The 123,921-nt window shown below is 42.8% G+C and overlaps 6 protein-coding genes across 11 annotated transcripts in view; 1 reads left to right on the plus strand and 5 right to left on the minus strand.

The window, feature by feature from the left end:
- LOC110521245 (aggrecan core protein-like) overlaps positions 1-15,009 on the plus strand; it is a 22,427-nt gene extending 7,418 nt beyond the window's left edge. Inside the window, exons 3-17 of the mRNA XM_036969276.1 lie at positions 1-4; positions 591-765; positions 1,037-1,164; positions 4,539-4,832; positions 5,234-5,533; positions 5,947-6,121; positions 6,701-6,828; positions 7,837-8,130; positions 8,423-8,524; positions 8,976-10,580; positions 11,708-11,866; positions 13,003-13,085; positions 13,301-13,445; positions 14,087-14,269; positions 14,590-15,009. The exon at positions 1-4 is cut by the window's left edge and continues 380 nt beyond it. Coding sequence (XP_036825171.1) covers positions 1-4; positions 591-765; positions 1,037-1,164; positions 4,539-4,832; positions 5,234-5,533; positions 5,947-6,121; positions 6,701-6,828; positions 7,837-8,130; positions 8,423-8,524; positions 8,976-10,580; positions 11,708-11,866; positions 13,003-13,085; positions 13,301-13,445; positions 14,087-14,269; positions 14,590-14,681 — 3,867 coding nt within the window. The 3' untranslated portion in view covers positions 14,682-15,009. The remainder of the gene's footprint in view (positions 5-590; positions 766-1,036; positions 1,165-4,538; positions 4,833-5,233; positions 5,534-5,946; positions 6,122-6,700; positions 6,829-7,836; positions 8,131-8,422; positions 8,525-8,975; positions 10,581-11,707; positions 11,867-13,002; positions 13,086-13,300; positions 13,446-14,086; positions 14,270-14,589) is intronic.
- Positions 15,010-21,287: 6,278 nt separating this feature from the next.
- Positions 21,288-32,926, minus strand: LOC110521246 (hyaluronan and proteoglycan link protein 3). 2 transcript variants are annotated; one of them, XM_036969233.1, is made up of 5 exons: positions 32,778-32,926; positions 31,664-31,821; positions 26,947-27,327; positions 26,416-26,718; positions 21,288-23,244 (listed from the first exon to the last, which is right to left on the minus strand). In XM_036969233.1, the coding sequence occupies exons 2-5, from the start codon at positions 31,788-31,790 to the stop codon at positions 22,967-22,969; spliced, it is 1,089 nt and encodes a 362-aa protein (XP_036825128.1). In that variant the 5' UTR covers positions 31,791-31,821; positions 32,778-32,926; the 3' UTR covers positions 21,288-22,966. The 2 variants fall into 2 exon arrangements, with proteins under 2 accessions (XP_036825128.1, XP_036825127.1); XM_036969232.1 differs by having other exon boundaries at positions 31,664-31,833; positions 32,778-32,925.
- Positions 32,927-38,408: 5,482 nt separating this feature from the next.
- LOC110521247 (EGF-like repeat and discoidin I-like domain-containing protein 3) lies at positions 38,409-78,672 on the minus strand. 2 transcript variants are annotated; one of them, XM_021598689.2, is made up of 10 exons: positions 78,459-78,672; positions 65,250-65,372; positions 64,522-64,653; positions 53,841-53,954; positions 53,038-53,219; positions 46,173-46,328; positions 45,547-45,691; positions 43,813-44,015; positions 42,365-42,520; positions 38,409-42,024 (listed from the first exon to the last, which is right to left on the minus strand). In XM_021598689.2, the coding sequence occupies exons 1-10, from the start codon at positions 78,538-78,540 to the stop codon at positions 41,881-41,883; spliced, it is 1,437 nt and encodes a 478-aa protein (XP_021454364.2). In that variant the 5' UTR covers positions 78,541-78,672; the 3' UTR covers positions 38,409-41,880. The 2 variants fall into 2 exon arrangements, with proteins under 2 accessions (XP_021454364.2, XP_021454365.2); XM_021598690.2 differs by having other exon boundaries at positions 43,813-43,997; positions 78,459-78,671.
- Positions 78,673-80,925: 2,253 nt separating this feature from the next.
- On the minus strand, positions 80,926-89,539 carry LOC110521248 (retinaldehyde-binding protein 1-like). Its single transcript, XM_021598692.2, has 8 exons — positions 89,474-89,539; positions 86,976-87,019; positions 86,104-86,232; positions 84,671-84,875; positions 83,939-84,117; positions 82,981-83,139; positions 82,471-82,581; positions 80,926-81,749 (listed from the first exon to the last, which is right to left on the minus strand). Exons 2-8 carry the CDS (start codon positions 86,985-86,987, stop codon positions 81,621-81,623), a joined length of 924 nt encoding a protein of 307 aa, XP_021454367.2. The 5' UTR covers positions 86,988-87,019; positions 89,474-89,539; the 3' UTR covers positions 80,926-81,620.
- A 6,099-nt stretch (positions 89,540-95,638) lies between these two features.
- isg20 (interferon stimulated exonuclease gene) lies at positions 95,639-100,319 on the minus strand. 4 transcript variants are annotated; one of them, XM_036968609.1, is made up of 5 exons: positions 100,129-100,147; positions 99,754-99,826; positions 98,876-99,574; positions 97,549-97,749; positions 95,639-97,366 (listed from the first exon to the last, which is right to left on the minus strand). In XM_036968609.1, exons 3-5 carry the CDS (start codon positions 99,455-99,457, stop codon positions 97,166-97,168), a joined length of 984 nt encoding a protein of 327 aa, XP_036824504.1. In that variant the 5' UTR covers positions 99,458-99,574; positions 99,754-99,826; positions 100,129-100,147; the 3' UTR covers positions 95,639-97,165. The 4 variants fall into 4 exon arrangements, with proteins under 4 accessions (XP_036824504.1, XP_021454369.2, XP_021454368.2 ...); XM_021598694.2 differs by lacking the exon at positions 100,129-100,147 and adding an exon at positions 99,910-100,122; XM_021598693.2 differs by lacking the exon at positions 99,754-99,826 and having other exon boundaries at positions 100,129-100,319.
- A 5,091-nt stretch (positions 100,320-105,410) lies between these two features.
- Positions 105,411-112,596, minus strand: LOC101268961 (ERp57). The gene is given in 13 exon segments (NM_001281398.1): positions 105,411-105,518; positions 106,169-106,226; positions 106,342-106,421; positions 106,513-106,641; positions 106,889-106,997; positions 107,484-107,666; positions 107,952-108,077; positions 108,364-108,480; positions 110,175-110,304; positions 110,435-110,542; positions 110,658-110,775; positions 110,963-111,041; positions 112,463-112,596. Coding segments are annotated over 13 exon segments (1,479 nt in total).
- Positions 112,597-123,921: the final 11,325 nt, after the last annotated feature.

Genomic DNA, 123,921 nt, shown 5'->3' on the forward strand with positions numbered 1-123,921 from the left:
CAAGGTATGCACCTAAACCAAATATCAGGGTTATTGGGGTCAATTCTCTTTCGATTCAGTCCATTCTGGAAGTAAACAGAAAGTCAAATTCCATGGTTTGTTTAATTATTATAATTTTTGATTTATTATATTATATGGGGAAGAGTGTTGGATAATTAAGCAATAAGGCAAGCGGAGGTGTGATATATGGCCAAAGTACCATGGCTAAGGGCTTTTCCACGGCTGTCAGCCAATAAGCATTTAGGGCTCAAACCACCAAGTGTATAATGTGCTATGAATGTGCGTGAAACTCCTCCACAGTGAGTACACATCTTATGTAAATCAGTAGAAAAGGATTTTGACACGGTTGGGATTAATTCCTTTTCGATTCAATCAATTCAGGAAGTAAACTGTTTCCAATTCCAAATCATTGAGAAAAATTTGAATTTGAATTTCAGTTTACTTCCAGAATTGATTGAATCAAAATGGAATTGATCCCAGCCGTGTCAAACATCCTCTTACTCGTCCTGTTATACACAAGCCAATCCTCTGAAATGGAATAATACTCAGTATAACATGACGGTGAGGGCGATGTGTTCTCTCTTCTCCAGGTATTGTGTTCCACTACCGAGCCATCTCGACGCGCTACACTCTGAACTTTGAGAGGGCCAAGGCTGCCTGTATCCAGAACAGTGCCACCATCGCCACCCCAGCACAACTACAGGCTGCCTTTGACGATGGCTTCCACCAATGTGACGCTGGGTGGCTCTCTGACCAAACAGTCAGGTCAATTGTGATATACTAAATTGTGTACTGTCGTTACTGTTTTAGGGAAACCATCTTCGATGTGTTGGCACCCAGTGTGTATATCCAGTACAGTAAAAATGAAGAAATTAGTACAGCCCTGAAGGGGTTTCGTGGGGAATGTTATTCTAGAGCATGGGTTGGCATTGAGCAAAGACATGTTATAACCATTTGGGATTCAAAGTAAACTAATTGACGGCCTGACGTGTATGCATTTTATTCTTCCTTTGCCATCTTACGTGATCTACTCAAGGTACCCCATCCATGAGCCTCGGGAGGGTTGCTTTGGAGACAAGGATGAGTTCCCGGGAGTGCGAACCTACGGCTTGAGAGAGGTCAACGAGACCTATGACGTGTACTGCTTTGCACAGAAGATGTCAGGTACACTACACTGTAGCTGGTCATGGTCATTATACAAGCTGTTTTGTGGTGTACGTAGATAAACATCACTGTTAAAGTAGAACTGACAGTATTTTAGCAACATGAGAACTTAATTCAAATCTGTTCCTACATACCCCGAGAAATAATATGACACTTAAAATAATCTAACAAGCAATAACTTAGATAGTCATTTTTTATACTTTCATAGAATGATTGCCAATGACATAGAGTAAGGCATTTGTGAAAAATTCTATCGCCATATAGAGTGGGAAAGCGGCCGTGCGTTTGGACAAATAATAGACACTGCAGTAAATAAAACCTAATAAAAACGTCTGTCTTGTCCAGGACCAGTGTCTACGCAGACCGGTGCGCCATAGCCAATCAGAGCTAGTAGGCCTATATGCAAATGAGCTATTATTAAAGGCATACATGTTTTTCTGTTGCAGGTTTTATTTTATTTGATAAATTATGAATTAATTGTCAAGCTTTAAAAACCTAAGCTAGACTGCAACATTTTAGCAGCCTAGATAGGACTGTGGCATGTGTCTGTAAACTTTCCCTCCACTGTGCGCTGAAAACGGGACACATGAAGGCAGCGCAATTGAAGTTGAATTCACTGATGCAAGCGCATCAGACTGTCCTTTCATAAAGTGGATGACCCAAGTGTTGACTCATTTGAAATCCTTTGTGTGTCCTTGCTTGACACATAGCCTATTAGCCACGTTATTACTAGCCTATTATTACGTAAGCTAGCCTATTATTACGTAAGCTAGCCTATTATCCATGTTATGACTAGCCTATTATTACGTAAGCTAGCCTATTAGCCATGTTGTGACTAGCCTATTATTATGTAAGCTAGCCTATTAGCCATGTTATGACTAGCCTATTATTACGTAAGCTAGCCTATTAGCCATGTTATGACTAGCCTATTATTGCGTAAGCTAGCCTATTAGCCATGTTATTACTAGCCTATTATTACGTAAGCTAGCCAATTAGCCACGTTATTACTAGCCTATTATTACGTAAGCTAGCCTATTAGCCATGTTATTACTAGCCTATTATTACGTAAGCTAGCCTATTAGCCATGTTATTACTAGCCTATTATTACGTAAGCTAGCCTATTAGCCACGTTATTACTAGCCTATTATTACGTAAGCTAGCCTATTAGCCACGTTATTACTAGCCTATTATTACGTAAGCTAGCCTATTAGCCATTTTATGACTAGCCTATTTTTACGTAAGCTAGCCTATTAGCCATGTTATTACTAGCCTATTATTACGTAAGCTAGCCTATTAGCCACGTTATTACTAGCCTATTATTACGTAAGCTAGCCTATTAGCCACGTTATTACTAGCCTATTATTACGTAAGCTAGCCTATTAGCCACGTTATTACTAGCCTATTATTACGTAAGCCTATTAGCCAAGTTATGACTGACTTGTGATCATTGCCCTTGCTAGTTCGATTGTATTGACATTCCCAGCCTTAGTTAAACAGTTATATTGAGTCATTGAAACTGAAACAGTGCATCCCGAATGGGTTGTGACAGCAAACAATGTTCCAGGCCAGCTGTGATTTACAACCTGATAGCAATATTTTGGGACTATGAAGAAATCTATTGGTGAATTATATTAATCATGCTGTAACGGTTTTCTTCCTGGGAAGGAGAGGCGGACCAAAATGCAGCGTGGTTATTTATAAACATCCTTAATGAAAGATGAAAACGTGAACACTATACAAAATAGAAAACGTGGAAAAACCGAAACAGTCCTAACTGGTGCAAAACACTGAGACAGGAACAATCGCCCACAAGATACCTAAAGAATATGGCTGCCTAAATATGGTTCCCAAACAGAAACAACGATAAACACCTACCTCTGATTGAGAACCACTCCAGGCAACCATAGACTTACCTAGAACACTCAACTGAACACAACCCCATAGACTACAAAACCCCTAGACAAAACAAGACACATTAATCACCCATGTCACACCCTGGCCTAACCAACATAAAAAGAACACACAGAATACTAAGGCCAGGGCGTGACACATGCATTGAACGGCATCCATCTATTCTGCCAACAATCACAGCATTTTTGTCAAACCTCGTAAAAGTTCGTTTTGAAAAATAAACTGGGAATTTCATATATTTTCTTACTGATATTATGAATAACTGATAGTTTCATATGTGCAAAGTAGTTAAAACCACGTCAGTTCCACTTTAAGTGATTTATAACAGCTATATTCAATAGGTGGACAGCAGTCCCGCTCCTCACCCACAACATGGTCAAAACGAGAAAAATACAAAAACAATAGGACTGTTTCATATATACTGAACAAAAATATAAATGCAACATGTAAAGTGTTGATCCCATGTTTCTTGAGCTGAAATAAAATATAAAAGATCCCAGAAATTGTCCATACGCACAAAAACCTTATTTCGCTCAAATGTTGTTTACATTCCCGTTATTAAGCATTATCCATTCACCTGATAGGTGTGGCATATCAATAAGCTTATTAAACAGCATGATCATTACATTCAAATGCAGACTGCAGGAATGTACACCAGAGGTCTTGCCAGAGAATTGAATGTTAATTTCTCTACCATAAGCCGCCTACAAAGTCATTTTAGAGAATTTGGCAGTAAGTCCAACCAGCCTCACAACCACAGACCACATGTAACCATGCCAGCCCAGGACCTCCACATCCGGCTTCTTCACCTGCGGGATCGTCGGAGACCAGCCCCCCCGGACAGCTGATAAAGCCCTACTAAAAAAACGAATTCTGATTGGCTGGCCTGGTTCCCCAGTGGGTGGGCCTGGCTCCCAAGTGGGTGGGCCTATGCCCTCCCAGGCCTACCCATGGCTGCACCCTGCCCAGTCATCTGAAATCCATAGATTAGGGCCTAATTTATTTATTTAAACTGACTGAATTCCTAATATCAACTGCAACTCAGTAAAATCATTCAAATTGTTGCATGTTGCATTTATGTTTTTGTTCAGTATAGTTGCTGTGTGTGCTGTGGATGACTCTGCAGTTAAATGGGGATGAATTTAGCTTCTGCTCAGTGTCAAGACAGCTCCCTCAGCTTTGAAGAACAGAGTACATAGTCTACTCTCCTCAATTCGTTATCTGTTTCTCAAATTATTTTACATTTACATTTTATTCCTTTAGCATATTCTCTTGTCCAAAGAGATTTACAGGAGCAATTAGGATTAAGTGCCTTGCTCAAGTGCACATTGACCGATTTGAACCTCTTCCCCTAAAAACAAGTATTTTTACTGGCAGTAGTTACTGCAAGGACAATTGCTGCACTTTCATATCTATCTGTTTGACCGCCTGAGTCTGTGTTTCTCACTCTTTGCCTTCCCCAGGCAGAGTGTTCTACTCCATGTCTGTGGAGAAGTTCACTTTCTACCAGGCAATGGACCAGTGTGCCAAACTAGGGGCCAAGCTTGCCACCACAGGGCAGCTGTACCTGGCCTGGAAGTCTGGCATGGACGTGTGTAACGCGGGCTGGCTGGCAGACGGGAGTGTGCGCTACCCCATCAATATTGTCAGGCCCCAGTGTGGTGGAGGACTACTGGGAGTGAGGACCGTGTACCTGTTCCCTAACCAGACAGGCTACCCCTACCCGGACTCCCACTATGATGCTATCTGCTACCAAGGTAACCCAGCCACCAGATTATATCTGAAGACTGCATATCAAATCAAATCAAATGTATTCATATAGCCCTTCTTACATCAGCTGATATCTCAAAGTGCTGTACAGAAACCCAGCCTAAACCCCCAAACAGCAAGCAATGCAGGTGTAGAAGCACATATCCCATAATGCACCACTGTTGCTGTCGATCTCTTCAAGCTTGAACTACTGTACTTGGTCAAGCCAGCAAAAATAGTTAAAAAAGAGGTCACAAGTAAATTGTTATAGTGTTAGAAAAGGAATCACTTCCTTATACAGCAAAAAGGCCCTGTGGATTACATGTGTTTTGTTAAAAAAACAGAGTGATTTCCAGTATGCCAGAGTGTGGCTTTAACTTTACCTGCTGCCAATGATCTAATTCATTAGAGGACGACGGTGTAGGCAAGACCACCCCGTTCCCAGAGGTGGCCACCATCACAGCCAGTCCTATGGTCTATCCAGGGCTAACCACCGCCCCTGAAACTGAGGCAAGGGGGGAGGTGCTGACCCAAGCCCCCCTGGACACCATCACCATGGCACCAACCTTACCCGTCCCACCCACTGTGACTGACACGGTTACGAAGGTTACCCCGGTCGCGGGGGAAGCGATTATTAGCAGGGTGACAGCTAATCCTGATGTGGGCTTCGAGTTCCCTCATGACAATGACACTGCCATGGCTCCTACAGGTTAGTGTATTGTGCCCCCCAGGTGCACGTTTTGGCTTTTTTCCCTAGCACTACACAGCTGATTCAAATAACCAACTCATCATCAAGCTTTCATTATTTGAATCAGCTGTGTAGTTCTAGGGCAAAAACCAAAACAGGCCCCAGCTTATCCAGAGCAATTTATAAGTACCATTACAATTAAGTGCCTTGCTCAAGGGCACCTAGTCAGTTCTGGGGTTCAAACCAGCAACCTTTTGGTTATTGGCCTAACGCTCTTAACCACTAGGCTACCTGCCAGCAGTAGTTGCCATTTTCATTTTCAAGTGTAATAACTTAAATTCTGTCTTTGGTTCGGTCTGTCTCTTCCCTGCCTTCTCTCCCCCTCCTTCTCTCCGTACTCCTCCTTCCATCCCTCCTTCTGTCCCTCTCTATAGGTGTGGTGTTTCACTACCGTGCTGACTCCAGTCGCTATGCCATGTCCTTCGTGGAAGCCCAGATGGCCTGTCAGAGTGTGGGTGCGGTCATCGCCAGCTCCCAGCAGCTACAGGCAGCCTACGAGGCAGGGCTCCACCACTGTGATGCAGGCTGGCTCAGGGACCAGACTGTCAGGTGAGATAGATAGTGTGAATCTCAGTAGTCAAAAGGTGGCCCTCTCAGTAGGGTTACAAAATTCTGCAAACTTTATTCACGGTCCTGGGTTTTTCAGAAATCCCTGTTGGAAGATTCCTTGGAGGATTCCTTGGAGAATTCCTTGGAGGATTCCTTGGAGGATTCCTTGGAGAATTCCTTGGAGGATTCCTTGGAGAATTCCTTGGAGGATTCCTTGGAAGATTCCTTGGAGGATTCCTTGGAGGATTCCTTGGAGAATTCCTTGGAGGATTCCTTGGAGAATTCCTTGGAGAATTCCTTGGAGGATTCCTTGGAGAATTCCTTGGAGGATTCCTTGGAGAATTCCTTGGAGGATTCCGTGGAGAATTGCTTTGAGAATTCCTTGGAGGATTCCTTGGAGAATTCCTGCATATTCCCTTATGGTTCCAGAAATCTTCTGACTGGGATATCTGAGAAATGTTGGAACTTTGGGAACATTTCCTGAATGATTAAACTCTACTTCCAAGACTGCTTGTATTAAAGAGGACAGAAGTATGACTGTTTTCTAACCACACATTTACCACCAACCCTGACCTTCAGGTACCCCATCCTGTCTCCCAGAGATAAGTGTTCAGGCAACCTGGAGAATGTCCCAGGGGTGAGGTCCTATGGCTTGAGACCTGCTACTGAGCAATATGACGTCTACTGCTATGTGGACCGCCTCAAGGGTGAGAGACATGGCCCATGGACCCTATTCTTCTGCTGATTCTTCTTCTTCTGCTTATTCTTCATCATCATCTTCTTCATCTACAGACCTTAGCTTCAGATATAGTGATTATTTTATTATTATTCTTCTACAGACCTTAGCTTAAGATGTAGAGTGACTTCTTCTTCTTCTACAAACCTTAGCTTCAGATGTAAAGTGACTTCTTCTTATACAAACCTTTGCTTCAGATGTAAAGTGACTTCTTCTTCTACAAACCTTAGCTTCAGATGTAGTGATTTCTTCTTCTTCTACAAACCTTAGCTTCAGATGTAGTGAATTCTTCTTCTTCTACAAACCTTTGCTTCAGATGTAGTGAATTCTTCTTCTTCTACAAACCTTAGCTTCAGATGTAGTGATTTCTTCTTCTTCTACAAACCTTTGCTTCAGATGTAGTGAATTCTTCTTCTTCTACAAACCTTAGCTTCAGATGTAGTGATTTATTCTTCTTCTACAAACCTTAGCTTCAGATGTAAAGTGACTTCTTCTTATACAAACCTTTGCTTCAGATGTAAAGTGACTTCTTCTTCGTCTGAAGACCTTAGCTTCAGATGTAGTGAATTCTTCTTCTTCTACAGATCTTAGCTTCAGATGTAGTGAATTCTTCTTCTTCTACAGATCTTAGCTTCAGATGTAGTGAATTCTTCTTCTTCTACAGATCTTAGCTTCAGATGTAGTGAATTCTTCTTCTTCTACAGATCTTAGCTTCAGATGTAGTGAATTCTTCTTCTACAGACCTTAGCTTCAGATGTAAACTGACTTCTTCTTCTTCTACAGATCTTAGCTTCAGATGTAAACTGACTTCTTCTTCTACAGACCTTAGCTTCAGATGTAAACTGACTTCTTCTTCTACAGACCTTAGCTTCAGATGTAAAGTGATTTTGTCTTCTTCTACAGACCATAGCAGAAGATGTAAAGTGAACCATCACTCCTGAGTAAAACAACCTGCTCACTCTTCTCCCTCACTTCCCAGGGGAGCTGTTCTATTCCAGTGACTATGACAGCTTCTCCTATGAGGAGGCCGTAGCCCACTGCCAGAAGCTCAACACCACGCTAGCCACCACAGGGCAGCTCTATGCCGCCTGGAGACAGGGCTACGACAAGTGCCGTCCAGGCTGGCTGCAGGATCGCAGCGTCCGCTACCCCATCCATGTCCCAAGGCCCCACTGTGGAGGCGGCAAGGCCGGGGTACACACCATCTACGCCTTCCCCAACCAGACAGAAAACCCAGACCAGCACTCCAGATACGATGCATACTGCTTCAGAGGTATGAGTTTGGATCTGAGTCATGGAGAGAGTTGCGAAACCCACCAAAGGTTGTGATAATTACAATCTGTGACAATTAGAGGAATTCTTACCAGATTGCGTAATTTACTTAGAACTCGTTACCAAAATGGTTCCTGTTAAATCTCAACTGATTAAGCATAATATAGTATAGACAAACATATAATATAACATATAATATAGACAAACATTGAGCCATAAGCTTTAATAATGACAAATACAGCCACTGTTAAAAGTGAGAAAATGATTTTGTGTTGGTGTTCTTTGTTTTGTAGCGGAACGGGTGATTATTCACACTGAAACCAGACTCAACGTTACTCTAGTTGTCCAGGAGGAAATGATCAACATGACAACCAGAACAGACCAACTGATGCCTGGTAATATATATTTTTATTACGAGGTCTACAGTATTTCTATATCCCCACTAGTACTTCCTGTACATGTATCCTGCCGACTACACCAAATGTAACAGTTTTGGTAGCCTAGTGGCAGCCAAAAGGTTACTGGCCCAACGACTCCCCGATTCGAATCCCCGACCTGACAAGGTAAAAATCTGTCGTTCTGCCCCTGAGCAAGGCAGTTAACCCACTGTTCCTCGGGCGCCAAAGACGTGGGCGTCGATTATGGTAGCCCCCTGCACCTCTCTGAATCAGAGGTGCGGTTGGGTGAAATGCGGACAACACATTTCAGTTGAAGGCCATTCCATTGTACAACTGACTAGGTATCCCCCCTCTCAGTTTCCTTTTGCCTATTTCAATCAGAATGCACAAGCTGTATTGTAGTCAGTGTGTTACTATTACATGTTCTTCTTCTTCTGTGGTTTCTCAGTGAGCCCCATCAAGCCACCTGTCTCTGTGGATGTGTCTGGTTCAGCCTCAGCTGATCATTCTGCCAGTGGTAGTGGCAGTGGAACGCCTGGCCATAGTGGATACACATCTGGTAGGGCAAGCGGCGAGGGCTCAGGGTCTGGCTTCCAAGTCACCTTCGAGGGCAGTGGACCTGTCTTGTCCGGCTCTGGCTCTGGAGATCCTCAGGAGGCGGGAGAGGGGAGTACCACTGTCACCTACCTCCCGAAAGTCGGGTCTGGGGATAGTGGGTCCGGGGTGGGAGAGTTCAGCGGGTCTGGGGATAGTGGGTCCGGGGTGGGAGAGTTCAGCGGGTCTGGGGATAGTGGATCCAGGGTGGGAGAGTTCAGCGGGTCTGGGGATAGTGGATCCGGGGTGGGAGAGTTCAGCGGGTCTGGGGATAGTGGATCCGGGGTGGGAGAGTTCCGTGAGTCTGGGGGTAGTGGATCCGGAGTGGGAGAGTTCAGCGGGTCTGGGGATAGTGGATCCGGGGTGGGAGAGTTCAGTGAGTCTGGGGATAGTGGATCCGGGGTGGGAGAGTTCAGCGGGTCTGGGGATAATGGATCCGGGGTGGAGGTGGGAGAGTTCAGTGGGTCTGGGGATAGTGGATCCGGGTTGGGAGAGTTCAGCGGGTCTGGGGATAATGGATCCGGGGTGGGAGAGTTCAGCGGGTCTGGGGATAGTGGGTCTGGAGTGGGAGAGTTCAACGAGTCTGGGGATAGTGGATCTGGGGTGGCGGTGGGAGAGTTCAGCGGTGGGATACCGTCCAGTGTCCTTCCCCACTCGGGTAGTGGCAGCGGAGTATCTGGGGACCTGAGTGGTAGCGGGGACTCTGTCATCATCATTGTGGACGGAGAGATGGTGGACATCTCCAAACGGCAGCCTACTGGACAGGAGTTTGGAAAAGGAGGTGTGGACATCAGTGGCTCCGGAGGAATGTCTGGATCGTATAGCCTTTTCAGCGGGGATGTTACCAGCACCTCTGGTTCCGGAAGTCCTGACATATCTTTCACGCATCCAGGTCTCATCGACCTGACTGGTCAGCCCTCAGGAGAGCAGGAAGTCTCCGGCTACCAGACCTTCTCTTCTGGGTTTCCAAGCGGTTTCCCCTCCGGTTTTCACAGTGGCTCTGGATTCCCATCCAGCAGGGACGAATCCCATTCAGGCCACGAGGTCATCTTCCTGACAGATGACGGGATGATGGAGGTGACGGCACGTCAAGGGGAGCAGCGTCCGGAGCAGGGACGGGGTTACGTAGAGGTCAGTGGAGACAGCAGTAGCCAACATGAAGGGAGCACCTCGGCCAGTGGGCTCTCCCTGGGGGAGTCACCATTTGTAGAGGGCCTGTCTGTAGTGCTGCTGCCTGGTTCAACCATGAGTTACCCAGAGAAAATCGGCAGTCTTGGCAACATAGACAGAGGGGATGAGCTGGATGTTTTGGAGGAAGGCCAAGAGCAGAAAGGGCTGGGAGGTTCCACGGAGACAATCTATGTCACGGCACCATCGGCAGTCTTCCCTAGCATGACGACAGCACCCGTCGTCTCGATGGTAACCCCTGCTGTGGTGGAGGAGCCTGCTGTAGTGTACGGTATGTTGCTTAAAGGGATAGTACAGTATAGTACTTTAGAAGTGTTCTATAGGTCAGTAGTTACAGCATGTATACTAAACAAAAATATAAACGCAACATGCAACAATTACAACGTCTTTACTGAGTTGCAGTTCGTACAAGGAAAGAAGTCAACTGAAATAAATTAATTAGGCCCTAATCTATGGATTTCACATGACTGGGCAGGGGTGCAGCCATGGCTGGGCCTGGGAGGGCATAGGCCCACCCCCTTGGGAGCCAGGCCAAGCCAATCAGAAAGGTTTTTCCCCACAAAAGGGATTTATTACAGACAGAAATACTCCTCAGCACCCCCCTGAGCTGGAGTGGTGACACATGGTCTGCGGTTGTGAGGCCGGTTGCACATACTGCCAAATTCTCTAAAACAATGTTGGAGGCAGTTTATGGTAGGGAAATGAACATTAAATCATCTGGCAATAGCTCTGCTGGACATTCCTGCAGTCAGCATGCCAACTGCATGCTTCCTCAAATCTTGTGACATCTGTGACATTGTGTTGTGTGACAAAACTGCACATTTTAGAGTGGCCTTTTATTGTCCCCAACACAAGGTGCACCTGTGTAATGATCATGCTGTTTAATCAGCGTCTTGATATGCCACACCTGTCAGGTGGATGGATTATCATGGCAAAAGTGAAATGCTCACTAACAGGGATGTACCGGTAAACAAATTTCTGCACAAAATGTCAGTTCATGATACAATTTGTGTTTATGTTTTTGTTCAGGATACCTGAAATAGCACAGTCCTAATGTATATAATAGGTCATGTAGTCTACATATTCTACCACAAGTTATTACTGTGATACTACTTTTTTCGTTACTTGTTCTATTTTTGATTTGACATTTCTTTCTTATTGCGATATATTCTGCACTGTTGAGGAGAGCTTGCAGGTAGGCATTTCTCTGTACTGTTTATACCTGCTGTATCCTGTGTATGTGACAAATCAACTTTGATTTGATTCTCCCAGTAGGCTCCACTCCGTCTCAGTAAACTCCTTTAATAAGACGGCAGGGAGATTGGCTGGCTGCTGAGACACATCTAAGTTTCTAAAGTAAACTTGTTAATGTGTCGATCTATCTGTCTGTGTGTGCAGTGGTGCAGGGCTGCGCCGAGGGCTGGGTGGAATTCATGGGGAGCTGCTACCTGCACTTTGCAGAGAGAGACACCTGGCCTGACGCTGAGCAGCGCTGCCAAGAGCTGAACGGCCACCTGGTCAGCATCACCTCCCAACAGGAGCAGGAGTTTGTCAACTGTGAGTAAAGAGATAGGATGTGTGCGGGGGGGAAGGGGGTGGGGATTACTGTTGAGAGTTAGAATGGTAGAATACAACAATGTCAAAATGTGTTTAGACATCAGCAGATTTCCCTCCTATGTCAGTCACTCAATTAGCCATGTCGGCTAACATTTTAACATTAGTCAGTTAGTCTAGAAAAAGTCTACTGACTGGGCATGCAAGGCACAAGCCAAGAGGCCCTGACCTCCAGGAGCCCTGACCTCCAGGAGCCCCAGGAGCCCTGACCTCCAAGGAGCCCTGACCTCCAAGGAGCCCTGACCTCCAGGGGGCCCTGGTCTCCAGGAACCCTGACCTCCAGGGGGCCCTGGCCTCCAGGAGCCCTGACCTCCAGGGGGCCCCCATTGATTTTGTTAGTCACTCTCACTCAGATATCATACTAACATGGCATAAGTCATGGCAAAATGTGTAGAATTGCAGAAAGTCATGGCAAAATGTGTAGAATTGCAGAAAGTCATGGCAAAATGTGTAGAATTGCAGAAAGTCATGGCACAATGTGTAGAATTGCAGAAAGTCATGGTAAAATGTGTAGAATTGCAGAAAGTCATGGCAAAATGTGTAGAATTGCAGAAAGTCATGGCAAAATGTGTAGAATTGCAGAAAGTCATGGCACAATGTGTAGAATTGCAGAAAGTCATGGTAAAATGTGTAGAATTGCAGAAAGTCATGGCAAAATGTGTAGAATTGCAGAAAGTCATGGCAAAATGTGTAGAATTGCAGAAAGTCATGGCAAAATGTGTAGAACTGCAGAAAGTCATGGCAAAATGTGTAGAATTGCATGAAGTTAGTTATACAATTGCGAAATGTTCTCTCCACATCTTGGCAAAATGTGTAGAATTGGAGAAAAGGGTCTTCAAAACTGCAACGTTTTCTCTACGCTCATGCATGGCAAAATGTGTAGAATTGCCGGAAATGTATGTAACAACGTCAAAACTCTCCGCCATCGAGAGGGGCCACTAAAATGTTTTGCTCGCTTAGGGCCCCCAAAAGGCTATGGCTGGTCCTGTGTGTGTGTGTGTATGTTTCAGTTATTTTAAGCACAGACATTAACATATCTGATACATACATGACAGTTCACTGCTCTCTTCTCCATCTAGCTAACGCTCAGGACTATCAGTGGATTGGACTCGATGACAAGGACGTGCAGAATGAGTTCCGCTGGACAGATGGCAGTCCATTGGTAAGTTTTTTTTTTTTTTATCCAGTTCAGGTATCTCCCTACTCTTATCTCCTACTTTACTTTGATTTTGTGTGCATCGCAATGGGAAATGCTCTCTACAAATGAAATAGAAGAAGAAGAAGAAGAAGAAGTATTTTAATTAGCATTTGACTTGTTCATTCCATTTGATCCTACTTTCTAATCAAACAGTCCTATTTTGATGTGTTCACATGCAGGAATTTGAGAACTGGAGGCCCAACCAGCCGGATAACTACTTTAACTCTTGGGAGGACTGTGTGGTGATGATCTGGCACGAGAACGGCCAGTGGAACTACGTGCCCTGCAACTACCACCTGCCCTTCACCTGCAAGAGTGGACCTGGTAGGAGCAGGGATTTGGGGTTGAGGTTCAGAGGGCACAGCACATTCTTTGAGTCAGCTGTCAGTCACTGAGCCAACAGGACAGAGAAATAGCACTATGCTTTTTTAAATATAGGGATGTCCGCAGGTGCTCGTCATCACTATGCACCAATCAGGGTTAATCAAGTGTCAAATGAAGTGTTATAGCTGCAATACAACCAAATTCACATAGAAATGTGAGTTATAGATCTGTCATTCTCGTTGAAAGCAAGTCTAAGAAGCTGTAGATCTGTTCTATGTGCTATATTTCTATGCTTCTCGTTAATTTTCTATGCTTCTTTTTCTTTTGGTTTTGTAAAGCAGCTTCAAACTGTTGGAAATACAATATTTTTTTGGTTACTGAGGTTTGGATGGTACAGTGATTCTCTACACTATACATTGCTTGTTTTGTCATATAAACTGTAATTAGGAGAACCATTAAAAAAATTGCAACCAGGAAATGGCGGAGCAATTTCTGCATATTGCACCTTTAAACGTGTTAAAACTGTGTGTTAAACCTAATTGGTACCCCCCAATAACCTTATTGTTGGCCCATTCACTATTTGTAGGAAACACATGATGATGATCTTGGCAAATTATTCTGGTTTCCCCTTTTCTTCCCAGTCATGTGCCACTCGCCCCCAGAGGTGGCTAACGCCAGGCCGATGGGCAGCAGAAGAGACCGTTACCCTGTCAACTCTATAGTCCGCTACCAGTGTGACACAGGCTTCACACAGCGCCACCCGCCTGTTGTACGCTGCCGTCCCGACGGGCGGTGGGAGGAGCCCCAGGTGGAGTGTATAGAACGTGAGTCTGACCTGCTCCTTGTTAAGTCATCAGTGTCTCGTCCACTTCCATCCGAGATCAGCGTTTAATAACCATGCAGATGACATCACACATACGGAGTAACAACACAGGAGACACAACATCAACACGCGTGACAAATATATACATCATGAGAAATAAACATCTCTAGGGAAACAAGTCAATAACATTACAGTAAAAATGGCGAGTTGTGAGAAACTATCAATACCCCACGCACTATGGAATTTCCTTATTCATTTTATTGTATGGTTATTCAGCAATATTTTCATGATGTCATCAAAATGCGCCTCTCTCTCCCTCAGCCGGTGCCACACCCAGCAACAAGCTACACAAGAGGTCCATCAGGAGACGGTCTAAAGCAGCCAACAGTCGGTCATGGAGGAAGCTTCTCTAAACAGGACTGAAGGGACACACTAAAAGAGAACCAAATGGAGCACTCTTGCATATAAACGTTGATACTCAACATTCCCACCAGGGATGGAAATGGAAAACAAGTTACCCCAAAAATCCTTGAAATCACCTAAAGCTTTTTTTTTTTTTTACATGTCAAAATGATTTCATTCCCCAATTTCCACCCCTGATTCCCGCCATATATGTGTATATAAAAACAGTACCAGTCAAAAGTTTGGAAACACCTTCTCATTCAAGGGTTTTCTTTCTTTGTACTATTTTCTACATTGTAGAATAATAGTGAAGACATCAAAGCACAAGGAATCATGAAGTAACCAAAAGATGTCAAACAAATGAAAATATATTTTAGACTCTTCAAATAGCCACCTTTTGCCTTGATGACATCTGTGCACACTCTTAACCAGCTTCATGAGGAACGCTTTTCCAACAGTCTTGAAGGAGTTCATATGCTGAGCACCTGTTGGCTGTTTTTCCTTCACTCTGTGGTCCAACTCATCCCAAACCATCTCAACTGGGTTGAGGTCGGGTGATTGGGGAGGCCAGGTTATTTGATGCAGCACTCCATCACTCTTCTTGGTCAAATAGCCCTTACACCGCCTGGAGGTGTGTTGGGTCATTGTCCTGTTGAAAAACAAATGATAGTCCCACTAAGCTCAAACCAGATGGGATGGCGTATCGCTGCAGAATGCTGTGGTAGCCATGCTGGTTAAGTGTCCTTTGAATTCTAAATAAATCACTGACAGTGTCACCAGCAAAGCACCCCCACACCATCACACCTGCGGAGATCATCCGTTCACCAACTCTGAGTCTCACAAAGACATGGCGATTCCAACCAAAAATCGCAAATTTGGACTCAGACCAAAGGACAGATTTCCACCGGTCTAATGTCCATCATGTTTCCTTTAGTAGTGGTTTCTTTGCAGCAATTCAACCATGAAGGCCTAAATCCCACGTCTCCTCTGAACAGTTGATGTTGAGATGTGTCTGTTACTTGAACTCTGTGAAGCATTTATTTGGGCTGCAAATTCTGAGGCTGGTAACTATAATGAACTTATCCTCTGCAGCAGAGGTAACTCTGGGTCTTCCTTTCCTGTGGCGGTCCTCATGAGAGCCAGTTTCATTATTGCGCTTGATGATTTTTGCGACTGCACTTGAAGAAACTTTCAAAGTTCTTGAAATGTTCTGTATTGACTGGCCTTCATGTCTTAAAGTAATGATGGACTGTCGTTTCTCTTTGCTTATTTGAGCTGTTCTTGACATAATATGGACTTGGTCTTTTACCAAATAAGCTATCTTCTGTACACCCCCCCCAGCTTGTCACAACACAACTGATTGGCTCAAACCCATTAAGGAAAGAAATTCCACAAATTAACTTTTAACAAGGCACACCTGTTAATTGAAATGCATTCCAGGTGACTATAGTACCTATATACCTCATGAAGCTGGTTGAGACAATGCCAAGAGTGTGCAAAGCTGTCATCAAGGCAAAGGGTGGCTATTTGAAGAATCTCAGATATAAAATATATTTTGATTTGTTTAACACTTTTTTTGTAACTACATGATTCCATATGTGTTATTTCATAGTTTTGATGTCTTCACTATTATTCTACAATGTAGAACATAGTCAAAATAAAGAAAAACCCTTGAATGAGTAGGTGTTCTAAAACTTTTGACCGGTAGTGTATATATAAACACCAAAGCGCATTCGACATGATTTTTTAGTCCGACTGACAATGTTGATCTCTGAGTGTCACTATGTGCCTTGGGAAGACTTGTGCAGGTCTAATTGAGGGAAGACATTGGGCAGAGCAAAAAAGTGTTTGGGATTGCAGCTGGATACTCTGAAGTCAAGCACATTGTTAAATATAGTTTTTATGATAATTAGGGTATTTTTTCTGTTGTTTTTAATGTTTGTTAATTAGCTTTTTTTCCTAGTGTTGGATCTTATGACCAAATAGGGAACAACTCCTGTATGTAAAGAAGAGCAATGTTTGTCTGTTTCTGAATATCCAACATTGTTTCTCCAGCTCTATACCATAATGGCACAGTATTGTGCTGTCATCATGGATATTTCCCCCCCAAAGAATTCAGAACATGAAGATAGATAGAGGGCTCACTAAGCTCAATTGTCCTACCTGAGTAAAAGTAAAGATACCGTCATAAAAAATGACTCAAGTAAAAGTGAGTCACCCAGTAAAATAATACTTGAGTAAATGTCTAAAAATATTTGGTTTTAAATATACTTAAGTATCAAAATAAATGCAATTGCTAAAATATACTTAAGTAACAAACGTAAAAGTATAAATCCTTTCAAATTCCTTATATTATGCAAACCAGATGGCACAATTTGTGTTGTTTATTTTATTTTACGGATAGCCCGGGGCATGCTCCAACACTCAGACATAATTTACAAAAGTAAGCATTCATGTTTCCTGAGCCCGCCAGATAAGAGGCAGTAGGGATGACCAGGGATGTTCTCTTGATTAGTGCGTGAATTTGACCATTTTCCTATCCTGCTAAGCATAAATAATTTAAGGAAAATGGGTGTCAGAGACAATTTATGGAGTAAAATGTACATACTTTTCTTTAGGATTGTAGTGAAGTAAAAGTAGAAGTTATAAAAAATAATAAAGTACAGATACACCAAAAAACTACTTAAGTAGTACTTTAAAGTATTTTTACTTAAGTACTCTACACCACCAACTGAGCCTTTTTTAGCATGCCGAAGAGGAAATATTTCTCAACATTGATGCCCATGCTGTCACAGAAGCGATCAGCGGCTCTCTTTCCATCTCTCTGCTTCAGAACAATCTAGAGGTGAGAATTCCATGGACACAATTGTAGCTGCATTTTATTTCCACAGGTGGCGCCATTTCTATACAAAATAGCATTATCTGGTGTAAGACAAAAGCTGATGATTTATGTATGGAATGACATCGGTAGAAGAGTTGACGACAGCACATGCAGTGTGGGAACAGGCTAATGTCCTATTAAGCCATGTGACCTTACAATACATCCAAAAGTACACAGACGACCAGTCACTTTGGGGCCAATCCTTGAGTGCTACTCTTAGTGAATTGAGTCGCCGATAGATTCTGGGTTTGTGTTTGTCTATTTCTCACTGTGAATTCTCTCAAACTACGCTTCTGAGTCCTATCAGATTAAAAATAAACATCCATTTATTTTATTCACAACCCTATGTCCCTTTGTGTTCAGGAAGGGAATTATCTTGTTCAGGAAGGGAATTATCTTATTCACAACCCCAGGTCCCTTTGTGTGTAGGAAGGGAATTATCTTATTCATAACCCGAAGTCCCTTTGTGTTCAGGAAGGGAATTATCTTATTCAAAACCCCAAGTCCCTTTGTGTTCAAGAAGGGAATTCTCTTGTTCAGGAAGGGAATTATCTTATTCACAACCCCAAGTCCCTTTGAGTGCAGGAAGGTAATGATCTTATTCATAACCCCCAAGTCCCTTTGTGTTCAGGAAGGGAATTATCTTATTCACAACCCCAAGTCCCTTTGTGTTCAGGAAGGGAATTATGAGGGGTTGAATGGGTACTGGAGCATTTGAAAATTAATTGACACCAGTAGCATAACAAGCTGTGAAGGCTAAAAGAGAAGTAGGAGTAAGACAATGTTATAGGTTGACGAGGATCCTTTTGGGCGGAGACATGTTCACCGTTTGGGGAGCAGGGTCCTACACTCAAGCTCCCCTCCTACCCGACTCATTCAACAGAACACACTCACAGAACAACACAACGCTCTCACAGAACAACACAACGCTCCCACAGAACAACACAGCGCTCCCACAGAACAACACAGCGCTCCCACAGAACAACACAGCGCTCCCACAGAACAACACAGCGCTCCCACATTGCAACGGAGATGTCAACGTCTGGTAAAATAAACAAGACTGACACAAATATCACATAATTGTGTGAGAAGGGTGTGTGTGTGTGTGTGTGTGTGTATGAGACATAATGTCCATGCACGTAAGTATAAACTTTGCGTGTTTGATGAATGTTTGAGCACAAACAACAACTAAAGTACACGTGATAAAGTTTCACGCAGCGTGTGACAACGTTCTGATGACGGATTCTGATGTGAACAAATATCAAATCTGAACGCCTCTTTGTCTGTTCAGTAGTTATATTAGAGATTAAGAAAGTATATGTCCTGCAATTGTGATTGAATGAATACAAGCTATCTTTGATTTAGGTATTGTATTTAAATGTATTACATTTTACACAGTATTATACCAAGTATATCATGTGGCAATATTGCAAAAACCTTAATCCAACAACTAGCAACATTGACGAGGGGTTCAGGTATCAACAACCTTAATCCAACAACTAGCAACATTGACGAAGGGTTCAGATATCAACAACCTTAATCCAACAACTAGCAACATTGACAAGGGGTTCAGGTATCAACAACCTTAATCCAACAACTAGCAACATTGATGAGGGGTTCAGGTATCAATAACCTTAATCCAACAACTAGCAACATTGACGAGGGGTTCAGATATCAACAACCTTAATCCAACAACTAGCAACATTGACGAGGGGTTCAGGTATCAACAACCTTAATCCAACAACTAGCAACATTGACGAGGGGTTCAGGTATCAACAACCTTAATCCAACAACTAGCAACATTGACGAGGGGTTCAGGTATCAATAACCTTAATCCAACAACTAGCAACATTGACGAAGGGTTCAGATATCAACAACCTTAATCCAACAACTAGCAACATTGACGAGGGGTTCAGGTATCAAAAACCTTAATCCAACACCTAGCAACATTGACGAGGGGTTCAGGTATCAACAACCTTAATCCAACACCTAGCAACATTGACGAAGGGTTCAGGTATCAATAACCTTAATCCAACACCTAGCAACATTGACGAGGGGTTCAGGTATCAATAACCTTAATCCAACACCTAGCAACATTGACGAAGGGTTCAGGTATCAACAACCTTAATCCAACAACTAGCAACATTGACAGTGTGTGTAGAAACTCGCTATTCAGTATATTTGTGACCCCTCCTGGAATAGCAAGGTGGATAAAGAAGCAAGTCAATATCTCTCTTAGGTCTCTACAGTGCATACCTTCGTCGCCTGCAGGCTTGCCAAACAAGCATGGCCTGTGTGTATGTGTATGTGTATGTATGTGTGTGTGTGTGTGTGTTTCACTCATATTTTGGCAGCTGGTGTAAATTAAACATGCCTTTGAGGCCCTAGCAATCAAACAATTACAGGGACCTCTGTTTGCTACTCAAGAGAGGGAGGGAGGTTACTGGTGTAGTACTTCCTACTGCCTTTCACTCTGTTCAACTCTCCCCCTCCATTCAAAATGCTATAGTTCAACTCTCTCCCCCTCCATTCAAAATACTATAGTTCAACTCTCTCCCCCTCCATTCAAAATGCTATAGTTCAACTCTCTCCCCCTCCATTCAAAATGCTATAGTTCAACTCTCTCCCCCTCCATTCAATATGCTATAGTTCAACTCTCTCCCCCTCCAATCAAAATGCTATAGTTCAACTCTCCCCCTCCATTCAAAATGCTATAGTTCAACTCTCTCCCCCTCCATTCAAAATGCTATAGTTCAACTCTCCCCCTCCATTCAAAATGCTATAGTTCAACTCTCTCCACCTCCATTCAATATGCTATAGTTCAACTCTCTCCCCCTCCATTCAAAATGCTATAGTTCAACTCTCTCCCCCTCCATTCAATATGATATAGTTCAATTCTCTCCCCCTCCATTCAATATGCTATAGTTCAACTCGGTGGTCGACGTCACCGGTCTTCTAGCCATCATTGATCCATTTTTCATTTTCCATTGGTTTTGTCCTGTCTTCCCACACACCTGTTTTCAATCCCATTCATTACCTGTTGTGTATTTAACCCTCTGTTTCCCCTCATGTCTTTGTCAGAGATTGTTTTATGTCAAGTGTTGTTTTATTTGTATAGGTGCGCGACGGGTCCTCGTACCCATGTTCGTTTATGTATGTACGTATTTAGTGTTTGGAGCATGTTAAGTGGACTTATATTAAAAGACTCCATTTACACTCCGTTTGACTCTCCAGCGCCTGACTTCCCTGCCACCTAAACACACGCCTCTGACAGCAGGGTTGTGTTCAAGGCACAATACGGAAGAGAAAGGGAAAGGCAACTGAAACAGGGAGATATTACCTGGACAATAAACACACATTATTATTTTCCTGTTGCAAAGTGTAAAAAATAATAATAATAATGTTTTCATTGTGTGACCTCATGAACGGGACCTAGCTCCCGAGTGGCAAAGCGGTCTACGACACTGCATCTCAGTGCTAGAGGTGTCACTACAGACCCTGGTTCGATTCCAGGCAGTATCACAGCCGGTCGTGATAGGGAGTCCCATAGGGCGGCGCATAATTGACCTAGTTAAATAAAATGTTAAAAGCAAGCACACAGAAGTGTTTAATGTTTCTAAATATGGCGTCTGGGTCAACTTCAGCGATTACAACATCTATTCAAATGTTGAAAGCAGTTGTGTCAGTAATGGACTACTAAAAAAAACTTCAGTACAGACTTGACCATTGACAATATTTTATTAATTTGGTAGAACACTTAGTCATACAACCTGATTTAAAGTAGAACGATTGAATTCAAGTCAGACAACCTGATTTACAGTAGCATGATTTAATTCAAGTCAGACAACCTGATTTAAAGTAGCATGATTTAATTAGTCAGACAACCTGATTTAAAGTAGAATGATTTAATTAGTCAGACAACCTGATTTAAAGTAGCATGATTTAATTAGTCAGACAACTTGATTTAAAGTAGCACGATTTAATTCAAGTCAGACAACCTGGTTTGAAGTAGCACAATTGAATTCAAGTCAGACAACCTGATTTAAAGTAGCACTATGGAATTAAAGTCAGACAACCTGGTTTAAAGTCTAATGATTTAATTAAAGTCAGACAACCTGATTTAAAGTAGCACGATTTAATTAAAGTCAGACAACCTGATTTAAAGTAGAACGATTTAATTAAAGTCAGACAACCTGATTAAAGGTAGCACGATGGAATTAAAGTCAGACAACCTGGTTTAAAGTCTAATGATTTAATTAAAGTCAGACAACCTGATTTAAAGTAGCACGATTTAATTAAAGTCAGACAACCTGATTTAAGGTAGCACGATGGAATTAAAGTCAGACAACCTGGTTTAAAGTCTAATGATTTAATTAAAGTCAGACAACCTGATTTAAAGTAGCACGATTGAATTAAAGTCAGACAACCTGATTTAAAGTAGCATGATTTAATTAAAGTTGGTTGATTTAATTAAAGTCATACAACCTGATTTAAAGTAGCACGATACACATGGAAGCCTTTTAACACTGAGCTCCTCTACAAGGTCACAAAATACTGTCAAATCTCCTTCCAACATGACAGTCTACAGTGCAAATCCCCTTCCAACATGACAGTCTACAGTGCAAATCCCCTTCCAACATGACAGTCTACAGTGCAAATCCCCTTCCAACATGACAGTCTCCAGTGCATTCGGAAAGTATTCAGAACCCTGGACTTTTCCCACATTTTGTTTTACATAATCATATTCCTTATTGTTCCCCTCATCAATCTACACACAAAACCTCATAACGACAAACGCAAAAAAACTGTTTTTTGGGCATTTCTTTTTTTTTGTAAATGTATAAAAAGCTAAAGTATTCATAGTCAGTCATTCATTTCATCATTCCATTCCAACCCTTATAAAAACAAGACATGAAAAGGCATTCTAACACAAAGAGGATCGTCCAGAAATGTGCCTAAGACTATGAATGACATACATTGAACTGAAATGACTTCAGGAACAGTGAGACATAGCAAAACACAGTTCAACAAAACACCAAGGGAAAGACCTTGGTTGGATAAAAAAAAAATCACTGGCGAAGCATCACGAGGGCAATGCTGTGGGTTGAACACCTTCCCTGAGTTTACTGTGAGCCAAACCTGACAACACAACCCTAAATAGCCAGTATACAGTATGTGTATCAGTACTGGTTGGAGTCTCAGCGGGGAGTATGACTGATACTATGTTCAATATGAGGAGATTAAGACAGTTCACTATGACTATACAGCGGACGCTATAAGAGCAGAACTAGCTAATGCTAAGTAGCATGCAGGCTAGTGTGGTGTCTGTGGTGAATAGAGAAGTTAACTAGTAGAGGCTATCTGTCATACTGTAGTACTGCGGTTTCGTTGAGGGGGGGGGGGGGGGGGGGGGGTTTACCGATAGCAGTAGACAATGTATTTCTGCTGCTGAGGGGGGAATCCGAAATGACGCACCCCTGGCTCTGAGGGGCCGCAGTTAGGGTGGACCTTGGCGATGGGGTAACGGACGCTCCCATCGGCCAACCAGCCTGCGATGCAGAGGTCCAATCCCATGAACCTCCAGGCGGCGTAGAGTTGGCCCACCTTAGCGATCTGACCGCCGTCGTCAACGCACGCTGCCACCGCCTCGGTGAAGTTGAACTTCTGGGGTTGTTTCAGGAAGTATACTGTCCCTGTGACAGAAGAGACAGAGAATAGGAGTACTAAGCACGTGTAAGGAGGGAACTTAAAACACGTGTAAGGAGGGGGCCGCTTAAAATACGTTTAAGGAGAGGACCGCTTAAAACACGTGTAAGGAGGGGGCCGCTTAAAATACGTTTAAGGAGGGGACCGCTTAAAACATGTGTAAGGAGGGGGCCGCTTAAAACATGTAAGGAGGGGACCGCTTAAAACATGTGTAAGGAGGGGACCGCTTAAAACATGTGTAAGGAGGGGACCGCTTAAAACATGTAAGGAGGGGACCGCTTAAAACACGTGTAAGGAGGGGACCGCATAAAACACGTGTAAGGAGGGGACCGCTTAAAACACATGTAAGGAGGGGACCACTTAAAACACGTGTAAAGAGGGGACCGCTTAAAACATGTAAGGAGGGGACCGCTTAAAACACGTGTAAGGAGGGGACCGCTTAAAACACGTGTAAGGAGGGGACCGCTTAAAACACGTGTAAGGAGGGGACCGCTTAAAACACGTGTAAGGAGGGGACCGCTTAAAACACGTTTAAGGAGGGGACCGCTTACAACACGTGTAAGGAGGGGACCGCTTAAAACATGTTTAAGGAGGGGACCGCTTACAACACGTGTAAGGAGGGGACCGCTTAAAACACGTTTATGGAGGGGACCGCTTAAAACACGTGTAAGGAGGGGACCGCTTAAAACACGTGTAAGGAGGGGACCGCCTAAAACACGTTTAAGGAGAGGACCGCTTAAAACACGTGTAGGGAGGGGACCGCTTAAAACACGTTTAAGGAGGGGACCACTTAAACATGTAAGGAGGGGACCGCTTAAAACACGTTTATGGAGGGGACCGCTTAAAACACGTGTAAGGAGGGGACCGCTTAAAACACGTGTAAGGAGGGGACCGCCTAAAACACGTTTAAGGAGAGGACCGCTTAAAACACGTGTAGGGAGGGGACCGCCTAAAACACGTTTAAGGAGAGGACCGCTTAAAACACGTGTAGGGAGGGGACCGCTTAAAACATGTAAGGAGGGGACCACTTAAAACATGTAAGGAGGGGACCGCTTACAACACGTGTAAGGAGGGGACCGCTTAAAACATGTTTAAGGAGGGGACCGCTTACAACACGTGTAAGGAGGGGACCGCTTAAAACACGTTTATGGAGGGGACCGCTTAAAACACGTGTAAGGAGGGGACCGCTTAAAACACGTGTAAGGAGGGGACCGCCTAAAACACGTTTAAGGAGAGGACCGCTTAAAACACGTGTAGGGAGGGGACCGCTTAAAACACGTTTAAGGAGGGGACCACTTAAACATGTAAGGAGGGGACCGCTTAAAACACGTTTATGGAGGGGACCGCTTAAAACACGTGTAAGGAGGGGACCGCTTAAAACACGTGTAAGGAGGGGACCGCCTAAAACACGTTTAAGGAGAGGACCGCTTAAAACACGTGTAGGGAGGGGACCGCCTAAAACACGTTTAAGGAGAGGACCGCTTAAAACACGTGTAGGGAGGGGACCGCTTAAAACATGTAAGGAGGGGACCACTTAAAACATGTAAGGAGGGGACCACTTAAAACACGTGTAAGGAGGGGACCACTTAAAACATGTAAGGAGGGGACCACTTAAAACATGTAAGGAGGGGACCGCTTAAAACATGTAAGGAGGGGACCACTTAAACATGTAAGGAGGGGACCACTTAAAACACGTGTAAGGAGGGGACCACTTAAAACACGTGTAAGGAGGGGACCACTTAAAACATGTAAGGAGGGGACCGCTTAAAACACAGGTAAGGAGGGGACCACTTAAAACATGTAAGGAGGGGACCACTTAAAACATGTAAGGAGGGGACCACTTAAAACATGTAAGGAGGGGACCACTTAAAACATGTAAGGAGGGGACCGCTTAAAACACGTGTAAGGAGGGGACCGTTTAAAACATGTAAGGAGGGGACCACTTAAAACACGTGTAAGGAGGGGACCACTTAAAACACGTGTAAGGAGGGGACCACTTAAAACACGTGTAAGGAGGGGACCACTTAAAACACGTGTAAGGAGGGGACCGCTTAAAACACGTGTAAGGAGGGGACCGTTTAAAACATGTAAGGAGGGGACCACTTAAAACATGTAAGGAGGGGACCACTTAAAACATGTAAGGAGGGGACCACTTAAAACATGTAAGGAGGGGACCACTTAAAACATGTAAGGAGGGGACCACTTAAAACATGTAAGGAGGGGACCGCTTAAAACACGTGTAAGGAGGGGACAACTTAAAACATGTAAGGAGGGGACCACTTAAAACATGTAAGGAGGGGACCACTTAAAACACGTGTAAGGAGGGGACCACTTAAAACATGTAAGGAGGGGACCACTTAAAACATGTAAGGAGGGGACCACTTAAAACATGTAAGGAGGGGACCGCTTAAAACACGTGTAAGGAGGGGACTGCTTAAAACACGTGTAAGGAGGGGACCGCTTAAAACACGTGTAAGGAGGGGACCGCCTAAAACATGTTTAAGGAGGGGACCGCCTAAAACACGTTTAAGGAGAGGACCGCTTAAAACACGTGTAGGGAGGGGACCGCCTAAAACACGTTTAAGGAGAGGACCGCTTAAAACACGTGTAGGGAGGGGACCGCTTAAAACATGTAAGGAGGGGACCACTTAAAACATGTAAGGAGGGGACCACTTAAAACATGTAAGGAGGGGACCACTTAAAACATGTAAGGAGGGGACCACTTAAAACATGTAAGGAGGGGACCACTTAAAACATGTAAGGAGGGGACCACTTAAAACATGTAAGGAGGGGACCACTTAAAACATGTAAGGAGGGGACCACTTAAAACATGTAAGGAGGGGACCGCTTAAAACACGTGTAAGGAGGGGACCACTTAAAACATGTAAGGAGGGGACCACTTAAAACATATAAGGAGGGGACCACTTAAAACATGTAAGGAGGGGACCACTTAAAACACGTGTAAGGAGGGGACCGCTTAAAACATGTAAGGAGGGGACCACTTAAAACATGTAAGGAGGGGACCACTTAAACATGTTGGTCAACTGCATTCATGTCCATTCATTCACATTTCTCAATTGTCTTGTTACACTTTATTTTGCTGAAGTGTTTAGTCTGTGTTATTGGAGACTAATATTGACATACACACACACACTGACCCTTGGGGGCGGCTGAGAAACAGAAGGCATCAAAACGGTGGAGGTGGCGGTGGCGTTGTCCATAACTACGGAGACCAGGGGCTAAGTCCACGCCCCCACAGGGCTCCCGCGGTGTGGTGATTGGGTACTGAGCCGTCCCATCAGCCAACCATCCGGCGTTGCACCAGTCGAGCCCCTCCTCCCAGGCGACAAAGAGCTGGTCAAAAGTGGCCAGGGTCGAATCCTGCTCCTCACACGCACGCTGGGCCCCCAGGAAGTTGAAATGGTAGCGGCCCTTCTGGGAGTGGTAGGGAAATACCACTCCTACAAATGGGGAAAAAGGTTTTAATGTTCTATAGGGGTTAAATTGCTATAGGGGATAAATTCACCAACTGTCCTTGCAGTGACAAATGCCAGTATAGACACTTGTAAGGACAATATGTTCAAGGTCATTTGAAAAACAGATTGAACAGAGTGGACTGTGTTCTGTTCAGAGCTGAGGGGGCTGTCTAGACACATAGACACACACAAACACAGACACACAACACACACCTCGCAGCTCCAGCTCCACCGTCACGCTTTCGTCCTCCAGTCCGTCGATGACCTCACAGCGGTAGCGGCCTGTGTCGTTCAGGTGCAGCTCCTTGATCACCAGCGACATGTCCCCTGGAGCAGCCCGACGCAGGCGCACCCTCCCCTGGAAGCTGCCGTAGCTACGGTGACGGTTGCCCATGGCGACCATCACGTCGGTCTCACGGGTGGTCTTGCCGGCGCCGTTGGTGGGCAGCCAAGACCATTTGACCCGGGTCCGACGGGGGCCGTTGATCTCGGGTTCGTAGCGGTAGTGACAGGGCAGGGTAACATTACTACCCCTGGCCGCCGACACCGAGGCCTGGGGGGACTCCACATGGAGACGCACCCCGTTGAAATAGACTGGAGAAGACACAGTAGAGACAAGAACACAGGATAGACCTGAGTTATACAGTAGAAACAGGATAAGAGTTATACAGTAGAAACAGGATAAGAGTTATACAGTAGAAACAGGATAGACAACAGTTATACAGTAGAAACAGGACAAGAGTTATACAGTAGAAACAGGATAAGAGTTATACAGTAGAAATAGGATAAGAGTTATACAGTAGAAATAGGATAAGAGTTATACAGTAGAAACAGGATAAGAGTTATACAGTAGAAACAGGATAAGAGTTATACAGTAGAAACAGGATAAGAGTTATACAGTAGAAACAGGATAAGAGTTATACAGTAGAAGCAGGATAAGAGTTACACAGTAGAAACAGGATAAGAGTTATACAGTAGAAACAGGATAAGAGTTATACAGTAGAAACAGGATAAGAGTTACACAGTAGAAACAGGATAAGAGTTATACAGTAGAAACAGGATAAGAGTTATACAGTAGAAGCAGGATAAGAGTTATACAGTAGAAACAGGATAAGAGTTATACAGTAGAAACAGGATAAGAGTTATACAGTAGAAACAGGATAAGAGTTATACAGTAGAAACAGGATAAGAGTTATACAGTAGAAACAGGATAAGAGTTATACAGTAGAAACAGGATAAGAGTTATACAGTAGAAACAGGATAAGAGTTATACAGTAGAAGCAGGATAAGAGTTACACAGTAGAAACAGGATAAGAGTTATACAGTAGAAACAGGATAAGAGTTATACAGTAGAAACAGGATAAGAGTTACACAGTAGAAACAGGATAAGAGTTATACAGTAGAAACAGGATAAGAGTTATACAGTAGAAACAGGATAAGAGTTATACAGTAGAAACAGGATAAGAGTTATACAGTAGAAACAGGATAAGAGTTATACAGTAGAAACAGGATAAGAGTTATACAGTAGAAACAGGATAAGAGTTATACAGTAGAAGCAGGATAAGAGTTACACAGTAGAAACAGGATAAGAGTTATACAGTAGAAACAGGATAAGAGTTATACAGTAGAAACAGGATAAGAGTTACACAGTAGAAACAGGATAAGAGTTATACAGTAGAAACAGGATAAGAGTTATACAGTAGAAACAGGATAAGAGTTATACAGTAGAAACAGTAGAAGAGTTATACAGTAGAAACAGGATAAGAGTTATACAGTAGAAACAGGATAAGAGTTATACAGTAGAAACAGGATAAGAGTTATACAGTAGAAACAGGATAAGAGTTATACAGTAGAAACAGGATAAGAGTTATACAGTAGAAACAGGATAAGAGTTATACAGTAGAAACAGGATAAGAGTTATACAGTAGAAACAGGATAAGAGTTATACAGTAGAAACAGTAGAAGAGTTATACAGTAGAAACAGTAGAAGAGTTATACAGTAGAAACAGGATAAGAGTTATACAGTAGAAACAGGATAAGAGTTATACAGTAGAAACAGGATAAGAGTTATACAGTAGAAACAGGATAAGAGTTATACAGTAGAAACAGGATAAGAGTTATACAGTAGAAACAGGATAAGAGTTATACAGTAGAAACAGGATAAGAGTTATACAGTAGAAACAGGATAAGAGTTATACAGTAGAAACAGGATAAGAGTTATACAGTAGAAACAGGATAAGAGTTATACAGTAGAAACAGGATAAGAGTTATACAGTAGAAACAGGATAAGAGTTATACAGTAGAAACAGGATAAGAGTTATACAGTAGAAACAGGATAAGAGTTATACAGTAGAAACAGGATAAGAGTTATACAGTAGAAACAGGATAAGAGTTATACAGTAGAAACAGGATAAGAGTTATACAGTAGAAACAGGATAAGAGTTATACAGTAGAAACAGTAGAAGAGTTATACAGTAGAAACAGGATAAGAGTTATACAGTAGAAACAGTAGAAGAGTTATACAGTAGAAACAGGATAAGAGTTATACAGTAGAAACAGGATAAGAGTTATACAGTAGAAACAGGATAAGAGTTATACAGTAGAAACAGGATAAGAGTTATACAGTAGAAACAGGATAAGAGTTATACAGTAGAAACAGGATAAGAGTTATACAGTAGAAACAGGATAAGAGTTATACAGTAGAAACAGTAGAAGAGTTATACAGTAGAAACAGGATAAGAGTTATACAGTAGAAACAGTAGAAGAGTTATACAGTAGAAACAGGATAAGAGTTATACAGTAGAAACAGGATAAGAGTTATACAGTAGAAACAGGATAAGAGTTATACAGTAGAAACAGGATAAGAGTTATACAGTAGAAACAGGATAAGAGTTATACAGTAGAAGCAGGATAAGAGTTATACAGTAGAAACAGGATAAGAGTTATACAGTAGAAACAGGATAAGAGTTATACAGTAGAAACAGGATAAGAGTTATACAGTAGAAACAGGATAAGAGTTACACAGTAGAAACAGGATAAGAGTTACACAGTAGAAACAGGATAAGAGTTACACAGTAGAAACAGGATAAGAGTTATACAGTAGAAACAGGATAAGAGTTATACAGTAGAAACAGGATAAGAGTTATACAGTAGAAACAGTAGAAGAGTTATACAGTAGAAACAGGATAAGAGTTATACAGTAGAAACAGGATAAGAGTTATACAGTAGAAACAGGATAAGAGTTATACAGTAGAAACAGGATAAGAGTTATACAGTAGAAACAGGATAAGAGTTATACAGTAGAAACAGGATAAGAGTTATACAGTAGAAACAGGATAAGAGTTACACAGTAGAAACAGGATAAGAGTTATACAGTAGAAACAGTAGAAGAGTTATATCATACAGTAGATAGTGTATAGGGGACCAAGTATTTTTCCTGACCATGTGATTAGACCAGAGCCCCAAATACACCTGGGTCTGCCTGCAGAGTATTTGGGTTTTTACCAGGTTACCAGACCCCATATGGAGCCCTTGTGAATGCTGTGCAGGTTTATGTACATACAGTGCTTTCAGTAAGTATTCATACCCCTTGACTTATTCCACATTTTGCTACATTACAGTCGGAATTGAAAATGGATTACATCAGGGGGAATATCTAATTTTACATAAGTACTCACACCCCTTAGTCAATACATGCTAGAATCATCTTTGGCAGTATAAAGTAAATTGCTTTGCAACATTTTTTGCAGTTTTACTTTAGTGCCATGTTGCAAACAAAAAAACTATTGCTCTTCCATTTCTTTTAACACCATTTAAAAACCATTAAAAATTCCAATTGGTAGATGAACATGTTGACCCATTGTCCATGGGCATGTTTTGGAATGTTTGTATTTTGTACAGACTTCCTTCTTTTCACTCAGTCAAATCCTCTGTTTTCTTCTATCACAGCCATCAAACTCTGTAACCGTTTTAAAGTCACCATTGACCTCATAGTGAAGTGGTTTCCTTCCTCTCCGGCAACTGAGCTGGAAAGGACGCATGTATCTTTGTAGTGACTGGGTGTTTAAATACACCATCCAACGTGTAATTAATAACTTCACCGTGCTCAAAGGGTTATTAAATGTCTGCTTTTATCTTCTTCTTCTTCTTTTTTACCCATCTACCAATAGGTGCCCTTCTTTGCGAAGCATCGGAAAACCCCCTTGGTCTTTGTGGTTGAATCTGTGTTTGAAATATACTGCAAGACTGAGGGACCATTATAGATAATTGTATGTGTGGGGTACAGAGATGAGGTAGTCATTCAAAAATCATCTAAACACTATTAGTGCACACCGGGTCCATGCAACTTATTAAGCTAAACTTATTTAGGCTTACGATAACAAAGGAGTTGAATACTTATTGACTCAAGACATATTCACTTTATATTTTTAATTACATTTGTAAAAAAATGTTTAAAAACATAACTCGATTTTGACATTATAGGGTATTTTGTGTAGGCCAGTGAAACGAAACCTCAATCGAATCCATTTTAATGTCTGTAACACAACAAAATGTGTAAAAAGTAAAAAGATGTGACATCTTTCTGAAGGCACTGCAACAAACTATACAGCCGATATTGTAGAAGTTCATACCACTCCAGACTGTGCTGTCTGCTACATCTTGTGGCATGGTCAAACTGCACGCATTCTTCTGACGTAGACAGAATAACCCACCCTCACTAGAACAGTATACCGTGTTCACACTACAGCGCCAATCCAAACCATACTGTGCTCTAATAAAACATTTTTTTTCTTCACATTCTCTGTTCGGGTTTCAGCCACTTTGGTGGATGCGTATTCAGGCCACCCGCGCACAGCGCTGCACGGCTTGGCTCAATAGTGAGAAAAATGTATAACAACGTTCTCTCTTTATTTATGGCTGTATGACCTACTCTCTCCGTTGCCATCGCCGTTCATGATGTCGTGGTAGAAAAAGCCGTTGTTGTATCTTGGGGCGGCGTGACTGGAGACGAGGTGGTACATCCAGACGACCAGTAGGGGGCGTAGTAGGTTCAACATCCTCACCGCGGAACACTGGATCTGATTTATTCTGTGAGGGATTCTTGTTATACAGGCATCAAAAACACCATTTATGATTGGTTATTCCACTCAATTGTTCCCTATTAAATCACATTTGTAAAGTTGGTATACATTTCCTTAATTCATAGGGGATTTAATGCAGATCTGATTATATTTCAGACATATGCTGTTGTAAATTAATCTCAATTTTAATTTGATTAAACTAGATTTGACCTGTTATTAGTTTAACAACTGTGTTCAAATAATGTATATAATCATCAGTAGAGGTCGTTGAAACCTTATATTAGTAAATTAATTATGTGAAATTGAGTCGCAGACGCACTCTTGGTGTCATTGTCAAATATACTTTAATCTGTGCTTGGAGGTTTATGACATTCATACCCCATAGAACATCATAAGGTATAATATTTACAAAATAAAATGTATAAGTTAAAACGAATTACTATTAAAAAAGGTTTAATATACATCTCGTATCACCCTCAAGTGTCAAATAAATGTCAAAACAATAAATTGATGAGGTAAAACAATAAGTACAGCACATGACAAAAAAAGTCACGAAACCACGAAATAATTTGTCCTTTTATTTTGAAGTACTTGATTTCATAAAATATAATTTTGCAGTTTAACCAAAAGGACAAATCAACTGCTATGAATTTTAAAAAAAAAACGTATTATAATTAAAAGGAACCAAAATACAGGCTATTGGTTCAGTCAGAATATGTTTTTTTGTTACAAGTTTTTTGTTGTAAATATTAGACTAGACCGTGCAGCCTATGGTTGTCTAATTCTCTCTAACAAATCTTCTCTGATCGTCCAGCTACTTTCATTGTTTTATCACTTTCAAGTAGGTGTCAAAGTTATTTTTATTCAATGATCTATTTGGCATCACAGTTAAGTTTCGTTTATCTCGAACCATTCACAGGACACATTCCAATATCCCGAAGTCGTAAATATAAGACTACTTACAGATGTAACGTCGTGTCAGTTCATGTTCCCCCTGATGTGTCTTTGTGAGATAGCTACACGCCTGGTCCCAATTCTTCCCATTGCCATTTTCAGGGAGAATAAGAGATCCGACGTCATCCAGAGCAATCCTCTTGAAATGAACGAAAGTGACCTCATCGTAAAAAATTAAATAAAAACGCCCATAAGACCATCAAAGCTGCAAGACGTTAAGCCTACTATTGTGTTTGCAGTCATACGGATACAAACCGACAACAATTAAAGTACTTAATAATCTTTATATTTCCTTTACTAATTTACATTACAGCTGCATTTAAAACTGCATTGTCAATTTTGATTCTTGCTTTCATTTCCCATATTTCCTTATGGCTGTTTCCCATATATATTAAACATCAGGGCAACATCAATGAGGATATGTTCCTGGTGACTGAGCCTGTACATGAATATTCATATTAAGTATTTTATCTCGTGAAATGAACCAACCTTGTTTCATTACTTCGAAACGCTATATGCCAATGCATATCAAAAATAATTTCCTTAATGAATTAACTCAACTTCCAGATTAGAGTACATACTAGACCTAGGCAAATATACAATGAGCTACAGTATCTGTATTCACGTGTTCTCTCAATGAGGCTTTGGTTCATGGGTATTCCCTGACGTTGAAGTGGTTAGCGGTCCTGTATTTTGGGTATGGTAAGGGTTATGAAGCATGTTCCTTGATTCACATTTTTCCTCCACCTTGAATAACACTGACAAAAGTATCGTGTGGACTCATTTCAGTGAAAGGCAATTCAATAACAACAGCAGCTGTGGAAAACAAAGATAATTCCAGTTCTCAGAGACCTCTGGAACTTGTTGATTCTGTAAATAGTTGAGTGAAGTCTATGTATCACTGTGAAGATGTGGGACATTTTTTAGCCCCTACTTGATTCACATGCTAAGCCCCAAAGGGAATTAGAGGGTATGCCCTACAAACCACCCTCAACATATAAAACACAAATGCACGCACGCAGGTATGAATGTGTGTACACACACACACACGCACTAAGTCAAGAGCAATACCCTACACACGCCACCCTCTGGAGAAAACCGTCTACATTCAGCTGTTATTTTAGAGTTCCTGGTGCCTGAAACACTATACAGGAGGAAAAAGCTGCTCTGAGCCCTTTGAAACCAACAGGATGTCAGACTACCACCACCCCCTTCCCCATCCCTATAGACAAACCCCTGACCATCTACATTCTAGACCCTCACCACACACACTCACACATAGAGACAAGCGCGCACACACACACACACACTCACAGAGACGTGTACGCACAAACAACCCATCCTAGACTGCCCCCCCCCCCCCCCGCCAAAATCCCTCTGCTTATAACCCACAGCCATCCCCCTCTGTGCTTGCCTGGGAGACACCCTTTCACCTTTCACCATCTCACTGACACAGCCATTACTGCTGCGTTTGAAGAGCCCTAGTCGCTGCTATTCTCAAAGCCCAGATGAAAGCCTATGCCTGGGGCTCTGAATACCAGGTCCCTGTGAACTGCAGGGGGGGACTGGATCCAGGGGTATAATCTATACCGTCAACAGCAAAGCCAGTTTGCGTTGGATGAGATGGCACATACACAGGCAGTCACAAAGACGTACACACACACAGCCCAAATGTGTGGTTTGACAATGACATAAGTAGCTCTGCTGTCACATTTGTTGAAACTAAGAGGAGACACTCAGACGGCAGGGTTGGTCACAAAAGGGGATGTGAGTGTTGAGTGAGAGGGTTTGAGTTTTGAAGGCTGATAATGACATGGGACGGTAACGGTGAGAAAGCCAATATTCAAACGCATAACAGACGTGACGATAAAGACGAATGAGCTGGATTTCTACCAGGTCGACCTAAACTATAGAGAATATAATGAGTTATTTCTATCAAGGGTAAAGTATTTCGCAATAACACCACATAAATCGGATACACCTTTAGCTCCTCAGAACTGAAATCCTTACTTGTTGACCTACTTTCCTTGCTTTACTCACATATTTGAGGGTGACTTGCACTGTTATACATGGTTATGGATGATTACAACATGAAGTTATACACACACAACTACACAGGAGGTTGGTGGCATTTTAATTGGGGAGGACAGGCTCGTGGTAATGGCTGGAGCGGAATAGGGGGAATAGTATCAAATACATGGTTTCCATGTGTTGGCTGGCATTCCGTTTGGCCGTTCAAGCCATTGTTATGAGCCGTCCTGCCCTCAGCAGCATCCAATGCTATATAGCCATATCCTTCAGTAGAGTAAATCAGTTTAATATCACAAATATGATAATGAGACGGTACAAAAATGTCCACTCAATCAGCAGTTTTTTTTTTTTACAAATGATTAAACCCTCTACTGGGAAAAAATGACTGTTTATAACAACTGCCAAAAATGACTCCAGGATCATTCTTCGAGAGACAAAAAAAATGTGCTTTGGTGGCATAACTGGTCAGAAATAGCTGTTTTTCCAGAAGAGATTCCTTCCTGAAGAGCCCCCCCATCCCACCCCACAGACCCTTCATTCTTCCTGCCATTCTTCAGCCCTGCATTCTTCACTCTCTCTCCAGCCTCCCACTTGGGCACCAGGTTGTACAGTAAAACCTCTTGGTGGAGGGCTGGGGCACCAGTGACAGTAAAAACCTGCTTGGTGGAGGGCTGGGGTACCAGTGACAGTAAAAACCTCTTGGTGGAGGGCTGGGGCACCAGTGACAGTAAAAACCTGCTTGGTGGAGGGCTGGGGCACCAGTAAAAACCTGCTTGGTGGAGGGCTGGGGCACCAGTAAAAACCTGCTTGGTGGAGGGCTGGGGCACCAGTGACAGTAAAAACCGCTTGGTGGAGGGCTGGGGCACCAGTAAAAACCTGCTTGGTGGAGGGCTGGGGCACCAGTAAAAACCTGCTTGGTGGAGGGCTGGGGCACCAGTGACAGTAAAAACCGCTTGGTGGAGGGCTGTGGCACCAGTAAAAACCTGCTTGGTGGAGGGCTGTGGCATCAGTAAAAACCTGCTTGGTGGAGGGCTGGGGCACCAGTAAAAACCTGCTTGGTGGAGGGCTGGGGCACCAGTAAAAACTTGCTTGGTGGAGGGCTGGGGCACCAGTAAAAACCTGCTTGGTGGAGGGCTGGGGCACCAGTAAAAACCTGCTTGGTGGAGGGCTGGGGCACCAGTAAAAACCTGCTTGGTGGAGGGCTGGGGCACCAGTAAAAACTTGCTTGGTGGATTACTGGTGCACCAGTAAAAACCTGCTTGGTGGAGGGCTGGGGCACCAGTAAAAACTTGCTTGGTGGAGGGCTGGGACACCAGTAAAACCTCTTGGTGGAGGGCTGGGACACCAGTGACAGTAAAAACCGCTTGGTGGAGGGCTGGGGCACCAGTGACAGTAAAAACCGCTTGGTGGAGGGCTGGGGCACCAGTAAAACCGCTTGGTGGAGGGCTGTGGCACCAGTGACAGTAAAAAACGCTTGGTGGAGGGCTGGGGCACCAGTGACAGTAAAACCGCTTGGTGGAGGACTGGGACACCAGTGACAGTAAAACCGCTTGGTGGAGGGCTGGGGCACCAGTGACAGTAAAACCGCTTGGTGGAGGGCTGGGGCACCAGTGACAGTAAAACCGCTTGGTGGAGGGCTGGGGCACCAGTGACAGTAAAACCTCTTGGTGGAGGACTGGGACACCAGTGACAGTAAAACCGCTTGGTGGAGGGCTGGGGCACCAGTGACAGTAAAACCGCTTGGTGGAGGACTGGGACACCAGTGACAGTAAAACCGCTTGGTGGAGGGCTGGGGCACCAGTGACAGTAAAACCGCTTGGTGGAGGGCTGGGGCACCAGTAAAAACCTGCTTGGTGGAGGGCTGGGGCACCAGTGACAGTAAAACCGCTTGGTGGAGGGCTGGGGCACCAGTGACAGTAAAACCTGCTTGGTGGAGGGCTGGGGCACCAGTAAAACCGCTTGGTGGAGGGCTGGGGCACCAGTGACAGTAAAACCGCTTGGTGGAGGGCAGGGGCACCAGTGACAGTAAAAACCTCTTGGTGGAGGGCTGGGGCACCAGTGACAGTAAAACCGCTTGGTGGAGGGCTGGGACACCAGTGACAGTAAAACCTCTTGGTGGAGGGCTGGGGCACCAGTGACAGTAAAACCGCTTGGTGGAGGGGCTGTATTTACCAAATTAGGACCTGGCAAACTTCTGGGGCCGGGGGGAGGGAAGGTAAGAACCTCTCGACCCAGGGCTGTAGTCATTGATGTGAGACATTCTGAATGTTGCAAATAGAATGAATATAGCGGACATGGATTTCCCATCTGACAGACATTCAGATCTGTTCTACACAATAGATTTCTATCTGAATATTCTAACGACATCCTCCTGAAGAGACCCCTGGGGATGCTTTATTAGGGATCGGTCTCCATCGTTTTAAGAAACTCCGCCCTCTCCTCCCCTTCATCTGTTTTGATTGGAGACTTGACAGGTGAAAACAGTACGGCAGAAGCTTAATCATTAGGCTGGCTATCACCTGGTCAGTTCTATCAGTTCTATCTTTTAAAGGCAAATGGAAACTGAGCTTATGAGTACACAAAAGACAACAACCTGACAACCTTTACCCCAAATAGTGCAGGCAATGTTGACGGGCACACTTTTAGACAAGATCAAAACACCACACCCACACAGTCTTCCTTTATCTGGTGGCTCCATCCATGTGATATCCCTTTGTAGTCCGGGCTGTAAACAGAGAGACAGCCATAGGCACAATTAAAGGCGAGGAAGACGTGGAATGACAAGTTTAGAAAAGGTGTGGTGGAGGGCTGGAGGCCAAGAGACAAGTCATTAGACCTTCTCTCAACACAGCTGAAAACCAACTCCACATCCACCACAGTCTTTTATTTACCCTGTATTTACTCTAGTTAGTTGGGTGAACGGTAATTACATGTTAATTACCTAATAATTACTCATTTCTTTGGGGTTCATTTAAACAAGCGCCATTACAAACTATTTGGTACTGCGTAGTTACCAATTGTGGTACATTTTTTAAAGCAACCAAACAAAAATATCTCTGATAAAATAAGTCATTTATTTTTTCATTAAAAGGTTAAATAGGACAATAAATGCTACAATTTGAGCATCTTGGAATAAGAGGTGTTTTATGGAATTACTGCTGTGATATTGCCATGAAACTATCCTGGATGGGGATAGTGGTGTGAATCTCACTGTCTTATAGTCAATGTGTTTCCATCCAGACAAAAGGATTCTACAGAGGACAACACTGGAGGGTTTTTGAAAGGTGCTGTGGGTAATGATTTAGATAACGCCGTCATATAGGAGGGAGAGATTAGCCTTCAGGGCGTAAAAAAAATGCTAAACGGGCAGATTGACCCAAAGATTTCAGCCCTTTTTAATCTTCTCCTTTTGAAATGAAAACGTCTGAAATGGATTCAGGTCTAACGGATTCAGGTTACTGTAGGGTTAAACCTACAATGTGGGATTTGTGTTTCTGCCCATTGAGGATTGACCAAACATCTCAGATTGCAGCTTTAACCCAATACAGGTGAAATGGAGAAAGTCTGACATTTAAACCAGTTTATTTACTGTACAATAAACAAACTATCTGCATTTAAGTCCTTTATTATCTATGTCTTGAGAGTTACAAAAAGGCCAAACACAAGGGAATTCTCTTAACAGAAACATGAACAAAATGAATCAGATCCAGTCAGACTACTGTAAGATGTAAAAGTATGTGTAACTAATATTGCATAAAAACACATTCAATTTTATATTTTTTCATGACTCATAAAACCAGGACATTGTGGAATGAAAGAACCGGAAATAACTAGTCTGATGAACAATCTTTTTTTTTTTTTTTTTTTTTTAAGTGTACAGAAAAAAACAATATAAATCAAAACTTCTCTGTTGGAACTGAGAAATCATAGACAATACAATGCATGCAGACATCAGATAACTGTTTTGAAACAGTCTGTAAAAGATCAGAGATATATGGACAGTGTTTGACACCAGCATCCATCCATTGCCTTAACTTCGTCGTTGTCTGCGTGTACATCTAATCGCCCACATGTGTCCAGCTGTTCGTGTTGGATTCAGATTCATTCATATCAAAACTAATAACTTATTGCACAAGCCCATAATTCAAGAGGGATCTTTACAATGTTAGCTATGACCTAGGAGCAATATGGAGATAACCGGTCATGTGATGCGTTCAGTGCAACTGTATAAATCTTTTTTTAATTACATTTTTTTCATTTTCTATCTTATCAGTGTGGACACAGCCTTCGAATTCTACGCATAATTTTGGCCCTCTTGTGAGAAATGGATGGCATTTGATTAGTCTGCTGCAAAACATTCCATCTTCTAGGAACAATTTATAACAACAAGTATTTACACTAGGAAGGATAACCAGCTCAGAAATAAAAACTGATGGAAATGTGGTTTTGGCTGCTATTGCCAGTCAGAAATCTACAGAGAAATCTAAATTGCCTCCTGATAACTTATGGAAGCCATATATACCGTTCTCCTATGCAGTGAAACGACAGATGCCTAGTATTACAAATCTTTGTTTTCCAACACTCAATCTACATGTATGGTCAATATGTATACTGTATTTCCTCAATGTACAAAACTTTGGGTTTCACAATTTTCCACATATTTAACTCAGCAAAGAATAATCAAACTGACTCTGAAAGTGCCTTAAAAAACAATATATAATACACAAAAAAAACAATATATATATATATTTAAAAAAAATGAAAACATGGCTGAGTGATATTGAGTTGAGCTGTGTAGTATCATGGAGTGTTATAACATCAGTAGCACATACAAAATGAATAGATCTACCTTGTCCCAGATCAGTTGTGCTGTCTTGACAACTCTTATGTTTGTGTTTAGCAAGACAGCACAAACAGATCTGGGATCAGGCTAGAATGGATCTGCCTAGACCTGAGAAAGACATTTTGGCAGCATCGTCAAACGTGCCAACTCGATATTTTCTACATATATAATTTGTCAATTAGTAATAAATGCATTACATTGAGTTGTGATAAAACCATTCTTATAAAACAGAGTACATCGAGTTATAATACACCACATACTTTAGTTATAACACATGTTATAACACCACATACTTTAGTTATAACACATGTTATAACACCACATACTGTAAGGTAGTATTTCTGCACTTTTAGTTTCTCTTTGGCAAAAAAAGATAATCAACTAAAATAGAATTCAACTACTTTGGGATTTTGGAATGTCACAAGATTACAGAATAAGAGTCTCTATGCTTTCTAAATGTTAAGTCTGCTACTACGCTGAACAAAAATAGAAAAGGCAACGTGTAAAGTGTTGGTCCCACGTATCATGAACTGAAATAACAGATCCCAAAAATGATCCATATGCTTAAAAATATTATTTCTTTAAAATTGAGCACAAATGTCTTCACAACCCCATTAATGATACTCCATCCACCTAACAGGTGTGGCATATCAAGAAGCTGATTAAACAGCATGATCATTACACATGTGGACCTTCTGCTGGGGACAATACAAGGCCACTCTAAATTATGCAGTTGTGTCACACAACACAATGCCACGGATGTCTCAAGTTCTGAGGGAGCGTGCAATTAGCAAGCTGAATGCCCACCAGAGGTGTTGCCAGATAATTTAAAATGTTAATTTATCTACCATAAGCCGCCTCCAACATCGTTTTATAGAGTTTGCCAGTACATCCAACCGGCCTCACAACTGCAGACCATGTGTATGGCTTCGTGTGGGCGAGTGGTTTGCTGATGTCAACGTTGTGAGTATGGCGTCGTGTGGACGAGTGGTTTGCTGATGTCAACGTTGTGAGTATGGAGTCATGTGGGCGAGTGGTTTGCTGATGTCAACGTTGTGAGTATGGCGTCGTGTGGACGAGTGGTTTGCTGATGTCAACGTTGTGAGTATGGAGTCATGTGGACGAGTGGTTTTCTGATGTCAACATTGTGAACAGAGTGCCACATGGTGGTGGGGTTATGGTATGGGCAGGCATAAGCTACCGACAACGAACACAATTGCATTTTATCGATGCCAATTTGAATGCACAAAAAAATACCTTGACGAGATCCTGAGGCCCATTAGGAGGCCCATTTTTTGTTTAAGCAATCTGTGACCAACAGATACCATATCTGTACTGCCAATCATATGAAATCCATAGGGTTAGGGCAATTGATTGATTTCCTCATTAAAATTATATTTCTGCATATATTTCTGCATTTATATTTCTGTTCAGTACACTTAAATGAAAACGTAAATGTTTGTAAAAATGCAAATAATAATGAATCATAATGCATTTATGACTAGTTAACTAAGACCATACACATAGCAACAAAGCAAAATACATTTTGGTATACATTTCTTAAAAAAAAAAAAAAAAAAAAATGAAATTCGTATAAAGTCTATGGTCACACGAGGAGTCTTCATTAAGCAAACACAAAGTTGTTCAAAACATCTACCAAAGCACTGCAGAGTCACAGCTTGGAAGCTAACAATACACACGAGTGTGTTCAATAACAATATTACTCACTTCAGGACGGTCAGGTGAAAACCCTCTATTGGGAAAAAAACATCTCAGCTAAATGAGCTACTATTGTACATCATCACTGGGTTTCAGGTTCAGCCCGTATACAGTAGCAGTGCTGATCTAGGATCAGTTTTGCCTTTCGAGAGAAAAAAAAAAAAAAATCATAATAATAATGAATAAGATCAACACTCCTACTCTGAAACTCTGAACACAACAGAGGCCTTGATCTAGGAAGGACAGTTTCAGAGTCCATGCAGTTCTGACTGACACAGCAGTAGTCTGTGTGCTCGAGGTACAAGTTGACCTTAAGCACAGATCTAGGATCAGATTACCCCTACCCAATTCTAGCAGTAACCATTAGGTGGTTTTGTACCTCCTCAGTCGGGGTAGGGTTGTGGTGGCGTGGTGTTTTGCTGCCCTCTACAGATCTGAGCAAGGCAGTGCAGGTGTGGCTCAGGAGGTTTTGGAAAGAAAGGAAGGGGGGGGGCGGGGATAGAGGAGACTTGGGCGGGGCTACTCGTCACAGCCCAGCAGCTCCATTCGCAAGGTGATGCGCCCGTGCCAAGCCCACGGCAGGATGCGGACGAATCGGGCGTAGAACGGAGGCTCGAACAGGTTCTTCTTGTGGACATTGTTGTCGCTGTTGCCAGGGAAGATCTGGAGGTTGGAGAGTCGAATCACACGCACAGAGACAGATGGGAGTTAGTTAATTAGCTACTTAGTTAGTTAGCTAGCTACTGAACACCCATCACAGAATCTATAGAACATCATGAAATCTATGACATATGTTGAAGTGTCTATCTCATAGCAACTGTTTATTGTGTGAAAATAAAAAAGGAGTAAATTATAACTGGGGGAAGAAAAAAGAAAAGAAAAATAAACTCTTAATTTACTAGCCAAGAAGTACTTTGCTTGGTCCATATTCCTACACAGCCACACATTGGGTAAATTCATGTTGGGCTCACTTCTTTGGATATCAAGACGCAAAAAAACAGACCTTGTCTGTGCTGGTGACATCATCCTTGACTATGCTCCAGAATTGCCCATCGTCACTGTAGGACACCTTGAAGGCAGAGACAAACTGGACCGCGCCAAAGTCTTTGGCCCCCTGGGTGATGATACCTGTGATTTTCTTAGGAGACTCCAGGTCTACCTGTTACAGAAGGAGAACGCGTCAGAACAAGCAGGACTCCAGGTCCACCTGTTACAGAAGGAGAACAAGCAGGACTCCAGGTCCACCTGTTACAGAAGGAGAACAAGCAGGACTCGAGGTCTACCTGTTACAGAAGGAGAACAAGCAGGACTCGAGGTCTACCTGTTACAGAAGGAGAACAAGCAGGACTCGAGGTCTACCTGTTACAGAAGGAGAACAAGCAGGACTCGAGGTCTACCTGTTACAGAAGGAGAACAAGCAGGACTCGAGGTCTACCTGTTACAGAAGGAGAACAAGCAGGACTCGAGGTCTACCTGTTACAGAAGGAGAACAAGCAGGACTCGAGGTCTACCTGTTACAGAAGGAGAACAAGCAGGACTCCAGGTCTACCTGTTATAGAAGGAGAACAAGCAGGACTCCAGGTCTACCTGTTACAGAAGGAGAACAAGCAGGACTCCAGGTCTACCTGTTACAGAAGGAGAACAAGCAGAACTCCAGGTCTACCTGTTACAGAAGGAGAACAAGCAGGACTCCAGGTCTACCTGTTACAGAAGGAGAACAAGCAGGACTCCAGGTCTACCTGTTACAGAAGGAGAACAAGCAGGACTCCAGGTCTACCTGTTACAGAAGGAGAACAAGCAGGACTCCAGGTCTACCAGTTACAGAAGGAGAACAAGCAGGACTCCAGGTCTACCAGTTACAGAAACAGGGTTTCCCGAGTGGCAAGGCTGCTGATTTCGAACTACACATCCCCGTGGCAGCAGCGGTGACTTGTCTGTATCCCCCACTACATCTCCCCACCACAAAAATTAAGCATCTTGGGCTAACCTAAATAAATCAAGTTCAAAACTAATTGTCAGTAATTTGTTGGTAAACAGTGACAGAGAATCTTTGCGAAGGGCTGAGTTAGATAAATCAAATTCAAAAATCATCAGTAATTTGTTGGTAAAGTAAACAGGGAAAGTTCTGGAAGATTCTCTCTCACCAACACAAATCACCCTCAACTATAGCCCCCCAAAAATATAAAAGTTTTATTGTCACACACCAGATAGGTGCAGTGAAATGTGTTGTTTTACAGGGTCACACACAGTAGTATAACCCCTATTTACTCCAGAGGTGTCAAGTGCCTTGCTCAAGGGGCTCAACGACAGATGTTTCACATTGTTGGCTCGGGTAATCGAACCAGCAAACCTTTGGTTACTGGCCCAATGCTATAACCTCCAGGATATCTGCTGCCCACTAAGTGACCCCCACACCACTTCCCAAAATCCCCTCTGAACCCCTGCAGTTACCTGCAGCCACTCAGTGCGTTCGGTGGTGTCCGCCGTCCAGGCGTTGGTCTTGCCCTGCTTGTCCAGCCGAGCGTAGTGTGGTTGCCAGGTGAACGCCTCAATGCCCCAGGTGCGGTAGACGCTGGAGGCCGAGATCTGGCGGTCGGCGATCAGGCGCGACTTCATGCCCAGGGGCTCGGAGCAACCTGCCGTGTTTGAATACACTGTGACGTGAGACCACAAGCAGCGGAAGGGAAAGAGAGAGAGAGAAGTATGATAGACAAGAGACGGACAGGAGAGGCCCAAGCCAGCCAGCCGGTGAACAGCACACTGAAAGCACATGGATGACGACAGCCAGTAACGACCAGAGGTGGACGGAGTAGTGAGAACACATAGCCGTACGGTACAGACATACAGACATAAGGAATACAGAGTTCGCCCAACTTATCTTCCACGCTGTCTCTCTGATGATAGAATGCAATTGTTGTTGGGAGCTTTTTGGCTTTTCAAATGCTACATTTTCAAACCGAGCTGGCCGAACTTTGTACAGCCCATGTTATGACTTTGAAGGGTTTCCTGAACTCGGTCCTGGTTTTTGTCCTAGAAATACACAGCTGACTCAAATAATCAAAGCTTGATGACAAGTTGGTAATTTGATTTCGATGTGTAGTGCTGATTTCGCTGTGTAGTGCTGATTTCGCTGTGTAGTGCTGATTTCGCTGTGTAGTGCTGGGGGGGAAAAGGAAATGTGAACCCCTTGGAATTCCCAGGACAGAGTTTGGAAAATGCTGGAGTAGAGAGAGACAGAGAGATGGACAACATATGGCAGCCAACTAGTGGAGCATGTAGGTTAGTTGGACTGAGACACCGAGTCGTACATCCACAGCAGTATCAGTACCATGTAGGTTAGTTGGACTGAGACACTGAGTCGTACATCCACAGCAGTATTAGTACCATGTAGGTTAGTTGGACTGAGACGCAGTGAGTCGTACACTTCACTTCGTTAGTGTGTTACAGGATGTTGTTTGAAGCGTGCATGTGTGGTGAGTGTAGTACGAGGTACACGTGGAATCATCATAACCAATAAACTGCATGGCATGCTTTGACAGAGTCAAAGATGGACATTTCTGACCACTTTTAAAACAGACACATTTTTCCCCCCAGTAAATTAAACCAAGCCAGATAACCCATGGCATCAGGATACAACCAAGCCAGATAACCCATGGCATCAGGATACACCCAAGCCAGATAACCCATGGCATCAGGATACACCCAAGCCAGATAACCCATGGCATCATGATAAATGCTGCAGAGGACATAAAGGCAGTCCAAAATCTCACTAGCTCTACTAGCGTGGATACAAGGTTGTGATGATCAATATGACTTGGTTACAATCCCCCCCAAAAAGATGTATTTACACGATAGATGTCGTTGCCAATGTTTCCCCCGCAAAAATGTCCATATGTTGTTGATAAATCACTTTTTCAACCAGACAGGACTGATGCAAAGTGGGCAGTATGTGTGAGTATCTGGATAGGTACTGAGTCAGACTGGATCAGACTGACTTCCCACAGTATCATTTCAGTCAGACCTCAACCAAAAACCTTCTGGTAAAAACGCAAAACCCTCTGTACCATAGAACCATCCGGCACACTGAAACCAAACCCCATTCTGTTTGAGTTTGTTAACATTGTTATCGGAGTGTCCGCATACGTCTGAGTAGGTGTGCGAGCGCACACGCGTCTGTGTGTTTACCATTGAGCTCACAGCCCACCAGCTCAAAGCGCAGGGTGCAGGCCTTGCGACAGACCACGGGGATGATGCGGAAGTACTGGCTGATAATTGGAGGGTCAAACAGGTTGGTCTTGGTGCCGTCGTTGTCCACGTTCCCCACAAACACCTGGAGAAGTAGAAGAAATGAAGAATATTATACTTGATCTCAAGTGACTTAGTCATGCATGCATTCATTTTTCATACGAGTGGCCCCGACGTGACACTGTAGAAGGCAGAGTTCACCAACCCAAACAAATCTATGCCTTTTTCCATATCCAGGGAAATGGCACCCCATTCCCTGAATAGAATGTATAAACCATTCCCCTTAAACTCAACCCTGGATGTTGAAGCCAGTTCCACTACATATTTTCACTGTTCCCCCTCTAATCAGGGACTGACTTAGACCTGGGACACCAGGTGGGTGCAATTAATAATCAGGTAGAACAGAAACCCAGCAGGCTCCGGACCTCGTAGGGTCAGAGTTCAAGACCCCTGCCCTAGACCCTAAATAGAACACTCAATACATGCACTATATGTAGAAGATGGTGCAAATGCAGAAATCTGCCATAATGTGTGTGTACTCAGAGGATGAGAGTGTTTTCACTCACAGTGTCCTTCGTCTGTCTGTCCAGGCGGTACATAGTGTAGGTCCTTCCGTCCAGACTGGACGCCACCTTAAAGGCCTTGATGAACTCTGCTGACCCCATGCGGCTGGCGCCCTGCGTCACGATGCCCGTGAAACGCATCTTCCTCTGCATGTTAATCTGCACAAAGGACAAACACACACATGGTTAACTGTCAGATCCATCACTATATACAGTATTAAATACTAAAAAGTATTTAGTCAGCCACCAATTGTGCAGGTTTTTCATCATAGTAATTTTCATCATAGGTAGTACACTTCAACTATGACAGACAAAATGAGAAAGAAAAATCCAGAAAATCACATTGTAGGATTTTATGAATTTATTTGCAAATTATGGTGGAAAATAACTATTAGTTCACCTACAAACAAGCAAGATTTCTGGCTCTCACAGACCTGTAACTTCTTATTTAAGAGGCTCCTCTGTCCTCTACTCGTTAAATGTATTAATGGCACCTGTTTGAACTTATTATCAGTATAAAAGACACCTGTCCACAACCTCAAACAGCCACACTCCAAACTTCACTATGGCCAAGACCAAAGAGCTGTCAAAGGACACCAGAAACAAAATTGTAGATCTGCACCAGGCTGGGAAGACTGAATCTGCAATAGGTAAGCAGCTTGGTTTGAAGAAATCAACTGTGGGAGCAATTATTAGGAAATGGAAGACATAGAAGACCACTGATAATCTCCCTCGATCTGGGGCTCCACGCAAGATCTCACCCCACCTCATCTCATCCCAGAACCACACAGGGGGACCTAGTGAATGACCTTCAGAGAGCTGGGACCAAAGTAACAAAGCCTACCATCAGTAACACACTACGCCGCCAGGAACTCAAATCCTGCAGTGCCAGACGTGTCCCCCTGCTTAAGCCAGTACATCTCCAGGCCTGTCTGAAGTTTGCTAGAGAGCATTTGGATGATCCAGAAGAAGATTGGGAGAATGTCATATGGTCAGATGAAACCAAAATATAACTTTTTGGTAAAAACTCAACTCGTTGTGTTTGGAGGACAAAGAATGCTGAGTTGCATCCAAAGAACACCATACCTACTGTGAAGCATGGGGGTGGAAACATCATGCTTTGGGGCTGTTTTTCTGCAAAGGGACCAGGACGACTGATCCGTGTAAAGGAAAGAATGAATGGGGCCATGTATCGTGAGATTGAGTGAAAACCTCCTTCCATCAGCAAGGGCATTGAAGATGAAACGTGGCTGGGTCTTTCAGCATGACAATGATCCCAAACACACCGCCCGGGCAACGAAGGAGTGGCTTCATAAGAAGCATTTCAAGGTCCTGGAGTGGCCTAGCCAGTCTCCAGATCTCAACCCCATAGAAAATCTTTGGAGGGAGTCGAAAGTCCGTGTTGCCCAGCAACAGCCCCAAAACATCACTGCTCTAGAGGAGATCTGCATGGAGGAATGGGCCAAAATAGCAGCAACAGTGTGTGAAGACCTTGAAGACTTACAGAAAACATTTGACCTCTGTTATATACCCTTTGTTGGCAATGACAAAGTATTGAGATAAACTTTTGTTATTGACCAAATAATTATTTTCCACCATCATTTGCAAATAAATTCATTAAAAATCCTACAATATGATTTTCTGGATTTTTTCTCTCTAATTTTGTCTGTCATAGTTGAAGTGTACCTATGATGAAAATTGCAGGCCTCTCTCATCTTTTTAAGTGGGAGAACTTGCACAATTGGTGGCTGACTAAATACCTTTTTGCCCCACTGTACTAGTCAACATGGTTTACTGTCAGATCTATCACTATATACTAGTCAACATGGTTTACTGTCAGATCTATCACTATATACTAGTCAACATGATTAACTGTCAGATCTATCACTATATACTAGTCAACATGGTTTACTGTCAGATCTATCACTATATACTAGTCAACATGGTTTACTGTCAGATCTATCACTATATACTAGTCAACATGGTTTACTGTCAGATCACTATATACAGTTGAAGTCGGAAGTTTACATACACTTAGGTTGGAGTCATAAAAACTTGTTTTTCAACCACTCCACAAATTTCTTGTTAACAAACTATAGTTTTCACGCATGACACAAGTAGTTTTTCCAACAATTGTTTACAGATTAATTCACTTATAATTCACTGTATCACAATTCCAGTGGGTCAGACGTTTACATACACTTAGTTGACTATGCCTATAAACAGCTTCGAAAATTCCAGAAAAAGATGTCATGGCTTTAGAAGCTTCTGATAAATTATGTCAATTGGAGGTATTGACTCCAAGGTCAAGGCCTACCTTCAAAACCAGTGCCTCTTTGCTTGGAAAAATTTAAAGAAATCAGCCAAGACCTAAAAAAAAAAAATTGTAGACCTCCACAAGTCTGGTTCATCCTTGGGAGGAATTTCCAAACACCTGAAGGTACCACGTTCATCTGTACAAACAATAGTACGCAAGTATAAACACCATGGGACCATGCAGCCATTATACAGCTCAGGAAGGAGACGCATTCTGTCTCCTAGAGATTAATGTACTTTTGTGCGAAAAGTGCAACTCAATACCAGAACAGCAGCAAAGGACCTTGTGAAGATGCTGGAGGAAACAGGTACAAAAGTATCAATATCCACAGTAAAACGAGTCCCTATATCGACATAACCTGAAAGGCTGCTCAGCAAGGAAGAAGCCACTGCTCCAAAAATGCCTTGAAAAAGCCAGACTACGGTTTGCAACTGCATATGGGGACAAAGACCATACTTTTTGGAGAAATGTCCTCTGGTCTGATGAAACAAATATGGAACTGTTTGGCCATAATGACCATCGTTATGTTTGGAGGAAAAAGGGTGAGGCTTACAAGCCGATGAACAGCATCCCAACCGTGAAGCATGGGGGTGGCAGCATCATGTTGTGGGGGTGCATTGCTGCAGGAAGGACTTGTGCACTTCACAAAATAGATGGCATCATGAGGCAGGAAAATTGTTTGGATATATTGAAGCAACATCTCAAGACATCAGTCAGGAAGTTAAAGCTTGGTCGCAAACGGGTCTTCCAAATGGACAATGACCCCAGGCATACTTCCAAAGTTGGGGAAATGGCTTAAGGACAAAGTCAAGGTATTGGAGTGGCATCACAAAGCCCTGACCTCAATCCTATAGAAAATGTGTGGGCAGAACTGAAAAGGCGTGTGCGAGCAAGGAGGCCTACAAACCTGACTCAGTTACACCAGCTCTGTCAGGAGGAATGGGCCAAAATTCACCCAAATTATTGTGGGAAGATTGTGAAAGGCTACCCGAAACGTTTGAACCGAGTTAAACAATTTTAAGGCAATGCTACCAAATACTAATTGAGTGTATGTAAACTTCTGTCCCCACTGGGAATGTGAAGAAATAAAAGCTGAAATAAATTATTCTCTCTACTATTATTCTGACATTTCACATTCTTAAAATAAAGTGGTGATCCTAACTGACCTAAGACAGGGAATTTTTACTAGGATTAAATGTCAGGAATTGTGAAAAACTGAGTTTAAATGTATTTGACTGTACTAGTCAACATGGTTTACAGTCAGATGTGCTACCATATACTAGTCAACATTAACAAAGATAATGTTTTGAATGACTGATCCTAGAGAGTCATGAAACTTTCACTGCACACAGAGGGGAATGACATCATTCAATCTATGTAAAAAGGGCAAGAAATGTGACAAAGTCAACCACATTCATCAATACAATGATTCTCAGAAAAAAAAAAACACCTTTTACATTTGTCAGAATTAAAAAGTATGTCCAAGTCTTATCTGCACTGATATGGAAACAAACAGACCGGTGGAAGTTATTCCCTTGTTGGCAGCCACAATATATTGCTTTGACCTATCCTCCATAAAGTGTCTCTTCCTTACCCTGCTAGACTAGATCAGTAGATAAGGGAGAGATACTTTACTATGGAGATACTCTGCTAGACTAGAACAGTGGATAAGGGAGAGATACTTTACTATGGAGATACTCTGCTAGACTAGAACAGTGGATAAGGGAGAGATACTTTACTATGGAGATACTCTGCTAGACTAGATCAGTTGATAAGGGAGAGATACCCTGCTAGACTAGATCAGTAGATAAGGGAGAGATACCCTGCTAGACTAGATCAGTAGATAAGGGAGAGATACTCTGCTAGACTAGATCAGTAGATAAGGGAGAGATACCCTGCTAGACTAGATCAGTAGATAAGGGAGAGATACCCTGCTAGACTAGATCAGTAGATAAGGGAGAGATACTCTGCTAGACTAGATCAGTAGATAAGGGAGAGATATCTACTGATCTAGTCTAGCAGGGTAAGGGAGAGATACCCTGCTAGACTAGATCAGTAGATAAGGGAGAGATACTCTGCTAGACTAGAACAGTAGATAAGGGAGAGATACCCTGCTAGACTAGAACAGTAGATAAGGGAGAGATACCCTGCTAGACTAGATCAGTAGATAAGGGAGAGATACCCTGCTAGACTAGAACAGTAGATAAGGGAGAGATACCCTGCTAGACTAGAACAGTAGATAAGGGAGAGATACCCTGCTAGACTAGATTAGTAGATAAGGGAGAGATACCCTGCTAGACTAGATCAGTTGATAAGGGAGAGATACTCTGCTAGACTAGAACAGTAGATAAGGGAGAGATACCCTGCTAGACTAGAACAGTAGATAAGGGAGAGATACCCTGCTAGACTAGAACAGTAGATAAGGGAGAGATACCCTGCTAGACTAGAACAGTAGATAAGAGATACTTTACTATGGAGATACTCTGCTAGACTAGAACAGTAGATAAGGGAGAGATACCCTGCTAGACTAGAACAGTGGATAAGGGAGAGATACTCTGCTAGACAAGAACAGTAGATAAGGGAGAGATACTTTACTATGGAGATACTCTGCTAGACTAGAACAGTAGATAAGGGAGAGATACCCTGCTAGACTAGAACAGTGGATAAGGGAGAGATACCCTGCTAGACTAGAACAGTGGATAAGGGAGAGATACCCTGCTAGACTAGAACAGTGGATAAGGGAGAGATACCCTGCTAGACTAGAACAGTGGATAAGGGAGAGATACCCTGCTAGACTAGATCAGTAGATAAGGGAGAGATACCCTGCTAGACTAGATCAGTAGATAAGGGAGAGATACTCTGCTAGACTAGATCAGTAGATAAGGGAGAGATATCTACTGATCTAGTCTAGCAGGGTAAGGGAGAGATACCCTGCTAGACTAGATCAGTAGATAAGGGAGAGATACTCTGCTAGACTAGAACAGTAGATAAGGGAGAGATACCCTGCTAGACTAGATCAGTAGATAAGGGAGAGATACTCTGCTAGACTAGATCAGTAGATAAGGGAGAGATATCTACTGATCTAGTCTAGCAGGGTAAGGGAGAGATACCCTGCTAGACTAGATCAGTAGATAAGGGAGAGATACCCTGCTAGACTAGAACAGTAGATAAGGGAGAGATACCCTGCTAGACTAGATCAGTAGATAAGGGAGAGATACCCTGCTAGACTAGAACAGTAGATAAGGGAGAGATACCCTGCTAGACTAGAACAGTAGATAAGGGAGAGATACCCTGCTAGACTAGATCAATAGATAAGGGAGAGATACCCTGCTAGACTAGAACAGTAGATAAGGGAGAGATACCCTGCTAGACTAGATCAATAGATAAGGGAGAGATACTCTGCTAGACTAGAACAGTAGATAAGGGAGAGATACCCTGCTAGACTAGAACAGTAGATAAGGGAGAGATACCCTGCTAGACTAGAACAGTAGATAAGGGAGAGATACCCTGCTAGACTAGAACAGTAGATAAGGGAGAGATACCCTGCTAGACTAGATCAATAGATAAGGGAGAGATACCCTGCTAGACTAGATCAATAGATAAGGGAGAGATACCCTGCTAGACTAGAACAGTAGATAAGGGAGAGATACTCTGCTAGACTAGAACAGTAGATAAGGGAGAGATACCCTGCTAGACTAGAACAGTAGATAAGGGAGAGATACCCTGCTAGACTAGAACAGTAGATAAGGGAGAGATACCCTGCTAGACTAGAACAGTAGATAAGAGATACTTTACTATGGAGATACTCTGCTAGACTAGAACAGTAGATAAGGGAGAGATACCCTGCTAGACTAGAACAGTGGATAAGGGAGAGATACTCTGCTAGACAAGAACAGTAGATAAGGGAGAGATACTTTACTATGGAGATACTCTGCTAGACTAGAACAGTGGATAAGGGAGAGATACCCTGCTAGACTAGAACAGTGGATAAGGGAGAGATACCCTGCTAGACTAGAACAGTGGATAAGGGAGAGATACCCTGCTAGACTAGAACAGTGGATAAGGGAGAGATACCCTGCTAGACTAGAACAGTGGATAAGGGAGAGATACCCTGCTAGACTAGAACAGTAGATAAGGGAGAGATACTTTACTATGGAGATACTCTGCTAGACTAGAACAGTAGATAAGGGAGAGATACCCTGCTAGACTAGAACAGTGGATAAGGGAGAGATACCCTGCTAGACTAGAACAGTAGATAAGGGAGAGATACTCTGCTAGACTAGAACAGTAGATTAGCAGAGTATCTCTCCCAGACTAGAACAGTAGATAAGAGACACTTTACTATGGAGATATCCTGCTAGACTAGATCAGGATCATGTTCATTAGGAACTGCACCAGATTATTATCACAATTTGCAAAGCAGAGAAAAGGCCTCTCTCATTATACAACACCAGGTAGTCTCTTGGCTTCAGTCAGTTTTCTTCTGTTTTTATGCTTAAAGAACACGAGCAAGACAGTGGTATTGGAACCTGACTGTTGTACCGTACTGACCTCAATCCAGGGGTTCCTGTCATAGGAGGCTGAGGTCCAGGCGTTAACCAGGCCCTTGTTGTTGAGGCGTGCCAGCTCAGACCCCCAGCGCTGCAGGCCCAGGAATCCGTAGTGCACCGACGAGGCCGAGATCTGAGACTCAGCGATGCCTCCGCCCTCCATTCCCAACAGAGAGATACAACCTGAGTGACGGACAGACACAGACAAGACAGATGCACTCAGATGCAATAGAAAGAGAAACTAAAAAAAGGTAACATATACTTAAGATAGTCTGGTTTATTATTTCATACAGTATGGACACATACACGCCCCACAAAATCTGGCAGACTGCTTCCAGCCCATGTGTAGTCCACTGACTGAACTACAGTAGCTCCTACCGCTGTCCCACACAGCCATAATTCAGACTGACGGACAAAAATATTGACCATCTAAAACATCCCAACTCTTTCCCTTAAGAACATCAATTTAACTTAAAATTAAAAATAAAATAAAAACCTAGGCCAGCTTTGGACAGACCCCCAAAATAAATTAACTACCATACATTCATGTATTTCTTAATCACATTTAGGCTAATGCATTTTATTGCACTTAGAAATAACATGGCAGATTGCAGCTAATAGAGAAACAGTGTGTGTGTGTGTGTGTGTGTGTGTGTGTGTGTGAGAGAGAATGTGCCACCGTGCTTCTACACCTGCATTGCTTGCTGTTTGGGGTTTTAGGCTGGGTTTCTGTACAGCACTTTGAGATATCAGCTGATGTACGAAGGGCTTTATAAATACATTTGATTTGAGAATGGTACTCACGCAGTTGGCAGTGCTTGCCCACGTAGGGGGACGGACAGCGACAGTTGAAGTCTCCATTCAGGTCCCTACAAGAGCCACCGTTTTGGCACGGCTGGTTGGCACAGTCATTCACATCTGGAGAGAGACATCATGATCACTATCAGGCACTGGCATTCCATATGTACAATCAACAGAACAGAATAAAGTATGAGTAAGATTATAAGGACAGAATAAGTACTCCAATTCCAACATACGCTTTTCCTGAATCTAAAATATATATATTTTTTTTTAGTTATTTAACCTTCATTTAACTAGGCAAAGTCAGTTGAGAACACATTCTTATTTACAATGACGGCCTACCAAACCCTAACGATGCTGGGACAATTGTGCGCCGCCCTATGGGACCCCCAATCATGGCCGGTTTTGATACAGCCTGGAATCGAACCAGGGTCTGTAGTGACGTTTCGAGCACTGAGATGCAGTCGTTAGATGGAGAGAAATAATCTGTTCTAAACCTGATAAATGTATTAATAAAAGCAAAGACCTATCTGAACAACAGCCGAATTGGCTCAGATGAGCAGTTGTGTGGTCCAAATCTCTGCAACTCCCTGAAATACCCCTAGATGGCACGCTTTCCAACAGTATACAACCGGAAGTGTGTTTTAGAGAGGGCGCTTGGCAACCGGCTGCACCCTAGGAGGACAGCGTTTATTCAGAAAAATGGAATGAGAACACACACTTTTTAATCTCTCGCCCACAAGATTTGATTAAACTTCCTTTGAACACAGCTCTAGATTGACAGTGTGTGTGTGTCCCCAAATGGTAGCATATTCCCCATGGGCTCTGGTCAAAAGTAGTGCACTACATAGCACCCTATTCCCCATGGGCTCTGGTCAAAAGTAGTGCACTACATAGGGAGCCGTTTCAGACAACATGTTTACCATATCTGTGTAGAATATGACCCAAATCTCACTAGTAGTCATCAGTGAAGAGTGTGATTCTGTGCCAGGCAGGCACCCACAAGTGAGTGAGGCACACACACAAACACACACACACAGGGTCACACACAGCCTCAATTTTGCCGGACCCCAGGAAGTGTAGCTGCTGCCATAATGGGGATCCATAATAAATACACACTGTTACTCATAACCAGTGGTGAAAAAAGTTGCCATACCGGAGTAAAAGTATATATATCTTAGTAGAAAATGACTCAAGTAAAAGTGAAAGTCACCCAGTAAAATACTACTTGAGTAAACTTCGAAAAGTGTCTGGTTTAATACGTATTTAAGTACAGTGGTGGGAAAAGTACACAATTGTCATGCTTGGTTTGCTTATAAACCCCCCCAAAAAAAGAAACATCCTCACTCTCAACTTAACACATGTAAATATTTGTATGAACATATGATTCAGCAACTGAGACATAAACTGAACAAGTTCCACAGACATGTGACTCACAGAAATTGAATAATGTGTCCATGAACAAAATGGGGGGGGGGGGGGGGGGGGGGTCAAAATCAAAGGTAACAGTCAGTATCTGATGTGGCCACCAGCTGCATTAAGTTCTGCAGTGCATATCCTCCTCATGGACTGCACCAGATTTTTTGGTTCTTGCTGTGAGATGTTACCCCACTCTTCTACCAAGGCACCTGCAAGTTCCTGGACATTTCTGGGGGGGGGTGGAGGAATGGCCCTAGCCTTCACCCTCCAATCCAACAGGTCCCAAACATGCACAATGGGATTGAGATCCAGGCTCGTCGCTGGCCATGGCAGAACACTGACATTCCTGTCTTGCAGGAAATCACGCACAGAACGAGCAGTATGGCTGGTGGCATTGTCATGCAGGGGGGTCATGTCAGGATGAGCCTGCAGGAAGTGTACCACATGAGGGAGGAGGATGTCTTCCCTGTAACACACAGCATTGAGATTGCCTGCAATGACAACCAGCTCAGTCCGAGGATGCTGTGACACGCCGCCCCAGACCATGACAGACCCTCCATCTCCAAATCGATCCCGCTCCGGAGTACAGGCCTCGGTGTAACAGTCATTCCTTCGACGATAAACGTGAACCTCTGGTGAGACAAAACCGCGACTCGCCAGTGTCTGGTCCAGCGACGGTGGAGTTTGCCATAGAGGCAGTAGGGTTGACAATGTGTTATATTGACATGTGCGTGTCCTGGACCATATTGCTGTCATGCCTGAGCATTTATAACATACCAAGTGCTTTTGGGTGTCAGGGAAAATGTATGGGAGGAATGTAGTGGAGTAAAACATGGTGGTGTTCGCCTTAGCAATCTCACTGGAATTAAAGACCTACTGAATTACAGTCATTATTGAAAAAGCTCGTAATAATACCGCACATCTCTAAATAGGACTACTTAATGTTAGATACCTCACTTCCAAGGCAGTCATAGTTCAAGCCTGATGAATTTACTGTGTTTAATAAGGCCTCTCCTCCTGGTTACACTAGTGACCATATCCCCTCGCTCATCCCGCAAAGGTGGAGATGTTGCTAACATTTGACAGCAAATTTCAATAGAAGTCCACAGACACACTCCAAAAGTGTTTCGGAGTGTGATCAGTCCAACATGTCTCTGGACTTACTCATTGCCACAATCATACCCTGGCTCTAGTTTTGTCCCACGGAATAGATATTGTAGATCGAAATAATTTACCTCAGAATCCTGCACTATCGGACCACCATCTCAGTACGTTTGCAAACAAATAATTTGCTCACACCCAAACCAAGGATTCAAAAGGTGCGCTATAAATTCTGACAACAGAAAGACTCCTAGATGTCCGTCCGGACACCCTCCACCTACCCAAGGACATCGGAGTACAAACATCAGTTAATGCTGCGTAAAAACGCTCCCAGACAATAGTCACAAGAAAATAGCTCCCTGGTATACAGAAGACACCCGAGCCCTGAAGGAAGCTCCCAGACAATGGGAAATAAAATGGCGCTCCACCAAACTGGAAGTCTTCCGGCTAGCTTGGAAAGACAGTAGCGTGCAATATCGAAAAGCCCTCGCTTTTGCTCGATCAGCCTACAATTCCAACCAGATTGAGGAGAGTAAAAACAAAAATCAAAAATGTATTTTTGATACTGTCGCAATGCTAACTAAAAAGTTTAATTCCCCAAGTGAGGATGGCCTTCACTTCAGCAGTGATGAATATATGAACTTCCAAGATCATGACCATTCGAAAGCAAAATGACGGTCTCCTCTTTGAATATGAGCATTACCTCAGGAGTAAATGTCAGTTGGCTTTTCATAGCCGAGCGTTCAGAGGTAGAGGGAGGTAAAGAGGGAGGTAGAGGGAGAGAGCACATCCGGTGAACAGGAAAGGGTTCCATGGCCACAGGCAGAACAGCAGAAACTGGACCAAAGATTACGATAACTAACCCTTTCATCTTTGGTGTTAGCTAGCTCGCAACATTAGCTCCAAAGCTAGCTAGCTGGCTAGATAAACACGGTGCTAAGATATCAGATAGGACCTAAAATATCCAACGTAGCTAGCTAACGTTAGTGCATGTTCAAAATTATAACAAGCTATCTTTCCATCAACGAGCCATCTGACTTGCGGTGTAACGTTTTAAGACTAAAGGACTTAAATTGACCCAGTTTTTTCTAATTTTGTTGTTGTTATGTAGTGAGATTGTTTTTACCAAAGTCAAATGTATTGTTTGATTTGAAAATGATAGAGCAGCACTGGTCTATTCCTTTAGTGTTGCGGAGGTCTATTCCTTTAGTGTTACAGGGGTCTATTCCTTTAGTGTTGTGGAGGTCCCTGAGTCATGGCTTGCTTATGTGATCCTATGCCCGCTGATAACGGGTTAAAAACTGGCCGGGTTAAACTGGTCATCTGTATTTAAAAACGGGGAAATCTGGGATTTGTATATCCATTTTGTGACTTGTAAAATGTATGATATAAAAGCCATATATTCTTCAAGAATCAAACTTATAAAATTCCTCATGAGCTTTTTTGATCAACAGAGTGTGCTCAATTCTCCAACACCATCCCTCAGCTGTTGACCAAAACAAAATGACAGGGACAGTGCTTTATCCAATCCCAACAGTTCCAGGTCCGACAAGTTCCTGGCATGGGGGCACAGCTAGGGGGTGTCCCACTGGTAGTATGCACAGCCAAGTCTAGCCACACAACCGCCAAATTAAAGTATATGAAGTTGTAATTTGCTTTGTGAAAGCCTTTTGGGTACTGACAAAAGACCTCAGAGGACCAAAAAGAAAGTCCTAGAATAGCCCTGGCTCCAGACTTTGCCCAACCGTGGTGTGAGGCCATGCGTTTTGCGTTATGACGGAGGGTTTTAAAAAATGTCCTAAAATTAAAACATTGAGATTTGACAGTATATTGTAGGTCACAGAGATCCTATAATTCAGGGTTACAGGGTAATTATAAGTAATTATATGACCGTAATATTGTAGGTGGTCCGACCATAGACAACACTGTGTGACAGAGCATTACAAAAACATAGCAACTGAAAAGTAATTGTGTTGATGCTTAGTGCAACTGACCTGAACTGACCTGGTGTTAGCAAATTCCTTTCCATGACCAATTTAGGAAAATGGCCTCCCATGCTGAAAGGCTACCAGAAACGACTGTAAACAGAACAGTGTGACTTGCAGAAACTACTAAACAAAGTATTTGAATCACAAAAATGCAAACACCCACAGACCTCCCCATGGGGTGCAGAGCTTAATCTGTCCACTTTAGACTAGCCACATACTATGTGTGGTTGAGGCACCTCCTAAAACAACCAGAAATGAGTGAGTGGCAGGCATATATTCCCACTCTCTCACACACAAATCCAAACCCCTAATTACCTACACACACAATAATCTGTTGACAAACATCTCAAAATAACCAAACACAGAATAAATCAGAGGCGATCACCAGTTTAACATCTAAGCTCTTGAGAACACTTCAGTCTCAGCTGCAGTCGTCTAATCTGATTTAGGTGCCGATACTAAAGTGAGTAAACAGCGTCAGACACAGCTTTCAGTATTGGTCACTGCCTCCCCATTGAAGCTTTCAGGCCAATTTCACACGGCCGGTAGAAGTGCTTGGCGTCAGACCTGAGCGGAGGCTGTGACATTGTCAAGGCAGACTTCATTCACTTTTCTGCCTCCACTTCCCTCTTTACCCCGGCAACACGGCAGCTGACGTCTTGGGAGTGCTGCGTTCGTGACCACTTTCCATTGGCTGGATGAGCATGAGAGTCCGGTTTGCGTGTACGGTGGGGTTTGTCATGTTTGTGTATGCCAGTGTGTTTTAGAATGCAAGTGTGTATGTGTGTGTGTGTGTGTATATGAGTGTGAGGATGTCAACCTGTTTAAACAGCAGGGAAGATTCTGCTACTGCTGTACGCATCCGGGTTGACTGCTTTCGAAGAGTCTTACCTTCACAGGGCCTCGGTCGCCTTGTTCCCACCACACACACACACTCGGACCCCAGCCTGTAGGAGCTGCCGAGGATGCGACTTACTCACTGCCCACACACACACACACACACAAAACACCCTCCCCAATACACACACTAATTACTGAGCAATACAAAAATGTAAATAAATAAATAAATAACAGGCATCAGGAGTTCGAAATGAGAAGTTTGGGGGCAGAGAAAGACAAGCCCAAGGAACCTCACATACATCTGCAGCCAAATGAATGATCTTTACAGTCCTCACAAAAACATGATTTAATTAGCGTAAGAAGCTAGCTGGCGCTTTAGCTTGTCTTTTCTGGGAGGTGGGTAATGTACTAAGGAGTCAGAGCTTGGTTAAGTACTCTTTTGTGGTGCACATGGATAAACATTGCTGTGAACTTTTAAATTATTTATAGGGGCATGAACATTTAGGAGTATGAATAGAATGTTGTCCCTGGCTGAAAAACGAGGAAGAAATCAGAACTGACAGACTGAACTGCATATTGCCCAGTAGGCAGTACCACAGAAGATTCACTTTGGTGTGAGGAGGGAGGGGGAAAACTGAAGTGTTGTTGACATGATGGGACTGTTTCTAGTTTCTGTGACACGCTGCTGTGGACGACTCTGCAGATAAAAGGGACAAATAGTGCTGACAACTGCAGTCCTCTCTGTGAGTGTCCCTCTGCCCCACGGGCAGCATCAGCTAGCAGAAGGACCGAACACGTAGGAGCAAAATGCCTGGATCCAAACTGAGAACAAGAGGGAAAAAGTACATTCCCTGCCTGAAGGGGACCATTTCATGGGTTGCACGTTTTGTCACAATGCCCATGGAACATTCCACTTAAATGCCCATGGAACATTCCACTTAAATGCCCATGGAACATTCCACTCAAATGCCCATGGAACATTCCACTCAAATGCCCATGGAACATTCCACTCAAATGCCCATGGAACATTCCACTCAAATGCCCATGGAACATTCCACTCAATGCCCATGGAACATTCCACTCAATGCCCATGGAACATTCCACTCAATGCCCATGGAACATTCCACTCAATGCCCATGGAACATTCCACTCAATGCCCATGGAACATTCCACTCAATGCCCATGGAACATTCCACTCAATGCCCATGGAACATTCCACTCAATGCCCATGGAACATTCCACTCAATGCCCATGGAACATTCCACTCAATGCCCATGGAACATTCCACTCAATGCCCATGGAACATTCCACTCAATGCCCATGGAACATTCCACTCAATGCCCATGGAACATTCCACTCAATGCCCATGGAACATTCCACTCAATGCCCATGGAACATTCCACTCAATGCCCATGGAACATTCCACTCAATGCCCATGGAACATTCCACTCAATGCTTTGTCATATGTGCGCTGATGAAGATTCCATAAAAAGTGCATTACAGTGGCTTGGAAATAAAAGGACATTTATAAGATGGAGATAAATAATAAGCAGGAAAACCTTTTGGCATTATACCTGATGTCACCAGGTTGACTATATATGCAGTATAACATTAGCTAGCTAAATAAGATTTGAGGGGAGACCATACCATAACGTTAGCCAACTGTGCTGGCTAATGACAACATTGCCGTCTGTCGAAAGTAAATTTGACGACATGATTTTGATGGCAAACTTTTGGGCCCAAATATGGATGGCTGCGGCGCCTGTAGAACATTCATAAGGTCCCGTGCAGCTCAGTTGATAGAGCATAGCACTTGCAGCGCCAGGGTTGTGGGTTCGATTCCCAGAGGGGACCAGTACAAAATAAGTATTACAATTCAAAAGTATTTCCTCACTACTGTACGTCGCTCTGGATAAGAGCATCTGCTAAATGAAGTAAATGTAAATAACAATGGCAATGACGCGTAGCTACCAGAAACTACTGTAAACAGAGCAGTGTGGCTAGCAGAAACTACTGTAAACAGAGCAGTGTGGCTAGCAGAAACTACTGTAAACAGAGCAGTGTGGCTAGCAGAAACTACTGTAAACAGAGCAGTGTGGCTAGCAGAAACTACTGTAAACAGAGCAGTGTGGCTAGCAGAAACTACTGTAAACAGAGCAAGTGGGGCTACCAGAAACTACTGTAAACAGCAGTGTGGCTACCAGAATCTACTGTACACAGAATGCTAGCAGAAATTACTGTAAATAGAGTATTTGAGTCCCAGAAACAGGGGTGCAGAGCTTAACCTGTCCACTTCAGACTAGCCATATCCTGTGTGGTTGAGGCACCTCCTAAAAACAACCAGAAATCTGTCTGCCACTCACGGTCACACATATTCTCTCACACAAACCCCTAATTACCGACAAGCCATGGATAGCTCAACACATTGCATCATTGTGTTTGTCATAATCAACCACTTTTTAATCTATAGACCTAATAATGTTCACAATGCATAATTTAAAACAACATTTTACCTTGATTTGTTTTTTAAGCCATACATTTGGGAAAGTACATGTATACGATTCCTTCCAAACTAAATTAACTTTTCCCATATTTTTGTTTGCTCCCTTTTTCTGGTACATAGCAGCACACAGTCACCACCTGTCCTTTATGGGCAGTGCTTTAGGCTGCTCGGGGGCCAAGCGTAGGCTGCCAGCTGGAAGTTGAACCTTGCCATATCCGGAGAGACGCTCCCGTAAGGACAACAGCTGCTTGGGTTGAAAAACCCACTTACTGCCGCCTCGGCCCCCTTACTGCCGCCTCGGCCCCCTTACTGCCGCCTCGGCATCAACGCCATGTCAGAATAACAGTTTTTTCTGTATCAACACCATGTCAGAAGACCTGGTTTTCTTCAAATCAAACTATATCACATGCGCCGAATACAACACGTGTAGACTTTACCGTGAAATGCTTACTTACAAGCCCTTAACTCTTCTTGAACTGCACTGTTGGTTAAGAAAATATTTACCAAGTAGACAAATTAAAAGTTATAATAAAAAGTAACACAATAAGAATAACGAGGCTATATACAGGGGGCACCAGTACCGAGTCAGTGTGCAGGGGGTACAGGTTAGTTGAGGTCATTTGTGCATGTAAGTGGGGGTGAAGTGACTATGCATAGATAAACAGCGAGTAGCAGCAGTGTACAAATGGGGGGGGGGGGGGGTAAATTGTCCGGTGGCGATTGTATTAATTGTTCAGCAGTCTTATGGCTTGGGGGTAGAAGCTGTTGAGGAGCCTTTTGGTCCTAGACTTGGGTGCTCGGGTACCACTTGCCGTGCGGTAGCTGGGAGAAAACAGTCTATAAAACTTGGGTGACTAGAGTCTCTGACACCACCTATTATATAGGTCCTGGATGGCAGGAAGCTTGGCCCCAGTGATGTACTGGGCCGTTGGCACTACCCTCTGTAGCTCCTTAAGGTCTGTTGCTGAGCAGTTGCCATACCAGGCGGTGATACAACCGGGTCAGGTTGCTCGATGGTGCAGCTGTAGAACCTTTAGAGGACCAGGGGACCCATGCCAAATCTTTTCTGTCTCCGGAGGGAGAAAAGGTTTTGTCGTGCCCTCTTCACGACTGTCTAGGTGTGTTTGGACCATGTTAGTTCATTGGTGATGTGGACACCAAGACACTTGAAACTCTCGACCCGCTCCACTACAGCCCCGTCGATGTTAATGTGGGCTTGTTCGGTCCACCTTTTCCTGTAGTCCACGATCAGTGTGGCAAACGTGTAGTTGCCTACTCTTACCACCTGGGGGCAGCCCGTCAGGATGTCCAGGATCCAGTTGCAGAGGGAGGTGTTCAGTCCCAGAGTCCTTAGCTTAGTGATGAGCTTCGTGTGCACTGTGGTGTTGAACACTGAGCTGTAGTCAATGAACAGCATTCTCACATGGGTGTTCCTTTTGTCCAGGTGGGAAAGGGCAGTGTGAGGTGCGATTGAGATTGTGTTATCTTTGGATCTGTTGGGGCGGTATGCGAATTGGAGTGGGTCTAGGGTGTCCGGGAGGATGCGGTTGATGTGAACCCTTACCAGCCTTTCAAAGCACTTCATGGCTACGGACGTGAGTGCTTTGGGGCAGTAGTCATTTAGGCAGGTTACCTTTGCTTCCTTGGGAACAGGGACGATGGTGGTCTGCTTGAAACATGTTGGTATTACAGACTCGGTCAGGGAGAGGTTGAAAATGTCAGTGAAGACACTTGCCAGTTGGTCCACGCATGCTTTGAGTACATGTCCTGGTAATCCATCTGGCCCAGTGGACATAGGCCCTATGGGTTGCCATTCTTTCACTCCATATTCAGCTATTAATAGGCTACATTTGGCAATTATGATATGTATTAAAAAGCTGTGTAATATAAGTTACCAATGTAAGTCATTACTCTATTCTTTAGAATTACATTGTATTAATTGCAGACATTTGTTAGGTAAAGTCCCCCCTTATCTCAGCTCGCTGGTCACCATAGCATCTCCCACCTGTAGCACACGCTCCAGCAGGTATATCTCTCTAGTCACCCCCAAAACCAATTCTTTCTTTGGCCGCCTCTTTCCAGTTCTCTGCTGCCAATGACTGGAACGAACTACAAAAATCTCTGAAACTGGAAACACTTATCCCCCTCACTAGCTTTAAGCACCAACTGTCAGAGCAGCTCACAGATTACTGCACCTGTACATAGCCCACCTATAATTTAGCCCAAACAACTACCTCTTTCTCAACTGTATTTAATTAATTTATTTATTTTGCTCCTTTGCACCCCATTATTTTTATTTCTACTTTGCACATTCTTCCATTGCAAAACTACCATTCCAGTGTTTTACTTGCTATATTGTATTTACCTTGCCACCATGGCCTTTTTTGCCTTTACCTCCCTTCTCACCTCATTTGCTCACATTGTATATAGACTTGTTTATACTGTATTATTGACTGTATGTTTGTTTTACTCCATGTGTAACTCTGTGTTGTTGTATCTGTCGAACTGCTTTGCTTTATCTTGACCAGGTCGCAATTGTAAATGAGAACTTGTTCTCAACTTGTCTACCTGGTTAAATAAAGGTGTTCTCAACTGGCCTACCTGGTTAAATAAAGGTGAAATAAATAAAATAAATTAAAAATCCCGCAAAGGTGGAGGTGTTGCTAACATTTGACAGCAAATTTCAATAGAAGTCCACAGACACACTCCAAAAGTTTTTCGGAGTCATCATTGACTCCGTGTGATTAGTCCAACATGTCTCTGGACTTACTCATTGCCACAATCATACCCTGGCTCTAGTTTTGTCCCACGGAATAGACATTGTAGATCTTACTGTTCTGGCAGTGGACTCCATCAAAGCCATCCTGGCACTTGCAGATGTACTCGCTGAAGACGTCCCCTCTGCGTTTCTGGCCAGTCACGTCACAGAAGGCATCGTTCTTGCAGGGGTTTGGGTTGCAGGGCCCTGGGAAGCAAATATAACTTATTATTAACTCTCATTGTACCAGGTAGGTGGGACCGCGATCACGTTCTCTTTCTACAGCAACGACTTGGGTCAAAGAGAGGCAAGGGAGGAGGATAGGGAAGAATAGCATTAGGGCAATACCTTGTAGTACAGAGACAGCCTCTCAGAATCTACCTCTAACACTGCTCATGTACCATCTGACACCTTAATGAACCCTCAACACACCCATAGTGCTTTAGAAAGACTTGCTATAGGCCTTCAAAACAGCTTGGGACTCCTTATAACTGGCCTACAAATAACTTTACAATTTAATAACTACACATGATACTAATTAAATACCTAGCTATAATGGGACGGCAGGCAGCCTAGTGCTTAGAGCGTTGGGCAAGTAACCGAAAGGTTGCTGGATCAAATCCCCGAGCAGACAAGGTAAAAATGTGTCTTTCTGACCCTGAACAAGGCAGTTAACCCACTGTTCCCCGGTAGGCAATCATTGTAAATATGAATGTTGTTAACTGACTTGCCTAGTTAAATGTTTAAAAAAATACATTTTTAAATGATGCTTTTGTGCAGATATATTGCTCCGTTGTCCTTACCAGTCTCGGTGTCATTGCACGTGTCCCCAGTATAGCCATCGGGGCAGATACAGATGAAGGAGGATCTGGGGCCAGTCACACAGCTCCCCCCATTACTGCAGACATTTATCTCACAGTAGTCACCTGGGAGAGAGGAACAATGACCAATATTTAACCAGGAAGCCTAAGTCAGAAGACCCTCTTTCCAAAAAAAAAGGAAATTGGTTATTCAACAATGTATTCGATCATTTACTGCGTAGTGGCACACAGATTAGCCTCGACACTGTTTTTAATCGTGAAAATGTTTTGTTGCCTTGTAATTCCTACAAAGAGGCCTGGCATTTCCTGGTGACTCAGTAAGAGTTAACACACTTAGACACCTACCACACCGTCTACTCCTATTAGGCTAGTGGACTTGATTTGGACAGGTCAAGAGATGACACAGCACTGACTGTCATGAGTGGCTTGTCTGATTGCGCTAGTCTGCTGACACAGCGTTTCAAGACACACAGATACTGGAGGTTTCCAGTCACTAATGCGTCTGGCTCCAGCCTGGTCAGTCCACAGTGTTTCAAGCTTTTGGCATGAGGCTCACGGGGGGAATTCAGACCGAGCCTCCCAATAATCTCTACTTTCTCCTGAAGTGTGCACTTGTACACTCCTCCCCCTACAGAAACCATTGGATTGGTGTAGACATGGTGGAAACTCCCTATAGCCTATATTTCTCCAAGAGGAAAAACAATGCCACTAGGAAAAGGAAGCTATGTGGGGGAATTTGTACTTAATGCTGATGTTAGATTAGACTGGAGAAAGTCTAAATTTAGAACGAACTGACAAGTGGAAGAGTTATTTGTGAAGGAAGTGGGGAATAATAGCTGTGAACTGCCAACTGATCGCTGTGGACTATGTGAACCGATTGCTTTGAATTAGGGGGTCTGCGGACCCCACAAGGCCATGGTGAAAAATGATGGCACGTTGGTGAGACTCAAAGTGTTCCGTCTCAGTGTTTCCCCTCCTTCTCCTACTCTGGCATCCACAACCTCTGGGCAAGTTTATCCAGGGTGAACATGGCTCTAACCTGTGCCAGTGGAGCTTGCGTCTTCATATCCTGTTTTGGGAACAGACTATATAAAAATTTTAAAAAAAAGGGTGTTTCAGTACAGTTCCCTCGAGCCAATCACAGATTAGAAGCGTTTGATGTCAATCGGATAAAGAAAACCTGCCACCTAATTGCCTTCCCCAAACCAACCAATTTAGATCGGAATTCTTCAAGGAAGGAAGGATGCCTTTTCAAAGTAATCAAAAGACATCCAATGATTATATACATACACACATATACATACACACTAGATGATTAACAAGGGGTGCTGTTTTGAAGCCACTGCGCCGCCATCTTGGCACTCCCCCAGATATGTATATATATGTATGTATGTATGCATGTATGTATGCATGTATGTATGCATGCATGTATGTATGCATGCATGCATGCATGTATGTATGTATGTATGTGTGTGTACACACACACACACACACACAATTCCTTAAAATATGTTTTAGAAAGTACTAATGTTACTGTCCCCACTACAAGCAAAAACTTTTAAAAACATGTCATTTTGTCCTTGAAACATTTAAAATCAAAAAACTGCAGAATTCCATTAATTCCTATGAAGGACTGCTTCTTCTGGGGAGTGACAATATGGCCGACCATTGGCCTCAAAGCCTCTCATTGGCCAATACATAGCATCAGCAATCCAGGGTTTACATACGATGCCTTCGGAAAGTAGTCAGACCCATTGACTTTTTCCACATTAATTCCACGGATTAAAATCGGTTTCCCCCTCAATCTACACACAATACCTCATAACGATAAAGCAAAAAAGGTTTAGAATTTGGCAATTTATTCAAAATTAAAAACAGAAATATCACGTTTACATAAGTATTCAGCCCCTTTACTCAGTACTTTGTTGAAGCACCTTTGGCAGCGATATCAGCATCCAGTCTTCTTGGGTATGACGCAACAAGCTTGGCACACCTGTATATGGGGAGTTTCTCACATTCTTCTCTGCAGATCCTCTCAAGCTGTCAGGTTGGATGGAGAGTGTGGCAGCACAGCTATTTTCAGGTCTCTCCAGAGATGTTTGATCAGGTTCAAGTCTGACCTCTGGCTGAGCCACTCAAGGACATTCAGAGACTTGTCCCGAAGCCACTCGTGCGTTGGCTTGATTGAGTGCTTAGGGTTGTTGTCCTATTGGAAGTAGAATTTTCACCACGGTTTGAGGTCCTGAACACTCTGGAGCAGGTTGGAGAGAATCCTGAACACTCTGGAGAAAATCTTCTTTCTCGTGGTCTGAGAGTCCTTTAGGTGCCTTTTGACAAACTCCAAGTAGGGGGTCATGTGCCTTTAATTGAGGAGTGGCTTCCGTCTGGCCACTCTACCGTAAAGGCCCGGTTGGTGGAGTGCTGCAGAGATGGGATAGCTGCCCTTTTGGAAGGTTATCTCCACAGAGGAACTCTGGAGCTCTGTCAGAGTGACCATCGAGTTCTTGGTCACCTCCCTGACCAAGGCCCTTCTCCCCCGATTGCTCAGTTTGGCCAGCTCTAGGAAGAGTCTTGGTGGTTCCAAACATCTTCCATTTCCAAATGATGGAGGCCACTGTGTTTTTGGGGATCTTCAAAGCTGCAGAAATGTTTTGGTGCCCTTCCCCAAATCTGTGCCTTGACACAATCCTGTCTCTGAGCTCTACGGACAATTCCTTTGACCCCATGGCTTGGTCTTCGCTCTGACATGCACTATCAACTGTGGGACCTTATATAGACAGGTGTGTGCATTTCCAAATAATGTCCAATCAATTTTAAAATTACCACAGGTGGACTCCAATCAAGTTTTAGAAACATCTCAAGGATGATCAATGGAAACAGGAGGCACCTGAGCTCAATTTCAAATCTCATAGCAAAAGGTCTGAATCCTTATACAAATAAATGCATTATTTACACATTCAATAAATTAGCAAATATTTCTAAAAACCTGTTTTCACTTTGTCAATATAGGGTATTGTGTGTACATTGCTGAGAATTGTAACATAAAATGTGTAAAAAGTCTAGGGGTCTGGAAACTTTCTGAAGTCACTGCACAGGGGCGGTTAGTGGTTAGAGCTTTGGACTAGTAACCGGAAGGTTGCAAGTTCAAACCCCCAAGCTGACAATCTGTCGTTCTGCCCCGGAACAGGCAGTTAAGAACACTGTTCCTAGGCCGTCATTGAAAATAAGAATTTGTTCTTAACTGACTTGCCTAGTTAAATAAAGGTAAAATAAAAAACATAATTGGGGCCATCGTTCAAGACCTTTTGGTCTTCCTTGTCAGATCTTCATTTTTAAGAGGGAATTTACACAGGACATCATCTTTTTCACAACGTAGCCTTTCGCTATTTGGCAATAACCTGCTAATAGAAATAGATACAGAATAGATGTGCACCTGTGCATGATCCATTTCACCAACATCCTGTTATGCGATTTATCCCAAAACCGAGTCATCAACATGTCTTTCCCAGGGGTAGCAAGTGTTTTAGTAGTGTCATGGCCTTGTTGAGAGTGGAGTCTCAGTCTCTGGTGCAAACCTTTGGCAGCACCCACACCACTTTCTCAATATTTCTGTTTGTTTATCTTTAGGAAGGAATGAAACCCCCCTCTTCTTACTAGTGATATATATATATATATATATTAGTTTTGATAAAACATAAAAATATTTTTACACTGATTGGCTGTACTTGTACCAAAATTGTTTCCTTCATAGCTTGTTAGTAATCTTTTCAAAACAGGAAGCCAATGCGTTTTCAGCCCTTTTATTTCCATGACTGATCAAAACTTGTTTTATCGTGGCTCTCTTGTCCCTCTGCAGCAGACATATGGTGAGCAATATGTTTGGAACATCAAATCGCAATACACATAAAATATTAAAACTCGGCACCTAAGTATTGTGGTATTAAGGTAGCGTGAGGTCCGTGGCAATTCCCAGCCCTACTTCGCAGCAGACAGCTCCTTTCGAAAAACATTGAGTGCCAAGCAAAATGTAGCCCATGTTGAAAGAATGACCGTCAGAATAATGACCTAACTCATTAGGGTACACCGAAGCAAAATGTTTTGCAATGAAAACAAAATGGAGTTTCCGAGTTCTCTTCCATTTCATGCCTTACTGAACACAGCCCTGGTCTTCGAAACTGAAAGGTGGATCATGTGCTACTTACTGGGTTTCTGTGAGTAAATTCAATTAGAGACACATTTGTCAAGGTGGTTGCAGCTTTAAAACGGTGGTCTAACCACCACGACTCCCTAGAAATGGCCTAAATAAGCACACTGGGACATAAAATAGCTACTTAACTCATTTTCTTCTCCAATTAAAAACAGCTCATTCAATATTGCTGTTCTACAGAAGCTACCTAACCAACATCAAGTGATCATAGGGAAGTGGTTTATTACCTTCTATGTTGTCAACACATTTCAGTGATAACCTGTGGCTTTCCTTATAGCCAAAGTTTCACTTTCATTTATTGAGAAATCATTTCACTTCCACAAATAGTTCCTGCCTTTACATTTTTTTTTATCCATCTGTTGATAAAACAAAACTAAGTGGTGCACTCATTTATGTCTATTCAGAAAGTATTCAAGATTTATTTGTATTTAACCTTTATTTAGGCATGGGGAGTACAGCCACAGCAATTCATCATCTTTCTATCCTCAGTAATGAATAGGAATGGAGAAGGAGTTTAGACAGGGTGGAGTTTAGACAGGGATTTTCTGACTCATTGGCAGTTGGTCATGGAATTGGAATTTCCGTATACTTCCTGAATTGACAAGAAATGAAATTGGCCCCAACTCATGGGGAGGCATGGGGAGTCCAGCCACAACAATTCATCATCCATCTATCCTCAGTATTAAATGGGAATGGAGACCGAGCATAGGGTGGAGGTTAGAAATACTCTGACTCATTGGCAGCAATGGGGGGGGTATCGACATGTTTGATCAGCTGATCTGGTTGATTAGTCTCCCTCTCTCAACAGCTGAAATTTGAGTCAAGTGTTAAGTCTGAGGAGACTGTAGGCTAAAGACACTTATATCACCCTGACCGATTAATATTCAGTCTCTGTGAGAGAACATAAAAAGGAGGTCAATGATTAAAGAGTTAATAGCAGTTGAATAAACATGCCCTGATAAGCGTCTACAGTGGCGGTTTTAAGTGTTGACCTCTGCTCACATTAAACAACAGGATCCCACCACACCAGGACCCCACTACTGCCACTAAATGCAACTAGTGTGTACTTGATATACTCTGAGTGGACAAAAGATTAAGAAAGACTGACCAGGTGAATTCAAGTGAAAGCTATGATCCTTTTTTGATGTCACCTGTTAAATCCACTTCAATCAATGTAGATGAAGGAGGAGGAGACACGGGTTAAAGAAGGATTTTTAAGCATTGAGATAATTGAGACATGGATTGTGTGCCATTCAGAGGGTGAATGGGCAAGACAAAACATTGAACTGGGTATGTTAGTAAGTTCCAAGCTTTGTTTCAAGAACTGCAATGCTGCTGGGTTTTTCCACACAAGAGTTTCCCGTGTGTATCAAGAAATGGTCCACCAACCAAAGGACAACTCGACACAACTGTGGGAGTCAACATGGGCCAGCATCCCTGTGGAACGCTTGACACCTTGTAGAGTCCCTGCTCCGATGAATTGAAGCTGTTCTGAGGGCAAAAGGCAGGGTGCAACTCTATATTGCGAAGGTGTTCCTGATGTTTAGTATACTGGTGTATGAGAAAGCATGTCCCCTCATTATAAGCCAGTCATTCAGCTCAGTGTGGCAGCCAGGGTTGACAGGCCCACATGGCAGTTTGTTACTGTTATTGTCTTTCAGGTATTTTTATGCCATTGTAATTCTTGGGCGGGCCGCCTAAGTGTATTTTTGGGTTGCCTAAGTACAAACAGTGTAAACATTTTTTACAAAATAATTTAAAAAATGGAAACGACCTTTAAAACTGCAAAGTTCTCTCAGCTTCATGGCAGAATATGTAGGATCGCATTAAATTGGCTTAAAAATGCAAACAGTTCTCTACCACCAAGATCGGGGCATCAATGTTGCCGTGCCAACAAACTGACCACGGTCATTACCATGCACCATCTAAGCCCCTTCTTGATCCAAAAAGAAAACCTGCCTTTCCCCATGTCCCTGCGGGTCCAAATACCACAGAAAGGCTTCTGCCACATGACTCACCATCTAATCAGGAGGTCCGCAGACAGACAGAGAGATTGGATTTGAGTTAGGACATGAGTTGACCATGTAAGTAAACGCCTCCTCCGTTATAGTCGGAGGAAATACATTTCCCTGTATAGAGACCATCTGAGGTTTTGGGTTTAAGAGTTCCAGGAAATGAGGAGTCACCCAACAGGCACGCACCGACAAGGGTGACCAACAAGGGTGACCAACAGGCATCGACAAGGGTGACCAACAAGGGTGACCAACAGGCACCGACAAGGGTGAATGTTGAGTAAGGGTGCACACCTAATTACACATCTAGAAGTAGGCCTAGGCTACCTGGCCTACGCACAAATGTAGGTCTATAAAATGTGCCCATTTAGGGATGTCTGGTAGTATTTCTGATTGTCCACCACTAATGAGCTGTGGAGCTTCTCAAAGTAATTTTTCTTCACCTCAAACAGCAAGTAACAAAGTCTGTTGTTGGAATGACAATATTTCCTCAATGTATTGGACAAATATTTGTAATGCGTCATAAATACCCGATTACATTTTCATTTGATTAATTTAGCAGAAGTTCTTATCCAGAGTGACTTAATTAACAGGAGCAATTAGGGTTAAGTGCTTTGCTCAAGGGCACAGAGGTTTTTTTCACCTTGTCAGCTCGGGGATTCGAACCAGTGACCTTTTAGTAACTGGCCTAAAGCTCTTAACCGCTAAGCTACCTGCCGCCCCTACTTCTTATCGCTTGCACAAGTAACCTACAGCTGTGTCTGTCCCGAGTTCACTGGAGCAAGTAACCTACAGCTGTGTCTGTCCCGAGTTCACTGGAGCAAGTAACTGTGTGCCCAGAATATTTTATAGAATGTTGCAAGTTTGCTAGCGGGAGCTTCTACTGGACACAGTTGATCATTTACAGACAGGCCATCATAGCCAATGTGATTTGTGGGATATTTGTCACCTGTAGAGCACCAGCCAAAGTCTAATGACTTAGTGCCATAGGCGCCAAATGGGAACCGGGGGGGGGGGGGGATTAAAATCACCAGGGTCAATATTCATTAAGCACCAAAGAAGAAGAAAGCACACTGAAACGAGGGGAATATACCTGAACTTAGGCTACAGTAGCTTCATGCAATACACTCGTATATTATTATTATTTTAACTAGGCAAGTCCGTTAAGTACAAATTCTTACTTACAATGATGGCGTACCGGGGATCAGTGGGTTAACTGCCTTGTTTGGCTGAACAGAACCTTGTCAGCTCGGAGATTCAATCAACCACCTGTTGGTCTCTGCATGACTTCCATTTTTCTGTGTTACACTTCAGGTGGGGTATATAACAAGCAGAAACTTATCTTGCAAAAACATCAACTGTGGAAGGTTTTAAATCAAGTGAGCCTCATTGGTGGCCACAAAATAACACTGCGAAGTTTGAATGGAGTTTGGCTACATCATGGGATGGCGTTTAAAATATTTAACACAGCAGATTGGAATGTGGGACGAGCGACAATGATTGAAGCCCGAATTAGAATGTTCCATACTGCGATGAAAGATTCATTAGCCGGTCGTTATTCAAAATTAATATGAGACCCAATCGGTTGACATTAAAAGTAAAGTCGTCAGAACAAAATGAGACAGGTCCCCAAAGGCTGGACCATACTGGCACTGCAGATGGCAAGGGCTATGGCAGGCAGCAGCCTTTTGAATGGTTCATAGGACAAACACACACTAGAAATCGAGCAATTGGCCCTGCAGTCCAGCTATATTTAGCCTCGTCTCTCTCAGCTGACTGGAGTGGTCTTGTTGTGAGAAGAACTACGCATCAGCATGACACACAACATGGCTTTGCACTTCCCTCCCCACAAGTCTGAAGACAGGGGACCAGTGACCCTGATTCCTACCAGAGAACCAACCCAAACTACACTGGCTCTGATATTGTCCTTTGCAGCAACTGTTATAGATGCATAACCAGGCCAGCCCAGTAAAGCCCAGCTCCTGTCAATTCAGGCACTGAATCTTACACTGAGCCTTCCCAGTCAAAGCTACCTATAACAAACTCCATGCCTTCATTCCCAGACCCTTCAGTTCTTCCCTGGTCTTGAAGACATTTTATATGACACTGCTGGGGCAGGATGAAGACCAAAACAGTGGCCTTTCCTTGGCTCCCTGGTGCAGCAGGGCTGCTGGTGGTTCAGTAACATGGAAAGGGTTCAGTAAGGAAAGTGTAGGGACAGGTATAGTGCCTTCAGAAAGAATTCACACCCCTCGACTCTTTCCACATATTGTTACAGGCTGACTTTTTTTTTATTTTTAATTTAACTGGCCTACCCACACAATACCCCATTATGTCGAGGTGGAATTATGTTTTTAGAAATGTTTACAATTTAATAAAAAATTAAAAGCTGAAATAAGTCAATAAGTATTCAACCCCTTTGTTATGGCAAGCATAAATAAGTTCAGGAGTAAAAATTATCTTAACAAGTTGCATGGACTCACTGTGTGCAATAATAGTGTCTACCTCATCTCTGTACCCCACACATTTCAAAACACAGATTCAACTACAAAGACCAGAGAGGTTTCCCAATGCCTCGCAAAGAAGGGCACCTATCGGTGGATGGGTAAAGATAAACAAAAACAACACTGAAGAAGCCTTTGAGCATGGTGAAGTTATTAATTACGCTTTGGATGGTGTATGAATAGCCCCCCATCACTACAACAATGCAGGCGTCCTTCCTAATTCAGTTGCCGGAGAGGAAGGAAAACGCTCAGGGATTTCACCATGAAGCCAATGGTGACTTTAAAACAGTTAGTTTAATGGCTGTGATAGGAGAACTGAGGATGGATCAACAACATTGTAGTTACTCCACAATACCAACCTAAATGAAAGTGAAAAGAATGAAGCCTGTACAGAATGCAAAAATTCCAAAACATGTATCCTGTTTGCCATAAGCCACAGAAGTAATACTTCAAAAAATGTGACAAAGCAATTCACTTTTTGTCCTGAATACAAAGTATTGGATTTGCCCCAAACATACAACTGAGTACCATTCTCCATGTTTTCAAGCATAATGGTGGATGCATCATGTTATGGGTATGCTTGTAATCGTTAAGGACTGGGGAGTTTTTCCAGGATGAAAAAAAAAAAAAAAAAAAAAAAAAAAAAAAAAGCTAAGCACTGGCAAAATCCTGGTTCAGTAAGCTTTCCACCAGACAAGATGAATTCACCTTTCAGCAGGACAATAACCTAAAACAAGGCCAAATCTACACGAGTTGATTACTAAGAATACATTGAATGTTCCAGATTGGCCGAATTAGATTTAAGTAGATTGATGTCAAAACTATGGCAAGACCTGAAAATGGTAGTCTAGCAATGATCAACAACCAGAGCTTGAAGAACTTAGAAAAAAATAAATGGGAAAATGTTGCACAATTCAGGTGTGGAAAGCTCTTAAAGACTTACCCAGAAACACTCACTGCACTTGTGTAAATTACATTTCTGTATTTCATTTTCAATAAATGTGCCTTTAATGGAATTGATTTTGAATTCAGGCTGTAACGCAATAAAATGTGGAATAGGCCAAGGGGTATGATGAATACTTTCTGCATGGCTTGGAGTGGTCATTTGTGGCAGGAAGTTCCCAGATTTTTGGCTGAACTCTGAAGTCTGCCTCTGCCGGCAACATCCAGAGAAGTGACTCAATGTTTGGGTTGCTGCAGCCGCCACACCTATTTACCATGGCTAGTCTAATGCCCTTGAGAAGAGAATTGAGTGACTGTATTTTAGGGCAGGGACTTTCTCCTTTAAAGCTGCAATCCGTAGCGGTGAAACTGCCACGTCCATTTGCGATATTACAAAGACATTACTTCACACAACTAACCGTTTTTTTCCCCATCATTGCATGCACAATAACACAGCAGAGTACTATGATTATGTTTTATTTTTTTACAACGATGCTGGATGCTCATTTCCTCAAAACAAAAACTAAATGCGCCTGGGGGGCGGCCATTGTTTTGCGGATTTCGCAAAATTATACAGTCTATACAAACGTGTGTAGCATTAAACCAGAGCTTAAATTAAAATCTGAGAAAAGCAAACCCAATGTGTGACCCGTTTCAAGAAGCTTGGTGAATGTCGCACATCACTACTTCACAGGAGACATTTTAATGTTTTTTAATCAAAATGTATTTTTTGGCAGAAATGCATTCTGGAACATGTGAACTTTAATGTGGCTTAATAACAAACATGTATGCCATCTGCAAATACAAATAAAATCATTAAACTACAAGCCTAATTGGTTTAGCCACAGAAAAAGGTAGGAACCTTCCCGCTAGCCATGATTAGCTGAGATAATGAATGGGCTGGACATGCTGAGAGATGAGTTCGGATTGGTCTGTCATGTAGCGCGCTTCTGTTTATAACATGAGCTGCTCAGTATGTGTAGATAATCCTTGCTACCGCTGCTTTTTTGAAAGATAACGTTAGCCATGGAGATATCCAAAAGTGTTGCTACTGCTCTCAACATTGCTGCACAGAATTTAGCAGGTGCTATCGACAAAGATCAGTGGGAAAATAGTTGTGATGGGACTACTTTTCTGCACAAGGTCACTGAACCGGTGTGACTTGACACAACAACGGGCCAAACAAGCTGCAGTAACCTACAAACCAAATGGAAAAAGACACGCTACCGTGAAGCGTTCATCCATGTTCATCCAAGAGTCTAATTCCATTTTCAGATATTGTACATTTCTAATTGTCAGAAAATAATTTTCATGCAAGTTACATCTATGATTGGTTCAGATTTGATCGAGTCTGGACCAACCAAATGTGGTCTTGCTTGGGGGCAGAGGTCATTAAAAGAATAGTCAGTGTTAGGCTTGGGCGGTATCCAAGATTTGAATATTGTCATACCGTCCTTCTCTCATCCTGGGATTTACGGTATTACCAACATAGCACACAAGGGGGCACTAAAACATAAGACAAGTCCATTTGGCCTCTTACCAGAATGCTAACAAAATTAGCACAAACAATGAAATCACAGACGCTCTTAGCTAAATGCTAACGAGCAAAAACAAACAAACTAATTGCAAAGACAGGCAAATCCAGCTCATACAGTAATACAAGCGTAGCTACCGAATGTCATTTTCGATGAGTGTGGACATTTACGAGCGAACGTGAACAAGGGAAATTGTGCAAAGTTCAGTAGCTGTGTTTTTCCTAAAGAAACAGCAGCAGATGGGAGAACAACGGACGAGGGGAAAAAAACGCTAGTAGGATGCACAGGGAAAAAAATGGCAACTGTACAGAACTCAACCAGAGCTCTTTGACTTCTGGCATTAAAGCCATTATAGGATATCTGATGGCAAACATTTAGTAATATATTGTATACGTGTGTAACTTCATCACCTCCCATGGGCCACACAGAAAAAAAGAAACTAGCTGATATATACAGAACGCTATGGACTCACCAGCTCCCACGTTCTCCGGTTGTGCTATTTAAAAAACAAACACGTGACTGGCTCAACTGTTCTGGAGGACTACGGTAAGCATTGGAATGTAAAATAAGGTGTAACGAAGAACTCAATCTGCTTTATCTCTTAACGTATTGCACATGTTAACTGCAGGTATTAACTTTAAAAGTAGCTACAGATGTTCACATTTATTGAAAAACGTTTTTTTAAAACCATCCCTTGGCTTTTACCAAATACCCCAGGATACAGTATACCAGCAAGCCTAGAATAAGACCCAAATAAGCAAAAGAGGATATTGCATATTTATACCTGTTAGAACCTATTTAGAATACATCACCATGAAGAGAATGACATTCATTTCCATAATTATGCATTTCTGTGTAGTACAGATCAGGGACCCATAAAGAAATTCAGTAATCCGGTGTAAAGCCACTTCACTTACTGTAGCTCAATAACCAAAGTCAGGGTGTCAGGTCGTCGCTGACACCCCATTCTTTCTGCAGACATCTTAAATCTTAAATAAGAGCAGATATTTAAGAGTTTTTGGGAAACGTGGACAAATTCAAGAAAACTTTCCATTTTCAGTAATTCCAGTAAATGTGTTTTTGTAGAATGTTCAGTGTAAATTGTTAAAATGTGTCCTTGTGCCTAGAGTTGTATGGTGAGATAAACTTTGAAAATCGGAGACTCGGTTGCTTAGGTATATCAAACTGAAAAGTAGGATAGTGCTGGTCACAAAATGTCCACTTTTCTGACGACAGTTGAGGATGAAGGCAACAGTCTTGTATGTCCTTTCTATTCGCCCACATTTCCTGGGCGCAAACAAAGCAGTGCCAACGACATGCGGATGAGAGTTGGACAAACATAATGGACACTACTGTGAGCAGCACTTTGAACAGAATGCCCTTAGGTGTGAGTTCTTTCATAAGGGATGTTTTTATACTTAACTACTCATGCCTTCAATTTTGAATAGCTGTCCAGAATAGGTTTCCTGGTTTGTGAGGCACTGTAACCAAGAAAGGCTTATGTTATCTTTAAACCTACAGAGAACAGTAGTTGGTTGATAGTAGTTTAAGCACAATTGCTACCGCGGGAGTGATACAAATTAGATTAGCCACGTCAGACTTAACCAACCACTACTGTAGATAACAAGTGTGTTCAAAACTGTCCATTGCATATTGTTAGAGCAAATAAAGCAATATATATTTTTTTTTACATATTCAAAGCAAAACGTGCTCGATTCGATGCGGCAATGTGTTCCAGTGACTCACTCAAATAACTCTCCAATTCCCAACACAGGAATGCGCGGTTGTTACTTTGGGAAAGGAACTGAATTGGTATTGCCACTTATGCCAGGCTTGGAATGTCTACCTCTTACCCACACACTGTCGAAATATATAAATTGCACCACTTTCCGAAGAAAAACACTCATGACACCATCGACTGATGTCAACCGAAACACGGCATGCTAAACGCATTATAAAGGTCAACTATAACCAAACAAAAAAATACTTACCATTCACTATGTAAATGGCACCAACCAGAAAATAAATAGCAAATAGTTGTATGGAGAAGGCGAAACAAGTTTGGGTCTTCATTGTGGACTCTTTCTTTTAACTCTTTCGGACGTTTGGACGACTCCTCAGCTCTGACAAAAACACAGCTGCTCGGTGTAGTGTTGCTTGTGTTGAGATTGGGCGAGTTCCTTTTTTTATGGCCCGGTGCTCCGGGTAGGTGGTCATTTATTTAAGGCCCTGGACCGCTCACCCGGGGCACCGGGCCATGGAAAACGAAATCGCCCAATGTGCGCTAGCAGGCGTCAGAGTGAGCACGTGCATCTCTGCTTTCATCCAATTACATTATGTTTTATAATTGTAAGCGCTCCCCGGGGGTGTGATTTAAAAAACGGTTGAATGTAAATATAGCGCTGTGAAAAGGCGTGGGCAGCAACTGTCAGAGTGAGAATGGTAAATTGATTGTAAATGTACTGTTGATGCATAATTAGGTATACTATTGCACAGCGTCTAAGGCACTGCATGTCAGTGCTAGAGGTTTCACTACAGACCCTGGTTCGATCCCGGGCTGTATTACAACCGGCCGTGATCTCCCATATGGCGGTGCACAATTGGCCCAGCGTTGTCCGTGTTAGTGGAGGGTTTGGCTGGGTGGGCTGTCATTGTAAAATAATACTTTGTTCTTAACTGACTAAATAAATAAATGTTCAATAAAAGCATCTGTCTGTAGTAAGGGGAGTTTACCTGCCGGAGATTTGGTGGAATGATATTTCACTTTACACGTTAGAATAGGAGATAATATCATAGCATGGAATGGATGGAACAGAATAGAATAAGATACTTAGATACTTTACTGTCCACCTGGTTAGAACGGAAAAAGCTAATGGAAAAGTGATCATATTTTCATTATTCCTTGTTATATCTGTCACCATATCCTACTGTGTTTATCATTATACTGAAGTTCCCTACTGTCATTGTATTCAATTATATTCTATTTGTTTTTTACTTTTTTAGAATATACTATCTTTTCTCATTTTTCCCCTAACCCTCCCTTAATTGGAGTAAGCTAATGGACAACAATATTTGGACTTCTACTTCCAGTTTATACATAGAATATACATTTTACAGACACAGTATATTTTACATTAGTTATCTTTTACATTATTCTATTTTAATCTTGGGGCAGTGTGTAAGAATTGCCCTGGCATATTTTGGGTCCCAGTTTATCCCTGGGGTTAATTGGTTCACTAAACGAATATCTATGATAGTTCCTGATTCCTTGGTCCAGTCTAATCTTGGTGGGTTTAAATGAATGAGAAGTGAAGCTTTATTGTAATGTTTGAGTTAATAATCTTGTGTCTGGATGTAAATGGTATTATATCATAGTATTTCCAATCTGTGTAAAACTTTGAAAGTATTTACCCAGACCCCTGATGTGCAGAGAAAAAAAATATTTGTTTAGCAATATTTTCACAAACTTGTATTTATTATACAAATATTTATCAATTAAGATACATATTTTCTCAATAATAATAATAATGACTATATACCATGGCAGAGGCAGGGTGAAATTTCCCTTTCAGGTTAAAATATTTGTCATGGTTACAGTATTTCTGACTGTTTATTTTCTGCAGCAGATGTTGGTTGCCCTTGTTCTCATAAAGGATAAATTCTCACACTGAGTGAACATCCTACTTTAGTAAATGTTGCCCCCCAGTGGTCAAATTGTATTGATTAGAAAGTAATCTCATTCCTCGACGCTTCAGCCCAAATGCGCTATTCAATGAAAGGCACATTGTAAACAAAAGCACTGCACTTTACTTTTAAAGGTATTTTGCTCTTGAGCAGATATCCGCAGCGTTTAACGTGAATGTGATCTCCTTACTTGTCAGGGTTATTGCATTTAAAAAGGCGTACTGTCGACCAGCGCGGTGCGTTTTGTCGACAATGCGCTTTTGATTGAATTCCGGCCTCTGTCTTCTTTTATATTGTCACTACAGACCCTGGTTCGATTCCAGGCTGTATCACAACCGGCCATGATTGGGAGTCCCATAGGGCGGCACACAATTGGCCCAGTGTCGTCCGGGTTAGGGTTTGGCCGGGGTAAACCATCATTGTAAATTAGAATTTGTTACTAACACACCTAGTTAAATAAAGGTTAAATAAATAAAAAATAAACATATTTTGCTTGTCTGTATTCTATTCGAATTATTCCTTTGTTTGTCTTTTTCCTTTGTTTTGATTACAACCCTTATAGATGTACAATGATGTCCTTAGAATGTAGAATCCCAACTTGGCATGATGTAATAAGTCATCACGTGTGTTTTTTGGTTAGGGTTAAATTAGGGTGAGCACAACACAATACAGTTATGGGTGGGTGGGGGGGGGGTTTTATTGTGTATTCCTTGCTAACCTGTGTTTGTGTGCAAATATCCTGCCAACCAAGGTGAACAGAAATGGTCATCATTCTTTTCATACAGTTTATTGTCCACAATGTGGTGACATGCTCATGCCTCTGCATTGATCCACAGAGGATAAAACTGCTGATATTCATCTCTTAGCACAGTCAAAAACAAACAGAGACAGGAACTTGTTTGACTCATGGCCTTGTATCACCCTGAGGAGAAAAGGGAGGTGGATAGAGAACTGGGTCCTATCAGGTTTAACTAGTGCTAGCTGTATGTGCCAAAGGTCAGCCTGGTCTCATAGATTAGATGTAACAGAGTAAATGTAAATCTGAGATGCTCAAATTGGTATGATATGTTAAGTTTGGTATGGTTACATAAGACAGACGGTTACTGTAGGGTGATTGGTCAGAGTGGATGGGTGGTGTATGACGTGAACGTCTAGCAACCCAAAGGTTGTGTGTTTCAATCTCATCACGGACAACTTTAGCATTTTAGCTAATTAGCATGTTTGCAGCTAATTACCCCTTTTTAGCTACTTTGCAACTACTCAGCATATTAGCTAACCCTTCCCCTAACCCTGACCTTAACCCTTTAACCTAACTCCTAACACTAACCCCAAGCCTAGCTAAGGCAGATGGTGAGGAGGGCGTGTTCAGGCGGATGGTGAGGAGGGCGTGTTCAGTCGGATGGCGAGGAGGGCGTGTTCAGTCGGATGGCGAGGAGGGCGTGTTCAGGCGGATGGCGAGGAGGGCGTGTTCAGTCGAACAGCTTGGCTGCTATGGCTTTGCCGTCGTACTTGGAGTTCTTGCCGTTGAACTCGGAAGGCAGGATGTCGGCGTCAAACTCCTTGTAGTAGTTGTCCAGCTCGTCTCCGTGGACAAACACCTGATTGGCAGACAGAATGTTGGACCTATGAACTAAAATGTTCTCAACAAATATGATTTGTTATTTGTATTCATGTATTTACCGTTACCTGTATATTACCGGTTGATTAAGAACCCATTCACCTTGTTATTTAGTTACATAAGGCAGGTAACCTAGTGGTTAGAGCGTTGGGCCAGTAATCGAAAGGTTGCTAGATCGAATCCCCGCGCTGACAAGGTAAAAGTCTGTCGTTCTACCCCCCAGGTAAACTCACTGTTCCTAGGCCGTCATTGTAAATAAGAATTTGTTCTTAACTGACTTGCCTAGTTAAATACAAATAAAATGTGTATTTACCATTACCGGTTGATTAGGATCCCATTCACCTTCATTATTTGTTGTCGATTCAAATAGTTTTATCGTGTTACTCATGAGATATAAGACATTTCCCCCATCAAATCCCATGTTTTCCCCATCTCTCTCTCTCTCTCTCTCTCTCTCTCTCTCTCTCTCTCTCTCTCTCTCTCTCTCTCTCTCTCTCTCTCTCTCTCTCTCTCTCTCTCTCTCTCTCTCTCTCTCTCTCTCTCTCTCTCTCTCTCTCTCTCTCTCTCTCTCTCTCTCTCTCTCTCTCTCTCTCTCTCTCTCTCTCTCTCTCTCTCTCTCTCTCTCTCTCTCTCTCTCTCTCTCTCTCTCAAAATGATGCATTCATTCTTTCATGTTCTATCTCAGGGCCTGTTTCACTCACTCTCTCCAGCAGCTTGCCCTTCATGAGTGGCTTGACCACGTTGTTGGTGGTGGTGAAGTACCAGGGCTGGTGGATGAAATGGACGGCTTTGAAACGGGCAGGGAAGGAGTCCTGAAACACACACGTGGAACAGAGGGTCAGAAGAGTTACAGATCTCACCACCACTATGGCCATAAGCATCCTTATCACGCGAGTAATGGAAAGTTGAACTTTGCCATAAAGAGTTCAGCGCATGTAGGTCAAACAGATTGTCTGATATTTCTAAAAACAGCAATGACCACTTTTACCAGAGGGTCAATTAATGTGCTGCGTGAGTAGAATCAGATCCTACCTCTGCCGCCAATGGTGCAGGTAAAGTTTTCAGGCCCATAAAAATAGAATTCAGGCCATCATTGGGAAGACAATCCATTGGTTTAAAAATGATTCAATGGATTAAAAATCCATTGTTTTGTATCCTAATAAGGTAATGTTCTGCTCAGTATTCCCTCGGAATGGGTTTGTGAAAGTGACCTGCAACATGTCCACCATCTTCTTGAGCTCAGTGGGTTTGATGCCGGAGGCCTGCTGCATGGTGAAGCCCTTGAAGTTCTCAATGATGCAGAATCCGTTGATCTGAGTCTCCTCGTTCTCCAGCAACTTCTCCAGGATTACACAGTAGGCACGGAGGATCTGGTGAACACACACACACACACACACACACACACACACACACACACAGTCACACACAGTCACACACAGTCACACACATACACACAGTTGTCAACATTTCAGAAGAATTTATAAAAACCAAACCACTCTCTTGATTATGATTTTCAATAATAGAAGCTTTGTTTAAATTGTCTTTCATAGCAACATGACTTAATAGACCACACACTGGGGCATACGCTTCAGGCCAGAAAGACAATTAAAACAAAGCTTCTATTATTGAAAATCATAATCAAGTGATTGTTGGCCTTTTTTATTTATTTAACATTTTTATGTGATCTATTTTTGGTTCCAAGCACCCTTTTTACTTGTCTACACAAATGCATTTAGAGTTGTAAAAAAAATATATTTTTTGAGCACGTTCCCCCTCCTTCACTGAACGTGAGCTAGGCCTTTTGATAACCACAGATATTTCAATTTAAATTCAAGTTATTAATATCAAGGGCTTGTCCACCTGATTACACTTATCAATATCTCCCATTGCTGCTGTATGTCTATGAAAACATTGCTCCTGTCATGTTTTAGTGCCTTGTGGGGACCACCAATGTATCTCAGATGGGTGCCTTGTGGGGACCACCAATATATCTCAGATGGGTGCCTTGTGGGGACCACCAATATATCTCAGATGGGTGCCTTGTGGGGACCACCAATATATCTCAAATGGGTGCCTTGTGGAGACCACCAATGTATCTCAAATGGGTGCCTTGTGGAGACCACCAATATATCTCAAATGGGTGCCTTGTCCCAGGTCCCCGCTAGACACCTCGTCGAAGGTGATCTCTTCGTAGTCCCAGTTCTCGATGTTGAAGAGCAGCACGATACGGCCGTACTTGTCTCTGCTGGACAGGATGCCTGGGTAGCCGGCCTCGATGGTGCTGCGGACAGCCTCGGGGGTCAGGTTCTCGAACAGCTCAGGATAGTCTCTCCTGAAGCGCACATAACCTGAACACGGACACAGGGTCATCAACATCAGATCGACTCTGGCCAAGTCAGGATGACTTAAGCAGACAGGAACTTCTACACACACATATGTTGGGTTTAATCAAACTGTACATTTCCTTCCAATGGCAAGGTTCAAAATGATCATGTGCATAGCTGACTTAAGCCGGGTACCAAATATTTTTGTGCTCCCTTGGCAACTCCAACAGTACTTGGCTATACAGCAACATATTGGGGTGGCAGGTAGCCTAGTGGTTAGAGCATTGGGCTAATAACCCAAAGGTTGCTGAGCTGGCAACGTAAAAACCTGTCGTTTTGCCCCTGAACAAGGCAGTTAACCCACTGTTCCTAGGCTGTCATTGTAAATAAGAATTTGTTCTTAACTGACTTGCTTAGGTAAAAAAAATATGTATGTATTTGGGACCAGGCTATTGTAAATAGCCTGCCATTGGAAGATAAAACAATTTTAACACATCACCTCAGCTTTAATGAAATAGACAGAAAACTTTACCACTGAGCTGCACTACATACAGTACAGTAGTTGGTGGGGACCCACCCTTCATGAGGTCAAAGGCTCGGGGCACGTCGTATTTCCTGGCACGGATGAAGCGGACCAGCATGCCGTCAGGCTTCTCTCCGAAGGTTTCCAGCACCCCCTTGGCCAGGTCATCACCAGCATCCGCCGTCTCCTTGATAATTACCCTCAGCTCCTTGACCGCCAACGCCCGCTTCTCGTCTGTCTCATTCAACTCATCCTTGGCCTGTAGGGAACCAAAAACGCATCAGTCAGTCAACCTCAGAACAGGATGAGGTCTACAACCTCAGAACCGGATGAGGTCTACATCCCCAAAATCGGATGAGGTCTACAACCCCAAAACCGGATGAGGTCTACAACCCCAGAACCGGATGAGGTCTACAACCCCAGAACCGGATGAGGTCTACAACCCCAGAACCGGATGAGGTCTACAACCTCAGTACCGGATGAGGTCTACAACCCCAGAATTGGATGAGGTCTTCAACCTCAGAACCGGATGAGGTCGACAACCCCAGAACCGGATGAGGTCTAAAACCTCAGAACTGGAGAAGTTCCAGCTTCCAGAGCGTCCATTTTTAGGACATTCATTGTACTGTGTGCAGAGGATAGTGTTACATGTTCATGTGGCATCTACATATTATACTGTCATGACTGTTCTTGTCAGTACGCTGTCATGACTGTTCTGATCAGTACGCTGTCATGACTGTTCTGATCAGTACGCTGTCATGACTGTTCTGATCAGTACGCTGTCATGACTGTTCTTGTCAGTACGCTGACATGACTGTTCTTGTCAGTACGCTGTCATGACTGTTCTTGTCAGTACGCTGTCATGACTGTTCTTGTCAGTACGCTGTCATAACTGTTCTGATCAGTACGCTGTCATGACTGTTCTTGTCAGTACGCTGTCATGACTGTTCTTGTCAGTACGCTGTCATGACTGTTCTTGTCAGTACGCTGTCATGACTGTTCTTGTCAGTACGCTGTCATGACTGTTCTTATCAGTACGCTGTCATGACTGTTCTTATCAGTACGCTGTCATGACTGTTCTTGTCAGTACGCTGTCAGAGTCTTAGCAGTGTGGTGCCAGGACAACAACCTCTCAACAACCTCTCTTTGGTCAGTCAGACAAAGGAGCTGATTGTGGATTATAGGAGAAAGAGGTCAGAGCACGCCCCCACAAACATCAACAGGGCTGTTGTGGCGCGAGTCGAGAGCTTCAAGTTCCTTGGTGTCCACATCACTAAGGACCTAGCATCGTCCACACACACCTGTACAGTCGTGAAGAATGCTACGCATTTTTGGGTATTTAATTGTATTCCTCGTGTTATTATTTCACTGTAATGTCTACACCAGTCGTATGTGATTTGATTTGTGGTTGCACTTGAGTTTGTGGTAGGCTTAAGATGTGAAGGGAATCTACAACGTGAGGCTTGTGTGAGACAGTGACCACATACCTTCTGCACTGTGTGGTCAGGCAACTTGGCGCAGAGTCCGAACACGGGACCGTGGTCCTTGACCGTGAGGCGCTCCAGCTTGGCCCTGAGAGCCTGCTCCTCCTCTGACACCATACGGAACGTTCCACTCTGGGTAGAGAGGGGGGAGGGATAATGAGAATCATGACTTGCCAACAAAAACACCATTTGCTCACAAGGCTACCTTACAAAAATGAGGTTTAAACCTAGTTTAATCCAGGGCATACGCCCAAAAACTCAATCCAAAAGGAGGCCTGTATCAATGGGCTTCAGTGTTAGCATTTGCTAATCTCCCTCACATGAGCGCAGCAAAGCCTGGTAAACCTGTGACTGAGATCTGTGATTAGGGGTTAATGCTAGCGATTGACGGCATCCAGTGCTAATGTGCCTGAGAAATGTGGAACTGCCATTGTCCATGGCACAGGACGTTATGTGGTGTTGGAGTCCTAGAAACGCAATCTATAGAACGGATATCCCCATTCAAGTCAACGTTCCCGTTGGCGGCCGGGCTTTTCTGGCGGCCATTTTGAGTGTCATTCTGTTTCTGCTGTTTGACTAACCATGATGTGGAACGCGAAGGAAGAACATAATGACGTAGTAAGAGTATCTATTGTGGATTGCATCCTCCTAAGGACCTTGATGGTAGATTGTTTCTGCTCTGCAATGGATGAAAAATGACCACCTGAACAGAACGTGTCAGAACTGACTCTTAAGCTCAACATGTATCTACATTCATCAGACTTGATACTTTTGACATTGATCTGCAATACAAAACGCCACTGAATGTGTTTGAATTATTGCAGTGGGGCATGTAAGCCTGTTGCACACCAAGAGAGGAGCTTCGATGCACTTACCACGACAGCCATTTCTTCAGTTGTTTAGAGCCGCTACGTACTCACTGGAAAATAAGAAGGATTTGATTATTCACGGTTGGAGAACATTGGATTCCAGGACAGCTTGAAAAAATAAAGCAATGAATTTATTGTGCCCCAGGCTTACGCTCCATCTCAACCCCCTCAGCATTTGTTACACTTCTCCTCCTACACCTTTTTTTTCATCTCATTCTCCTTCTATTTTTAGGTTACCTCCATTTCAGGATTATTCCCCTGAAGTTCATGTTTTGATCCAGCTGCCAACAAAACGTATCTACGTTTTCGCATTCTATGTGTCCCAAATGGCACCATATTCCCTATATAGTGCACTACTTTTGACCAGAGCCTTATGGGACTTGGTCAGAAAAGCTGACTACGTAGTGAATTGGATGCAATTTGAGACTCAGGCCTGTTTGAAACAGTGATGACATTCACACAGTCCATTATCTGTTTTACTACATTGTTTACAATGATGTGTATTCTTTATATAGCTAGCAGGCTGTATCTAATACAACAATATACTCTATATATAGCAGGCTGTATCTAATACAACAATAGACTCTTTATATAGCAGGCTGTATCTAATATAACACTAGACTCTATATATAGCAGGCTGTATCTAATACAACACCAGACTCTATATATAGCAGGCTGTATCTAATACAACACCAGACTCTTTATATAGCTAGCAGGCTGTATCTAATACAACACCAGACTCTTTATATAGCAGGCTGTATCTAATACAACACCAGACTCTTTATATAGCTAGCAGGCTGTATCTAATATAACACCAGACTCTTTATATAGCAGGCTGTATCTAATATAACACGAGACTCTTTATATAGCTAGCAGGCTGTATCTAATATAACACCAGACTCTATATATAGCAGGCTGTATCTAATATAACACTAGACTCTTTATATAGCAGGCTGTATCTAATACAACAATAGACTCTTTATATAGCAGGCTGTATCTAATACAACACCAGACTCTTTATATAGCTAGCAGGCTGTATCTAATACAACACCAAACTCTATATATAGCTAGCAGGCTGTATCTAATACAACACTAGACTCTATATATAGCAGGCTGTATCTAATACAACAATAGACTCTTTATATAGCAGGCTGTATCTAATACAACACTAGACTCTTTATATAGCTAGCAGGCTGTATCTAATACAACACCAGACTCTATATATAGCAGGCTGTATCTAATACAACACCAAACTCTATATATAGCTAGCAGGCTGTATCTAATACAACACTAGACTCTATATATAGCAGGCTGTATCTAATACAACAATAGACTCTTTATATAGCAGGCTGTATCTAATACAACACCAGACTCTTTATATAGCAGGCTGTATCTAATACAACACCAGACTCTATATATAGCTAGCAGGCTGTATCTAATACAACAATAGACTCTATATATAGCAGGCTGTATCTAATACAACACCAGACTCTATATATAGCTAGCAGGCTGTATCTAATACAACACTAGACTCTATATATAGCAGGCTGTATCTAATACAACAATAGACTCTTTATATAGCAGGCTGTATCTAATATAACACTAGACTCTATATATAGCAGGCTGTATCTAATACAACACCAGACTCTATATATAGCAGGCTGTATCTAATACAACACCAGACTCTTTATATAGCTAGCAGGCTGTATCTAATACAACACCAAACTCTTTATATAGCTAGCAGGCTGTATCTAATACAACACCAAACTCTTTATATAGCTAGCAGGCTGTATCTAATATAACACCAGACTCGATCATGATATCACTGACTCTGTAGCACAGTTGTTGTATGAACAGTGTCAGGCAAAAAAGTCTGAAAACCAGTCAAAGTGTGCAATTGATCTAGTGCATTCAGATAGACAAAGCTATTATTAAAATCATCCTGAGATTCACATGCAGCCAAAGCTTCCCTGGATTTGTGAATGAGCTTCACATGCAGCCAAAGCTTCCCTGGATTTGTGACTGAGTCAACTAGAGGGCTCCGCTTCCAAAGCTCTGAAAGCACTGGACTCAGATGCATCGTTAGTCAGAGCTACAGGCAGTGGATTCCCAGGTCCTCAATCAGGCACAACAAGGAAGCTAAAACATTCCCACCTGTCCACGTTGAGATATGCACGATCAACCACAAAGTACTCAAAGCTCTACTGTTTATCAGATTTAACCGTCAGCTTTCAACAATCGAACCTGCCGACAAGGCACTGTTCTGCCTTGTAAAATATGAGAGGAAGATTTAATGCAACACCAATCCATTTTTACTTCTTCCTCTGAGCAAAGAAACTTCCTCATCTGGGCTCCACTGGGTGGCAACACTCCACTGGGTCCATCAGAACTGCCAAACCCCCAGCAGGGTTTGGAATGCACCACCCCCTAGGTGTCAGGGAGACGGGTCACAGTTGGTACCCCACATCGGCGGCTCCGTGGTCGGGGAAGAGGTAGAGCCTTACCTGGGGATGGAAGAGGCCGGGCGCTGCCGAAAGTCACAGGAGTCAGTGTGTGGAGCAGGACGGCGGGGCCCTGTGATTGTTAACTTGGGGATTAGTGTCGTCACGCTGGATTACGCCCATCAGATTTCTCTGATAATCAGCATAAAGTGGAAGGAGGGACAAGAAAGGAGGGCAATGACAATGGGTCAATAGAAGAGGTGAAGGAGGGGTTAGGGCAATGACAATGGGCCAATAGAAGAGGTGAAGGAGGGGTTAGGGCAATGACGATGAGCCAATAGAAGAGGTAGGGGTTAGGGTGGACTATAGTGATGTGGGTGAAGGTAGGGGTTAGGGTGGACTATAGTGATGTGGGTGAAGGTAGGGGTTAGGGTGGACTATAGTGATGTGGGTGAAGGTAGGGGTTAGGGTGGACTATAGTGATGTGGGTGAAGGTAGGGGTTAGGGTGGACTATAGTGATGTGGGTGAAGGTAGGGGTTAGGGTGGACTATAGTGATGTGGGTGAAGGTAGGGGTTATGGTGGACTATAGTGATGTGGGTGAAGGTAGGGGATAGAGTGGACTATAGTGACATGGGTGAAGGTAGGGGTTAGGGTGGACTATAGTGATGTGGGTGAAGGTAGGGGTTAGGGTGGACTATAGTGATGTGGGTGAAGGTAGGGGTTAGGGTGGACTATAGTGATGTGGGTGAAGGTAGGGGTTAGGGTGGACTATAGTGACATGTGGGTGAAGGTAGGGGTTAGGGTGGACTATAGTGATGTGGGTGACGGTAGGGGTTAGGGTGGACTATAGTGATGTGGGTGACGGTAGGGGTTAGGGTGGACTATAGTGACATGTGGGTGAAGGTAGGGGTTAGGGTGGACTATAGTGACATGTGGGTGAAGGTAGGGGTTAGGGTGGACTATAGTGACATGTGGGTGAAGGTAGGGGTTAGGGTGGACTATAGTGACATGGGTGAAGGTAGGGGTTAGGGTGGACTATAGTGACATGGGTGAAGGTAGAGGTTAGGGTGGACTATAGTGACATGGGTGAAGGTAGGGGTTAGGGTGGACTATAGTGACATGGGTGAAGGTAGAGGTTAGGGTGGACTATAGTGATGTGGATGAAGGTAGAGGTTAGGGTGGACTATAGTGACATGGGTGAAGGTAGGGGTTAGGGTGGACTATAGTGATGTGGGTGAAGGTAGGGGTTAGGGTGGACTATAGTGATGTGGGTGAAGGTAGGGGTTGAGGTGAGATGAGATGTTGTAATTGAAAAAGGATACACTTTTACGTAAGCGGTGGTTTGAGGAGAGTTGAAAGGGGGGGAGGCATTTAGAAGGTGAGGGGTAGTTGATTGCACTCCAATGCTTCATGGAACAAGTGAAAATGAGCTACTGTAAATAGTCTCTCTGTGGCCTGCAACGTGAACAGAGCTCTGGAGAGAGGGAGGTTCAGACCCACCCTTTACATGTAGCACCATATATGTGATCTGTCTATTTCGGATCAGATCCCATCGCTGCCACCAATTGCACAGCCAGGTAAAGTGTTCAGGATATCAATAGAACTGGATTATCATATAAAGGAGGGATCATCACCTCGATTCAGCCGCGGGCTTATTTTTTTCTTGTGCGGATAGCAGGGGGGCTGGAACATAATTTGAAAATATTTGTAGACTGCAAATTGACCACAAGAAGCCCAAACATATATGTTTGACTAAAACAAAATAATTTCAAACCTTCCTTACATTTGTATACGAGCACCTGTCTATCTATTATGCGTGGGAATACCTGGGAACAAATGTATTAAATTAAATTCACTTGAAGCTGATTATCCGGTGTTCTACAGTCTATTATGTCCAACAATAAAAATTACACATTTATTTTTTGGGGGGGCTCGGAAAACTTGGTGGGCCAAATAAAACCACTCGCGGGCCATATTCGGCCTGCAGCCTGCTAGTTGGAGAACCCTGATATAAAGCAACAGTATACTTTCAGTTCTCATTGATTATTTGAATTAAACAACTTCATAGTAGAACATTAGAAATCAATCGTTCTCAACCAGTTTGAGTTGGCAATATTATATCATTGACAATGAAAGGGAACTTGCAGTGAGAGGTCTTGCTAAAGTCGCAAGCCTAGAAGGAAGTGTCTTCATGTATAGACAAAACCTGTTTTTCAAAGGTCAATGGTACACTTCACAGCTACACATATAAACACACAGGGTACAGTTCAGTACCTTGTAGGTATGGAAGATTTTTTCTAGAATATAAGGCACAATCAACACTGTGCTTTAGAATACAGCTGGGGCAATGTGCTGGTTAGGGCTTATTAGCATATTTGGGAGTGTGTTTAACCATATGTGTTTTTGTGCCAACCCTCAGTGGAAGTGTTGGAACAGTTTAAATGTTTGATGTTTATGCCAATGCAAGTTGAGCAACTCCTTTGACCCTGTTCTGCAAATTTTGCAAGAAAATAAGTCAGTAATGAGCTGCGCTGTAAAGAGGATATTGCACATTTTCCAGAACCTTAATTGAACTTATTGTCAGAAGTTGCTGTGAATTTGTCATTTTTTAAAAGTGGAAACTACTGTAGTAGCGTCACGTTTCGTTAAAATATGACCCAACCTGGGATTTAAACTCACACCTTTTTGATTTGAAGTACACTGACCTTTTTGCTGTGCCACAAAGTCTGTAGTGTTCCCAATCATATGAATTACATATACTCTTTTAGTATTTAGCAAGACTGCCATCTTTACTGCTATTTTGGTTATCAGTTATTCTGTCTATACTCTCATCATTGATTTAACTGAATTATTTCAGAAATGCTAGTGTTTTCTGTATAGTTGTCTAATGTTGTGTTAAATTATTCTGTTTTAATATTACTCCTGAATCACCATGATAAATATAGATTGTTTTCTAAAGCTAATATTCACTTTGAGGTCCAAAGTGTAGGAATATTGTGTAATATAATGTAGCTATTGACACAGACATGGTGGTGTAGTAGGAAGATTGGAATGCAGTGACCCAAGAGGTTGTGAGTTCAAATCCCAGATAAGGACATGTTGTAATAATAACTACTCTATAAAATATACACACAGTGAAGTCATATATGTCAAAGTGGGTAAAATATGTAAATTAGGAAACGGTATGTTAGAAGGACTGTGTGTATGGTAGAGGGGGCATCACCTGTGAAATCTCATGTGAAAATGTGAATTCACATATGTAAGGTTATGCGATCACATGTGGAAATCGACATGTGAAAAATCAACATGTGAAGTGTTCCTAAAACACATGATTTCACATGTGAAATCATGTGGTTTTTCCATAGGGAATATACAATTATTATGTTCTATAGGATCAAAATGTTACACACATGCTCTATGGTGACAATGCAAAGCCTGTAGAATAGTGCTGTGTTTATATAACGTAGAGCTTGTTACATAGTCCCCTATTTTAACCATGATAAGAACGAGGGTTAGAAAACGTGAAAGGGTGATTGAAGTGAAATGAACTGAGTGATTCAGCATTCCAGAGTTAAATACAAATCTAGGTATTAGTTGTGGTCTTTGGTTCTTAGCATGGGAAACATTGAGGAACAATGCAATTAGTGTGAGTGAGTCAGTGGGTGGGGAAATAAATGACTTAGGAAGTGAAGGAGAGAGCTACAGGTCGAAGCATGTGTGTTACAGTATAAAGCAGATGAAGGATATTTGGTAGTGAGCCCCTTCAACCCCAAAATGTCACTGATGCAATGGTGGAGCAGGAGTAATCTCTTAAACCAGGTCTGATCCGCTCAACGGGGGAGTCTGTGTGACGAAATCAACCCAAATGGCAGCACAATGCCTGGCTCCGTATTCCCATGCTCGGGACTGGTGTGTGTGTGTGTGTGTGTGTGTGTGTGTGTGTGTGCAAACCGGCAGCACCACAGATAGTGGCACCATATATAATCAAAGGTCTCAAAGTATTTTATACAGTAAAATGAGTAAACGATCGAAGACATCCAGCATCACGACTGGACATATTCTGAGAATATAATACACCTACTGTATATAATACACCTATATAATACACCTAATGTATACAATGCACCTATATAATACACCTAATGTATACAATGCACCTATATAATACACCTAATGTATACAATGCACCTATATAATACACCTACTGTATATAATGCACCTATATAATACACCTACTGTATATAATGCACCTATATAATACACCTACTGCATATAATGCACCTATATAATACACCTACTGTATACAATGCACCTATATAATACACCTACTGTATGCAATGCACCTATATAATACACCTACTGTATAATGCACCTATATAATACACCTACTGTATATAATGCACGTATATAATACACCTACTGTATATAATGCACCTATATAATACACCTACTGTATATAATACACCTATATAATACACCTACTGTATATAATGCACCTATATAATACACCTACTGTATATAATACACCTATATAATACACCAACTGTATATAATGCACCTATATAATACACCTACTGTATACAATGCACCTATATAATACACCTACTGTATATAATGCACCTATAATACACCTACTGTATATAATACACCTATATAATGCAACGACTGCGTGAATCAGGCATTCATGGTCAAATTGCTGTAACAAAAAAAAAAAAAACACTACTAAAAGACATCAATAAGAAGAATAGACTCGTTTGGGCCAAGAAACACAAGCAATTGACATTACACTTTTGGAAATCTGTCCAAAATGAAGATAATTTGGGTCAGCATCAAAAGCACACCCGGCTAACACGCAGTGACACAAACAAATACTCTGGAGTTCTCACCCCAGAGACTTAAAATAAAAACCTAGAAAGACATGAAAAGCACCAAGCAAACACAATGCACCGTTGACTTAGAACTGATGAGTCCAAATTTGAGATTCTGGGTTCCAACAGCCATGTCTTTGTGAGACGCAGAGTAGGTGAACGGATGATCTCGGCATGTGTGGTTCCCACTGTGAAGCATGGAGGTGGTGTGATGGTACTTTGCGGTTGACACTATCAGTGATTTATTTAAAATTCAAGGCACTTAACCAGCATGGCTACCACAGCATTCTGCAGCTATACGCCATCCCATCTGGTTTGTGATTCGTTTTTCAACAGGACAACGAACCAAAACACACCTCCAGGCTGTGTAAGGGCAATTTGACCAAGGAGAGTGATGGAGTGCTGCATCAGATGACCTGGCCTCCACAATCACCCGACCACAACCCAAATTGAGATGGTTTGGGATGAGTTGGACAGCAGAGTGAAGGAAAAGCAGCCAACAAGTGCTCAGCATATGTGGGAATTTCATGACTGTTAGAAAAGCATTCCTCATTAAGCTGTTTGAGAAAATGTGTGCCAAACTGTCAAGGCAAAGGGTGGCTACTTGAAGAATCTCAAATATATATTTTGATTTGTTTAACACTTTCCTGGTTCCATGATTCCATATGTGTCATTTCATAGTTTTGACATCTCCACTATTATTCTACAATGTAGAAAATAGTACAAAATTCAAAAAAACCCTTGGTGTCAAAACTTTTGACAAGTACTGTAGGTCTGACGCATCATGCTGCAGCATACAGCCAGAAGAGGCACTGCAGCACCTGCCCAAGACCGGTCTGCTCGTCCGTTTAACATCAGTGGACATTTGATTTCCCATAGTAACAGCATCTGCAGTCGTGCCCAGCGGCCTTTCACCTGAACAACTTATAGGGTCTCTAGAAGAAAGCTGATTATATGGAAGACAAGAGGACATACATTTGACATGTCACCAAAGGTTTTGAAACAAAAAGATTGAAACCATTTATTTGTTAAGGCTTGCACTCCCACATAGTTTGAGGGTAAAAAAAACAAAAACAAGTGGGAGTCAGGAAATCAGTATTAAAGACTGGGGGGAAAAAAAAACGATTTCCATGATAGGAAAAGGCTTTCGAGACTGGGGACAAAGTATGTGTTCTGATATGGAACATTTAGAATTCTAATGTTCTGATGTGAAACATTTAGAATTCTAATGTTCTGATGTGAAACATTTAGAATTCTAATGTTCTGATGTGGAACATTTAGAATTCTAAATTCAGAAGATGTGCTAGTCGATCAAGACTCCAAAAGAGAAAATGAATTTTTTTTTTTTTTTTTTTTTAAAGTTGCAGTTTAAGTCCAGTTCAGACAGTGCACAATACATTTAGTAGATTATTTTAATATATTGATATACAATTAGGGCACAGCAGGACCTTCCTGGAGTAGCAACAGAAAACACGAAGTTGGCAGTATTGTTCACTAACTTTAATAAGATCAATATACAGCGTCAACTCTAAAAGTACAAGAGGTAACATTCTGCTTAACAACCTCTTCAAGAAAGTCATTTAGGACCACAGGAGGTTGGTGCCACCTTAATTGGGGAGGACCGGCTTGTGGTAATGGCTGGAGTGGAATGGTATCAAATACGTCAAACACATGGTTTCCATGTTTCTGATGCCATTCCATTGGCACCATTCCAGCCATTAATATGAGCCGTCCTCCCCTCAACAGCCTCCTTTGTTTTGGACTGAGTGTACGTCCAGACAGAACCATGATTTCACCTTGCATAAAACCTAAGTCCAGAACATTGCATGTGCATTTAAAGTTAAAGGCATTGTTTAACAGCAGCCATTTTACTGAAATTCAACGCCAACATTTCTTTCCACAAAATGAACACAATCGTGTCTGCAACATGATTATTCAAATCACAACTTCAAACTCCATGCTAATATTTTCACAACACGCTGTTTGATACTTCCAAACCACGTTTAAAGTAAAGTTACAACGTTTCACATCTGATTAGCACTAGTATCTGCAAGTTACGTCAACCTCAACACAGGCTGTATTCCCAATTATCATCAAGCCTACTTCTTAATTCCTCCCACTTCAAATCATTGATAGAGATGAACAATTCCTCATAAAGCTAATTTCCTACTAAATGTACTTACCATAGACAACCTTGTGAGAGGATAAGATGCATAGCTTACATTTTACCAACATATTTCAGTTTCAAGTGCAAAAACCATCAATAACATACATTTTAGCAAAAGGTGTGCAACCTTGTCCGTTGCCCACATTCAAACTGGGAGGAGTTGTGCCTTTGTGGGCATAAAAGTTGACGCACGCGCGTCCATTTTAATTCGCACGGCAAAATTAATTCAGCTGTGACTGGGGCTACGTAGGTAGAGCATTGTTAGACCACTCACTTTGAAAATTCAATGAAAACATACCCATTTTTTTTGACGTTGAACCACTTGACTGTACCCCAGACCTTTGTTGCAATGACCCACTGGTCCTGTATGGTTTGGTACAGCATGGTGCTTGCAATGCCAGGGTTGTGGGTTCGATTCCCAGGGCCACTCGTACACAAAAATGTAAGCACTTGACTAAGTCGCTTCGGATAAAACCGTCTGCAAAGGGACACGTACACACACACACCTGTTGTCCCCAGCGGATGCCGGGCTGAACGCTGCAGGCTACACCAAATGGCTGAAGAGACAACCCCTCCCAGCTTGGATGATTGAGTTGATAACCATAGTCAGAAAAACACTTGTTACTGACTAAACCATACTGCCAGGCTCGGCAACTTTAATCATTTGACTTATTACCCTTGGCCTAGTACTATGCCCACCGACTGCCCTCCAGCCTTCTCACCGACTGTCCTCAGTCAAGTCCTCTGGCCAGTATTGGTCCTGCATGTAGTGGTTTGAGGTAGCGGGGTCTGGGAGAGTGCCTATGTCCCAGTCCCTCATTCTGTCTCGCATGTCCTGTTCCCACTCCCTCTCCACTAGTTTATACAGGTCCAAAGAAGCCAGAGCATCCTCCACTGAACTGTGGCCCTTTCTTCCAACCTGTTAGGGAAGAGAAAGATCATTGGTCATCATAGAGTCAAAATGACAAAGTTTGACACCCCCTGACCAACCCAAACACTGTCAAGGCTGTTATGATCTGTTGTTCTATTCAGATCTCTAACCTCAAGATGCTTAAAAAAAAATGGTCACCAAAAAACACCTAGACGGCAGGGAGCACTCACCTGTATTTTCCTGTTTAGGAGGCCGTTTGTCAGGATCTTGAGTGAGACGCAGCGCTTTGTGGAGAAGCCAGCCAGTTGTCTGAGCAGACGCGTGCCACTGGTGTCCCTGATCATGTGACCTGGGTGTGTCAAGTCTAAGGCCTGGAAGTCGTTATACAGAGCGTGGCCAATCACTACTTTCCCCTCCAGTATTCGTAGTATCTGGACAAGGAAAGCAGACTGGTTAGTATTGGTGTTCATTACCATTGGGGCGGCACGTAGCCTGGTGGTTAGAGTGTACAGGTGGCACGTAGCCTGGTGGTTAGAGTGTACAGGTGGTACGTAGCCTAGTGGTTAGAGTGTACAGGTGGCAGGGTAGCCTAGTGGTTAGAGTGTATAGGTGGCAGGGTAAGCTAGTGGTTAGAGTGTAGAGGTGGCAGGCTGCCTGGTGGTTAGAGTGTAAAGGTGGCAGGGTAGCCTAGTGGTTAGAGTGTAGAGGTGGCAGGTAGCCTAGTGGTTAGAGTGTAGAGGTGGCAGGGTAGCCTAGTGGTTAGAGTGTAGAGGTGGCAGGTAGCCTAGTGGTTAGAGTGTAGAGGTGGCAGGCTGCCTGGTGGTTAGAGTGTAGAGGTGGCAGGGTAGCCTAGTGGTTAGAGTGTAGAGGTGGCAGGCTGCCTGGTGGTTAGAGTGTAGAGGTGGCAGGGTAGCCTAGTGGTTAGAGTGTAGAGGTGGCAGGGTAGCCTAGTGGTTAGAGTGTAGAGGTGGCAGGGTAGCCTAGTGGTTAGAGTGTAGAGGTGGCAGGGTAGCCTAGTGGTTAGAGTGTAGAGGTGGCAGGGTAGCCTAGTGGTTAGAGTGTAGAGCTGGGAGGCTGCCTGGTGGTTAGAGTGTAGAGGTTGCAGGCTGCCTGGTGGTTAGAGTGTAGAGGTGGCAGGGTAGCCTAGTGGTTAGAGTGTAGAGGTGGGAGGCTACCTGGTGGTTAGAGCGTTGGGACAGTAACTGGGTTGCTAGATCGAATCCCCAAGCTGACAAGGTAGAAATCTGTAATTCTGCCCCTGAACAAGGCAGTTAACCCACTGTTCCTAGGCAGTCATTGTAAATAAGAATTTGTTCTTAACTGACTTGTCTATTTTAATAAAGGTTCAATTTTTAAAATAATTACCAATGAGAGTATGCACACAAAATAAACCATCATAAATGGCTGCCTTTGCACACATCCTTTCCTTACAGACCAACAGTTGAAACCTATGTCCAGTTGGGCTTTCTAGCATACAGACTGCTCTTTTCCCACAAAATAAAGAACTCAAAAGAAGAGTTTATGCCAAAGCCAGGTGGTTATGGTCTCATTGCTCACCTCGGTCCTAGCCTCTGGGAAGGGCAGAGCGTTCTGTAAATGGTGCCTCTGGATGCCACTCCAACGGGTCCTGTAGTCGGTCACAGGCTGGCACGGACGGATGTACTTATCGTACAGGACGTTGCCATGGTAATCCACCAAGCTACAGCGTGCCAATTCACTAGTGCGCCCACCTAGCCCAGTGCCAACCATTTCACAGTCTATAGCCACCACATTGGTCGGGCACATGTTGTGGCAGGAAGAACGGTGTCCACTAGCTGGTGGGCTGGCCTCAGAAAAGAACCCACTGTCCACCTCCCATCGTTCATTTAAAGCAGCCGCAACCAGCTTTTTGCATACTGAAGTCTGCCGGTTGGCTACCCTGTTGTCCCCAGAAGCAGCTATCAGCGAACCCTGTACAATAGGGGTTACTCCACATTTAACCAAATTAGTCCATGAGTCTGTGGGTTTTAGGGTGCTACCAACTTCTAGACAGGTGTGTCTCTCAGGTAATTTGTCCAGCATTTCAATGTTTTCCTCTGTCACTTTCCTTTGTTGATGCTTATTCCGTGTTCTGGCATTCTCAACAGTATGAAGGAGCATTGCGTTCCGGGATAAATATCTATTAATATCTATACTTGTAGATCAGTCCCCAATAATTGCGATGGGTTTTTACTTCCAATTGAAGTCCCTGCTTCAAACATTGTTCTTGTAGTATATCTGAAAAAAAAAAAGTGTTTGTTGCCAACTCATTAATTAATTATTTTATTTGTAAACGCTAAATAGATACGCAAGTAGAGAATCTGCAACTTTGACCTCACATCGTTCCTTAAAGGGAAAATACATTAGTCCACTGATGATACAACCCCAAAATGTTTGCACCTCATTGTGACGCTTACTGTATTTGGAAAGTTCTACATCTTGAAAACTTGACCGCTGATCGGCAAAACATGTTGGGACTGTATCCGTGAACTAAATGAAACAAATATTAAAATATCGTTTGAGTGGTATTTTCCTTTAAGAGTAGACATGCCAAAGATACATGTGTGTCTTACCATGACGCGAACACTAGCAACATTGTATCTGTCATCATTGGCTAAGCTAACGCGCGTGCTCTGACAACGTGTTACCAACATGGCAAAATCACATGAACAATCAAAATGCCGTCAAACCACAACCATACGATACATGCTTAGCTAGCTTGATAGAGACATTGACTAACCAAAACGCTTTGCAAACAAATAATATCCTAAAACATTGGTAGCATACCATACCTCAACTGACATGTGCGCCCGTCCGGAACACTCTACAAATGTTAATAACTTGGCACTGATTGGCTTGTACGCTGGTAAATCCCGCCTTTGGGGTTCGCATTCAACTCTGATTGGATTATATAATATACCTTTCATGCATTTCTACCAATCAAAGAAGAATACCAACTCCTGAGCCGCTGTCAGTCATTTTACGGAAGAACATCCACGTCAACAAATTGTATTGAAAAACAGCAACAATGTTGCCCTCTACTGGATAGAAAGTAACAGTTAGTTACTTTATCAATAATCCTCCACCATTCAAATCTGATTCAAACCGATTGAAACACTGAGTACGGTTACATGCACACAATAATGCGAATATTGTGGATAGTCAAATTAATATAATAGTTCGGTTAAAAAGTTTACATGCGTTGCAATTACCTTAACCTTAAATGTTAAATACAAATAAAAATTTATAAAATAATATTTCCTTAATAATCCTGTTTAAAAATGGACACACCTGAAATCAGGCTACCTGATGGCACTCTGATGCAGAACATCGCAAATCAACTTTCTACCACAGCTACAGTACCATCCTAGGCAGTAACATCCTAGGCAGTAACATCTCAGGCACCATCTAAGGCCATGTCAAGTACCATGTCAGGCTGTAACATTCCAGGCAGTATCATGTCAGGCTGTACCATCCTAGGCAGTACCATTCCAGGCAGTATCATGTCAGGTTGTACCATGTCAGGCTGTACCATTCCAGGCAGTATCATGTCAGGCTGTACCATTCCAGGCTGTACCATTCCAGGCAGTATCATGTCAGGCTGTACCATCCCAGGCAGTACCACAAAAAGTGACGTTGGCTGACGTAGAGTATTTTATTAGAACAAAACATAAGATATCCTAAGCCTGTGTTTGCCACAGACCTTATTTTCCGTGTTTATCCCAAAAAAACTACAAAAACGCAATTTGTTTCCATGTAAACTCCTATGAACCATGGCGGCGAAAGTGCCTATAAAAAGACGCCATTTCTCTGTATAGTAGTAGGCTCTATGTCCAGGGCATCAAATTAACACCAGCCAAATGCGGGTATATTTAAATTTTTGGCTGGTAAGAATGTCTAATTTACCAGCCACGTTGGCGGGTGGTCAATTTGCAGGGCTCTCTACATTGCGAGCATCACATTTGCGAATAAAAATAGTCAACAGTCAAGAATGAGCCCATGTGCGGGTTGCCATTTATTGTAGAAAAATTCTGCAGTAGCTGTTTTCAAAGTATTTCTGCTGTGTTGCTTCATTGCTGCTAATTGCACAAATAAATACGAATCCTATATCCCACCTCAGGCAGCAACACCTCGCATTGTTCTGTGGCAACACTGCCTGGCAGGAGAGTTTTGTGCTCTGAGTGAAGTGCTGATAGATTCATTTTTGGAGGCGCTGTACAGAGACACAAAAGTTGTTCTTATTTACTCTAAAGTGTACAATGTGAGACTTTGTCCGCGTGTTTCTTGGCTCTTTACATTGTTTTGTTCACAAGCTCGATTGTTTTTCAACGTTAGTTTGAGTCTGCTGCTTCAACTGACAGCGAAGAGATGCCCTAGCAGTCAGATCCCAAATCTCACAGACACTCGTGACACGACTCAAGCGGCCACGGTAACCTCCAGCCCTTAAAGGGGCAGCTGAACATTTTGTCTCATCTAATATTTTGGTTAAAAGACACTGGTCATAAAACACTGGTCATTTCTTGTTTTAGAAACATTAAAGAATGGGCATCTGTTTTTGGGGGGAATGTAATCTGAGTGGCCTGCCACAGTGGCTGGTAAAACAAAAAGTACATTTTTGCCCCTGGCCTGTGTTTGAATGAACCAGTGATGATTCGCTCACCCCCTACTGACCAGGTCAGTTAAGAACAAATTCTTATTTACAATGACGGCCTACCCTGGCCAAACCAAAACCACACTGGGCCAATTGTGCATTGCCCTATGGGACTCCCAATCACGGACGGTTGTGATACAGCCTGGAATTGAACCAGGGTCTGTAGTGACATCTCTAGTACTGAGATGCAGTGCCCAAGACCGCTGCACCACTGTCTGGAGGGTAAGATACAGCATTTAGGTCTCTCCGTGGATGGGAGATGGATATTTAAGCTTATCAACGTTCTCGTTATTTTACTGACTTGTTGAATGATGGATGAATTGATCCTTCCATCCCTCCATCTCTCCCCAGCCTTCCTCTCTTCTGAGGAGCCAGTGAGGGTGGAGCTCATTCTGATAACTGTTGAGGGACTGGCTAGGCAGAACACTTCTACAGCCAGTGAGGTGAGAGGTCACACATGGTTTAAATGGTAAATATTTGTCACCATAGCGATTCATCTCATAAGAAAAAGGGAATATGTTCCATCATCTATGTTCATTTACACTAATGCAAGTTGTCCACCGATATTCATGTCATTTCTCGCCCCTTTGGGTTGAATAAAAGTTTATTTCCCATCAGACACACACGTGTTCTTTGTCATTATGAAGGTAATTGGTATATAATGGGCTTTTCCCCACATCTCTGTACATTGCTTGTGCATATTCAGTGGCCTGATTGCATCTAGACTAAATTCCGAGCGCAATGCCTGTCCTGGTAGATAATAACCTATTGCGAACACAATGTGACTTTCGCGTATCCAGACCTAATGCAGCTTGGAGTGATCGGATGACAGAAGCTGCATTTACGTGCCCGGGTATAACCGAGGCCATAGATGCCACATATCCATTACTTTGAGTGTTTTATATACTATAACTAAGTGTTTCTTTCTGTGTTGCAGGGGCAGTCAAGAAATTCAATGGCAAAGCCACAGAACATGACATGTTGTGCGCAGAGCAGTGGGAGACCACCTCAAGCGTGCCCCTGGTAAAGCCGGGAGTGATGGTTACCACGCAACCACACCTTCAGCAGGCTTGAACAGTGGGGTTGATCTGTTTGCCTTTGTTTGTTTCAGTTTTCAGTATTTATTTTATTGAACCTTTATTTAACACACACACACACACACACACACACACACACACACACACACACACACACACACACACACACACACACACACACACACACACACACACACACACACACACACACACAAAAAAAAAAAAAAAAATATCCATGTCTCAAGGCTTATAAATCCTTCTTTAACCTGTCTCCTCTCCTTCATCTACACTGATTGAAGTGGATTTAACAAGTGACATCAATAAGGGTTCATAGCTTTCACCAGGTCAGTCTATCATGGAAACAGGTGTCTATAATGTCTTGTACACTAAGTGTATATCATGCACAATTTTGACAAGGTGGAAGATATCTACTGAATTTATACTGTTTTTCACATATGTGTTCATTGGTTTATCAATATGTTGATGCCATTGATTAAGGGTAAAAATATAAACTTATTTTACTCCATTGTTCGTAAACAGTATAATTGTTGGTTTGCATAAATGATTAAATGTTACATGAAATGTAAATATAAAATAGCAAAACCGAATGAAAACCCCTTTGTTAATAACTATTGGCATTAATTCACTTAATGAGGCATGGAATAATAAATGCATTTTGGATGTTTGAAATATCAGTAGGTGATTTGAGTCAGGCTTCTTCAGTAGTGAAATAAAAAAAAATAGCTCTTGAATGTTGTAAAAAAAAAAAAAATGGTGTGTGTAAATACTGGAGTGATGTATGATGGTTAATAAAAATTGTTCATAGACCAATTTTTGATACTGTGTCCATGAGTATGCAAGTATGTTTGGGCTCCCAAGTGGCGCATCGGTCTAAGGCACTGCATCTCAGTGCTAGGGGAGTCACTACAGACCCTGGTTCCATTCCAGTCTGTATCACAGCGGTCTAAGGCACTGCATCTCAGTGCTTAAGGTGTCACTACTGACCCAGGTTCAATTCCAGGTTGTATCGATTCCAGTCCCATAGGGCGGCGCACATCGTCCAGGTTAGGGTTTGGCTGGTGTAGGCCGTCATGGTAAATAATATTTTTTTCTTAAATGACTTGCCTAGTTGAAGAAAGGTTCAATAAAATGTTGAAATGACATGTCATTTCACCTTTTAATCAGAACCAAATGTAGATGTTGTGTATAGTCATCTTTTTCCTAGGTGGAAAACCCAGGGTCAGGTAATCATGGCTGGTTCAATTCCATTTTGACTTCCAGAAAATCAGTTGTCAAATTTAGGAAGGGTGCTTTGTCTTGTCAGTATCTCTGCCTCGCCCCACCAGTCACTTCAATAGGAATTGTCAGTGGTCAAAGCGGACTTTCACACCTCTGCTCTGGGATCAATGAAATTACACAGCAACATCTACAAAGTGTGAACTATTCACTTTCGTTGAGAAGCAAGGCAGTGTTTCACTAGATGAAAATAAACCGTGACACTTTACTTTAGTACAAAGACACGAGCACATTGTTGATTGTAAGAGGCTACTTCCAGACAAGGCCAGTTTCCTGGAAACAAGCCTATACCAGGTCCAAAACAACCTTTCAGTAGCTCTGTTGAGCATTTCAGTCCAGGAGTTAGCCTAGGCTGCGTCCAGGAAACAGGCCCGTTAGAAGTGCAACACTACATTTATTGAATGGGTCCCGTGTGATTTAAGTTACCCTTTAATTAGGCAAATCAGTTAGATTCTTATTTACAATGACAGCCTACCCCGGCCAAACCCTAACACTAACACTAACACACTGGGACAATTGTGTGCCGCCCGCCCTGTGACTGCCGCCCTATGTGACACAGCCTGGAATCGAAACCAGGGTCTTTAGTGACGCAGTGCCTTAGACCGCTGCACCAATCAGGAAGAATATAGTTTAGAAATACCAGATTTGTTTTCTTTAGATCACAACCCCCCCCCCCCCCCCCCCCTCATCTCATAAATTCAAACAAAACATATTGGTTTTGTGGGCCTTTTTATTTCACAATCCTTTCAAATGTACAAAAACAAAGACGTGGTACAAAATAAAAGGAATTCACCATAACTCCCCTCTTCCAGAAATAATAAACTAATAGATGACTGGAAATTGTTATTGTACCAAAGTGCATCAGAGGTACAGACAGACCAGGGGAAATAAACTCAATTTCATTTGAGGCAACAAAAAATAAAATATTCAGGCAGGCCCTGGACACCACCTCCACTTTCCACAGTGTTCGCAGAGCGGCAGGACCCTCATCTCAACTGGGCTCAGAGCATTCTGTAGTTCACTAAAGATTGGAATATAATTTAGTTGTCAGTGTTTTCCCCTCCTTGGAATGTGGGCTCCAGTTGAGCTTCTATAGCTCGATCTTCTTCTTCTTGGACGTCTCCTCTTCCTGAGCCACCAGGGGGTTGGTGGCCTCCTCCTTCAGGTAGGAGATGAAGTCACTGACCTCGCGACCTCCCTGAAAGAAAAACAATTGACAAGCCAGGTTAGCTGCAGCATCAATGTGACACAATAAGTCCTACATGTGAGTATCCTTGGAATCTTCTATGAGCCAGAAATTATAACATGCATTTATAAAGATATATATTTTTTTACTACTAAACCAAGCTAGACCAAAGCAGTTGTTTCAAATGGGAACAAATGAGTTGTAGTGGGCAGAACAAGTAGCAGCTAGTGAGAACCTATGGGTATTGTAGTCTACATTTACATATTTCCGTTAGGGAACGCCTACTCTGAATACCTCAATTTGCCTTTTCACTCCTAAACAATAACATTTTTTACATATTTTTTTTAAACAAAGAGTGAAGTCGACAAAAAAACATGTAATTTAAAAAATAAACTTAGTCCACTCTGTTCATAGCAGATTCTAGTTTTGGGAACAGAAAAACAGTATTGAGATCAAAGGTTGTTTCACCGATGAGAAAATGACCAGAATGTCAACCAAAATCCATCTCCTTCCATCTTCTCCCACTGGTAACCAATGAGCTTCCTCTCATCACCATATTTGGTAGTGAGTGGAAACGCCAAGCGGATGCTTCACATTTATACATCCGGTGAAATATCTGTGTCATTGTTCTATCTGAGGTTGTGTGTATACTCGGGACAAACCTCGTATTTCTTCGGGCTCATTTTCTGTCCAGCTGGAGAGAAGAAGATGGTGGGGAATCTGAAACATGGAATTTAAAAGCATGAGGATGAAGGAGCAACAGCCATGACATGTACACCGCCTGCATGTCAAACACTTGCTAAATAGTTATGACTGTTGGAAATGTATCACTCACCCTCTGACTTCGTATTGAGATGGCACGTCATTGGCTGTGGCATCCATCTTTGCGATGACAATGTTGGGATCACTGGACAGCTGTGAGGTAGAAAGGGTGGGGGGGGGGGTTAGTATCACATGCCAATGAAGAATGGCCATAATCACATCATTTCAAATCAGTAGCACTTACCTTCTCTCCCAGCTCTTTCCACTTGGGTTCCAGGCTCTTGCAGTGACCACACCAGGGGGCGTAGAACTCAATCAGCACGTCCTTGTCCTCCTCGTTCACAATGGCGTCAAAGTTCTCAGCTACCACAGTCTGGAGGACGACAAAGGATGGAAAGGGTTGGCCTTGGTGAGAATGGTTTACACAGACAAACCTAGAAAAGCTATGCCTCTTCGTGGAGTAAAACAGGGACATCTGTCAGACAGTGCAACATAAACAGATCCTCCCCCAAACACACTGCTCCAATTGGAAACGATCGACGTTGCTGCTTCGATTTCACATTTTGTCCGATTTGAACGCGCCCAACCGCTTGCAATGTCAGTCTCAAGCGCCGACTCACCTTGACTGGGCCGTCGTTGTTCTCAGGGATTGGCTCAGACTTGAGGTAACGCTTCAGCTTGCCGTCAAAGTAGTCCTGCAGAAAACGCTCCAGGGCCTTGCCGTCACGTCTGTGTAAAAACCCAAGGCATTGTACTGAACCAGTAGAGAAATAGAAACTTCCTGTGTCTGGGTTTTATCTGTAGGAGGGCACAATGACCCATTAGAGCTGCTATATTCAGTGGAAAGTGTACATTTAACTTGCTGGCAGTAAGACAATACGTGTATAAATCTTTGTCTGCGTCTAAACTGCGGTCCTGGCTGATATCCTTTGTTGCAGAGAGTTTCAAATGTCAAACTTGGCGACAAAGCCCCAAAAGCTTTAACATTTTTTTCAAGGGATGCTTGAAAATCTTCCGTTCTATGTCAGAATACACTGAGTGAATGAGAGAGCACACTCAAACAGTAAGTGAATTCCCTAGTTAAAAAACAGGTAGCACTTGTATGATCAATAAACTCTAAACCAGTACATTTTCCACCAATGTCCATCACCCTATCCTAAGGGATACCATGTCCGAAGAGCCATTTGGAGTTGTGTGGTGATAAGTGACACTTACGAGAACTCCTCGGTCATGACGTATTTGTCTCCCTTGGCGGTGCGGATACCGACCACGGGAAGCTCCCCGGAGCTGGCGTCCAGGCCCATCTCAGCGATGTCTTGGCTAAAGCTGTTCTTGCTGGCCACAGCAAAGTTCAGCTTGTTCCCCTGGTCCAGGAAACCCTTAGCCACCTTCATTACCCTATAGACAGTGAGAGAGGAAGTTGGGTTCATGCATATAACAACGCCTTGGAACATTTGTCATGCATCCCAAATAGGCCATTGAAATGCAAATCTGTTGCAAATCTCCATTGAACATGCTTTAATATCCATGTCCAGGAAACCAGCCTTCAGAGTCCACAACATGAGGTACAAGTTGAGTCTTAAGGACTCACAGCTGGAGAGATTACACGTTAACAAAACTTAGCACACGAGACAAAAGGAAGGTTCCCTCCTGGGAATAAGTGTTATTTATTAGGGACCCTACCGGTTCCTCCAGTAGTTGGAGCCTTTGGGGTTCTTCTCGTAGTCCACATCGTAGTAGGCCACCAGCAGGTCCTTGCCCTTCATTTGGTCCTTGTTGTCGTCAGTCATGTGGGGGCACATTCCAAAGCTGACGGAGAAGAAAACATGCAGTGTAAGAGGTACAACTTGTTTCATAAAATGTCAGCATGCAGGACGCAGTAGACTAGAGGTACAACTTGTCAAGAAAAACACAATCCCCTCATTCTAGACCGTGGGATTGAACAAAAACATTTTTTAAAGGCTGCTCTTGACAGAGAAACTGGTCAACGCGTCTCCCAAGAACTCAATTCAATAAGAATCCCTTGAAAACTGCCTAAAAAAGGTTCACCAGTGCCAGCAACACAAAAGGGAGAAAATATTGTGGTAAAACTCACATGTTGTCCTGGATGAACGGCTTGATCTTGGCGTTGGTAAACGTGTCCTCGCTGAACTTCACACTGCTCTCTTCAAATTTGTTGTTGAGGCGTGATGGACGGAACAGAATGATTCCCCTGCAATAAAGCAGAACACGAGATGATAGTGGCATCAGATTACACATCAAAACAAGAACACACAAACACAGTGAGCATTATTAAAACAGGGACGCAAACAGTGAGCATTATTAAAAACAGGGACGCAAACACAGTGAGCATTATTAAAACAGGGACGCAAACACAGTGAGGGTCCAAAAAGGTGACACTTAATTTTTGCACTGAAACATGGGAGAGCAAAAAAAATTGCAGGAAAATGCAGGTTTTAACTAATTAAACAAAGAATATGATCTACAAGAACAGTCTGTGTGTAAAATAAAGTGGTTTGTGTGAACCTAACTAGCAGCTAAAAAAAAAATCCAATGTTATTTGTTGACTAGAATTTACTGCAAATGACACTCGAGTCTTAAGAAAAAAAAACAATACACTAATATTGCAGTTGGCCATGACAGCCTTTATAATAGAACACTTGTGATCACACACACATCTAAATATCGCAGTAGATTTTTTTCACATCTTAAAGTAGAAATAGAATTGCTCTATTATAGTGGCCACTATAGAAGACATCTATCAAATGCACAAGGCTACATGTGTGCAAAAATAAAGTTCACGGAGTAAAAAAAATTAAATAACCACCCCCTCACTCACACAAAAAAAATATCTGTGTGCTACACTGCACATTACTACATTGTTCACTGTCTGCCTGTGGACATCTGTTCTACAATGTGCCAGCAGAGCATGATACCCTATGTTGGCATAATCTATTTCAGGCAGAGAGCACACCTGGCATACCTCTTTATCCACTGTATTGAAAGAGGGAAAGTGTTTGGTGTTCCTTTCAACTCTACAGTGGCATCCAGTTTAAGACAGGCTCCGGCTCCAGCTACACTTGATCATTGAATCCACTTGTTTAACAAACTCCTAATTTTCACTTAATTCTCTCATTCTGAAAATAAGCAACTAACGCGTTATAACTTCAGGAATGGCAAGAATACTACAGCGAATTGGTTAGGTTACTAACGTTAGCTAGCTAGCGGTCTGACTATTAGCCAGCTAATTTTCAAACAATAGCTGATCAAATAATTGAGTCCAAGTTAGCTAATCTTGCTCAACATTTCTCTGGCTAGCTTACGGAGGAGAAGTCGATCCAGCTAACAAGATACTTAACAATGCTAATACTTATTCCACCCCACTTTCTCCCTCATCTCAAACTTTCCAAATGCCAGTTTTCTTCCAGTTACAGCTCATGAAGTACGCTTCATCACCTTCATTTCACCCCCGTCTCCGTGGTCAGGCTTCTCACCTACCTCTTCGTTATCGTTCAGGGGACACGCTGCTGTAAATAGCACATTGGTTGTGTCTCCTCTCTTCAGTCGCGTGCTGCATTCTGTTATGTGAACGATTGGCTGAGCCTTGGATACAGCCAGTATTGCTCCAAATGCATATCACTCGTTCGCTTACAGCCAGTAGTGATAAACCCCCCCCGTAAACGTCTCATTGGATTAACGATTCACGTACGTCACCCATTTTGGATTCAAAACAGCGAATTTCACCAAAAGGTGACTAGTTTGTGTCCCTGATTAAAGTGACAGTTCACTTAAAATACAACATGATTTTCCACTTACCTTACGCCTACAGTGGAGAAAACATGTTTGTATTTTGAGTGAACCATCCCTTTACAGGAATGAACAAGCCAATGATCAGAGAACACTCACTCTCCCTCCACGCCATGCTTCTGGAGAAGCTCCTCTGAGTTGGTGTGTGCAAAGCGGAAGGACTCTCGGAGGGCACTGGCCGACTTCAGGAACTCTGCTTTGGCTGGGCTTCCACCGTCAGCAAAGAAACCTGGACAAGACAGACACAGGAAACACAGCATACAGTCAAATATCAGACAACAAAGGCAAAAAGTAGACATTTTACTCAGTCATTTGGTTTTGTTTATTCATGCAGAACTCAACGTTAAGGCAAAACCTACCCACAACACTTGCGTCACGGTCTCCGACATACTTTGTGAAATCTGCCTCGGTCTTGAGCTCCACAGAAGCTGGGCCGGCCTGCTTTTTAAGATGGCTGACAATTCCATCTGACAAGAGAAACGATTGAAATACAGGGTCAAAAACATGTAATTAGGTGGATACCAGGCAGTGAGTGACTCAGCCCATCAGGACAAGACGATATTGAATGTTAAGGCTAAATACCTGCATTTCTGGGTCCATCGTAGGCACCAGCGTCCTCTCCATCTCTGAAGATCTTCAGTGTTGGGTAACCGCTGACTCCGTATTTCTGGCAGACGTTGTTGTGGACCGTGCAGTCGACCTAAAGCAAGATGTCAGGTGGCCATCACTTAAGTGTGACCTAGAGCACAAACTGTGCAACTAGCTCAGTTTATAGAAACCTTATGGACATGGCTGTCTTTACATAAGTGTGGGGTAGGTATTACACACACACAACCTTTTAAGACCAAAAGGTCAAAAATGTAAGGTGCATTAGGTGGCTGAAGTACCTTGGCCAATCCGACGATGCCTTTCAGACGTGTGGCTGCCACCTCATACTCCGGAGCTAGTTTTTTACAATGGCCACACCTACAGGACAAACAAAGTGAGGTAAACTGATAATCTGTAAAACAATAAAATCTTGGCCCTTATGTTGCCTTCCCAGGCAGTGAACCGTTCAGGCCTCAGTGGTAGCTAAAAGCAGGGGGAATTTGATACCACCGTGACAGATCAAATTGACGTGTAAATGGACGTTGAAATAAATGCAGCAGCAATGGTTTGAGAGAAAAAAGGAAATCCACATATTGCTTGGAAAATACAAACCTGTATGAAGTTATCAAATCTGATCAACCATCTTGAAAAGGATAGATTGGCTCTGATTATCTGAGGAAGCCCTGCTCAAGTTTGACAGCATTGTTGAACTATGTAAAAGTTTTGGGGACCAATCGGGAGTAGCCACCCAAGCTTCACTGGCCAATCATAAGGTTACAACTAAACTAATATTGTCACTGAGGTATAGAACCTAGCAGGGTCATAGCCAGAAGAGATCCAGCATTTTTTAAATGAACAGATTTGACAGGTTAGGAAAATTCATGCAGCGGGTTAGGAGAGTTAGGTTAAGGTTAGGATACGCTTTAAATAAAATGCATCTAAAAAAAAAATTGACAAACCCTGGATCCTTCTAGCAATGACCACGTAGCAGGCGTAAAAAAAATAAACCCCTGAGAAGAAGCCACATTCAGTTTAGTTGCATCCTTGAAATCCGGATGCATCGGAATTTTGGCAACTCTGCTAAGGGTGGATCTTCACTCGACATAATTATGTCTAAGCTCCGCCCATTTCTATAATTTATCTTTTTAAAATCTGATTATAAACCTAACCCTACATGTTTTGTTTTCATCCATTTTTAAGATGGTCAATGTTTTACTTTGTGGCTGCGTTAACTAGTGACAACCCAAAAGAGAGGGTTACAACAGTGGCAGGCCAAACCCCCGACGTCGTTATTGTTAACTTCATTGTAAGGTCATTTCCAATAGTAATAGCTACTAATTTAGCCTTAAGGTTAGAGGTAGACAAGATAACTTAGTAAACTAATGATCAAAACAAACTACGAATTAGGCCATTTATTATTAAAACATGAAACGTTCTGGATAGCCAGGCTCAACTAGTTAGCCAACAAACCAGACACCTTAACTAGTTAGCGAACACATTTAATAACGCGTAGCAAAGTGCATTTAACAAATGGGAGCAGAAAGGAGAGTCACACGGCTAGGCTGTGGCAAATTAGATACGTTATGAAGTGCATGGCTATGAGCTAACCATTATTAGCTAGGTAACAGTACCTAGCTAGCTAGATGCAGTTGGGGGACACAAATTTTGCTAACGTTAACACACGTTTATATCAATTCTAAAAAGGCCCATTAACCTTTTGGACAAGCTAATGTTATTCCTCTTGCGTGAGTAACTGAACAGTATAAAATATACAGAAACGCACAGCTAGTATATCTTACCATGGCGCAAAGAATTCCACGAGAATCATCCCGTGGTCTCCAATTTTACTGTCAAAATCGTCATCCGTGAATTCAATCACATCACTCGCCAGGGCAACCCGGGCGAGAACAACAAAGAAAAACAATTTCAACATTGTAAAACGCGCCAACGTCTTCTAAATCCTGCAATAATAAAAAAAAATTAAAAAGAGGCGCAATTTGAAATGTAAAGCTTGTTTTTAAATGGGGGGGAAAACCTAATGTACAAGGCTTTCTCGCTAGGCCCAATGTTGGTGGCACTGTTCGAAAGAGAGAAAGCGTTAGTGGTGAGGATGTGTATTACCGGGGCTTCTCAAAGGAACCCAAGTGTGGCATCTTACCATTGGAGTTTAAACAGCGTCATACTGTCTTAATCAGCCAATAAGAGTCCGGCACACGTTATTTCCTTGTTCACGACCAATCTCCATTCATCTCCTTGGCTATATCGTGAATAATTGTATTGAAAGAAAATCATACTGATATTGATCCCTTAGCTCAATTAATTAAAATACAGTAAAACAAACGTTATTTGTTTGAAAAATAACATACAATCACAGATATTAAAATAGTCTTTATTTTTATGTTCATTGCCTGTTCATATCTGTTCATAACAGTCTATGACTTGGGTGACTGGAGTCTCTGACAATTTTATATGATTTCCTGGATTGCAGGAAGCTTGGCCCCAGTGATGTACTGGGCCATATGCACTACCCTCTGTAGCGCCTATCGGTCAGATGCCGAGCAGTTAGGATGCTCTCGCTGTAGAACTTTTTGAGGATCTGGGGACCCATGCCAAGTCTTTTCAGTCTCCTGAGGGAGAAAAGGTTTTGTTGTGCCCTCTTCACAACTGTCTTGGTGTGTTTGGACCATGATAGATCGTTGGTGATGTGGACACCAAGAAATGTGAAACTCTCGACCCGCTCTACTACAGCCCCGTTGATGTTAATGGGGGCCTGTTCGGCCTGCCTTTTCCTGTAGTCCACGATCAGCTTCTTTGTCTTGCTCACGTTGAGGGAGAGGTTGTTGTCCTGTCACCACACGGCCAGTTCTCTGACCTCCTCCCTATAGGCTGTCTCATCGTTGTCTGTGTCGTCAGCAAACTTAATGATGGTGCTGGAGTCGTGTTTGGCCATGCAGTCGTGGGTGAACAGGGAGTACAGGAAGGGACTAAAAACACACCCCTGAGGGGCCCCAGTGTGTTTAGGATCAGCGTGGCAGACGTGTTGTTGTCTACCCTTACCAACTGCAGGGGCGGCCCGTCAGAAAGTCCAGGATCCAGTTGCAGGGGTTTAGTCCCAGAGTCCTTAGCTTAATGATGAGTTTCGTGGGCACTGTGGTGTTGAACGCTGAGCTGTAGTCAATGAACAGCATTTTCACGTAGGTATTATTTTTGTCCAGTTGGGAAAGGGCAGTGTGGAGTGCGATTGAGATTGCGTCATCTGTGGATCTGTTCGGGCGGGATGCAAATTGGAGTGGGTCTAGGGTGTCCGGGAGGATGCTGTTGATGTGAGCAATGACCAGCCTTTCAAAGCACTTCATACAGTGCCTTGCGAAAGTATTCGGCCCCCTTGAACTTTGCAACCTTTTGCCACATTTCAGGCTTCAAACATAAAGATATAAAACTGTATTTTTTTGTGAAGAATCAACAACAAGTGGGACACAATCATGAAGTGGAACGACATTTATTGGATATTTCAAACCTTTTTAACAAACAAAAACTGAAAAATTGGGCGTGCAAAATTATTCAGCCCCTTTACTTTCAGTGCAGCAAACTCTCTCCAGAAGTTCAGTGAGGATCTCTGAATGATCCAATGTTGACATAAATGACTAATGATGATAAATACTACAATCCACCTGTGTGTAATCAAGTCTCCATATAAATGCACCTGCACTGTGATAGTCTCAGAGGTCCGTCAAAAGCGCAGAGAGCATCATGAAGAACAAGGAACACACCAGGCAGGTCCGAGATACTGTTGTGAAGAACTTTAAAGCCAGATTTGGATACAAAAAGATTTCCCAAGCTTTAAACATCCCAAGGAGCACTGTGCAAGCGATAATATTGAAATGGAAGGAGTATCAGACCACTGCAAATCTACCAAGACCTGGCCGTCCCTCTAAACTTTCAGCTCATACAAGGAGAAGACTGATCAGAGATGCAGCCAAGAGGCCCATGATCACTCTGGATGAACTGCAGAGATCTACAGCTGAGGTGGGAGACTCTGTCCATAGGACAACAATCAGTCGTATATTGCACAAATCTGGCCTTTATGGAAGAGTGGCAAGAAGAAAGCCATTTCTTAAAGATATCCATAAAAAGTGTTGTTTAAAGTTTGCCACAAGCCACCTGGGAGACACACCAAACATGTGGAAGAAGGTGCTCTGGTCAGATGAAACCAAAATGTAACTTTTTGGCAACAATGCAAAACGTTATGTTTGGCGTAAAAGCAACACAGCTAATCACCCTGAACACACCATCCCCACTGTCAAACATGGTGGTGGCAGCATCATGGTTTGGGCCTGCTTTTCTTCAGCAGGGACAGGGAAGATGGTTAAAATTGATGGGAAGATGGATGGAGCCAAATACAAGACCATTCTGGAAGAAAACCTGATGGAGTCTGCAAAAGACCTGAGACTGGGACGGAGATTTGTCTTCCAACAAGACAATGATCCAAAACATAAAGCAAAATCTACAATGGAATGGTTCAAAAATAAACATATCCAGGTGTTAGAATGGCCAAGTCAAAGTCCAGACCTGAATCCAATCGAGAATCTGTGGAAAGAACTGAAAACTGCTGTTCACAAATGCTCTCCATCCAACCTCACTGAGCTCGAGCTGTTTTGCAAGGAGGAATGGGAAAAAATGTCAGTCTCTCGATGTCTAAAACTGATAGAGACATACCCCAAGCGACTTACAGCTGTAATCGCAGCAAAAGGTGGCGCTACAAAGTATTAACTTAAGGGGCTGAATAATTTTGCACGCCCAATTTTTCAGTTTTTGATTTGTTAAAAAGGTTTGAAATATCCAATACATGTCGTTCCACTTCATGATTGTGTCCCACTTGTTGTTGATTCTTCACAAAAAAATACAGTTTTATATCTTTATGTTTGAAGCCTGAAATGTGGCAAAAGGTCGCAAAGTTCAAGGGGGCCGAATACTTTCGCAAGGCACTGTATATTACCAGTAGTGTCCAATTCAAAGATTAGGGCCTAATGCATTTATTTCAATTGACTGTTTCCTTATATGAACTGTAACTCAGTGAAATCTTTGAAATTGTTGCATGTTGCGTTTATATTTTTGCTGACATGCAAAAACATTTTGGGACTATATCAACAATGGACTAATGAAACATCATTTTCCTTTAAGGATGTGTTTACAGGCCATGACCTTCATATTGTTGCTGCTGCTGGTGTTTGCTGATGTCTTCGCTGTGGTCAGAGTCATCCAGAGTTACACTCGCTCCAACGTCGAGGGTCTGGTTTATAACATGAACTTTAAGTGTGTGATATTTGCTCTTACTATGAAATATTTTTTGGGGATGTATTGAACAGTAGTATTTCTCTCATTCTCAGTTATGATAAAATAATAGGATTTAAATGTGTTATAAACAGTTGATATTGAGCTTATCGTGCAAAATTAAATTTGTTATAAATCTCCTACAAAGGCCTTCAAGAGTAGCATGCAATCTCTTCCCACTGGGCACAGACGTCAATTCAACGTTTAATAAACGTTGGTTCAAAATCATTTAATTGGATTGGTGTAGAAACAATGTTGATTCAACCAGTGTGATATTACATTACAGATAAAGTTGGAGTCCCAAGGAACAAAACTTACAGTTTTGACAAATTCATGTTACATATTCAAAAGGTTTTTTGACACATTTTCACTAACTTTTAATTTGTCTCCCAGAGATATCTACAACTCCTTCATCATTCTTTTCATCCTCATCATCACGGATCACTAATATGCTCTGATCGCCAACACCCGCAAAGTTCCAGAACTGGGCCAAGACACCTGTGGCCTGTACATCATCTTCTGGCTGCAAACATAAAACAGACTGGACTTCCATTGCAAACCATTTTAAACTATTTTCTATTTTATGCCCTAATGAACAGTCCCCTGGTTTCCTCTGTTAGACTGGGAGGTATACGTGGAGGACAACCTGATGGTGATGCAGGAGCAAGAGGAGGACGAGAAAGTCACCTGGCCCGGGACTCTCTCTTCAGGTACTTTAAGCTGCAGAACATCCTGAACAAGGAGAGGAAGAGGCTGAAGAACATCCTGGACGAGGAGAGGAAGAAGCTGCAGAACCACCTGGACGAGGAGAGGAAGAAGCTGCAGAACCACCTGGACGAGGAGAGGAAGAGGCTTCAGAACATCCTGGACGAGGAGAGGAAGAGGCTGCAGAACCACCTGGATGAGGAGAGGAAGAGGCTGCAGAACCTCCTGGACGAGGAGAGGAAGAGGCTGCAGAACATCCTGGACGAGGAGAGGAAGAGGCTGCAGAACCTCCTGGACGAGGAGAGGAAGAGGCTGCAGAACCTCCTGGACGAGGAGAGGAAGAGGCTGCAGAACATCCTGGACGAGGAGAGGAAGAGGCTGCAGAACCTCCTGGACGAGGAGAGGAAGAGGCTGCAGAACATCCTGGACGAGGAGAGGAAGAGGCTGCAGAACATCCTGGACGAGGAGAGGAAGAGGCTGCAGAACATCCTGGACGAGGAGAGGAAGAGGCTGCAGAACCACCTGGACGAGGAGAGGAAGAGGCTGCAGAACCACCTGGACGAGGAGAGGAAGAGGCTGCAGAACCACCTGGACGAGGAGAGGAAGAGGCTGCAGAACATCCTGGACGAGGAGAGGAAGAGGCTGCAGAACCACCTGGACGAGGAGAGGAAGAGGCTGCAGAACATCCTGGACGAGGAGAGGAAGAGGCTGCAGAACATCCTGGACGAGGAGAGGAAGAGGCTGCAGAACCACCTGGACGAGGAGAGGAAGAGGCTGCAGAACCACCTGGACGAGGAGAGGAAGAGGCTGCAGAACCTCCTGGATGAGGAGAGGAAGAGACTGCAGAACCTCCTGGACGAGGAGAGGAAGAGGCTGCAGAACCACCTGGACGAGGAGAGGAAGCGGCTGCAGAACCACCTGGACGAGGAGAGGAAGCGGCTGCAGAACCACCTGGACGAGGAGAGGAAGAGGCTGCAGAACCACCTGGACGAGGAGAGGAAGAGGCTGCAGAACCACCTGGACGAGGAGAGGAAGAGGCTGCAGAACCACCTGGACGAGGAGAGGAAGCGGCTGCAGAACCACCTGGACGAGGAGAGGAAGAGGCTGCAGAACCACCTGGACGAGGAGAGGAAGAGGCTGCAGAACATCCTGGACGAGGAGAGGAAGCGGCTGCAGAACATGGCAGGTAAGGAATCACATGTATAGTAGTAGTCCCCTACCAGAATGGATTTAGACAGGGAAGAGACTGGGGTCAGGTTAGGGCTGCATCTCAATAGTCATAAGTCGCTTCATTTGTTTCCTTGTCTCCTTTCCTTCATCTGCACTGATCAGTGATAATGAAAGAGATGAGATGGGCCAATGAGGTCAAATATATTTCTTCCTTTTGATAGTAAACTTGAATGGCCTCACACTTCCACAGGATTTTCAATAGGGGGCGCTCTTACAGTTTTCAGTGAGCCCCCTGGTAGGCCATGAACAATATCCACCAGTTCTCCTTGGGATTATTCCCTGGAATCAAATCCTCATATTACGGGGTTTAGATATGCCTATTTGGTAAATACAACATTTGTTGTCAGGGTGAATCATGTTTTTACTTTCTCATTGAACGGTTTCCAATGATTACCCAGTTTCTGCCCCTAAAATGTAGGAACAGGGATATTTAATTTCCAGGTCATTCTTGCAATGGGTTGGCATTTGCATCCCTTTGCAACCATGAAAAACACTTGACAAATAGTTACACATCATACATATTTAAATATTTATCAATGATAAAACAAAATGCAAGTCCTTCATATTGCAAAACGTTTATGCATTGTTTAAAGTGCTAGTAAATTGTTTTTTTCCCTGTAGAGATGAGTAGAGTTGTAGTGTCATGTTTTGGGGATTTAAAGATATCTATTATTTTGAAAGCTAGAAAGTAAACAAAAATATTTCATATATTGTAAATATCAATAAAAACAAAAGGATAAGTTATATGTCATTGTTGTTACCGTCTTGACAATCTGTCATTACAAAGATATACTACGACGTTGAGCATTCCCTCCAGTGGCAAACTTATCAGAGGGGTTTATATTAAAATGATTAGCTAATCAGACCCTTTTATGATGTCATATTACATATCACTTAAGAAAATGATTGGCTAATCAGATCACATATCACTTTAGACAGGGTTGATTACTTTAGATTTGAGCATCTGCGTCCTCCATTTAAGAAAATCCTCAATGACCTAAAATGTTTCATTGGTGTTACCATCATTGGTGTTACTACGCCTACTGGTGGCACAATGTTATCATAACGGTTACAAACATTTAAAGAGTTCTTAAGATTCCATTTTAGTTCATTTAGAATGGGTGTGGAATGGGTGTTTTGACAAAAGAATATTCTCTTGAACTTGATTGGACAAATCCCTCAGTCCTGCATCAACTTACATATACATTTGTATCATTTGGGGTTGCTGCAGTTCAGTGTTGTGGCACTTTAACTTTGCCCCACTCAGAGGGATGTAAGGACTCTCAGGATCAGCCACCAAAGATATAGGATAAAAGGCAGGAATTCCTTTGGTGAGGGATTAGTATCGTACCCTTCCTGTTAGTAGAGAACTTGAAGAGTAGGAATATGAAAATAAATAGTTGACATGCAAAAAAGGCTAAAAAGCAATCATTTTGTAAAAATGTGCTCAACTAGGGTTTGATATGTCATTACAAAGTATGGTGGACTAAGTGTAGGGTACATACTTTTAAAAAGAAAGTACAATTATTTTGGTGACAATTATTTAACTGTTGACATCGCACTATATTAGACAACATGCACTGGTTAAACCACATTTTATGATCCATGGGGTCAATTAATAATCAAAAGTTGGTCTCCTATAAAATAATGCTTATAATAGTAATAAAATAAAAGCAATTGAATATTCATGTTTGGACATACAAAATGACCATAATTTGACATCAGTCCTTGTTTAACAATGCTTCACCTACATATAAAAGCCACTGACGCAGACATAAAGTTATTTTTGTAATTTTATTGAAATTATAATATAGCATTGCTGGTGTCGACCTTCTTTTGACTTTTCAACCGTCTGGTAGGGCTCTATTATTTCCTGAATACCGTCTGGTAGGGCTCTATTATATCCTGAATACCGTCTGGTAGGGCTCTATTATTTCCTGAATACCGTCTGGTAGGGCTCTATTATTTCCTGAATACCGTCTGGTAGGGCTCTATTATTTCCTGAATACCGTCTGGTAGGGCTCTATTATATCCTGAATACCGTCTGGTAGGGCTCTATTATTTCCTGAATACCGTCTGGTAGGGCTCTATTATTTCCTGAATACCGTCTGGTAGGGCTCTATTATTTCCTGAATACCGTCTGGTAGGGCTCTATTATTTCCTGAATACCGTCTGGTAGGGCTCTATTATATCCTGAATACCATCTGGTAGGGCTCTATTATTTCCTGAATACCGTCTGGTAGGGCTCTATTATTTCCTGAATACCGTCTGGTAGGGCTCTATTATTTCCTGAATACCGTCTGGTAGGGCTCTATTATATCCTGAATACCGTCTGGTAGGGCTCTATTATTTCCTGAATACCGTCTGGTAGGGCTCTATTATTTCCTGAATACCGTCTGGTAGGGCTCTATTATATCCTGAATACCGTCTGGTAGGGCTCTATTATATCCTGAATACCGTCTGGTAGGGCTCTATTATTTCCTGAATACCGTCTGGTAGGGCTCTATTATTTCCTGAATACCGTCTGGTAGGGCTCTATTATATCCTGAATACCGTCTGGTAGGGCTCTATTATTTCCTGAATACCGTCTGGTAGGGCTCTATTATATCCTGAATACCGTCTGGTAGGGCTCTATTATTTCCTGAATACCGTCTGGTAGGGCTCTATTATTTCCTGAATACCGTCTGGTAGGGCTCTATTATATCCTGAATACCGTCTGGTAGGGCTCTATTATTTCCTGAATACCATCTGGTAGGGCTCTATTATTCCCTGAATACCGTCTTGTAGGGCTCTATTACTTCCTGAATACCGTCTGGTAGGGCTCTATTACTTCCTGAATACCGTCTGGTTGGGCTCTATTATTTCCTGAATACCGTCTGGTATGGCTCTATTATATCCTGAATACCATCTGGTAGGGCTCTATTATATCCTGAATACCATCTGGTAGGGCTCTATTATATCCTGAATACCATCTGGTAGGGCTCTATTATTTCCTGAATACCATCTGGTAGGGCTCTATTATTTCCTGAATACCATCTGGTAGGGCTCTATTATTTCCTGAATACCATCTGGTAGGGCTCTATTATTTCCTGAATACAGCCTGGTATAACTCTGTTATTTCCTAAATACCACCTGGTAGAATTACATTGGTTTCCTTACCCTGTAATTAGTCGATGGATAAGGTACGACAGAAATATATGCTGTGTTTTTGTTTACCTGGCCATTGTCTCCAAATGCTATAAATTTGGTATTTGTGGGAACTCAATATGCCTTATATTTTTCACGTTTTATCATGTCCACATTTACAGTGCATTCAGAAAGTATTCAGACCTCTTCACTTTACACACATTTTGTTACGTTACACCTTTATTCTAAAATTGATAAAATCTACACACAATACCCCATAATGACAAAGCAAAAACAGGTTTTTATACATTTTTGCAAATGTATTACAATTAAAAAACAGGAATACCTTATTTTTTCTGTAAGTATTCAGACCCTATGCTATGAGACTTGAAATTGAGCTCAGGTGCCTCCTGCTTCCATTGATCATTTATTTAACTAGGCAAGTCAGTTAAGAACACATTCTTATTGACAAATCGGGGGCAGAATGACAGATTTGTACCTTGTCAGCTCGGGGATTCGATGACCAACAGATGCATATCTGTATTCCCAGTCATGGGAAATCCATACATTAGAGCCTTGTATGAACAGTAACTCAGTAGAATCTTAGAAATTGTTGCATGTTGTGTTTATAGTTTTGCTCAGTGTAACACCAAACCAAGGGGTCACCAAGAATATAAACTGCCCTGCAAAGATGAACATCAGTCTTGTACACACAGACGTTTGATGCAAAACAGCCAAGGGCCATCCGGAGGGCCTTCAGGCAAGCAGGACCCACAACAATGACATCATCAGTCGCACGCCAGCAGGTCAGACTTCGTGGATAACATTGTCTGGTTGCAGGACAACCCACCAATCAGTACCTGACCAGAAGTACAATCAGCTTTAGAAGAAAGTGTGAATGTCGAAAAAACTCCACTCCAGCTGGACAATGCTTTACGGAGTACTATAGCAATAACATTGATGGCAGCCGTCATATTTTATGCTTACATTTTTTTCCCCCCAGTGTAGTCACACTGATGTCAAAAGACTGATGAATTTTGTAAGATTGCCGTAGTCTTTAAAATGTACACAATGTCAAACCAACCTGAATATCACTGTTTCACATCACTGTTCCTTTTATTTAATCAAATCACGTCCTCACACAAGGGCACATTACAGGAATAACTTCTTGACCTACTTATACAGTGCCATCTCTGACTCTGTGGCTACCTTGCAGTGTTCAGGCGTCTCTTTCAGCTCTGGGTCGTGTTCATTAGGAACAAAATGGAAGAAAATGGACTGAAACAGTGGGGCACTATCTGGACTTGTCCAATAAGAAACATTTGTTTTCATTTTGCATTGCAAGACGTTTTAAAATTGTTAATCTATTTACTGCAGCTAGATAAACAGACCCTGTGTAATTGTAATCAGATTACTGCAGAATAATAAAGACCACTGCAGACCTGTCTGTAGGAGTTACATCCTCATGTGGGACTGTCTCCAGTGCTGTAATACTGTGTACTGGCAGCCGTTTACATCTGTAGTAGTAGTAGTGCACTGCGGTGGTTTTGTGCCACCGGATAATATGGTACTGGTTGTCTTAGTATTTCAAAAGCCTCATGGGTAAAAAAAACAACAACCTGTCCTTATAATTTGCTATAATAAAAAGGTTGTTTCTAAAGAAAGATTACATCTACCACCATTCATAGACATTAAAACACTGGGCTACAGTTACATTAAACACTGGGCGAGAGTTACATTAAACACTGGGCTACAGTTTCAATCCATTTTAGAATAAGGCAGTAACGTAACAAAATGTGGAAAAGATCAAGAGTTCTGAATACTTTCCGAAGGCACTGTTTTGGGCAACAGACGACCACACCGGGTCCCAATTCTATCAGAGAAAAACAAGAGGAAGTGGCTCCAGTGGACACGCGATCACCAACACTGGATTGAGGAGTGGAAAAACATTTGGGACCTGGGACCTGTTGGACTGGAGGGTGAAGGCTAGGGCCATTTCTCACAGAAATATCCGGGAACTTGCAGGTGCCTTGACAAAAGAGTGGGGTAACATCTCACGGCAAGAACTGGCAAATCTGGTGCAGTCCATGAAGAGGACATGCACTGCAGTACTTAATGCAGCTGGTGACCACACCAGATACTGACTGTTACTTTTGATATTGACCCCCCCCCTTTGTTCAGGGACACATTATTCCATTTCTGTTAGTCACATGTCTGTGGCACTTGTTCAGTTTATGTCTCAATTGTTGAATCTTGCTATGTTCATACAAATATTAAAATAACTGATTGTGATCAGACCTTCTTGACTGTCTCTGGAGGTAGTCTGGGACAGATTGATTAGTTGGATGAATACTAAGGGAGAGAGTAGGTTGGCGGGTCAGGGAGGATGGAGGGTCATGGAGGTGGATGGAATCGGTTGGAGGGTCAGGAAGGTAAATTAGAGATGGTTGCAGGGTCCGGCAGCTGGATCGGAGGGTCCGGCAGCTGGATCGGAGGGTCCGGGAGGTGGATGGAGGGTGAGGGAGGTGGAAGTGGTTAGAGGGTGAGGGAGGTGGAAGTGGTTAGAGGGTGAGGGAGGTGGAAGTGGTTAGAGGGTGAGGGAGGTGGAGGTGGATAGAGGGTCAGGGAGGTGGATAGAGGGTCAGGGAGGTGGATAGAGGGTCAGGGAGGTGGATAGAGGGTCAGGGAGGTGGATAGAGGGTCGGGGAGGTGGATAGAGGGTCAGGGAGGAGAAGGTGGATAGAGGGTCAGGGAGGTGGATCGAGCTGGAGCGAGGGTCCGGGAGCTGGAGCGAGGGTCCGGGAGCTGGAGTGAGGGTCCGGGAGCGAGGGTCTGGGAGCTGATGAGCTGGATCGAGGGTCCGGGA

This window comes from Oncorhynchus mykiss, chromosome 30 (assembly GCF_013265735.2).
Source record: "Oncorhynchus mykiss isolate Arlee chromosome 30, USDA_OmykA_1.1, whole genome shotgun sequence".
NCBI lineage: Eukaryota > Metazoa > Chordata > Actinopteri > Salmoniformes > Salmonidae > Oncorhynchus > Oncorhynchus mykiss.

What these genes read in the sequence shown, in the direction of transcription:
- LOC110521246 (XM_036969233.1), bottom strand. Translation starts at nt 31,790, where the DNA reads ATGTTGAACCTACTACGCCCCCTACTGGTCGTCTGGATGTACCACCTC. An exon ending in CGGCGATGGCAACGGAGAGA is followed by an intron (nt 27,328 to 31,663) that starts GTAGGTCATACA and finishes TGTCTTCTCCAG; the next exon opens with TCTATTTCAACGGGGTGCGT. An exon ending in TTTCTCAGCCGCCCCCAAGG is followed by an intron (nt 23,245 to 26,415) that starts GTCAGTGTGTGT and finishes CTTCTGTCACAG; the next exon opens with GGACAGTATACTTCCTGAAA.
- LOC110521247 (XM_021598689.2), bottom strand. Translation starts at nt 78,540, where the DNA reads ATGAAGACCCAAACTTGTTTCGCCTTCTCCATACAACTATTTGCTATT. An exon ending in TGCCATTTACATAGTGAATG is followed by an intron (nt 65,373 to 78,458) that starts GTAAGTATTTTT and finishes CCTCTCTCCCAG; the next exon opens with GTGACTACTGTGAGATAAAT. An exon ending in GTGCAATGACACCGAGACTG is followed by an intron (nt 64,654 to 65,249) that starts GTAAGGACAACG and finishes TTTGCTTCCCAG; the next exon opens with GGCCCTGCAACCCAAACCCC.
- LOC110521248 (XM_021598692.2), bottom strand. An exon ending in CTGACCACACAGTGCAGAAG is followed by an intron (nt 84,876 to 86,103) that starts GTATGTGGTCAC and finishes GGTTCCCTACAG; the next exon opens with GCCAAGGATGAGTTGAATGA. An exon ending in AGGGCAAGCTGCTGGAGAGA is followed by an intron (nt 81,750 to 82,470) that starts GTGAGTGAAACA and finishes TCTGCCAATCAG; the next exon opens with GTGTTTGTCCACGGAGACGA.
- isg20 (XM_021598693.2), bottom strand. Translation starts at nt 99,457, where the DNA reads ATGCTCCTTCATACTGTTGAGAATGCCAGAACACGGAATAAGCATCAA. An exon ending in TCCCAGAGGCTAGGACCGAG is followed by an intron (nt 97,750 to 98,875) that starts GTGAGCAATGAG and finishes TTCCTTGTCCAG; the next exon opens with ATACTACGAATACTGGAGGG. An exon ending in TCCTAAACAGGAAAATACAG is followed by an intron (nt 97,367 to 97,548) that starts GTGAGTGCTCCC and finishes CTTCCCTAACAG; the next exon opens with GTTGGAAGAAAGGGCCACAG.